Consider the following 144,179-nt stretch of genomic DNA (forward strand, 5'->3'; position numbering starts at 1 on the left):
GTTTCTGGGTAATGGTGCTACTAGAGCCCAGGACTGACCCTGAAGTCTTGGTACACAACAAAGGCTCAATAGTTTGTTGGACAAGGAGGAAAACATCTTCCAGGGCTGTGCCATGTCAGGCAACCATTGCTGGTTGCATTCCTAGACGGAAGACTGCCTTCGGGCTCATTCTTTGTTTGCTGGGAGGAAAGAAAGAGGGAAAAGCAGGCACTTTAAAGCATTATACTCAAAAAAGTACTTGTAATCGGGAACACAAAGCTTGCCCTGGTGGCTTAAGAGTTGGGACAGGTCAATTTATAGAGTACTTCTCTTGGCATTCTGCCACTCGATGTGAAGTTGAACTTGGCATGGGCTTCCCAAGCTTTATGCGTGCTCCTTGACCTGAGACCTCACACTACTCAACTTTGAGAAAGCCAAAATCTAATTTCGTCAGCTGGGGTGTTTTGAGTCACCTGCAGTTTGTCACCAAACCGTGCTACCCGGCCACCAGCGCGCCCAGCTCCTATCCCAACTTTCAGCATCCACGAGTTGGAAGGCCACCTACGGGCTTTTGGGGAGAGCCCTGAGACGCAGGACAGGCAGGCCGTACCCCGCCCCAACGGGAGCCACCTCCGCCACCCGCCCCGCGCTCACGGGGTCGGCCGCGCTCACGGGCCGGACCCTCGAGCCCCTCCCCGGGCCAGGCCCCCCGCCGGGCGGCCGGTGCCACCCGCAGCCCCGCGGCCGCCGACCTTCCCCGGCACGCGCACGCGGGCCAGCCCCGATCTCTCCGGGAGGGGGCGGGGGGGGGGGGCGGGGGGGGGGGGCGGGGGAGGGGGCGGCCGGAGCCGTGCCCGGGTGAGCGCCCCGCGCGCATGCGCCCTGAGCGTGGCGCCCCCGCTCGGCTCCGCTCGGGCCGCGCTCGGCTATTTCCGCCTCTTTGTTTTAAACTCCGGGCCGAGCCTTTTAAATTTTATCCCCCCCTCCCCCCCCCCTTTTTTTTTTATTTTTTAATTTTTTTGGCGGGGGAGAGGAAAAGGGGCCGGTGTTTCCCCCTGTCTCGCGTTACCTCCCTCGCGTCCTCCGCTCGCTGTCCGTGGCGGCGCCCGGGGAAGGACGGGCCGGCGAGCAGGCGATCAGCGGCGGTGGCGGGGAGCAAAACCCCTCACCGGCCCCGAGAGGCGACCGCGCCCCTCCCCTGCCAACGGACACGGCGCCGCCCCTCCCCCGCCAGGTCAGTGCGGGGCCGTGGGGTGGTGTGGGGGTCGGCTGTGGGGCCGCGGGCCGTGTGGGGCCGGGCGAGGGCTTTGGGGGCGGGGCTGCCCCCCCACCCCCCCAGCCCGAGGTGTGTGCCGTGGGAGCCGCGGGGGGCCTCCGGCGAGGGCGTGCGGGGGGCGCGGGGCGAGGGTCGCCTCTGCCTCAGGGGTAGCGGTCTGCGGCGGAGCGGGCCTCCTGCCTCACGGTGTCGGGGGCTGGGGCGGGCGCGGCTGCGCCTGAACTTTCCGTGCCGCAGCAAGCGCTGTGTGTTCTCGGGGGCGGGGGGTGCCCGTTAGTAGGGGAGGCCGGGGTCTGCGTGGGATTCCGTCCCCTGACGCCCCTCCCGGATCAGGGAGTCTGGCGTGGGCCGGGGAAAGGTCCGCCGGTGTCTCCCAGCCCGACTGGACAGCTCCTGCCCGCCTCGGGGACGGGGGCCCGTGGCCTGTGGGGGCAAGGCGCGCGGGCAGCCCCTTCCCGCCGGCCGCGGAGCCGCTCGTGGCGGGGGGCGGGGGGGGGGGGGGGGCAGCTCGGCCGCCCCCAGGGCGGTGCTGCAGCCTGCGGGGGCCGCGGGGATGGCGCTGTCCCGAGTTGTCCCTGAGTGCGCGCCTCCCTTCAGGGCTGGGTTTGCGGGGCTCAGGAACCCCGCGCCTTTGGGAGAAGGGGTCGGTCTGAGGGAGGGGATGGCGGCTGGTAGCGGTGGAGGTACCGTTTCCCGAAAGCAGGGGAATGGAGGAGACATGTCCCATGCCTGTGCGACCCTAGCTATGCAGGGACCTGGCTTCAGTGCTGTCTGTGTAGTGGCATATGGGATTTCAGGTCTTGTGAGAAAGAGGAAATTAAGTAGGACTTGTACGTGAAATACAGAATGATTGTGGTGTGAGTTGTTCTGAGGTCTAAGGACACACACATATTTAATACCACAAAATTCTGACTGTTTTCTCAACCTCAGAGCCTTAGTGAGTTGTGATGCTGTCAGATTTGGTCTCTTCAGTAGGTCTGTTTTAGACTGCAACTGGCGGGTATTACTTCGGAGTGTCCCGTGTTGAAAGTTGAGCATGTCCTAAAGTTAGTAAGACTCACAGGAGGTTTGATGATTAAGTACTTAGATGTTCCTTTGTTACTTCACATTTGAGGTTTTTTTGGTTGGTTGTTTTTTTTTTTTTACTAGTTGTAAAACTGTCGGCCTATGCATGCTTTGTGTCAAATCAGTTTAGCTGTTTCCTGATTTCTGTATGAAATGTGTGCCTCTGAGAAACCAGTTCAAGATACTCTGTTTTATTATCTGTGTATGTTCTGGAACGTTCTTCTGGAATACTTTGGTATTTTTCAAAAGAATCCTATATAATTGTCTTCCAGAGTTTCACAGAAGAGCTAAGTTTGTGGATGAAAAAAGTTTGAATTCGAAAGAAAAAAGTTGAGATTAACCTTATGTTCAAGAAGCATCCCATCTATTTATCTTCCATTGTAAACTGCTTTCCTTTATTTAGCACAAGCAACTAGGCATATGCTAAATACATTGTTATGAGTCTTTTTAGTACTAGGTGGTGTGCTTTTAAAAATCTGTTGTTGATTATTTTTTGGTAGGATACTTGTGAATTTTATGTTTGTTCTTATAATGGCAGGTCAGGTGAGAATCCGAACTGTGATATTTATCATGCGTCTCATAAAGATGCTCCGCAATTTGTAAAAATTCTTGGTTGGTGACACAGAAATGGAAACCTTGTACACTTGCAGTAGTTTCCCTATTTCAATTCAGTTTAAGTTGTACTTGTTGATATTTTATAATGACTTTAAAAGAATACAGAACTTGTGCAGAACTGAAGGTACTTGGTGAGATCATGTAGGATGCACTACAAAAGGGTTAGGTGGTTTTCTAAAGAGGTGCATAGGGGTTCTGCCACAGAAAGCTGGGAAATAAATTTTAAAGCATTCTGTAAATCACTTTTTGAGAAAAATCTATTTGGTTTCTTTATGTGGGCTGATCTAGCCAGCTTGATCTTCTTACTCTGCTGTCACCATATAAAATCAAGACTGAACACTTGTAAATGTTGTATTGAAGTCGACTTACAAGAGTTTGTAACTATGCTAGCCTAATACTAATGCCGAGAAAGGCAGAAATTAATTACAATGCTATGAAATACTTCTGCTACTAAGAGACTTTAAAGTGTAGTTTCTAGTTGCTGCAGCTGCCCAACCTACCCTTACTTGTCCTGACTACCTACCTGATTTAGAGGACGTCGTCTCTAAGCTTTGTGTTTGTGATACAGGTAAGCTTTCTTAGCAAGAACCATTTTATGTCTGCTTTAGTAGCTTCTGTTTCCTTTTTCCCATGTGACTGTTTAATCTAGGTGGCCTTTTTAGCTTTAGTAATGTTCTCCCAGGACTGAAATACTCTCTGGGAAACTCTGTAAGAAGAAGTAGAAGCATTTCCTTTGAAGTTCTAAGCTAGATGCAACCAACAAAGAGAATGTGGGCATGATGTTTTAAAAACATGTATGTTGATAGCGTTTCACTTTTCAGCTACTGTCTTAAGAGGTGATACCAGCTTACAAGAAAGTCTGATGAGATCTTGTATGTTACAACATTCTCTCTCTTGTTGTTGTTTTGGAATTATTGTCCAATTGGTACACATGTGGAAGTAAGCATTACTAAATGGAGGCTTGTATTGACAATGGTATTTGCAGGTGCAGTGGATTTAAGACTGTTGGCATTCCTGAGAGTTTAGTAATTTAAACTCTGTTCTCTTTTCATTATTGCTACTAAAGATGTTTAACAATGGTTGAAACTACTCTGATTTGCTAGGTTAGGTATGCTGTCATGTTTAAAGGAAACCTTCCTAGGGCAGTTTGATTAGAGTAGGTTAAAAGCCAGGCACAAGCTGTCCGTGTATTTTGATCTTATACAAGACTTATTTTGAAGCTCTGTCTTGAAGTAAACTCACAGTTTTGTATTCTTTGCACCTCCCTTTTTAAAATGCAAGCTTGCTGTATTAGACTGTAAGTTTAGCTAGTAAGTGGAAGTCATAAATGCACTAAAACTGAAAAGCAAAAGGGGTTATTCTGTATTAAAAGCAATCTTTGCTATTGTGATATGTAACACAGCTTTGTTGCTAACTGAAGACATACTATAAAGATATTTTTTATGTTTTTCTATAATTGCTCTAAGGAGCCAAAAAAACCCTTGCTGCTCTTATCTGAATTATTTTTTTTTCAAGTTAATTTTACTGAATAAGTGCATCTATATTTAAATCAGCAGACTATGAAAATGAAATACTCAGTGTGGTGGGAACTAGTGAGATTGAAAGCCTTATTTGCTATTGAAAGTTTGATTGAAGTTTGCTGCAAGGACCTGAAGTCTTGCAGCCATATTGCAGAGCTAGCATTTTAGGAAGGAATAAACCAGCAGTACGTTGATCATTAATACTATTTTCCCTTTTTTTTTCTCTCCCCCTCCCCCATCACACTATGTGTAAGGACGTAAGGGTCTTTTTATTTCTTTGTCAAACGCAGCATGTATTATTTAGAAGTAGGGGGTAGTACAGATCATTCGAAAGTAGGGGGAATGACTGAGTATGGTGAGCTCAAGTTACTTGTTCTTTGTGCCAAAAGATGACTGCTCTCACAGTTATGACTGCCTCTTTTTCAGATCACAATTTTAAGTTGACAGAGCCAGTGGGGGAAATTGTTGAAGGGGTTGAGGGGAAAACTGGAGATAATCGAGGTGTGTTGGCATTACTACAATGCAGGGTAAGACTGTAAGGAGGAAATACGCAACTATGAAGAAAACCAGGCTTTTTTGCAAGATTTGCTGCAAGTAGAACTTATTTAACCTAGCTCTACCATTATTTTCCATCTCTCTGCAAAATGGCAAGAAGGAGGCTTATTATCCCTACTGACATATATTTATGTTGACATTAACAGATAGCTATTTCATATTCTAACCTTGTGTCTGATAGCATAGAACTTTGTCTGCATTAAAAGGGCTCATGTTTTGGTGGCAATAAGGATCCTTCTTGTTTGAAACTGAGGCTATACTAGTTGTTGGGAACTGAGGATATCTATGCCTTGTGAACAGCGTAAATTCATTTTCATTTAAGGTCAGAAGCATTCTGTGTATGATAGGAATGGGTGAGAATGTGCTGTGCAGTGTTTGCTTAATTAAGAGAGGGAAGTTATTTTTTCAGATTGCCAAAATGATTATCATGTTACTTGTTGACTTACAAATGGCTGTCTTGCCAAGTTTTTCATTTTTAGTTAAGAATTTTCTTTTCACACTCTGCATAACCAGACAGTCAGTGTATAACACTATCTGTAGTTGATTATATAATAATCATTGTGATGTTACTGGATATAATGCAAATCTTGCGTGAATTATGCCTGATACTATGCCAGAACAGGTCATCCCTGCTGTCTTCTCTTGCAGTGTTCATGCAAACATTAACATGTTTGTAACCAAAGATCTCATTTATTAATGAAAATATGTAAGCATTGCCAGTGCAGTGTTGGCTGATTTTCCAGGTAATGTGTGGTGCTGTACAGCTTTTTCAAATTTTTCACCGGAAAGGACAAGCTGAAAGGTACAATACAGATAGCTAACTTTTATATTCTTTTTGTATAAATAATTATCTCTGACATTTCTTGTATCTGAATGTTTAGTTTTAGTACACAGATTGCCGTAACAAAAGCCATGGGTCACTTGGTTACTTAGGTAAAAGATTGCCAAATGTAGTTTAACTAGACAAAATATTTATTATAACAAATTTATTGTTGTACCGAGCAGTGGCAATCAGTAGAATTTATTTGAGGGATGGGAGTGTTTGGTTTTGTTTATTTTTTTTTAACATAGTGGCATGCCTTGTTCCTTTAGAGTAACTTTTCCCAAAAATTATTTGGACATACAGATATTTGAAAGTTAAAGTTGTGTCTTGGGACTGAGGTCAAAATGGACTGGGATCTTTTCGTAACAACTGTGTTTCAGATGATTGTATTTCATACTTTTCTGTTGTGATAATAACCGAGTTTTGTTTCATTGTTTGTTTTTTTCCTAAAATATAAAGTATGTTCTAAACACAAGGACTCCAGTCTGATTGGAGGATTCAAAATAGGCAAGAGGTAAGAGAATTTTTTATGTGCTTGTTTAAGGACTTAAGCATACACACTGCTGAAGATACATATGCCCCTGTTTCTAAATCAAATAATTTATATTTCGAACTCATAACTTCTGTTAAACCTGTATCAGTTAAAGATACTTCTGATACTGTTTCCGCACTGTAAGAGAGTGCTAAGACACTGTAATCAAATCAGTCCTGTTAATACTTGAAATGCTTTTCTTTCCACCTGTGAATTATTCATTTCTAGGTGTGGACCCCAAACCAGTGTACAGTGTTTGCCTGGTTGGTTCTGTTTATATTTGTGAAGCGCCTCAGTTGCAGTGCTACAGCAAGCGATTCCCGTAGACTTTCTTATACTAGTTGGTTGTTTCCTGTCTGTTTTCCAAGCTGTACTGAATCTTTTTCAGGGAAAAGTAAGCATAACACCACCACTTGTTAAATGCTCACTTAGAATTTCTTATCCACAAGTACAAGTTGTTCTTGCCCTGTGCAAAAGTCAGTGCTTGTGGAAAAGTTCTTTTCTGTTGGTGTGGAAACAACATAGTAAAAAATTATATTCTCTGAGTGAAATCCATCAGGTTTAGAAACAAACATTTACGTTTTTTATGAACAGTTACATGGTTTGATTTCATTTGTTGAATGAAGAAGTAACTAAGCTGCCTTTTGCTATAGCAGTTTCCTAAGACTGATTGCAAAGTAGCCTTGCATCTGAAATCAGTTTATGCTTTAAGATCATGGGTTTTGTATTGCGTTGTCATAAAATGATGATTATTTCACAGGTTAAAATCTTGGTAAAAAAAAAAATTCTCTGGTCTATGCTCGTGCTGTTACCAGACAAATTACAGCAAGGTGCCCAGTATTTTTGTTTGTTTGTTTGTTTTTTCCCCCCTGGAAAATCCATATATGCATTTTCCTTCTGCAAGTAAATTGGCACTAACTTACCTTGAATCTGTATTTTTAAATTCCAGTCTATGTCTATTTCTGCAGTGAAATCTAAAATCTAGTCTATTTCAAATACTGAGGTAATACCTCAATTTACCAAAAGTTTGAATCTAACTATTATTGAGCAGGAGTAGTTTAATTGAAAGGTGCTTTTTAATAACATTTATCCTTGTTAATAGTAGCATTATGCTTGGTGGCATCAGAATAAGCAGTTTATTTGCCTACCAATTTATTAATCTTGTTTTCTAATCCTGTACTTCCATTTCTTGCCTGGCTAGAATACATAGAAATCCCGCCCAAGCTCAGGTCATTATGTAATAATTTCAGAACTTGTGTGTATATTAAAAAAAAATGCTTCATTTGTACTTCTTATTACGGCCATTATCCACAAGAAAACTAGGCTTATATCTGAAGTAGCTTAATGGCACCTGGGCAGATAAAAAGGCTCTGGGTAGCTAGTGGAGCTAATTTTCTTCAGTTCACCTTCTTCAAGATTTGTCAGATGTTATCAGAAGCAGTCTGTATATTGATCCACGTGGTATTAAGTGAATGTTGGCACTTGAAGGTTTCATTTTATTAAGGTCATTGAAATATGTAGGTGTAGAAAGTACTGTATTAGTTGCAGTCGCTTTTAATGCAACTTTTTTAGGCATAATCTTAGATGCTGACACCAGAAGTTGTTTATCAGGAATATGTTTGCTCTAATCTATAGTAGTTATTTAGATAATGTAAGGTTATTGTGCCCAGATGATAATAGCTCATGGGTTGTGTGATTGTGATTTTATGACTAAAAATGGCTTGAATTTGGACCAAGTGTTACAAAGAGAGGATAATGCCTTGCTTTTTTTTTATTATTGTTCTTATTGTTATTGACAAAAAGTTAATTTATTCTTTTTTACTGTAACACTGCAAGGGGACACAGAGAAGTGTAGGTCTAACTATATAACTCATTTTGGGAGCAAGGATGTAAATGGTTTATGGTCTTGAAATTAAGTATTTTGCTACTTCTCTTTGGGAAGAGAAAGTACGTTCTGTCCCCATGTTTCAGTTGCTCCCTCAGTCGCTCCACCAAATGGGTCAAATGACTTGCCTCAGTGAAACTTGAGGTAGGTTTCCAAAGCCACTGCAGGGCATTTATTCCTCAATCACAAGCATGAGTCAAGACTGAACTGGATTTCTGGAGATGATTGGAACGTGTCGTGGAGTTTTGTTTTATCTTTAGAATGTGGAAAGACATAAGTGAAAGATTCCTCTTCTGTAGCCTCCATTATTAGCCCTGATATTACTGTATGATATATTCACTGGAAGAGTGAAGACAAGGGAAAAATGAGCTGCTTTAACTTCTCTGCTATATTCCTTAGACACTTACTGCTTCCTATGATAAGTAACCTTTTTTCAAGTTAGTCATCCATTATACCATCTGCAGACATTGACAATTTTAGCATGCAAATGGAAAAAAACCAAACAACCAGCTCTCTCTTCTCCCAGCTTTAATTCAAAACCAAAGGAATGAAATTTTTTTTCCTTAAAATTACTTTTTCTACTGTTCATAGCGTATGAAGAGATCTACACATGGTACATCCTGACACAAAAAGTCTTCCAGATGCTCAGGATTTGCTGTGTGGAGATCACTGTGAGGCAGCGTCCTTTCAGTCCTTGTCAGCCAAACTTTCAAAATACGTTATTTCTTGTGAGGTATTTTATTAAGTTGTGTTCTAAAGAATGGAGGGAGAGAATGTCAGTGAAGATGTCATCTATTTAAACAATTACTACTTTTTTATTCATGCTTGTAAGTTATTTTGATTGTCCCTTATGGCATAGTTCAATCTCCAAAAGCAATTCTTGGTGAATTGCAGAGGAACCAAATTTAAGCCTATAGATACTGCTAGCAGGCTGCAATATTTAACATCCTGCACTGAAGTACTGTTTTCTACCCTTTTTGCTGTATGTGTCACACATCCATCTAGTGTTTAAATTTGTTGTGGGAAGCAATAAAGGTCTATGAAATTGATTTTGCTTTTAAAAATTCTTGGGTGGAGACTTAAGGTATAGCTGGAATGCGATTATTATGATAAATCACAAAGGTAGTGTTTATTTATTTACTGGTTTATTCCTTGCATGGACTATCAGACCCTATTTAGGCTAAATGTTTTCAGAGAATATTTTCTTCCTACAGGTTTTTAATGGTTTGTATCAATGTGTGGTTGAAGAGTTTTGTTGGTAATGGCCATCTCTTTGAATGCTAATTATCAAATCTCTGATAATTCTATAAGTTCAGTGATATTTTCAATGATGGATACTTTTTCATATAGAATGAATAAAAGATTGATACAAGTTTTAGCTTATAGATTTCAAAAATTCCTTGCATATCAGGTGCTTATTTTAACAGTACAGAATATTAGCACAAACCACTAATGAAGGCGACTTTATTCCAGTACAGACTCAGCGTAGCAGAAGAGCAAGGGGAAACTTCAGGAAGAAAGGCAGGTGAAGTGAGAGCTAGATCCACCAACTTGCTGTCAGCCACAATTCTGGAGTGCGGTTCTTATGGCATACATTAGTAAGATCTCCCAAAATGATGATCTGTATTTCCCTTTTTATGTTCACTAAGATACACACTTTAATGATAAGCCATGCAAACTTTCTCAAAATTGCCAAACACTAACAGCTTAACCAAATCTCAGAGAAAGTAAACAATTACCAGTGTCCCTTACCACAGCTTATTCAGCACCTGCTGCAGCAGTGAAAAAATGTCTTAACAGTGAAGATTTTGAAATCTTTCCTTGCTGCAGCATGGCCAGTGAAACATCAAAAAGTCAAACAAACCAACTCGAACCCCAAACACAACAACATGGTTTGATTAACTGCAGATACCTTTTCTGTGAAGTGCTGTTTCTTAGTGGAAGATAATACATGGTTTCATATTGCTAGATGTTTAACTTTTTCACCCCCTTCCTAGATGCGTGCAGAAACTAGATCTAATGATGATGTAGAAATGAAAATAAATGGAATGTGAGGCCTTTATAATTCTTTTTAAAAGTGTAAGCTTTCAAAAACTTACTCTGTTGAGAATGTTTTGAACATTTTTGAACTGGAAAGTTGGAGCGTTCTTCAGTCATTTGTGATGTGGTTGGGTTGGAAAAGGATGGCTATTTCAGTTCTTAAAAGACAATCCCTGCCCCCCCCCCAAAAAAAACAACCCAAAAAACAAAACAAACAACCACCCCAAAACCCAAACAAAACCGTTAAAACTATGTACTTGTAGTCAAACAGGTACTTGAGAATGCTGGCTTCTGCATGCCGACTTGAAAATATAGTATTTGTTTTACATGAGCACACATAGAAGTTTAAGGAAATTTCAGAGATACTAGGCTCATGTTACTGTAATCAATTCATTAAGCCTGCCAAAAGCATGAGGTGGAATCTTTCCCTTACGCAATATGACTGATACCAAATACAAACACCTTAAGGCAAGTTCAGAACATACGACCTACAAGAAACGTGGCTGATGAAATGTAGTTATGTCTTCTGTGTTTTGGTAAAAGGTACTTCGAAAACTTTGCAGTGTCTGCTGCTTCTGATGGATAAAGTTACTGCATTTGCCGAAAAGGTAAAAACTTGTTAAGATGTTTGCATTAGTAGTTCAGTGCTGCTCTTTATGCTCTTGTTATGTTTTAGTATGGTGAAGATGGTGTGGTCAGCATGTCAAAATAAGCCAAGAGCTGAAAAAGCTAGAATTACTGTGTTGGAGGAATGTTTTCTGTGCTTACTGCATGAGTACAGGCTTTTCCCCTATATTTGTAGTCCATTTTGTTTATAAATGGGAAAGAATTAAAACCCTCCCACAGTAAGCTAGATTACATTTCAGTGTTTCTTTCTTCCAAGAGAGTAACTTCCTTTTCTTCCTCCTTTGCTCAAAATACTATTTCACAGGATGGTCAGGGTTGGAAGGGACCTCTGGAGATGATCTAGTCCAACCCCCTACTAAAGCAGATTCTTCTAGAGCAAGTTACATAGAATTGCATCCAGGCAGGTTTTGAATGTCTTCAAAAAAGGAGCTTCCACCACCTGTTTGAGCAGCCTGTTCCAGTGCTCTTGTCACCCTCAGAGTAAAGATGTTTTTCTTCATACTCAGATGGAACTTCCTGTGTTGCAGTTTGTGCCCTTTGCCCCTTGTCCTGTCGCTTGGCACTACTGAAAAGAATCATAGAATCAGTTAGGTTGGAAAAGACCTTTAAGATCATCAACTGTTAACCCAGGACTGCCAGCTCTATCACTACACCATGTCCCTAAGCATCACTTCTACACAATTTTGAAACACCTTGGGGGATAGCGATTCCACCACCTCCCTGCGCAGCCTGTTCCAAAGACTGACCACTCTTTTGATGGAGAAATTTTTCCTGATAGGCCATTTCCTCTTGTCTTGTCACTTGTTACCTGGGAGAAGAGACCAACCCCCACCTGCCTACAACCTGCCTACCCTTTCAGATAGTTATAGAGAGCAGTAAGTTCCCCCTGAGTCTCCTTTTCTCCAAACTAAAGAACGCCAGTTCCCTCAGCCACTCCGCAGAAGACTTGTGCTCCAGACCCTTCACCAACTTCGTTGCCCTTCTCTGGACACGCTCCAGCATGTCTACACCCCTCTTGAAGTGAGGGGCCCAAAACTGAGCATGCTATTCAAGATGCAGCCTCACTAGTGCCGAGTGCAGGGGGACAATCACTTCCCTTGTCCTGCTGGCCACGCTTTTTTGGATACAAGCCAGGATGCTATTGGCCTTCTTGGCCACCTGGGCACACTGCATGTGTGGCCCACTCTTGGCCCATGGGCAGCGTGCTGTCCACCAGGACTCCCACATCCTTCCCCACAGAGCTGCCTTCCAGTAGGTCAGCCCCCAGCCTGTGCTGGTGTGTGGGGTTGTTCCTCCCCAGGTGCAGGACCTTACACCCGCCTTTGCTAAACTTCATGAGGTTCCTCTCTGCCCAATTCTCTGGCCTGTCCAGGTCTTGCTGAATAGCAGCGCAGCTTTCTGGTGTGTCAGCCACTCCTCCCAGCTTTGTATCATCAGCAAACTTAATGAGGGTACGCTCTGTCCCTTCATCCAGGTCATTGATGAGTAAGTTGGACAGGGCTGGACCCAGTACTGGCCCCTGGTAACACCACCATCTACAGGCCTCCAGTGAGACTCTGCACCACTGATCACAACCCTCTGAGCTCTGCCATTCAGCCAGTTCTCAGTCCACTCGCCTAACCTACACTTCTTGAGCTCACCTGTGAAGATGTTATGAGAGACAGTCTCAAAAGAGTTGCTGAGATTAAGGTAGACAATGCACACTGCTCTACTCTCATCTACCCAGCCAGTCTTTCCATCACAGAAGGCTGCCAGGTTGGGCATGATTTGCAGTTTTTCATTTTCCTTTCTATTACCTGTTGAATGTTGCCATTTCTTTCCTGATTCCTTTCAAGTATTCATTCTTCTACTACAAGTATATATGCTTTTGCCACTCTTATGGCAGTCTTCATTTTAACTGCTGTTTATATAGAAGCCTATTTCTCAGTGGGTTTGAGTGCAGTTTATGCAGGTACAGCAGGAGAAAAGGAGAGTTCTGCTGAGCACACTTCCTTTGTCCAGGTTGCTGGATTTTCCATGCCTTTTTAGGGTTGACAAGTGCTTATTCATTGGCCTTGATTCTGCAGAGGGCAAATAGCCTTCAGCATTTTCTGCACAGCTGTGGAATAGAGGGCCTCACAGTGTCTTGATAGTTCAGCTGCTCTGTTGCAGATCAGCTGAAATGCCCTTTGTGCTTTCAGCATTGTGGCTGGCTGTCCACTGTCTTTCAAGGGAAGTTTGTCATGTGTAATGGATGATACTTGAATAGAAGACTTACAAGAAATATGTGTGCTGCTCAGGGCCTACAAGGCTGACACTAAAGGAGGGTCTGCTAGAGTAGGAGTTGATGCAGCTTTGTGGTAAGTGCATCCTCTAATAAGTGATGATTTTCTCCTGGTATTTTAGTATGTCTGTCACTGGTGGAAGGGGAGGGAGGAAGATAGCAAACAAGCACCAGGGTAGCTTGGCTTAAAGTTAGGTGATATGATTTGGGCTGACAGCTTCATGGCAGGATTTGAAAGGTTTCATGCTACTGTTGTGGTCAAAGTAGGTTTTCACAGTATGTTTGTCTTGTAAGGCATTGACACTGAAATTAATATATAAAGTACTGTAGATTTCTCCCTGAAGGCACCTGAGAAGATAGAATTGGCTACATCAGGTATTACTCTCTAGTCATCAGCATACTGAACTGGTGATTAATTTTGTTTTAAAAATACTTAGGCTCCCGATATTTCATTTATGCAAAAGATTCTACTCGGCAAAGAAGTGGAAATGACAACTCATGTTTCACTGAAAGCATGAAACTTATGGCTTTAGTCTGTTCAGCCTAGGGCTATTACATTTTAGTAGTTTACTTGACTAAGATCGAAGTATTTAGTGAAGAGAATTGCAAGTCCTCATAACAGAAAAGTCAGATGTTTACTGTGTCTAGGACTGTTGGGTTCCTGCTTATTACAAATACTCAAGCCTTTTGCAAGTAAAATGGTGTTGAATTTGATTTGGTTGGCTTGACTTGTACAGTGTAGTATTATCAATGAGGATTAACAGTGTACTGATGGAGGTTTTTGTCACCTGATGAAGTTTTCTGTACTTTGGAGCTTTTGAGCAAATGTAATTTGAGTAATTATATCTTAGCTTAGTGTTGGACTGAATCAACTCTTTGAACTGGCTGAGTGTGTGCTCAGACTGGTGTATTTGTTCAAGGGAAGAGGCAGATGTGCATAGTAGAGCAAGAATTGCAGAATACAAACACAGGAGGCCAGAACTAGATTGGCAAAGGCTGTTGTCCGTGTCCTTGGTTAAGCTAGTGGAGCTTAAGATGCGGGTATGCTAGACTTCACAACTTGTTTTGGCACCCTCAGATTCTTCACATTACACTGAACTGGGCAATGTTGGAAATCCAGAAACTAATGAGTACTTGTGTCCTAGTTTCAGCTGGTTCAGTGCTGTGGTTTGGATTTAGCAGGAGAGTAGTGTAGATAATACACTGATGTTTTAGGTGTTACGTAGTGCTTACCCTAAGTCAAGGACTTTTCTGTCTCTCATGCTTTGCCAGTGAGCAGGTGCACAAGAAGCTGGGAGGGGACACAGCCAGGACAGCTGACCCAAGCTAGCCAAAGGGATATTCCATACCATAGAACATCATGCTTAGCATATAAACGGGGGGCTGGCTGGATCGCTGCGCGGGGACTGGCTGGGCATTGATCAGCAGGTGGTAAGCAATTGTACTGTGCATCACTTGTTTTTCTTCGGGTTTATTCCTCTCTCTCTTTCTCCTTTTCTTTGTTATCATTATAGTTTATTTTCAATTAAACTGTTCTTATCTCAACCCGTGGGTTTTACCTACTTTCAGATTCTCCTCCACATCCCACTGGGGCGGGGTGAGAGTGAGCAAACAGCTACATGGTATTGGGATTGAACCACAACAACTTGTCAAGAAAACTAGCTCTGCTGTGCCGTTCTATTTGCTGTTGCTCAGTCTTTGTCATAAGTGGTGTCAGTGCAGGTGATCTGAATATCTCCCTCTCTCCCTTCCTATTGTACTTGGGTTCTTCAAGTGATGATGAGTAGTTGCAACAGGTCTGTCCTGTAAAACTTTGGAAATTGTCCCTGTGAAAACATTCTGTTTCACTTGCATTAACAGCTAGTTAAAAGAAAGTTGTTGTATGCCTTGCATTATGAAACCAGAGCTTTCTGCTATTTATACTAACTGTACTTTGCATCTTCTAAACATCAAGTACTTGAAGAATGCTGTCTGCTGTAAAATTATCAGTGGTATCTAAATTTGATGCAGGGCTTAAAGCCCATATAGGTTTCATTTTTATAATCATTTGGATTTATACTAGTGAAGACTCAAAGCTAACTTGTTTCTCTTAAAATTCACAATGTCTAGCTGTGCAAGCTCCTTTATATTGAACAAAGTAAAATGTTCTTGAAGACAGTAAGGGGAGGTTGCTTGGATACTTGAAAAATATGCCACACTAGTGAAATGAGGTAGCATTGTTGGGTTTTTTTCCAGCCCTTTGCAAGTATATTGACAAAGAATTACATGCTACTGGGAAAACTTCAGGGGTTATGAATATTTTCCCTTCTGGCAGTGATTGCCAGCTATAGCTTTATTCCAGCTGTTAATGGTTTGATGTACTATTGACATGATGTACATGTTTATTTGTTAAGAAAAAGGAAGCTTTTGAGAGTGCATTTACCAGTCTTTGGTAATTTTGCAGTCTTTGGAAGTAACATATACAAACCTCTGGTGCTTTTGCTCTATGCAAGTTCTAGCTCAGATGGTCCTGATTCTGTATTGCATTCCTGTGTCTCCTCCCCAGTGTTTTTACTTTAAAAATTGTATTTGTTTTGAGAAAGAAAAAAATAAAAAAAGAATGAAACTGTTTTCAAAACTGAAGTTGCACAACTTCCGAATACTTCCAAATACTGCAAAATGTGGAGGACTGGAAAAGCTTTTTTGCTCTATTGATTAAAATCCTGCTATATAGTTTGATATTAAATAAACAATGCTAACCATCAGGTTTCTTTTCATATTTGCAGCCAATTGAAAGGCTAGATTTTGTCTGGGGTAAGAAGGCTGCAGCAGCAATTGTTCAAAGGAGACTAAGTTACGTTGTTGCTTCAATTTATATCTGAAAGAGCTGAAGTTAAATACAATAGAAGTGTGAGCAGAGTGTATCTTAAAGCCCTCCTGGGGTTTCAAGAACAAAAGAAGAAATATTTTGCAAGGCTCCTTTTCATTTGAGTTGTATGTTTCATGGGTAGCTAACTCTATGTAAGTTAGTGTGTGTATATTTGAGTCCAGGAAGAATACAGAATACCTACTAAGCATTTGCAAGGTATGGGTCAATTTTAGCAACATTTGCTCATCTGCTGTCATAACAGCACAGAGGCAATTATTGGACATATGAGTGAAGCTGAAGGCTTTGACTGAATTTTTTTAACCAGAGTCATGGTTATGTAATTTTTCAGGTTCTTTCAAATCTTTGTTTTGTTTGTATTAATTAACCATCAAGTGTTGTAATCTGGGTTTATGCTATGTGGGGATGTTAAAAAGAAAAGTGATTGTTGGTGGAATATACGTTCAGTTAATTGTAGCACCTGCTGTGATGGAGAGACGGGACGCAGCTTGATGCAAGCAAATGTCAATTTATTGTTCAGAAGCACGAGTTTATATCGACCAGTTCCATCCTTATTCTTCCAAGGCTTCAAAACACCACCATAGGGGTCACCATTTGAGGAGACTGAGGCACGGAGTCCCGGATCTGACCAGAAGACCCTTCATGACTCCATATACATCTCCCATAGGGGAAGACACTTGATTCCCAAGTTTCACACAGCTCACCTCTCAATTCCAGAGGGACTTTTTTTCAATTCCTGCTTCCTTTCAGCAGCTCATTCAACGTTCTGTGGGACTCGCAGCCTGCCGCTCAGCCTGGCGGTTCATAAACCCCTCACGTTGGGGTCACCAATTTGCTGCGAATGAAGAGACGGGACGCAGCTTGATGCAAGCAAATGTCAATTTATTGTACAGAAGCACGAGTTTATATACACTTTCAGAAGCTGCGTGTTTTAAACAGATTGGTTCTTGAAGCTAAGCATTGCATACTAGGCAATCCCTGATTGGTGGTTACCTCTCCTTGGCGCCATCCGTCCCCCACTCCCCTGTGCTCTGTCAGCATGACTCATCATGTTAATTGTTGTGTTTATTCACACTCCTTGTCCTCCCAGGGTTGACCTACAAGCTCAAGCACATTCCCCTCAGCTAACTGATTGCCACGCATGGTCCTAATTTCCAGCCCACTACTGCAAGCACCTTCCTACTTCTTGCCTGCAGATAGCTTCTGGCCTCTCACTACAGATATCCATTTTGACAGCTACTGTTTTATTGGGCTGCCAGTGTGTCTGGACCAGTAAATGGAGTCAAGTGACTGAAAACCTTAATTTTTAAAGGCCTTTTACTAAATACCATAATGAATTGTCTTTTGTTCCTACATGAATATTCTTTATCCTCTCTTTTTCAAAAATAGGCAGTATTTGCATGAGAGTGGGAAAATTTGTTGTTTCTGATAGAGATCTGTAACAAGTTCAGATAAAAGGTACAAAAATCCTAGTATTCAGGCTACCATACAATGACTTACTAGGGATACGCCTTTTCTGTGTCTTTGTTAATAAGTGGTTGGTTTCTGGGGTTGTAGAATCACATGTAACATTTTATGCAATTAGATGTTTTCATTGTAGGATTAGGATTTTTCAACAATGGAAGTTAAAACATACCTATATAAGGGGAAGGAGGAAGGGAAAAATCACCAAAACTCAAGTTTTTTCGGAGCTGATGACATAGGTGCATAAGGCTTCTTGCTTCTCCATGGTGAACTTTTCAAGCTGTTGTTAATTTCCATGGAGTCATAGAGCAATAAGTGGAAATGTACACCCATCAGTTCAAATAACAGCTGAAAGTCACATGGTATTTTGAGTTGCTCAGCCATCTGCAGAGGACATAGTAATCAAGATTACAATCTGTTTCAGCAGTAGTTAAGTCCTAGATTACTTTCTCTGAAGTGCACGGATACTATTCAAAAAAGTGGTGTGGGTTCAGACAATAGAATCTCACAGAAGATTTGATTTTAAAGGACTTTGCTCTTCATGAGATTCAAGGCTATTCTTGACTGACTTGATCAGTGGAAGTCAAGGATCCCTTCATCTTTTTCTGATCGATGTGTACTGAATTAAAACATAGTGCCTTTTAATGGCTTGTAGTTTCTGTCTCTCATTTCTCAGTAAGGAGCATGGTGAAACATACTCTTCCAGTGTATGACAAGTATGTCTATAACATTTTGTCAAGACTTAAGCTGGGATAGTACTCAGGTTAAGAGTAGTCTTTCCTTCAAAAGGCTCCTGCCTCTAGCAGTGATTTTAATTTCTGATAAGGAACCCGATTCTATTCAGAGAAGGTTGTAGTAGTAGTCATTAATGAAATGAAAGTCACTTCTGATATAATGCTGTGTTTTTATAGTATTTTTAAAGACTTTTAAGAACTTTTGACACTTTAGATCATCTTCCCAGTTTTATCAGTGCTTGTAATGCATGTTAATTGGAAATTATCTTGTACCCTCAGCACTAAACAAAGGAAATAGCAAAATGGAAAGAGTAATCTGAATGTAATTAAACTAGTGATTTTTGTCAGAAATAGAAAATTGTGTAGTAGGATCAAATCTGGCCAGTCAGACATTGTTTTTTGCAGGCTATTTTGCAGAAAATTTTAACTTTTGTTGCATGGATATTTTCCTGCATCCCAGTATTTGTTAGTCTGTTCTTAGGACTGTCAAGACCCGACCATGAAGAACTCGTGATCTGTATAACTAGGCATGTTTTAATTGGAAGAGGTGTCTGGAGTGCACCTTGCTTAAGTGTTTTGAAGGATGTGGTTTCACAAGCTGTGGAGCTAAGCTAATGTCTTGCTGCTGCCAGTTTGCACTGTACAGTGCATCTTCTTCCCCTGAGCATTCTCAAGTTCTCTTTTAACCTTCCTGTGAATATGTAAAATTATCAGTCCAGCAGAAGACTGTCCACAGATTTATGAGTCATTCCCAAAGCATCCCTAAGCCTTGAGAGCACTACCTGTATGGAAGATGCTGGTTTAATGCTATTTAAAGTCCTGCTTTGAGCAATTTAGTGACAGTATTCTAAAGTTCTTCTAATCAAGGCAGCTAGATGGCAGATAAGGAAAAATGTATTCTGCTTCAAAATGCAGAAGAATTTTTTTCTTGCTAGAAAGTTTACTAATGATGTAATCTATAAACTAGTCTATGTGAGAGAACTTTGTGCACATACAGGTATACAATAAAATACAAATACAGTAGTACGTACATTTGATTAAAAAAGATCCCTCAAAATAAAAATTAAAAAGAATTGTGTTCATGTTTTAGAGCTTTGAGATCATTAAATCACCTTTTCTGATTGATTATATTACAAATGGGACAGATTTCTTTAGGTTATCTAATATTAAATGAAACATCTGCTTTGAGGCAATGTATTTCCTCATTTTCCATCTTAGTTCTTCTCTGCTTATGCCACAGCTGCCTAAGCTCTACGAGAATTAAATGGAAATGGCTTACATCACGATAACACAATGTCAGAGTATTGATAGATACATTGAATGCTTGCAGTTACTCACTGTTTGCATAGCTCAGCAGCTCTCAAAATCAGTGAAAGCGAACTGCATGAAAATGGTTTCAGTGGAGGGTAAGGTATGGGCTGAGCTTAAATACAATCCTATAGAGGTTTGTCGGTGACAGTCAAGTTTTAAAAACTGCGCCTCCTGATTAACAGATGAGTGCAAATGTTATGAGAGATATTTACTTGTCCTATGATTCTTTCTATCTAATAACTTTTTTTTTAAATTTTATTCTGAGGTGATAGTCTGTTGCGATGTGTCAAAGGACAGCATAACATTCTCAGTAATAAAATTTCATCCTAACTTTGTTTAAATAGGATTAATGTTATCGTAGTAACTGGCATAGTAGTTAAGTGCTACACCTTTAATTTCAGTGATGTTAAGTACAAGCAGAGCAACCAAAACCAGTGCAAGACACCAAGTTTAAAAGAGTTTTGATGTTCCCAGAACCTGTCTTGCCCTTTCCCTTCCCTCTGCGTTTCTGCTGCTGACTCCTACCCTGCCCACTACAACACTTGGTTAAAAGGAGTGAGTGATTGGGAAGGCTGGGGTTGAAGAGGAGAGGATCCTGTTTGCCTTAGCAGGTGGCGCTGCAGGCACAACAGAACTTAAAATTTGCGTGCTGTTGCAGTAGGGCCACCTCATATGCTCTCAGTCTGCCGGTCTCCACAGGCACTGGTACTCATTGCAGATCTTTTGCTGAAGACACCTCTCCTCCACAGATGAAGAACTTCACTACTGGTTCTAAAGTTGGAAGTTCTGATCCTGGTGGTTGGAGTCCGGTGCTAATGGAGATTCAGTGTCTGAAATTTGACTGGCTAGCTAAGGTGTGTTCTAGCAGCTGATGTAGAAGTTTATTAATCTGTGCTGTCTTAAATTATATAAATTCGCAATACTAAATGGCCCTGTATTTTTGTGGTAGTATGTTCACTGCCATTTTAAATGTCCATTCAAGAAACCCAGCAAAGTTTAATCAATTTTTTTTTCTTTGAGGTTTACAGGCTAGTTTCATGTTATTAGTACACACGACCAATACAATTTAGGAACCCTGGCTGTAGTATGCTGCTTTTGAGACAGCTACTTTATTTGAAGGAAAAAAGCCAAACCACCATATAAACAACCCCCCCCACCCTAATACTGTAATACACTTCAGTAAAAGAATAGGAGAATATTTTTAGCCACTCAAAGTACTCAGAGAATTTATTGATCTTGTGTTTTGTACATTTTTGACTAGTTAGATGAATGCATGATTTTTGTAATTAACGGTTCTTTCTCTAGGGTGAGTGCCCTTGCCAATGGTTAGCATATAGTTCCAATGACTTCTGAGTATTGATTTTGAGATAATACATTGTTATACAATGAAATCTGTGTTGAAATCTCTAAGCTCAAGTTAGATCATGGTTACTGCACTTAAGGTAGTTTTTTAAGTTAATACTCTTAACTGAAAGAAAACAAAAAGTACCTTTAAAAAATTCTCGTATCATGTATTCTTTTTTTTTCCTGATCATGTTTTATTTCTGATAAGAGATGCCTGCCATCTGTTGCCTTTTGATGCAACAACTTGAAAAGCCTCCTATTGCTGAATTATGAGAATGTGATCTCTTCCATAATTACACTTGCCAATGTGTCTTGGATGGATGTTACACATTATTTATCCCTTGCCTGACTCTGTAAGAGGAGCTGAGGCAGTGGAAAGAGTGGAGGAGGAAAGATATGGGGAATAATACGCTGGGGCTGACAGTTGTGATAGGTGGCAGGCTATCAAGTAAGTAGGCCAGGTTGCATTTAGTGTGTATATACATTTTCCTTACTTTAAAAATCTGCCATAGTCTTACTTTTTACTCTTACTTCTCCTCTTCCTAAACAGAACCTTTTAAAATGCCAGCTCTGATTTAGTATTGATCTTTTATGCATATTCATATAGGGCAATTTTCAATCATCATTGCCTGAAGTCAGGAAAACCTTAGACATGCATTTCTTTGCAGTGTGTTTGCTTTCACCTTCAGAGCTGAAGGCAGCTAATGCCAAAATCTGTCTCCAGCTTGACAGAAGCAGGGTGCTTAGTTTCTGTGCTTTTTTGAATTCCCATTTGTAGATTTTCAGTGCGCTTTCATTTTCTTTCCTTGTCTATACATCTGCCACAAAACTTTGTAGTGGGCTTCTGTAAGAAAGATTTGAAGAGGTTACAGGTAGTCTTTACAAGAGGGGATTAAGAATGGATGCACTGCAAACTGAAGAGTTGAAGGTGTGACATACTTTGTGTTTACTGATCTGCAGTTGGCATACTGAGAAGGAAAAACACATATTTATTGTCATCTTCCTGAGTTTGCTGTGAGTTACTGTTATCAGGGGCTTCATCTTAGAGAAACAATAAAAGCCTGAAATGTTTGGATCATTTAGTTAACTTATGTCTCCACTGTCTCCCTCAAGTAAGTAAGCAAGATTCTTGATTACCTACATTAACTGAAGTCTAAGACTGCTACAGGTATTTGGGAGTGTTTTTCTAAAGTCCTCCTGAACTTAACTCTTAGATAATTTATATATGTGTGTTCTTTCTGCTTTCTCCTTGTAAGTAGCAGTCATACTACCCTCTGAGACCAGGACATAATAGGTGAATACAGGAAAGACAGAGGTGTTTTTCATTGATGCTCTGTGTTCTCCTAATTCTGATAACTCTTCCTGGTACTTGATCCAGTTTGATGCCATTCTTCCTTAATGTGTTCTACTAGAATTGAAGATGATTCTAGAAGGTGTTTTATCAGTGGCTTACAAAATTGCACTGACAGTAGACTGTGGCTATTGAACTTGACCCGTGATGCAATCTGGATTAATATCTGATTATGACTGCAGTAAATACTGCTGCTGTTTGAAACTTGTGCTTTCATGTCTTTGGATTAAAGTCACTGTTTATGGAGGATTTTATATTACTAAGTCATGGTGACTGTGAATTCAGATCTACTGTGAATCTAATGAAACTCAACACACACTAGAAAATAGTACGAGTCTCAATATAGGCATAACATCCATCTTCTTTGTAGGATTCTATTACGTTAACAGATAGACAAAGATGTAGATGACTTTTTAAAGTACAGTAAAATACTGGGTATTGCAACTCTAGTGTTTTGCCTTTTTACTGACAAAGTGGCATTTACTGTATTTAGTTAACTTTATTGAAGGAGTAAAAGTTAATTATTTACTTGATTTTCAAAGTGTCTTTCTTAATTTAGAGCTTTATAAGCATCTGTTGTCAGGTGAAAAGTTAAAGAAAAGAACTAGCTTCCATAATTTGGGATTTCTCTTTGGCTGCAGATACTTTGAGAGATCACCTGTGTGACAATTTTTAGGTAAAACTTAGCAAGCGGGTAGTAGTTGGCTATTCAGGACACTAATACAGTTGTTTTTAATACAGACTCCAAATCTAAGCAATGTATTAGAGAAAATATTTAAATAAACCCTTATATTATAATGTCTTTGTATCCAGCCCTGGTATTAAACATGTGTCTAATAATTTTGAGTTTTTCAAGATTAGATGCCAAACTGAGATTGAATGGGTCTTTTATATATATATATATTTAACATTTTGATAGTACTTATATTTTGTGAATTTTCTAAGAAAGTTAATTCCTGCAACAGCTGACAGGAGGTGGTGTTTGTTGTTCCTCATTTCTCTCTGCAAACAGAAATGATGGAAAATAATTTACCAAAGCATGTGTGAAGGGATGTAGGACCCAGTTTTGAGTCACTCAGTTGTCTCCCAACTACATTGATATTCTCCTGCCTTACTGAAGTCCTTTTTTCACTCATAATGTCTTTCAGTAATAACATGCAAGACAGAAATTCTGAACTGTCATGTTTTGACAGTTACTGCCGGGCATAATTCATTTTGTGTAGACAGAAACAGGTGTTTTATGGAAGAGTATTAGGTAGATCAGACTCTCATCATACCATAAAAGGTAAGTATGTGGGGTGAATGAAGAGTAAATGAGTAGATTTAATTCTACTGTACCCTGATTATTACTTCTAAGTTATCTCAAACATTCGTGTCACTTTTTACATGTTGTTTATTAGCAAGGCGTCATTTATTTTACATTTAAATGAATGAGACCTGTGTAAAAGTGAATGTGTTTTCCTTTGGAGTGGAAATTCTGTAAGCCACCCTAGTGCAACTATTAGTTATGGCGTGACTATAGCCCAGGTAGTTCCTCTTTTGGCTGTTAGTCAAGTCTCCTCAAAAAAGACCATAGTACTCTTGAGCATGAAAGATCAACGAAATGAGTAGTACATGGTCATTTTCAGAGGATGTTTTCATGAAAGTGGTGTGGTATTAGTCTCCTCTTTGTTTTTTGCTACCTGATGACTGACATCACCATTAATCATGATCTAAATCGTCTAAAATAGCATGACAGATTTTATTTCAAGCAAGTTGGCTAAAGATTGCGTTACTTATACATTGCTTGTCTAGTCACCTACTAACCTTTGACTTTTGATCATGAATAAATTGTAAAAACCTTAAGAGTAATGTGTAGTGACTAGTGAACAGTAAGAATTCCTGTCTTAAAAATCTGACTAGTATAAAACCCATCACTGAAGCAGTCTCTTGGGGAGTAATACTGAACATGAAGTCATACTTATGTACAGGCACTTTTACTACAGAAGTATTGTACTTACTTTGGTTGCCAGGTAGTTGCAGGGAGGGAGAGAAAAAAATCTCACTGATTTGTCTAGTTATGGAACCAGCAGTAGGAATTAAAAAACCCCAAACCCAACAACAAACAAACAAAACACCAAAAATGCACAACCGAAAAAACCCTTCCCAGTTACCAGTTCACATAGTTTAAAACAGGGATTGTGAGCTTCGGGGGGTTTTTTTTGTTTGTTTTTATTTTTTCCTATATTCTGTGAGGACAGTAGTATTCCTGTATTAATTAAAAAAATTTAGGTGTCTGTCTTGGAAGAGGCTTTTACTTGCAGTCGACAGAAAAAGGTGGGTATTTCTTTTTTGCTAGTTCTTCAAAACAGTGCTTAAAACAGATAGACTTGGGGAATATTTGAGAGAGAAAAATGTTATAGCAGTCTAGAGCTTTAGGTACTGTTGCAGTTGTCCTGTTTTCACTTCTCCTTTTGCTTATTTGTGTGACTGGCTTTGTGAATATCTTTTGTAGGCAAGTGTTCTTGATGCTTGGAGGCAATACCTCTGGCACAAACCTCTGATAATTCAAGATACTTGGAAGAAATCAATAACTCACCTGCAGCTTATAAAGTTATAATTTCTAAAGAAAGCTCCTGATTCATTAGGGAACAGTGAAATAGCTCAGCACCCCCACCCTACTCCTCGTCACCCCAGAAAAACCAAAAATATTGGAATATGTAAAAATGAAATAGATACTGATGATTGCTTGCTTCAGGAAGACATGGTTACTTTCTAATCCCTTCATGACAGATAAGTACATTCTGATAATATAACTTTTATATAGGCCTTGTAATATCCTAGGTTTTATCTTCCTTGACTAACCTGATGTCCCTCTATGGCAAGGTGACCCACTTAGTGAACCAGGGATAGGCTGTGGATGTTGTCTACCTAGACTTTAGTAAAGCCTTTAACACCATTTCCCTGCTTATGGCTTGGATGGGTACACACTTTGTTGGGTAAAAACCTGTCTGGATGGCCAAGCCCAAAGAGTTGTCGGGAATGGAGTTAACATCCAGCTGGTGGCTGGTCGCAAGTGGTGTTCCCCAAGGCTCAGTATTGAGCCCAGTCCTGTTTAGTATCTTAACCCTCATACACATGACTGATAATCAAGTGCACTCTTAGTAAATTTGCAGATGACACAAGTTGGGCTGGAATGTTGAGGGTAAGAAGGCTCTGCAGAGGGATCATCAATCATGGACAGGCCAGATCAATGGCCCAAGGCCAGCTGTTATAGGGTTCAACAAGAAGTGCTGTGTCCTGCACTTGAGTCACAACCACCCCATGAAAAGTGGAAGAACCAGCAGTGTGCCCAGGTGGCCAAGAAGACCAATAACATCTTGGCTTGTGTCCAAAAGAGCGTGGCCAGCAGGACAAGGGAAGTGATTGTCCCCCTGCACTCGGCACTGGTGAGGCTGCATCTTGAATACCATGCTCAGTTTTGGGCCCCTCACTTCAAGAGGGATGTAGACGTACTGGAGTGTGTTCCAAGAAGGGCGATGAAGCTGGTGAAAGGTCTGGAACATAAGCCTTTTGAGGAGCGGCTGAGGGAACTGGGGTTGTTTATTCTGCAGAAAAGGAGACTCAGGGGAGACTTTAATGCTCTCTACAACTACCTGAGATGGATGTCCGTCTCTTCTCCCAGATAACAAGCAATAGGATGAGAGGAAGTGGCTTCAAGTTGTACCAGGGGATGTTTAGTTGTGATATTGGGAAAAATTTCTTCATCAAAAGGGTGTTGAAGCATTGGACCAGGCTGCCCAGGGAGGTATTTGAGTCACCATCCCTGGAAATATTTAAAGACATGTAGATGTGGTGCTTAGGGACATGGTTTCATGGTGGACTTGGCAGTATTGGGTTAACGGTTGGACTCAATAATCTTAAAGATCTTTTCCAAACTAAATGGATCTATGGTTCCATGATATGTAGTGAAATTAACTTATACCTGTATTTTGAAGTAGCAATTACAAATGAACTGAAACTGGGCTGTAATCAGCTAGAAACTCAAATAGTGGAGTGTTATTTTGGTTGCAAGAGTCGAGCTGTTAACCCACACTTAGTTGTAGCAGGCATTTGAGTCCCTAAAAAGAAACACTAGGGTAGTGGCTTATCTGAATAATTATGTGCACTCTGTGCTATATAATTGGAATGGTGAGGTACTTAAACCCATTTTTCTAGTTGTAAAGACAGCTAGTATTTTAGATGTGATGGTAAATTAAGGCTCTTTAAATGTCATATTTTAAGATAACATGAACTTTGAGAGGCTATATTCTTCCTACATGTTTCCAGTTTTCAATACATAGAGTAATAGATATCATATCTGAGTTAAAGTCCCTGGAGATTCACCTTATGCTTAAGTAGATTTGGTAGACTCTTCTGGATTTGGAAGTGGAGGGAAATAGCATTTGGTCTAGTTTTAACTAGGTTTGAAAGTAATACATTATGACTTCCAGGCTTGGTAACTATTGTGCTTTTTAATTGGGATAAACTGTAAATATTAAGGGGATTTCACAAAATGTTCATTTAACAGTTTTCCTAGTGATTTCCTTAAGGGATCATCTGCACTATCTTAAGACCTGAGAACATGGAAGTAAAGTTATGCTACTTGGTCATGCATATGTGTTTGTTATTTACTGAACTGCAGCAAGAATATGTATCTAATTGTCAGCGGTTTACTCTGGTTTGGCATTCATTCGTATGCTCTGCAAGCATTACTGTGGGAGACTAGAGAGGGATAACAGTTTCTAAGCATGCAGCAGACTGCCCTATTTTGATAGGTCTGGTATGGAGGACTTGCTTGCTGACCAGCTGAGAAAAAACTTCTTGGAAGAACTGTTCTTGTTGAGGATTCCTGTGTTCTGCACACTCTGTTTAAGTATTTCCCTTTTGCAGGGCTGAAGAACAGTTTACATTTACTTTGCTTAGAATCATAGAACCATAGAATGGTTGGGTTGGAAGGGCCCTTAATGATCATCTAGTCCAATCCCCCTGCCATGGGCAGGTACACCTTTCACTAGATCAGGTTGCTCAAAGCCCTGTCCAACCTGACCTTGAATCTTTCCAGAGATGGGGCACCTGCCACATCTCTGGGCAACCTGTTCCAGTGTTTCACCACCCTCATGGTAAAAAAAAAAAAGTTCTTCCTTGTATCTAGTCTGAATCTACCCTCTTTTAGTTTAAAACCATTACCCCTTGTGATATCTCTGCAGACCCTGCTAAAGAGTGTGTCCCCATCTTTCTCAAAAGCCCCCTTTAAGTATTGCAAGGCCACAATAAGGTCTCCCCAGAGCCTTGTCTTCTCCAGTCTGAACAACCTCAATTCTGTCAATCTTTCCTCATAGGGGAGGTGTTCCATCCCTCTGATGATTTTTGTGGCCCTCCTCTGGACCTGTTCTGACAGGTCCACACCTGTCTTGTAGCGGGGGACACAGAGGTGTACTCTGTGAACATACGCAGTATTCTGGGTAGGGTTTCATGAGAGCATACTAGGGAGGGAGAATCACTTCACTTGATCTGCTGGCCAAGCTTCTTTCTATGCAGCCCAGGGTATGGTTGGCTTTCTGAGATGTAAGTGCACGTTGCTGGCTCATGTCCAATTTTTTGCTCATCCTTGTCACCAAGGCCTTCTCTCCAAGGCTGCTCTCAATCCTTTCATCCACCAGACTACTGATACCAGGAATTGTACCAACCCAGGTGCAGGACTTTACACTTGGCCTTGTTGAACTTGTTGAAGTTAACACTTGCCTAGTCCTCAAATCTATCAAGGTCCCTCTGGATGAATTGCTCCCCTCAAGTATATCAACTACACCACTGCCCTTGGGTGTCCTGCAGAAGGTTGTAAGAGTGCAACTCAATGCCACTATGTCATTGATGAAGATACTAAGTAGTACTTCTCCTGATACAGACCCTTGAGGAACTCTACTCATTACTGGTTTCCACTTGGACATTGAGCCATTAACTGTAACTCTTTGGTTGTGCCCTCCAGCCAATTCCTTATACATCTAACAGCTGACCCATCAAACCCATCTCTCCTGCCTTAGTTGAAACATGCTTCTGTAGACATGTTTAGAGAGATCTGTTAGGTTACATGGTAAAGCTCATCTGCACACCCACACAGGAGCACAGAGCAACAATGCTGGATAATCATACCCTGCCTAATGAACGATTTTCAGGCCCATCGCAGGATTTATCAGCTTGTCAAAGGCCCACCTCCTCAAGCCTAGAGGAGCACACGGGCACAGTGACAGGCAGGGAACCCAAATTAAGGACCTGAAGGAGGGCACAGCCCATCAGGTGTGTAACCTGGGCTGTCCCTGGGGAGCCATCAGTCCCATTGTCTAGACATGACACCCATACCCATGAGTCAGTGTGGGACCATCTTTTGAACTGGGGGCTGGAGTTGTTACTGTCAAGAGTATGGAACATGTAGGGTGCAGGGTAAGAGCACTTTGGGATTACAAAGGACTTTGGTTGTTTTGGAGGGAAGCCAAATGCAGGGGAATGGAGGCATTTAGGTGGTTTGGGGAGGAGCAAACATAGGAAAAGAGAGGGGCAAGGGGATTTAGAAGGCCAAGCATGTGTAACTACGTGACTGGTCAGTACATGTGTCTAGCCATGCCCTGTATCTGATCAGTGCAGTCTGTCTTACCTTCTCTGTTAATTCCTAACTTCTTCCTGGAGGAGCTCCTCTCTGTGTGCATGTGTGTCTGTGAGGGCCCTGAGTGCCAGCAACTCCTTAAGTCAGCCAAGGGTGCAAGCAGCTGGAGAGACTGGCATGAGTGGATTTGAGTGCCAGCAACAGGAGTGGGAACTTGGGTCTGTGGGGCCCATACGTCGGTGGTGCCAGGAGCTGGATCAAGTGAGGTTCTGCGCTCTGCAGCTGGAGTGTGACTGCAGGTCAGAGGGGTAGTGTGCCTGACCACCAGCGGCTGCAGAGGCTGGAGTGAGTGAAACAAAGTGCCAGACAGTGGGGAAGGACCAGGGTCGAAGTCCCTGTGTCCATAGTGCCAGCAATTAGAGTAAATGACTGAGCATTAAATGTGAAGAGCAAGCCAGGCTAGCCTGCATGTAGGTGAAGTGGCCAGGTGTGTGTGCCTCTCTAAGGGAGAGACCAGAGGAGAGGCTGGCTGTTGCAGTGACTAAGTGAGTCTGTAGTGTGATGCCATAGGTTCTGGGGAATGTGTAGCTCTGAGGGCAAGACCATGGGGACCTGGCTACTGCGAGAGCAGTGGACTTGCGGCCATCTGGTGTCTGTGTGTCAGGGTGTGAGGCCATGGTGGGGCATGGAGGGGGGAACTACTGGGGGAGCAGGAGATTCCCAGTCAACTCTGTGTATGCCTATGTGTTTGCATGTGTACTAGCAACCAGACACCAGTCTGTACCTGCAGCTGGAGTGGAGCATTGGCATCAAAGGCATGTATGTCCAGGTGACAGCAATTGTCGAGACTGCAAGGGGACAGCTACTGGGCAGGCTGGGCGTCCAAGTCCAGCTGCTGGGGGACCCATCTTGCACGTATGTGTATGTATTCTCACTAATGGACCTCTGTTCTGCTCAGCCAGAGAAGGGAGCAGGGTGAGGCTGTTGGTGCCATTTGTGTTCATGTGCATGCTGTGTGTCTTGGTTGATCTGTTGTAACTGGCTGTGGTGTGTATCTGTTGTATACGTGTGCTTTGTGTGTGCGCGCGCACCTGGTAGGAATCATAGAATCATTTAGGTTGGAAAGGACCTTTATGTTCAAGTCCAACCATTAACCCAGGACTGCCAAGTCCACCACTAAACCGTGTCCCTAAGCACCACATCTACTTTTTTTTTTTTTTTAAACACCTCCAGGGATGGTGATTTCACCATGTCCCTGGGCAGCCTGTTCCAATGCCTGACCACCCTTTTGGTGAAGGAAGTTTTTCCTATTATCAAATCTAAACCTCCCTTAGCATAACTTGAGGCTGTTTCCTCTTGTCCTATTGCTTGTTCCTTGGGAGAAGAGACCTATCCCACCTGTCTACAACCTCCTCACTACTAGTTGTATGTGGGGGCTTGGAGCTGCTGAAGTATTGCCTCTTTTGGGCTGCCAGGTGCAGCCTGATTTTTCTTTTAAGTCTCCTTTGGTGCCGGCCTTTCACCTCCACAGTGTTCACTACAAGCGGAGAGCTTGTTCATGACTCGAGTCTTCTCACAAATGCTTTTAAGTATGCTGGAAGGCAAGTGGCTTTCCTTACAGGAGTATTTTAATAAGAGTATGGCACTCATTTCCATAAGTAATATTAGATGATTTACAGTCTCCTTTTTTGGGACCAACTACATATTGGATTTTAGTAGTGCTTTCGCCATGTAACTGTGAGACAAATGCTCAGAAGAGTGAAAAAAGAAGTAGTGTACTTATTCTTGCAGGCCGTCTTTATTTTTTCTGAGCTGATGAAAAATGAATACCTGAATTTCCACTGAAACTGGAGAAACCTGACCTGTCAGTTAGTTCTTATGTATGTGAATTACTGTGAATTACTCAGCACACCCATGAAGTGGGTACAGAACTAAAACGCAGTATTCCACTCAACAGAAGGTAAACTTAAAAGAGCAACAAAACCCCCTGAACAAATGCATCAGGAAGCATGCAGCACTCTGCATTCTGGGGGTAGTGCTGGTTTCACAGTAATGTCAAAATACTATGTACTGTTTCAAATTAACTGCATGCTGCGTTTGTGCTTAGTAGATCTTTGTTTTAAGAAGACAGTGACAACAAATGTGTAAAGGTTGTTTTAAACTTCTTTTTCTGTTTGGGGATGGGGAGGAGCTGCTTTTTCTGTGTTAAGATGGATACCTGCTTTATTAAAGTTAGGGCACTGGTGCCATCTGGTGGTGTTAATGCATTCCCAGCGGTGGAACAAACGGCTTGTGAGGAATTCCAGTGAGATGTGAGAAATTGCTGGCATGATACTAACAAGAATACACGGATGTAGTTGGTGCCTTAACATATAATTATGCAGTTGAAGGAAGTCATAAAAGATGCACATGGGCTGGTAATAGCAAATTTAAATCTTGAACCATATTTCTTTTTGCTCAACAAAAAGGTTTGTTTCTAGTATTTCTTTTATTAAATAGTGCTTTGCAAACATAACATGAAGAATTTTGACATTTACAATATTTTAAAATGGAATTTGGAAGCAAAATTTTCTTTTTTTAATAGATTTGTTGAACCTAGCACAACTTTCTCACTGTTAGTATGTTTGAAGTTGCTGTTCTTTTTTTACTTTTTTAAGTGGTTGAGACATTAAGTTTGAAAATAAAAATTCAACAAGGTAAACCTGACAACATTTGAAATAAACAGTTTTGATATCTGAAGCCAATGCTACCACAAGTATTGTTTTCTTTATCCTTCCATCTTTTAAAAAAGGTGTCCTGCATCTTAAGTTGTTTACCTGAGGCAATACCCTCATCATTCTCTAGAATACTGTGTAGGCTATATTGACTTTGTTAGCAATGAAAGTAAAACTATGACTACTTCTCCAGTTTTCTTGAAATTAATTTCTGACTCATAAATGTCGTGTTCTGTGATGGAAAGATCTGCAGAAGTGCAGGGTACTTTATATAAAGATGCTACAGTTTTTAAATTCATTTGACTTAGCTGTAAGTCTTTTGATCTGTTGCAGGTCAGCATGATGTTATTCTAAGTTACTGCTAAATACATTTCCTTGTGGAACAGAGGTCAGTCTGTTCAGCCATTAACAACTTCCAACTTTCTCTTGCAATTGAGTACCGTAACAGGCTATTTTTCTGTTTTAATCCAGCTAGATGAAGAGGCACGAAGAATTCTGTGCTTGTATTTGTAATCTCTGACTTCATGACCATGCAACACTGCCTTCAGTTGCATTATGCTAAAAGTGTGAATTAAGACTTAACCTAATCAGGCATTAGTTCTCTAGTTCCATGATTATGTTCACTATGTCAGGAACCTTTTGTGGATCCTGTCTTGGTGGAATGAGGTGTTTGCAGGCCTGTTCAGCTAATGTAGGTTGTGGAATTAGATGGAAACAGCTGCTAAAATAAAAAATATTTAATAGTATTTAAGCACTGAATATTGATATTTCAATTAATATTTAAACAGTTAATTTATCATTATTTATTGGACATCCTTGAGAATAATTGAGATTTTTTAAATGGGTTCCAGCAAAAGAGCATCACATGCAACTCTGCATTGCTTTCAGGTAATACTAATTTTTTTCTCTGAATGCAATCAAAGAAATTCACAGTGGAGTTGCTAAAGAGATTTTTATTTGCATTGTACCAAAATTCTTGCCTAGTGCTATCATCAATATCTTGTATCATTGTATTTATAATTCCTTTAGCAATATAGCAAGGACTGTCATCTTTTCTACAGTTTAATTCAGTTTGTTGTAGACCTAGGTTTGTCTACTGGGTTTCATCTGCATGCAGTCACTAACGAAAGTGTGTGAGGCTTATGCCTGGCAAAAGCCAGGCCATCGTAAGCATCAGATTTGTAAATTTTCTTTTCCACACTGTTCTGCATCTGAACAAAGTTCCACTGTTGTAATGTTTTGTTCTTAGAGCTGTGACTTTGATGATAACTGTCCTTGTGAATTGAGGTGTATCTGCTGCTTCTATTACTGTTGTTGTTCAGCTTTTAGTGCTGTATGACCATAGTACCTTGCAGTAAATACTCAGCAAAAATACTGGCATCTGCCATACGGAGCTTTTTTTCCCAGGCTCTCCACTGTGAGCACTATACTTCTGCTATTTGATGAAGTAATGTTATTATGCTCTATTTCAGCAAAAGAAAGATACATGTGCTTATCCTTTTAAAATAGAGCAAATTTGTAATTGTAAATCCTTGAGGCATTGACTTAAGTTCTGGATTTGTACCTGGTAAGAGTAACTTCCTGTTTTGCTTTACAAAGCTAGATGGTACCAGCGAGAGTTACAGTTTGATAATCGGTCAAGTTATTAAGAGCAGTCATAGCAGTTGAGCAGTCCTTTAAAGAAAATCCTTTTAGAATATTAGTTACTCGCGTCTGAATTGTCAGTGTGCAGGATAAGGAGAGTGATCCACTTGTCTGGTCTTCGACAACTGTCTGGATATAAAAATGAACTGAATTTCCCTGTTTTTTTAAAAAAATGAAAAAATTTTTTAGCTTTTATAGTGCATCACTGTATTCCTGTAACCAGAACATGAAGAATATGGTTGGTGATTTAGGACCAACTTGGTTGTCGGCTTTTTCCTTCCAAGTTGAGTGCTCCTTTATGCTTCCAGCTGATCCCCTTGCCCTCTTCCAATAGCATTGAAGGAAAATGCATGATGATTTCTTTTGAAAGACTTGTTGTGATGTGCTCTAAGAATGTTGATAAACCTCTGACTCATTCTCTTCAGAAGCAGTGTCATTGACTGCTCAGTTCAGATTTTGCTGCAGAAAGATCTTTTTTGGTGGCAAGTGCCTTCTGGACTTTCTTCTGTCCATATGAGGGACTTTCCATCTTCAGTGAGGACTTTTTTAATGGGTTCCAGCAAAAGAGCATCTCATGAATTGCTTTGGTTGGTAGTAATTTCTTCTTTGAATGCAGTCAAAGCAATTCACAGTGGAACTGCTAAGAGATTTTTATTTGCATTGTTCTGAAGTTCTCACCTAGTGCTATCATTAGTATCTTGTTGCATCATTGTATTTATAATTCCTTTAGCAATACAACAGTAAAATCAATAACTATAGGCTGCGCTTTTGGTATTTTTTTGTAATTTTTTTTGAGCAGGAAGATGGAAGCAGTAGTACTCTTCACCTGTCTCTAACATCTGAGTGTTTTGTGTGTGCCTCAGTAAGAATTGCTGCCTTCTGTCAAGCTAATCTATTCATGTAATATTGTCTTCTGGCTAAAGCCAATGTGAAGATCTTTTTTTTAAAAAAAAATAATGTAATTTTAATTGGAAAAATATCCAGAGTTTCTAGAAATATGAATTACTTCCTTGAAAGTATTTTTTGAAACTTAAGATACAAAGAGCAGATTAACAGTAAATATAGCTTGAAAACTCAGAATAATACTTATTTGGCTGTGGATCTTCAATCCAAAAATCTTTTCTTTTCCTGCAGACTGATCAGTATCTAGTCCATAGGTTTTATGGTTCAAGGTTTCTGCTTATTTATTTCGGTTTTTTTGTGTTATGTCACATATGTCATTTGTGAAGGCTATGAATTTCTTTTCATTTCACCATCACATGGTGACGGGACTACTGGGATTTTTGAGTAATTTTCCTTGCCTGTATGTGTCCTTTCATAGGAGACTGTATTATGTCTTTTTTTCTTTTTTCCTCCTCGAAGGATCTAATTCTTTTTCTTTCTTTTTCTTACTCAGAAGTGCCCCTGCCCCCACTGTTATCTCAAATTAATAGATATACTTAGATACTTCTAGGTGAATTTAGTTAGCTAAGTATTTCTTTGTGGCAGCTGGACTTTGAGGAATTTTGGATGTTAACTTTCAGAATATTTTTCTGTCTTTTCAGGTCTCTGGATGGCAGACTCTGAAAAGAAATGCTGTTTTAAGAGGTATGCCTCGTGTAGGCCTAATACTCTGGACTAGTGTGTATATAAATGATAAGGCCATACTTCTAAGGAGTCCCTCTGCTGATCCTCGCTGTCAGCTTGCATGAATGATAGTTTTCAGTGCTGAAATTGGTTTAAATCAGGCCTGTCTTATTGGTGACACAGTTTTATGAGAGAGATCTGTAATATACGGCTTACCTTTTTGCTTGATCATCTTAACAGAAGACTGCCTTCGTGGGTGAAGGGTAGTGTGAACAAAACCAGTTGACTATCTGACATGTGCATATCCCTGCTGACATTGTTCTGACTCTGTGTGTGGGGGTTTATTTGTTCTTTGTTTTTTAATTGGGAGTAGTAGTCCAGATGCCTTTGTAATTGTCTTCACGTGCTTCCTGCTGGTGGTGGTATAAGACTTACCAGACAGTGAGCGGCTGACATACCAACAGTGTGGTATAAAGTAATGTCAGTTGGAAACAAGATGAAGAAATACAAATCCTTGTGCAAGTCGCCTTTTTTGTGTATTATCTGGATGTCTGGAACATTTTGTGTGTGTTTGTGCTGGATTTTCATGTTTGCGCATTTAAGGGGACTTCCTCTTCTCTCTCCATTGATGATATGTTGTTTCTGAATAACTTGTTGCTTTATGGCTGTTAGGAAAGCAGTCTCTTCAAAATTAAATTTGATAACTCTTCTATTATGTCTGCCATCCATTTCAGGAATCATAAGTGGTAGATTTTGAAAAAGCAGGCTTTGTTTGTCTTCTGAAGAGACAGATTGGTCTAACAGTCTTTTCAGGGCTCTTGTTGTTTTCATTTTTTTTGAACAGGACCTCTTAATTCTTTTTTAGGCACTCATGCTGGTTTTGCCTGGGATAGAGTTAATTTTCTTCTTAGGAGCTGGTGCAGTGCTGTGTTTTGGATTTGGTGTGAGAACAATATTAGTAACACATTGATTTTTATTTGTTGCTAGGTGATGTTTATGTTAAGTCAAGGACTTTTCAGCTTCTCAGGCCCTGCCAGCAAGAAGGTTGGAGGGCCACAAGAAGTTGGGGGGAGACACAGCCAGGACACCTGAGCTGAACTAGCCAAAGGGGTGTTTCATACCATAGAACATCATGCTGAGTATATAAATGGGGTGGGGTGGTGGCCAGGGCCTGCAATCACTGCTCAGGGACTGGTTTGGCATTGATCAGCAGGTGATGAGCAATTGTATTGTGCATCACTTGGGTTTTTTTCCTTTCCCTTTTGGATTTTATTCCCCTCCCATTCTCTCTCCTTGCCATTGCTGTTGTTGGTATTTTATTTTATTTTATTTCCATTATTATTTTTTTCTTATCTCAACCCTTGAGTTTTACCTTTTTCCTGATCCTCCGCCCCGTCCCTCTGAGCAGGGGGCAGTGAGTGAGCGGCTGCATGGTACTTAGTTGCTGTCCAGGGTTAAACTACAACAGCGCTTCTGAAGGTTTCCTGTACAGTGCTGATTTGTTTTGTTCTGATTAAAAAATAATTCCCAATGTAGTAGTACTAACAACTTGAGTTAAAAGTGGCTCCTCGTGCTATTGGCTGAGATTTTGGTGTTGCAGGTTTTTATGCTGTGTTTACAAAGCTCCCGAATAAAATGATGCTAAGAGTAAAGGAAGATACTGATACTTCCAATGCATCTGTGGACAGAAATCAAGAAGATGGTGTTGCACTATTCTTGGAGGTGCACACTTGTAGGATAAGAGGCATTTCAGACAAATTGCAACACAGGACATTCCTATGAGAAAGTCAGAGTACTTTTTGCCAGTGAGGGTGGTCAGGGCCTGGAACAGGTTGCCTAGAGGGGCTGTGGAATCTCCATTCTTCAAGGTTTTCTAAAGGCAGCAGTGATAGGCCAACAGCAACTCAGTTTTAGTGGGCGTACTTTACGTGCATGGATGGATTAGAGCAGTCTGGAGGTTACTTTCAATCTACGTTATCCTATGTATCTATGTAGCCTGCTGCAGGTTCACTTTTTTTGCATTTTACATTTCCTGTAAAAACAGGTGAGGTGCAGGTCAGAGTGTTTTGCTTTGGCTTTCTTTAAAAAGAAGCATCTGTAGCTGAGAAGCGTTTTGTGATTATAGAACCAAGGAGTTAGAGTAACTTATCCCTATCCCAGCAGCATGGTTTTGAGAGGGAGGATCATGCTTTGCCTGTAGCTTTCACTTGTTGTCTAGATAAAGGGTGAGAAAGTTTTTAGATTTTTTTTATCCCTGTTCAGTCAGTGGATTGAGAGTCTCAGAAAGTTACCTATAGTTCTTTCAGTTTATTGGAGATTGCTTGCTGTAGCAGGTAACTGCATAGAACAACTAATCATAGAATCCTTTATATTGGAAAAGACCTTTAAGATCATCAGGTCCAACCATTAACCCAGGACTACTGAGTCCACCCCTAAACTACGTCCCTAAGCACCGCATCTATGCATTTTTTAAATACCTCCAGGGACGGGGATTCCAATGTGTCCTTTTGGCAGCCTGTTCCAGTGATTGACCACCCTTTCCATGAAGAAATTTTTCGTAATATCCAATCTAAACCTTGCCTGGTTCAACTTGAGGCCATTTCCTCTTGTCTTGTCACTTGTTATCTGGGAGAAGAGACTGACCCCCACCTGCCTACAGCCTCCTCTCAGGTAGTTGTAGAGAGCAATAAGGTGTGTGTCCCCACACCCAAGCCTCCTTTTCTCCAGAATGAACAAACCCAGTTCCCTCAGCCGCTCCTCAAAAGACTTGTGCTTCAGACCCTTCACCAGCTTCGTTGCCCTTCTCAGGGCATACTCCAGCACCTCTACATCCCTCTTGAAGTGAGGAGCCCAGAACTGACCACAGTATCTGAGGTGCAGCCTCACCAGTGCCAAGTACAGGACCATCATTTCACTTGTCCTGCTGGCTACAGTGGTTCAGATACAAGCCAGGATGCTCTTGGCCTTCTTGGCCACCTGGGCACACTGTTGGCTCATGCTCAGCCAGCTTATCTAGTGCACGCGTAGGTAAAGGTAGTGTAATAGTGTGGGAAGTTCACAGGATCATAGGATAATCCAGGTTGGAAAAGACATCAGGAGATAATGTAATCCAGCTGCTCAAAGCAGAGTGTAAACTGTGAGGTCAGACCAGGTTGCTCAGTGCTTTATCCAGTTTGAACATTTCCATGCTCTAAAGCTGTGAGCTTACTTGGCAATGTATATTTGGAGGTGGCTTTGGACTTTTCTTGTTTTTCTTCTTCAAGTTAGATTACATGTTTTGGAAGTTTCTGAATTCACTTTTAGCTTTCGTTTTAATGTGTCATGTTTGAGAGATGGGAAGATGATATTTGTGAAAGATACCACCTGGAGTTCAGATCTGGAAAAAGCTCATTCCCTTTTTCAAAGGAAGATATTAAAAGGAAACCTGGATTTACCTAGAAAATAGAAAAATAGTTTGGTTAAAGCAAGCTGGCTAATCTTAATGTTTCTTAGTCAAACTTCATGTTTTGGGCATTCTGTAGTTTTGCTGTTTAGTTCCAGTTTGTATGCGATTTTTAACATGGATTAATTGTATGTACGGGAAGTGCCAGCAGTCTAAGCAGAAGTATGTCACTTCATTCAGAATTGTTCAGAGAAATCCAGCAGCTGGTAAACATGCTTTTCCTCCTTTATTGATGATGCTGTATGTTAATACGCTAAAGGTACTCTGAGAGTAAAAACAGGTACTGAGGCTTCTGAAAGATGCTGAGATTTTATCGATAGATGTCATCTTGCTTTTATAGGAGCCCAGCAATTAAAAAACATTAGCTAGGTTTTCAGTTGCTTTGTTGATAAACTCAAATAGTATTCCAACTGAAATTTGCAAGCTGATTAGAGTGATGTAAAATCCTAAATTTTTAGTAAATTAAATTTTTAATTCATTACTGTTGTGCCTACTCATAATGTTGAAGTAATAGGTAGTCTTTATAATATTAAGGTGGAGCTAAGATGACATAGAAATAGGGCTCGGGGATTTATTTATGATATGCTTGTCAGCATTAATGTCTTGGAAATTTTTGTATCTTCTGTTTGCTTCTAATCTTCAGATCTAATCCATGGGGTTTTTTTCCCCTGCAGCAGTATACTTTACATATATACGGTTACTTGAAAAATATGTTTTTCTTGAAAACTTTTACTTGAAAAATTATCATGGGTTGATAAGAAATTGGCTGTCTTATATGATGAAAATCACTTTTAACTTTTGTTTGGCAGTGGACTGTAGGAACATGGGAATGTTGGGACTCCTTCCCAAGAACAGATGAGTGGTTTGAATAGGCTAATACCCCTGTTCCTTGTAGCCAGGAATGTGGAACTAAGTATTGTGAGAGGTAGCTTAGCTTCATATTTTGTAGTATGACTGTGCATCCTTTTCAAAGACATTAATAATAAAAAAGTAGTTGATGGTGAAATTTGCAGTTATGTTATTTACTTTCCTCTGAAGTGATACAGAACAGACAGGTGGTGAATGTGGAATTATTTTGTATTTTTGATTTGATGCTGTTAGTAATTTATTTAATTTCTTATGAGGCTGTAACATTAGTCCTATTGCTTCTTTATCTACGTCAGTAGTTTTGCTAAACTTTTTTGTTTTCCTCTTTCACTCTGGGAAGCAATTGAAGCTGTTCAGTCTGAGTCTTTAATTATGTTGTCATGTTGGTAACAGCCATTTTGTTGCTGGCTTCTCCCTTTCTAAACAGATATGAACTGGTCTGACTTTTTGTTCTTTTTTAATAAGGCTTCTTATTATTACTGTTAAACTGTTTTGAAAAATAAGAGGCATTACAGTTTTACTCTTTTTCTTGAGACTAGAGGACACAGGTCTCAACTGCACAAAATGCAGGCTAAAGTGGAGTCTTGACACTGGCAGTTTGCTTACAGACCTTAAAAGTTGCATTGTATATCGGAGGTTCCAAGCTGTATTGAAGCTACCCTGCCTGGACCTCTGCATATGCAGAGGAGATATCATTCTCTTGTTTTAGCAGCTTTAAGATAACAGTGTGGACCAGGTCTTCTGGAGATACATGTTACTGTGTCTTGTTTTGAAACTGAGATTTCTACTGCCCAGGAGAAACCTGTTGCCATTCTGCTGCTTCTTCCAGTAGTTCCCAGTTTCTGTTCTTTGAACATCTAATGAGAGGGGTTTTGTGTCATTCTTGAAAGGTGTATAACATTTTCGTAAGGTTGATTTGACAAGCTTGATCTGGATATTTTAGAAGACATATATTTGCCATTGCCAAAAAGCACGTGATTTTGTTTCCCATTCAGTCAGTGAAGTGTGTATTATCTTTGCTATCCTCCTCTTCTGGCACAATGGGCATTATTAACATTTTGAAGTATTTTCACCTTGTTCATTGTATGGTTCGTTCATTGTTGTCATAATATTATACCTCATCTGAACGGTTTTTTAATTGTTGCAGGGTGTTGGTTTTTTTCTAGTGGCAATCCTTGTCTCTGCTGTAGTGGGGGAAAACTGTCATACTTTTTCTAGAAAATAATTTCTTTGCTTCAGTTTTCACCATAATATCTTTGGCTCTGCTACCTTATTAGTGCTTGGATTCAGTCTGTAGTGATCCTGAACACCTTTTTCTGAATTACTGCCTAGGCAGGTAACTACAGTTGTATTGACAGTGCCTTTTAAAGTACCCTTGTAGCTTCATTTCTCTTTTGCCTATCATGAATGTTTTCCGGTGTGCTGACTTTCTATTTAACTTGTGGTTTGAAGCCATCTCCTGAACTCTTTTCAAAGAGTGATGTTGAATAGCTCTTCCCCAGTGCTATAGATATGTACTTCATGCAGTAGATTGTTTAACTGGAGACCTCATGCGCTAACATTTGAAGGTTTTAATATGTGGCTGGTTTTCAATTAGTTAGAAATAAAAGTATCAAACACAATTTAGAAAAGTAATTCAGTTTTCTAGTGGAGATTCTGACCTATCTTGTGTACTGCAAAACCAAGTTGTGCTTTCATTCTTCGATAATGGCTAGTCTCTAGCTTAATTATAAAATCTCAAATACCATAAAGTAAGTTTGATATTTTTTTTGAAGTGACTTATCTGTGAATTCTTAACTGGAAGTCTTCCTAGTCATTTTTGTATAGGACAGTGCAGACTTTAATGGGTGGGTGTCGGATGTGCATTTCCATAGGTTATAATGAAGTATAAAGTACTTTTTCAGTGCTGTTATGGTTCAGATCAGTCTGAAAGTTTGCCTTTTGATGGTTCTTTTTCTTAGCATCACTTCATTAAACATAGAAAAAGAATATGACAAATGAAATTAAAATCAGACAACCTTGTTAGAGTATTTCTGTGAAATTTGAGGAGCAAGTGCCACCATTCAAATTCTGAAATGTATTCCAATCTAAGTTAGATGAAAACCAGTATTTGTGAGCCAGGGACAGTAAAGTCACTTTAATGGAAAACAGTGTAATTCAGTGACTTCTGCAGTGCAGGAACAAAATGTAATAGGCTTTAAGGCAGTTTAGCCTGCTCTGTTAATTAACTCAAATGCTGTCAACTTACAGCAACAGCACAATTTTATTTTTGATATATTTTAAAAAATAAAATATACCTATATCTAGAAGGTAACAGTTTGATTGTTAAGGCATGGGCTCTGTGTGGTGATTTCTGTAAAAGCAATTGGGGTTGCTGCAAAAAAGTTAAATGAGCTGTTTCACTTTTCATTTCTGAATTTTCTTCCTTTTAATGATGTTATGCCATCCCTTGCTCTGAAGAGAGAAAACTTTCTAGTTCAAGTTTCTTAGTATAACAAACTTAAGCTCTGCCAATTAGACTATTTTAGTTTGTAATGTGTTCTTTAATTAACTTGAGTTTAAGTAAAGTGGGATTCCAGGATGTTTCTTTTTCAGCTCCATTGTTGAGACACAGCTTCAAAATTATGCTTCAACCATACTGGCACAAAGCAAACACAAATGTGGTCAAACCTACTGTGCCAAATCAGACTTGGTTATTTCGACTTTTCAGTTATCAAGTGCTTTCATTTATCAAATTGCTTTGAGAACTTTTCTTTCTCCAAATTTTTGTGAATTTTCCCCTGTTACTGCACTGAATGTGGTGGCTTAGATCAATAGAATAGTAGGGTTTCAACTTGAATCCAGGTCCCTTAGTTGGTAAAGGAATTTCCTAATAGCATGCTGGAAAGACTGTTTTCTATGCTATTAAAATTTTGACTTGCAAAATAGTGTGTGTTTTACATAGTTTCACTTCCGTTAAGTCATTTAAAAGTTAATGCTATCATTTTGCGTGTATGCATGCACATGCATATGCAGTATATAGAGCCTAAAGCTGTATAGAAATATCTTTAGGGTTAATTCTAATTAATCATTTATTCCCAGATGACTTTTACCTGATTACTACAGCTGTGTTATTTTATAATATGTCTTTTCTGCAGACACCAAAGATGCTAACGAGAAAGATTAAGCTTTGGGACATTAATGCCCATATAACCTGTCGTCTGTGCAATGGATACCTGATTGATGCTACTACTGTAACAGAATGCTTACATACTTGTAAGTAGAAGTTTAATTAAGTTAAAGAAACTGTTTTTTTAACTTGATGTGCAACATATTTTAATGGGTTTTAGTTGAAATAAAAACATCTATTGTGCATCAGCCAAAATAATGTGTGCTTTACTACACAATGTTTGGGTTTTTTTAACAGATTATTTGCTTTTTTAGCAAAGCAAAGGTAGAGAACATTAAAACTGTACTGCACAAACTTGAAGCCATATACAATTAATGATAATGTATGCATTCAAGCATGCACTCTGTCGGAGTGTGGAATGCGTAGTTCTCTCTTCTGTTTTAGTTGACATAGCATATGTTTCTCTACCTGGAGCTTTCCACATGTCTCTTGCTCTCTCCTGTTTCTCTGCAGAAAGCAGCCCTAGTTTATCGATAAAGAATAAGTATATTGTATTGTACCCCAGAAATAAGTATTTGTTCCAAAATACTGTGATGAGGTAGTTGTTTGTTGTTATGTTTCTTTATGAATTTCTAGTTTCACAACAGTGAAGTACGCCCTAGTATCTTGCAAAGCTTTGGTCATCAAGAAAACTGGACGTGTAAGTCCATTCCAGCATCTTTGTTGTTGACATCATGGGATATAGGAGTGCTGGGGTTTGCAGTATTCTGATGGAAACTTTATATATTAGCACAGTTCCAACTAAAGATCTGGAAAGATTCCTTCTGAGGAGAAGCACCCTTATAGTGCAGAGTAGTAACTCCAAAACTATTTTCTGTCTTGGATCTGTTCCAATCCTCAGTTTCCTTTGCCAAGGTAGGTATCAGCTGAGGAATTAACCTTCAGTTCAGAAGGCCTGCTGTAGTGACTTTAAATATCCTCTGTAGCAGCCACATTGATGGCTTTTACACCTTATCTTACAGGGTTTTGCCAAAAGTATTTTTTCTGTGTCTTCAGAATCCCTGCAGTCTACCAGTCCATCCTTGTCACCCAGCAGCTTCCATTTCTCCAGTTTTGTCTGTTCAGAGCTTGGAATATCACTTGTTTGGTTTATACAGACCTCTGTTAATCTATGAAATGGTATTTGCCGTGCAACTTCAAACATCCCATGTTTTAAAATGCTTCTGTCACAGTATTTTATTCTTATTCTGATAAAGCTAGTATGTTGTTTGAGTAGCTCAATGAGTCATAGTTCTAAACTTTCTTGGAGGGAAATTATTTGGTGGCAGTGTCTCCATCTCCACAAAATGAAAGTTTTAGCATACTTATTCTTCACCTAAAATATCTTACAAAGGGGAAATACAATGCTCATGATTTGTCAGATACTAAGTTTTCCATTGTATTTAAGTTAAAAGTTCTATTCATCAGCTTTAATGACTTTGTTTTTCTTGTCATACTTTCCATGTCATTTTGGTTATTCTCATGTCCCTTCTGTGTCTGTTTTGCATCTAAATTTCCATAGTGTTCTTTTTGAAGTGCAGGGATCCTTAAGCTTGACTTCTACTTAGCTTTGCCCCACAATTCTTTACTGCTGTGATTAACAACATAATATACAAAGGCAGTATTATAACAAGTTGACATGGCTGACATAGAACTGGCATGTCATTTTTCTTTTTTCTTAAAAAAACCCCAGAACAATCCCTTAACTGACATAATCTACACCATTTCTTATATTTGCTTATAGTGAAAATTTTTAGATTAATCCATAGTGCTACAGTTCTTGCTTCAAAAGCCATGGAATGCTCCTTGCTAGCTTCTGCTTCCTTTGGGTTTCTTTTCTTCTTCCATTGTGGCATGTCCCTCCTTTATTTTGGCTGTTTATCTTTCATAATACTACTTCCATGTGTGTCCTGTAGAATTGCAGTTTCTGAGAAGAGCCACACAGCCCTCTCTTTTTTTAAAAACTTTATACATGTTGACATTGTTTGTATTATGTACATTATTGGTAATAATAGTCATTTCTGGAAAAACATTCTTGCAAAATGTATCCTGAAATTGCCCTGTCTGTTGAGATTGTGAATTTTCTGCTGAATTACACTACCTTGAAATGTTCTGTTTCTACTCAGAACTGCACAGTTGTCTTACCTTTGTCATTACTTTTTTTCTAATTTCCTGCCCTTCAGTTGTTCAGAGACTCTTCACTTTAGTAGTAAATACAGATCATGAGTCCTTTGAGAATAATTTGGAGGACCAGGGTCAGCCCTTTGGAGGGACGTGGCCAACTTCTTTTGTAACAGAATTCAGGGGAAACCAAGCTTTTTTGCTCCCTTTCTTACTTGTTTCTCTGCTATAGCTTTAGTTTGTTGGTGACAGGCAGGCCTATAAGTCAGTAGATAAAAGCTGCATTAGTAGTATCTCAGTTTACATCTGTTTCCTGATGAGAATTCTAGGTTAGCAGATATATGCAAGTCTTGTTAAACTTACACATTTGTAGTAGGAGTTTCATTACTGTTCATGTGTAAAAGCTGTCCTTGTGTGTTATGAAAGGTATTGTTTTGTGAATTCATGAGGACAATGAAAGACCAACCATATTTTTTGAACTAGAAACAGAAATTTAAAAAGTCAACAGGAATGAAATTAAAAAAAAAAAAAAAAAGTGGGGATTAACTTTGTCTGTTCCTTTTCTAATGGAAGTTCTTTAATAAGTTTAAGTGTAATGTAAAAGTAATCAGAAAAGGTACAGCTCAGTTTAGGCCTACAATCAGTGCCCGATTGTTTGAATAAATGGAGGTTAGAGACTTTGGAAATAACAGGTAATGGAAAAACTGTAGCAATACTATTTTTTCAGAACCTAGAACAGTTCCTATGTTGGCTGGCCCATACTTCTAGGACTTGTGGTTTCAGGAGATTTTAATGCCTGAAAATTCACAGGCCTTGTGAATAAAGAACCAATCTAGAAGGCTTCAGCACCCTCCATAAGCTATCTAGTTGCATTTATTTGGATGCTGTGCTTAAACAAATAAACATTCCAGAACCTGAGCTGTCTTGTGACAAGTTCAGTTTAGACGGAGTTAACGTTTACCCAGTCCAAACTGGAAGATGTACCCAAATGGGCTGTTGTTTTAAAAGATATCATGGAATGGTTTGCGTTGGAAGGGACCTTTAAAGGTCATCTAGTCCAACACCCCTACAATGAACAGGGATATCTTCAACTAGATAGGTTGGTTGCTCAGAGCCCTGTCCAACCTGACCTTGAATCTTTCCAGAGATGGGGCACCTACCACATCTCTGGGCAACCTGTTCCAGTGTTTCACCACCCTCATGGTAAAAAAAATAATTCTCCCTTATATCTAGTCTGAATCTACCCTCTTTTAGTTTAAAACCATTACCCCTTGTGGTATTTCTGCAGACCCTGCTAAAGAGTGTGTCCCCATCTTTCTCATAAGCCCCCTTTAAGTATTGCAAGGCCACAATAAGGTCTCCCCAGAGCCTTGTCTTCTCCAAGCTAAACGACCCCAATTCTGTCAGCTTTTCCTCATAGGAGAGGTGTTCCATCCCTCTGATCATTTTAGTGGGCCGCCTCTGGACCTGCTCCAACTAGTCCATGTACTTCTTGTGCTGAAGACTCTAAAGCTTGATGCAGTATGCAGGGTGGGGTCTCGTGAGAGCAGAATGGGGAGGAAGAATCACCTGCCTCATCCTGCTGGCCATGTTTTGTTTGATGCAGCCTAAGATTTGGTTGGCTTTCTGGCCTGCGAGCACCTGCTGCTGGCTCATGTCCAGTTTTTCATCCACAAGTACCCCCAGGTCATTCCCTTCAGGGCTGCTCTTAATCCCTTCATCCACCAGCCTGTATTGATACTGGGAGTTGCCTCAACCCAGGTGCAGGACCTTGCACTTGGCCTTGTTGAAAGCCGTGAGGTTCACATGGGCCCACTTCTTGAGCTTGTCCAGGTCCCTGAGTGGCATCCTGTCCCTTAAGCGTGTCACCTGCACACTTGGTGTTGTCTGCAGACTTGCTGAGGGTGCACTTGTTCCTCTGTCTATGCCATTGATGAAGATAGTAAACAGTACTGTCCCTGATCTCCACCTGGACATTGAGCTGTTGTTCACTGCTCTCTGGATGCAACCATCCAGCCAATACCTTATCCACTGTATAGTCTATCCATCAAATCAGTATCTCTCCAACTGAGAGGAAATTATCTGGTTACGTAGTCATACACAGCCATCATAGAAGGCCAGTAGGTTGGTCAGACAGGACTTACCCTTGGCAAAGCGATGCTGACTGTCTCAGATCACCTCCCTGTCCTCTATGTGCCTTAGCATAGCTTCTAGGAGGCTCTGTTCCATGATCTTCCCAAGCACAGCAGTGAGGCTGACAGGTCAGTAAGTCCCCAGGATCCTGCCTTTCTACCCTTCATAAAAATGAGTGCAGTGTTTCCCTTTTTCCAGTCATCAGGGATTTCACATGGCTGTCATGGCCATCATGGAGAGTGACTTGGCAATGATACCCACCAATTCCCTCAGGACTCTGGGATGTGTCTCGTCAGATCGCACAGACTCAGTATGTGCAGGTTCCTCGTGTGGTCATGAAATTTGTCTTCTTTTACAGTGGGAGGGACTGTGCTCCCCCAGTCCCTGCTTGAGGTCCGTCCACTAGAGAGGTGTGGGCAGAAAGGTTGCCAGTGAAGAGTGAGGCAAAAAAGTTGTTGAGTCCCTCAGCCTTCTCCCAGTCCATTGTTACCAATTTGCCAGTTGTGTTCACTGGGGGGGGTACACTTCTCTGACCTTACTTTTCTGGCGGACATACCTATAGAAGCCCTTATTGTTCTTTGCGTCCCTTACCAAGTTGAGCTTCAGCTGTGCCATGGGCCTCCTGACCCCATCCCTACACAGCTGAACCACACCCCACTCTTCCCAAAATACCTGTCCCTGCTTCCACTGTCAGGTCCTGCTTTCACTGACTTGATAAGACTGGGGTTTGGCTTCACTTTTGTGAATGGATCTGCTGCTCAGACGCTCCACTGAAAGACTGCTGTGCAACATCTGTGCTTAGTGTGCAAAGCTTTGAGGTGGAGGTCTAACCTCTGCCAACATCAGTACTATCATCCTAACTCTGTAAATAGAATGCAGAATGCAAACTTACTATGCTTTGTTCACTGCTGTGTAAGGTTGTTTTTGTATTAGCAAGTGCTTATTTAACTGTGCTGTCATTTGTCTGAGAGGTAGATGGCACTATAGTTACAGAAATTCTTTCATTTTAGGTGATAAGAAAGAGTGCGTTAATACCAAGATTGCGTGAACTACTGATGTTAAAGGAAAAGCTATTTCCCTCCTGCCAGCTTTTTTCTTTTCCCTTACATTTTTGAGTTGTAACTTCAAGTGAGTCAGGATATCATATAGCAGTGTGTATTATGAGTACTGTTTCTGGAGAAACAGGGTAGGGAGGTATAAAGAGTTTACTTTAAATGAGATATGGATGATTGTGTCTATGCATATGGAAACAGTTCCAAAAGATGCAGCTTTATAATGAGCACTGCTTTAACAACTTCTGCCAGGACATTTTAGAAATACTGAAGGTCTGTGCCCATGTAATTTTTTTTCTCCAGTGGAAGTTTAACTGTAGTGTACTCGTATGACAGTTAAAATAGCACTTTTTGAAAATTTTCTGTTCTTTTTTGAAACTTATCCAACTTTGGAATAATTTTTATCTGTTGGGTTCGTTGCCACTGTACACTTTACTTCTGTTTGTGGCCACAGATAAAGCAAATAGGCTTAGTATCTTAATGGCGTACAGTTCCTGTAACATCATTTGTGCAAGCTGAATGGTGCAAGCACTATGATATTGACTGGCTAGAAACTGCCATTCTAGGGAAATTCTGGAGTGGGATTGTGTGTTACATACTTTCTTAGGAAGAATCTGGCTAGGTACATATGCCTTAATTCTAGTGCATCACATCCCTCTATCAAGAACATTAATGAAAGATATTGGAAACTGTTCTGCATGTTAGACATGACTTTTGTGTAAATTTAACTAAGGTGCGTATCTGTGACTGTATAAAACCAAGCTCTTTTTTTCATTATGCTGCTTTTATTTCTTTTCTTAATTATGAATGTCCTTTTTATCAGTCTGTAGAAGCTGCCTAGTGAAATATTTGGAGGAAAACAACACCTGTCCCACCTGCAGAATTGTTATACATCAGAGCCACCCATTACAGTATATTGGGTAAGTATGAAAGCAGAAGTGCAACTAGCTTCACTCTAGACTGTTCCAGCCTCTTTAATATAGCACAGCTTTTTCCTGCATTTTCTTACTTGCTTATCAGCACATTAAATGTTTAAAAGGAAGTTTGAAGCTGATTTAGGAGATGTGGGATCAAATTTTGCTATGAATTTGCAAGTCCTTGACATCTGTTAGATTCTTGCAGACTTAAAAGCAAGCAAAGTGTGTACTGTTTAATTTCTGTGTGTGTTGTAATGGGATTTAGTCATTCCTCATTCTGTATGCTTGGGTCATTAAAGTTACTGTCCTGATTTCAGCTGCGATAGAGTTAATTTTCATATTAGTAGCTGGTGCAGTGCTGTGTTTTGAATTTGGTGTGAGAACAATGTTGATAACACCGATGTTTTTAGTTGTTGCTAGGTAATGTTTATACTAAGGCAAGGACTTTTCAGTTTCTTGGGTCTTGCCAGCAAGAAAGCTGGAGGGGTACAAGAAATTGGGAGGGGACACAGCCAGGATGGCTGACCTGAACTAACCATTCAGGGAAACGAAAAAGGGATACTCCATACCATAGAACGTCATGCTGAGTATATAAACTGGAGGGTGTTGGCCAGGCCCTGCTCGCAGCTCAGGGACGGGTTTGGTATCGGACTGTGGGTGGTGAGCTATTGTACTGTGTCCCCCTTGTTTTCTTTTCTCTCTTCCCTTTGAATTTTATTCTTCTCCCCTTCTCCCTCCTTTTCATTATAATTGTTGTTTTTATTGCTTTTATTTTATTCCAATTATTAAATTGTTCTTACCTCAACCCTCAAGTTTTACCTTTTTCATGATCCTTTTTCCCCTCCCTGTGGGTTAGGGGGCAGTGATTGAGCAGCCGCATGGTACTTAGATACATGGTACTTTAACCAGCTGGGGTTAAACCATGACATTCTTTTTTGGCACCCAGCGTGGGGCTCGAAGTTTTGATATAATGACAGGTCTGACTCAGTGTGTTAGAACAAATTGTTGTAAATATTCATTGTATGATTATAATGGTCACTAGCCAAAATGCAGATTTCTTTGCTTCTAAAGTTGTTGCCCATGATCTCAGGGTTGTTTTATTTACTTTACTTGCAGTATTCATTCCCTTTTGTGCCACTTGTTGTCCTTGGGGTCTAAGCTAAAGTCATCTCTGTGTTGTACTGTATAGTGCTGGCTTATGAAATGCTGGATTTGGTGGCTGTGAAGCTCATCCGGTCGGTGTACTCGGAATTGCTGTCAGCCCTGTACTTCGGGTGCTATCTATCTGCTGATAATTATACCTTTGGCTTTTCTTTTTTGGAAATTCTGAATGTCTTTGGAATGTTGTAATCAGCATAGCCACTAGTCCTGATACTGTTGCTAGTACTACTGAATGTGGTTTTGACCTCCTGGATGGGGTTGAGAATTAGAATCATAGAATCCTTTAGGTTGGAAAAGACCTTTAAGATCATCAAGTCCAACCATAAACCCAGGGCTGCTGAATCCTCCCCTAAACCATGTGCCTAAGCACTGCATCTATGCATTTTTTAAACACCTCCAGGGATGGTGATTCCACTGCCTCCCTGGGCAGCCTGTTCCACTGCTTCAACACCCTTTCAGTGAAGAAAATTTTCCTAATATCCAATCTGAACCTCCCTTGGTACAACTTGAGGCTATTTTCTCTTGTCCTGTCATTTGTTATCTGGGAGAAGAGACCGACCCCCACCTGCCTACATCCTCCTTTCAGGCAGCTGTAGAGAGCAGTAAGGTCCCCCCTGAGCCTCCTTTTCTCCAGACTGAACAACTCAGTTGCTCCTCATAAGAGTTGTTCTCCAGACCCTTCACCAGCTTTGTTACCTTTCTCTGAACACGCACCAGCACCTCTACATCCCTCTTGAAGTGAGGGGCTTGAAACTGAGCATGGGATTCAAGGTGCAGCCTCACCAGTGCCTAATTTTGAAATTATTAATGACATACTTGTCTTCATGCAGGAGGCTGTGTTCCATGGGGCATAGTCTTCCACATGTCCAGGAGTATTCTTCTTCAAACTTCCCTTGGGCTTCTGTTTTAGCTTGTACTTTTTTCATAATTTGTTTCATGTTACTGGTCTCTCATTTGATACAAATACTGATTTGAAAATTTAAATTCTTCATATGTGAATTTAGAGATTTCACATCAATTTAATAATAGAACTTTTTTTAAGAGAAATGTTTTGAATCTAGATGGTTGACTTAATCTTTTAATTTTGTTTTTTTCTTGCGAGTCATGACCGAACAATGCAAGATATTGTTTACAAACTTGTGCCAGGTCTCCAAGAAGGTAAGTTGTGGTACGGCCTTTTTTTAGAGGTTGTTTTGCACATACTTCTTAAGACTTTTTTTTTTTTTAAAAAAGTGTTAAGGTGATGAAAAGGGGGGTGGGGGGGGGTGGAACTGAGAAAAAAATACAATGAAAAGCCATATTCCTTAATTTCTCTCATTTGTAGGGATTAGTTTAATTTCATACCTGTACTAGCAGCAGATGGAGGTGGTGGAAGAAATATACTAAGTAGCACTAAGTAAAGCAGAATAGTAGTTCAACTTTTAAATGTTGGCATACTGTAACTCTCACTTGTTAAACTGTGTACTTAACCTGTTGTGCCAGCTTTTTAGAATTCTCAGAGGTAGAATGTAATGCAGAACAGCTTTTAGTTTCAGTGCCGTTTCTGCTACTGTCAGTCTGTCCGTAGCAGGTAACTTTCAATTTGTTTTTTCATAATCCTTTTTAAGAGTGGATCTGTTCAGCTTAAGAAGTACTTCATAGTAACTGCTTAGTAATTTCTTGTCTTAATGTATGCTGCAACTTTCATTTAAATAGAGTATTTTAATCCATTGAAGCTGCATAACCAGAACATTCTCAAAACATCAATAAGATTAGATGGATTATTTAAAAATTATTTCTATCATATTTAAAATCTGAACTATAAATAAAAATTCAAAAACAATAGTTTGACTGAAATAACATGGGAAGGATTCAAAATAAGGTATAGTATTTTAAATACTGTCTTATTCTAATAAGAATGCTATAATAGTGGCTATAGAAATTAATTCATAGGATTCTAACTCTGAAAAATAAGATGAGGCATGACTTGATACAATAGCAGAGATGGAATATAGTAAATACTGACAATACCACTACTTGTTGGGAAGCCTGTTTCACTTAAGAGGGAAGGGATTTGGAATGACTTCATAAATATTGCATTAGAACTTTATTACAGGGATTAATATTTACAATTTTAAACAGCGGAAGTGAAAAAGCAAAGGGAGTTTTATCACAAACTGGGCATGGAAGTTCCTGGGGACATCAAAGGGGAGACATGTTCTGCAAAACAGCACCTAGATTCCCATCGAAATGGTAAATGGTACTTTATTTATTCTTTCTTGTGTGGGTAGCGACTAGTAAATTGCTGAACTGATAAACAGGCCTGTTGGAGGTATGTGCGTAGTTGGTTTATTACAATCAAAATTGGTTTATATCACTGCAGAAAACAGCGAGTGTAGGATTTTTGCGTTGTCCCATATTTGTGCATATCTTTCTTTTTAGCTGCTTGTAGCATGTTACTCTTGGCAAATGAGATCTCCATAGTAGCACCTACATGGGGACTCTGAAATTACCCAGCTTCTAGGCTGCTAGTGGTTGGTGTGTATCATGTGTGGGACTGTTGGCAGCTAGTGGTGCCTAGGCAGTTAAGTACAATTTGGGAAGAGCAAAGTTTATTCTATATTGCAGTCCTGAACTGTGCCATTGTAATCATGTTAGCATTACAAGCTGCTGCTAAGTGTTATCCCATGTATCTGGTTTCTTATCTAAGGTGAAGCTAAAACAGATGAAAATTCAAACAAAGAAACTTCAGAGGAAAAACAGGAAGAAGATAATGACTACCACCGAAGTGATGAACAGGTGAGCTCATAGGGCATATTTTAGTTTTATCTTGTGTTTTAGCTTTAGTGCTTTGGTAAGCTAGCAGAGAAGAAAAGTAAATGTTTCACGCTACTTTTTCTGTCCTCTGATACAAACAAGATACCCAGTGCTTTTTTGTGTGCCTGAGTTCCATCTTTGAGTTTTGACAGGAATGAAGAATATAGTTAAAACATTTTCATTAAGATTTGATAGTTCTGGCTGTTTGCTTATGAGTTCCCAAAGTATTTATTTGAATTTGTTTTGAAAGCAAATTTTACTTTTTTTTTTTTTTTAATTAAAAAAAAAAAAGTAAAAGGTTATTTGGCTCCCCTTCTAAAGGAGTGTAGCCCTGTGATACATTGAGCTGAATGTGTATCAATAATTATGAATAAAATCTTTTGCACTTATTACTAACTTACTATATATTTTGTTTTAAACTTCTAATACTAAGGCAGCAGTAGCCCTATAGCCTAAAACCAGCATGAAAGTTGGGCAATTCACCATTAAGTTTTAAGCACAAAGCATGTTTGGAAGTGAAATCTCATTTTGGGATAAAAAAAACATCCCTTTTATGTTTTCCTGTTATGTGTGTCCAGAGTAAACTAAGCTTGGATTAATTTTGTTTTCAATTATAATGTAATGGAACTTTCAAAGGGTTTGTACCTTGTGGTATATCCTTAAGCACTTAAAGTAAATTATCACAAAGAGCTTAGACTGAATAACTGGATGAAAAAAGAAGTAAGAACTTAGAGACACTTTTTGGAGGATAATCTTTAGCATTTAAAAGATTTGTTATGCGGTTTGTATCTGTTCTCTTCAAACTTTAAATTTTCTTTTAAATGAGTTAAATTTCTTGTTTTAAACTGGATATAGGAGTTGCATTAAGAGCAAGAAGCTACATTAGAAGCAATAATTAAAAATTGGCAATGGTGTTGTTACTATTTATCTTCCTCGGGCTTTTGACATAGGCTCCTCTTGAGCTGTTGACAGCCTATGAATTCAGATTGAAGCAGCCTTGTTCCACCATCAAAAATTCTTGAGCTTTTTTGTCTAGATCTCTTTTGATTGCAGCAGTGCTATCACTAAACTGAGGAGATGTTAGAAAATGGAATTTAGCAGACTACAGGCATTTTGCCTTAAGGAATATTGGTACTGTACTTTTTCACTTCATTGTGTTAATAAAAACTGCATATGGAATACATGATGACGATCGCAGAAAATTGTTCCAGCCAACCCTGACTTGTAGTTTTTCCTGAAGGTGAGCATCTGCTTGGAATGCAATAGCAGCAAATTGCGTGGATTGAAACGAAAATGGATTCGTTGCTCAGCACAAGCAACAGTCCTGCATCTAAAGAAGTTCATTGCCAAAAAACTTAACCTGTCTTCTTTTAACGAGGTAATAGTTTAATTTTTTAAAATTGATTTGTAGATATAAAAACCTTACAAAAAGTGCAGGGTTCTTCCTTGGCAAAGGAATGTCTTTTAGTCTGACCGTTTTCAGAAAACAGAAGCATACCTCATTTTTTGAATTATATGTTACATGGTTGTTTTCTTGTCCTTTTTTGGGTCTATACAGGACTTGCCACTGTTTCTAATATCAAGATTTTTCAGCATTGAGATAGAAAAGTAAAAATAGCTATTGAGTATCTGAAAAAAACCAATAAATATAGAATATAAAGGAGGTAGCAGACAAGTTTGTTTAAATAATATATCCTTGTAGCAGAAAGCCACCTGGCTGGTATTAGGTAAAAAAATTTCATGGCATGTTAAATAACAGAGCTGCCTTTGAGATTTGTGAATTGTGTCTCCTTGATCATTTTATTGTGCCTTTTTAAAAGCATGTAAAGCTTTCTGTAAAGGGCCATTAGTACTGCTTGGGGAGCTAAATCAAACAGTTAGGTCCAGTTCACACCGTATTTCCTGCACAAGCAGCAACATGATCTTTCAGCACTTTATGTTGAGAAAAGACATTCTCTTTTCCTTCCTGGTCCTATTTTTGTCTGCAAGGTGAACAGTTCCAGTGTCTTCAGAGAAAAAAAAAAATCATTTCAAACATTTGTTGTGCTATCTGAAATACATTTTTTTGTGTATGCCTCTCAATTAATTGTCATCTTTTGTGTTGTCAGCTGGACATATTATGCAACGAAGAGATTCTTGGCAAGGACCACACGCTGAAGTTTGTAGTTGTTACTAGATGGAGATTTAAGGTATGATGCAGTGGTTCCAAGTAAATCATGAAGCAGCCAAATAAAATGTTTATAAAATAAGCATAATTTGGAACTATATTGTAGTAGCTGCAAATCCAATAAAAAGACACTTTGATATCTTAAATTTTAAAGTATCTTAATATTAAAGATACTTTAATACAGCATCCCTAAATACCAAGAATTAATTTTCTTTCCAAGAAAATTAAGGAAAGGGGAATTAAATATTAATTGCAAGGGAAAAGGGAACATGCACCAACTGTCAAATTGTTATCAGTGGAAGCGGAAGCCCCAAAAAAGTGTTATTTTTTAACTATTCCAGGTAAAACTAGTTTTAATCCAAAGGTGGGGAAATGGATTGTGACAGAGAAAAGGCAGAAATTTTCAACACATTTCTCTTCTGTAGCTCAGGAAGGCTGTTCTACTTCTAAAGGAGAGGCAGTAATTGCAGTCTTGTCTGCCTTAGTTAAGGAAATTTCTAGCAGCGTTTAGTAGGCATAAACAAAGCTGGTTAAATTGTTTGAGTACAGCTTTGCCTTTCTTATTGTGGTTTCTTCAAGCAACTTCCTCGAAACTGAATACTAAACAGTGGGGCGTTCATTCTGAGTTTCAGTTATCACATTAATAATGGCAGCTCAAGTGAAATGGGTGTAAGAATGAATTGCAGAATTTAACACTTTGGAGGTAAGTCACGCCAACAGTCAGTGTATGTGTGTTTGGGGATAATTTGAACTAAGAGTTAGTATTCAGTGTGCAAGCAACACAGTCTGAGCTTACAGTGCACACTGTTGTAGAACCATTTCATGTCTTTGGATGCGTGTCTAAAGGAGGTGCAGGTGGGAGTAGGGAACTGTATTTTCTGTCTTTGTGTAGAAAAATAATTTACCTAAGAGTCACAGGATGGTGGTCAGTCTTTGAAATGCGGAGAGGTCATGAGTGGAATTCTGTTGGAATTTGTTCGGTATGGTGTTCCTGAATGACCTGGAAAGGGATCTGAGTAGTGCAGTAACAGTGCACTGAGAACACTTTGGTTATTTAGGATAGTGAAGACAGATTGTTGACAAAGGATTGGAGCAAGCCTTTACTGTTCTGATTACTGAGCACCTTAAGTTCACTGTAGGTAAAAATAAAAGGATACAAAGGGATTTGGGGGGGATGACCGACCAAAGAAGAGCATCAAATTGATGTGCCTCTGTACAAATCTGCTATTCACCTTTGTCATGTAAATCTGTGCAAATGTGAGTCACATGGAAAAGGGAGTTGTAAACTCCATCTCAAGTGAAACAGATGGGGGATGTCAAATGAAACTGGTAGGTGGGAGGTCCAGAACAAACAAGAGGAAGCAATTGTTCACATGACACAGAGCTCCCTGGTGCAGGGTTTTACTGATGTTAGAAGTTTACCTATTCATGAAAAAGTAATGGATATGTTCACAGAAGAGGAATCAAGTGATAGCTGTTACATACGAAGTACTACATGCTCTTATGCTGCTTTCTAGACATCTGCATTTCTCCCTTACTGGGAATGGATTTTCCAAGTTAAACAGATCAGCTCCTGAGACAAAAGAGAAAGGATTCTTTTCTTCTTGTTTGAGCTCCACAGATGAAATTGCATCTTGTCTTTGTCTAAGTGAAATTTTGACAGGTCAGATGACTACTCTGATCATTCATTTAAGCTTTAGTTTAAGAAACAAAAGTTTTGCCTACTAAACAGATCAGTTCAGGTTTTGTTTCCTAACTTCTCTGATATTTCTGTCTTGCAGAAAGCACCTCTACTGCTGCATTACAGACCCAAAATGGACTTGCTGTGAGAGAACTTTATTGTCCTTCTGGACAGAGTTTTTTGCAGAGACTATCATCTGGCACCTTCTTAGTGCATCACTAATCACATGACACAAACCAGCCGAATAATTTTAGAAGACTGTAGCGCTTTCATAGTGGACTGTCCTGAATATTTCTTCTAGCGATGTGTTACCTAGATTTCTGGATAGAATCTATTTATACTTTTTTTGTATGGAAGAAAGAAGTCTCAACTCAACAGGACACTACCAGCACTAAATTTACAGATACTGAAAACACTTCACAGTTCCATGTAGCTCAGCCTGATTTATCTCTTAGAGTTACATAAAAATAAGTTAGAATGTTGTGGGATGTTTTAAAAATGTTGCTTTTGACACCAGGTTACATTTAGTTACTTTTCACATCCTGAATCTTTAAAAACTATATTTTTGCAAAGTGTTATTGTCTTATCCAGTATGCCTGATTGCATTGGTTTTATTAAAGTTATTCTGTAGAGCATTAAACATACCTAATGATACAGTGACTGGTGGTAACTTATTATGCTGCATCAAAAACCTCTGAAAATCTGGGAAACCAATAAGTTTGCATTTTTTCCCAGTTACTGCTTTTCCTGACTTTGTGTTTTAGTAAAGTTTTGATACTTCCCTATGCATGTTGATTTGGTAAGATTAATATGAATAATTTCAGTTGATTTTACTGTGCCCTGACATTTTGCGGTGGCATAAATTGCACCACGTAATGACAGATACTCAAAAGTGCTAGATTTGTGAACTTTTAAAAAGATAAACATTTCTTATGTAGTTGTGGCTTGCAGAAATCAGTTTTTCATTTAGGGAGAATTTGCTCTCACTAACTATTGAAACACTGGCTCTTGGACAACTTCGGGCGATACTGCTTATTTTTCATTTCACTGATCAAAGAATTCCTCAGACCATTATGAACAGCTTTATTTTCTTTACCTGTTTTCTTATGAAACCATAGAATTTTCTTTAGCACAATTCCTAGCTGTCTTGTGGAGGAGGTGGGGATCAAACAAGATTATCTTAGCACCTTCTGGCCTTAACTGATAATTTTGCTTGCATCAGCCCTAATGGATGCAAGGTAATACACATGCATGTATGTATGTGTGCATACATCTATACGCAGATATATGTTATGGAATGCACCCTGAATAGCACTTAGCAGGGTTCACTGCACTTTTTTTAAGGCTTTTTGGAATAGTTAGCTTTTAGAAAATGGTAATTGGAAGTGATTTCTGCAAGCTGTATACAGTATAGCTTATGTAGTATGATTGTGAGAGTTTTTGTCTGACACAGGGGTCAAGTCACTGAAAACAGGCTATACCGTATTATTGGCAGCTGGAAATAGTTAACCTTCTAATTTTTGGGAGAGTTTTCCAGTCTGCTAAAATGCTAGTTGCTATGCCTAATACTAAACCCTGCTATTTTTTTTGATAAATTGTCTTGGAATAAGAAAACGAGCTTGCCTGTAACTGCCCTATTTCCTCTAGCTGTGCTCCTTCCCCTCGTATGCTAGAAGGTATTACTTGTTACTCGATAATAGGAAGCTGGTACCGCAAGAGATTTATCCAAGCATTTTAAATCTTCTTCCTCTTCTTGAGTTTTCAAAGTACCAAATTCCTCAGCGTGTGTCCCGTAATTTCCTTCTTTGGAGTCTTCAGTTCTCCTTTCTCAGCTCTGCTGCTGCAGAAGGGATGCTCCAAATTGTGTTTCCCTTTGAAAAAAGGGGTCCTAATTTTTAATTACAGTCACAGATATGAGTAGGAAGGAAATCAAAAAGTATGCAAGCAGAGAATGAAAGGAAGCCTACTGAACTGTGGAGATGGAGAGCCACACAAAGGCCAAAAAAGTACTGTTGTCCCTGAAGATAAGGGTATAGGATAGCTGCATTTGAATGTTTGGGTTATGCAGAACTCCACATCTGGGTTGGGTGGCTGGGTTTGTGTAGGGGGTGTGTGTGCATGCATATGAGCAATGGAATCAAACTTGGCTCTGATTGTGTCTTAGTGTTTGTGAACTCAGATATATGTATGTTAGCTTTTTTTTCTGTCTTTAACATTACTTGAACTGGCAGAAAAGAACAAATGAGATCATGGGTCTACCATTTTTATAAACTTCTCAAAACAGTGAATGCAGGTAGTATGGATGTGTACACAAACTGACATACTGGGCCTTTCTGGAGCTGTTCATGTAGTTGTTACTGTCCTAGTGTAAAGGGACTGGCTGTAGCCACTGAGGCACTGAGAATATGAACAGGACTGTAACTGTCCACCCTCTGTGCACCCTGAGTACACAAGCACTGGCTGTACCTGATGTAGACACAAAATTAAAGCTGCCTGACAGCATTCTGATTAACCACCTTCATCAAGATGTATACACACATAAGAACAAATATATATATATATATATGTATATGAGATCTGTCTACCTCAGAGTATGTATACTGCAGAAATGTTTTGTACGACTAGATACCGATGCAGTGCTGTTAAAGTATATTGGGATTTTAGTACTTCCCTGTGAACTTGTGCAACTGAGAAATTAGTTACAAGCATGCGAATTGAGAAGCCTGTTAAATTTATCTCTTGCTGTAACAATCGACAGTACAGAACATGTATTTATAAGTTTATAACCATCTTTAGCATCACTCAAATTTGTTATGGTGCTATCAATATATTGAAAACTCTGTTTATACCTACAGAAATACATACATTCAAGCCAGTATTAATACCTACAGCCGTTTGGCTTTTTTTCTCATAATTATCTGTAACCGATTTTGCAATGTTTTAATCTGATAAAACCTCACCAGGGAAAAGAAAAAAAGAAACAAAAAAACCCAAACCCACTCAGTTATTTTTCTAAACCGCCTGTCACATCTTCTCTATAGAAATTCTTTCCCTCAGGAGGGATGTGACTGTATCTGGACCGTGTGTTAATTTCCTTTAGCCTCACTAAAAGACTACATTGCAATTGGATTGAGGTCAGAGGGAGGCCTTCTTTGGGTCAGAGCCTTGTTTCACTTCGGTGAAGCTTAAGAGACAGTTAATTTATATCAAGATTATATTGGGTAAAGTAACACCGATACTGTTCAAAGTTGGACTAAAAGTTGGACTCAGCATAGATATCTCTTAGTCCTAGTGAGATCATTAGTTTGTTTTGGCCTCATGAAGATGCCATTACTGTGAAGTAATTTTCACAATTGCTTATGCTGGTAAATAATTGCAGTAAAGAAGTATCTTGTTGCATTATCCTTAGCAGCAGTGAGGCTGATGAATCACCCAGGCTCAGAGTCTCATTAAATATAGTTTCATTAAAAATAGAGAATTCAGATAGAATATATAATATTGAATTTAAATAAGATTTGGGGTTTTAAATTTTAACTTTATAAAATTATTTATTCTATTTTAAGCCTTCTGTCTTATTTTACCATCCAAGTATTTTTGGTTTCAGTGGTCCAGCTTTATTTACGGGCATATAAAATGAAATTGTAAGATGTTTTTACAAGCTTCTTCCTTTTACCTTGAGTTTGAGTAGCTTTTATTTGTATTTTGTTTTCTGTGGATAAAGAGCATTACTTATGCTTTTGTGCAATAGGTTTGAAACATGTATTTCTTAGGCATATGTTTAAATTGTAAATGTAACATCTACTTACCCTTAAATTTGAAAGGAATGTAGATGGCTTTTCTCACTTGTTCAAATGGGGGTTTATTTGGGGCTATTATTTGGGGGTGTGTTTTTTGATTTGTTTCTTTTTTTATTTTAAGAGTGAAGTGTGGGATTTAAATTTGTGTAAGTACAAGAACTTATCTGTCAGCAATATTTTAAAATAAATGATCTTGCAAGAAACCTTAATGTGAATTGTGGAAGCAATCGGCAAGACTTGCAGCCTATCTGAAAATGTTTTGTGCCATTGTTATGTCTGGTATATTTGTGTACCATCAAACCTGGGAATATTTATTTTTATTGGTTGTGCAATAGTATACACAACACTATCACCTCTGGGGATATGGGACCATAAAAAATATCAGACTACAGCTATGATGGTGCTATTTTTTTCCAATAGGCTATAAGCCTTTGAAAGCTTATCTGGCTCTTATTGTCTTTATAACAACATTGTTAGTCCTAGGAGATTCATTTGAGTTTTTTCTACTAGATGATAAATATAACCATACAACTAGACTATTTTACAGCATCTTACCATTGAGCTAAATATAATAGGAAAAAGCCAACCACTCTGTACATCAGCAAGATGAATCTTTAAGTACTTAAAATGCATTTTGTACAGAAGGCTTGACTGTACAGAAAAATCAAGTTTCTGTATTTCCTCAGGTAATCACTTCAGTTTGGATGTTTCACTGGAAATGTTAATGCAACCTATACTTCAGTTAGTCTGCCTACAGTTGGTAACAAGGCAAAAAATTGTTCCACACGCTAAAATCTCTACGTAAGATATAGTTAACTGTAACTAAGGTCTTGACATCTGTTGCTGAAGTAAAAAGTTCCAGAAAGAAAAACATTAGGCAACATGGAACAATACTTCAATCTCTGCTTTAATCAAAACTTGCAATCAGTACAAACATTTTCTGGGAATTTGTGTCTTGTGGCAAGTCAACAGTAATGTTTTACTGGGGAGTTATGGTTTATTTATATACAAATTAAAGCTGTTGTCCTGCTGTTTGATCCATGTTTGGTCATCCTTCAGGATTCTTGGAAATTTTTCAAAGCCACAATGACCTGTACAGATCCTAGTGGTAAGGTAGGAACTAAATGTCCAATTCTATGAACACTGATGTTGGTAACTTTGTGGAACCATCCAGATTATTAGAAGAAGCCAGTGTGATCATTCTTGCAAACGGTTAGGTGTGGCTGAAGGAAGGAGCCCTGGTTTTTGAATACTGATGTTCCAGTATGTTTTTTTAGTATTTTTATTTGAAACTCAAAGCATTGGTTTAACAGAATCTTGAATTCAAGTGACTTGTCTGGACAAAAGGAGAGTTTGTTCTTTCCTTCTGCAACAAGATTATTTGATTGTTAAGGGACAATAAGCCAGTGCAACCACTAAGCCTTTATCCTCATATGTGGCATAATAAAGATTCTGGAACTGTCACAGTGTAAAACCATATTTTTGGCTTAGCTTCATTTGAAAGTTTACAATTTTTTATGCTTTGTGTTGCTGTGTAATTTTTGTACTATTGGTGGCTAGTTTTGTCTGAATAAGCCTTTTGGGATTATTGCTTAATGTTTTGATTTTATGATAGTGAAGCTTGTATCCAGTGTTTTGCCAATTAATATTATATGCTTGTTAATAAAAGCAGAGAAACTAACTGAAATACTGTCAGGCTGAAAGTTATTGCCCCATTTTCCCCCAAGAACATAAGGAACTAGCCATCATCATAGCTCCGAACAAACACGGTGTGACAAAAACAATGGTGGTGTGGCATTCCACTGTCATGATTGACTCTACTCAAAACGCAACCATGGCCACAGTATTACTGCACTGCACAGAACGGCAGTATGGCTGTGGCAAGTGTGTGGCGAGTAAGCACATGCCAGTTAGGAAACAAAACTGCTTCAGCTACGAAGAGGAAGAGCACAGGTTCCCTGATGTCCTTATGTATCTGTGGATGTGGATAGAAGGTACTTACCTGACCTGTACGTGTTACATTCGATCTTGCCCTTACCTGGTGGAGATGCTCAGGGGCAGACTGCAGTATTCTGGAACACAGACATTCACTTAGACAAACGCCAAATGAAAAAGCATATCCACACACATTTTGGTTGTATTTTATTTTGCTTCAGTGTGCTGGTAGGGAAAAAAAAAAAAGAGTTCTTTTACAGGGAGCTTTGATTAATGAAGTGAAAATGTTTTGCCTTTGGAAAAAAATGGCCTATTGTGGTATTTGGCAGATGTTGGTGCTTGCCCTGTTTATAACTTAAGATCTTTTTAGCTTCAAGACCTGTGAGTTTCAATACCTGAACAGATCAAAGGCATGGGGGAATTTTTTGGTAAAATTAATTGAAAATGCCTAGTCAAGACAATAGAGTAAAGCTGCAAATCAGATGCTACAGTAGTTGAATTTCTTGCAGTATCTACATGCAGTAATGCATACTTAGCGCTTGTGAACTGCTCTATACATACAAAGGGCAGGAAGGGCTTTTGTTCCTGCTATTGGCTTGTTAGGAACTTTCCAACAGCTGTGGAATGGCTTGAATTCAGGGCTATATTCATACACATATTTCTTGCAGTAATAGTACTGATGTATAATTGTCCTGAGGAAATTGGACATTTGCCACTTACTGGCTTAATTTAAATACCAGCCTGAGAGACTTAATGCAGAAAGGTCTCTTTGCCTATGTATACTCACTTAAAAGTGAGTGCATGTTAGCACTAATTGAACAAGCATTACATTTTGTAACCCTTCGGTGCTCTCTATTAGTAGTTCTAACACTTCCCTGAACTTTGGTACTACTGGTTGCCTCCGCCTGTGATCTAAGCAGTGTGGGCCTGGCTCAGTCTGCTTCTCTCCTTCCTGCATTTTCAGGAGCTATTACAAGAATCTAGAGAAGATGTTTGCAAACGGAGGTGTTCTGTTTCGTGGGAGTGTGATTACGGATTTTCTGACCTCTGTAAATGCTGAAGTAGTTAAGAGATGGCATAAGCTTTCCTCTATGCAAGTAGAAGTACATAGTCACTTCTTGCTGTACACAAGTTGTGATTTCTCTGGCACATTTATTGTGGAGAAATGGCTTAGATGTGCAGGAGGAACAACATGTATACCTCACTTGGGGAATGATTAAAGCACCACTATCAGCATCTGTTATGAGTGTGACCTTTGAAATAGTTGTGGCAAAAAATTGTTTTGTAAGTCAGTGCTTTGTATTGTCCCATGTAAAATATACTTCCAGAAATCCAGACTGTTCTGTTCTCTGGCTTTGATTTGGACAGGAAAAAATAACTTCTTCAAAGTTTTATCTCTTGTTGTCATTACTTTGTGTTCGAGTCATTTAAAACTAGACTGCAAAACATTGTGGAAAACCTAAGCCACAGAAATACGTGATGGATCCAAACTCCTCATTAGCACTGAACATGGTGCTAATGTAATAAATAAGAGTAAAAACAATTCCAGTTTGACTGAATTTCCCAAGCCCCACAACTAGAAATTGTACTAATACTCATTAGCTAGCCCTGAAAGCATAAACCTGCCCTGCAGCTAATGGCAGCCAACTGCATTTTTTTCCCCAGAGGGTAATTCAACATGACAAAACTGGTATTTCTTATTTTATATGTAACTGATATTCCATTGATTGAGTATTCTGCGATAAAAATCAATACTTATAAGTGGAATATCTCTTTTTATGAAATTGCTTCCTTGGGATTTCCTCGAGATTGGTGCAGTCAGAAAAAATCCATATCAATTGAATATGTGAACTTAAGATCGATAAATTCAGCCGTTTAAACCCAGGTATAGACTTAGTCAGAATTAAATTGATCTCGGCTCAGTTAAGCTTTCTCCAGTACAACATTTGAGTAAGTGTCTGAATGGAGTTACAATGCAATGCAACTCTCTGTGCACCTTTATGTAGAAAGTCCCTGCATGTCTTCAACCTCTAACATGGGATTCATTTAGCTTTTTCTTTTCTTGATTGCCTCCCCACCCCCTTCAACCCCCCAAGCTTCCTTCTGCTTAGCTTTTCTGTGAGAAATTCAGGCAGTGGCCTGGCCTTTGTGGAGAAAAAAGTTTACAAGACAACTCAGACAGATTCCCCCTAAGAGTAAGATGTGGGCCACATCTATCCAAACGTGTCTAGTCTTTCACATGACGATATTCTTGGACCTTGTACTGTCACTGTCTAGAGATATTGTCTTGATAGGTGTGATTTAGACAAGTCTGTGCTTCCTGTATTGTGTGTAATGATTTTATGTTGATGTATCCAAACATACACCATATCTGTGAAAATAAACAGAGCAAAAATCCAAGCAACTGGCTTCAATAGAAAGACTGATGGGGTGGTTTGCATGAGGGGATGCTGCCGTTACAGCTTTGCCTCTTGTTTTCTGCCCCTGCCTGTAGCATGTCATTGTTCCTTCGCACACCTGAGGGAAGATTGATTTTCATTAAAGTCTTTAAGGCTATTTATTTATTTAATTTCTCCTTTGATGCGAAGATCACTGTTCCTTGCCTGATTTCTGACTCCTTCATTCAAAACAAAGCAAAGCCTTTGATCCTGGATGCTCTAAGGGCACATCACATGATAGTCTCTATTGCTGTTGTGAAAAATGCTGATGCAGCAAATAATGGCTGCTTCTGGGCTGTACTGCTAGTTCTCAACAGGCTGCAGAGCAAAATTTCTGCTTTGGTATATTTCATAATGCAATATATTCACTAAATGCTTTTGTTTTCCCACTTAAGCAGTGCCTTGGTAACCAGCTGCAATTCTTACCCCCAGTCTGGGTTCTTCACCCCCTGGGCAAGAGCTGATACACGCACAGAGCTGGGACAGGTGTTTATTGCAGGGCTGCTCAGAGATGGGTGCTGGGTGGTAATCCACACGTAGTGAAACATTTTATACACTTTGAACAATTGTTTACAAATTAATTCCCACTGGTTCTTGAGAGCCTTGGCTCCATTTAAAGGTACAGCGTTCTTTTTCCTTCACCACACGCATTCTGTGGGGACGGGGCTTTGTTAGCAGGGACCTTTCATTACTGGAGGAGTCTTTTAGTATGCTGGTTGGGATGGTTCACACATAGTTCCAGTAATTTTCTGTTTGGTCTCATTAACCACTTGGTTTCTCTTTGAGCTTATCCTGTTATGCCCCAGCTTTACATGTTTATGGTTTCTATTCCTCCTCCCAAGGCCATGTCTTGTTAACTATTTGCAATGATTAACTGACATTATCTGTTTTTCACTTTCCTTCTTGTTTTTCACTTTCCTTCTTGTTTTTCATTACAGCTATTCACATATTTAGTTTTTCTTCTTTAAAATAAATAATTCTTGTATCACAATGGCTTGTGACAGCATTTCTTGGATTATTGTTTTAAATGTGTTCTGCTGATTTGTGAGGGTGACTGGAAAGAGGCTGATAGTATACTGGTGAACCTGCATGTCAAGTAGAATGTATCTTCTGGAGTGGCTTTCACATCCCCCTGAAAAGTTTTCTTTCTCTGCTTCATTTCAGCCTTATGGTCTACAGCTGCAACACCTGAGACCTGGTGATTTCAACTGTTTCCTCTGCTCAGCTTTGGGGCTAACTCTGAATTTTACTGCAGCAGTGGAAATTACTTGAAAATGGTGATAGTGCTGGTTTGAAACAAAGAGAATGAGTAATTCTTTCTGGACCCTCTACCATTGGTGCTGCAGCTACTCCAGCCCCTACAGCAGGCACTGCACCAGCTACTAAGAAGAAAATTAACTCTATCCCAGCTGAAAGTAGGACAGTACCTCAACAGATCTTGAGTGTCTTGACTTGAGACTCAACTGGCTTCTTATTCAGGCAAAAGAGCCTCCTCTTTCCTCTCCCTCAAAAACAGTCTCAATTCTGCATGTATTTTGATATGACAAGGACTGCTTCACTACTGCTCTCTTCAAGAACTTTTGAGATTACAGGATTCTTGTATTCAGACAAGGCTTATGTTGCTCTACTCTGGTTCACAAAGTCTTGCAGAAAGTTTAGTCAGAATAGCTGGAGGCTAAACACACGCGAAGGGTTGCTGGCAGGGGAGTTTGTGTTCTGTGATGGGCAGTTGTAATACCTCACATTGCCTTGCAGAAACCTCACAGTTCTGAGATACTAGATGGCTCCCTTCTTCAGCACTTTCCATAGCTGACTGGCATCTCAGTATCATTCATCTGATCTCTGGGTGTCCTCCTTAGCCAAGCATGCTTTCAACTGCTTTGGGCCTCATCTTCTTGCTTCCTTGGCTTTGATGTGTTGACTGGCTTTGTCTCTGTGGTTAGGGAGCTCTTCTTGCTGGATGAGAAGGCTTCATCAACTTCTGTCATCTCTCCTTGTTCACTTACCCTGGTACATGGTCTATTTGATACTGTAGTCTCAGCTCAAGCACATTTGTTAGAAGGGGCACTTGTGGTAGAGCTGTTCTTGCTCTGGTGACAGAGTGACTAGCGTTTCTCCTGCACACTGCCAAGTGAATCACTCTGTCTTTTTCAGGCTTCTTGAATGTTGCAGCACATGAGAAACTCTCATAAGCAGCCAGTTTGGGTTGGCGATCTTGGAACTAGAGTCTTTCTCCCTTATTGTGAAATGTGACAGCAATGTGCCCCTCTGCTCTTTTCCTCAGGCAGCTGCTTGTTCAGACTCTGAGGTGTGAAACTGTAGGGAAACCTCTTTCTGTGCTGGTTCCACCGGCCCCTCCACCTCCTGCTGCCAGCTGAGGCAGCTGCTGAGCTTCAGCTCATCACCTTGGCAGTGTCCTGGTTGCAAGCTGCAGCCAGGGAGATGGAAAAGTATGACCCACTTCCTGCTTCTGCAGGGTCTTCCCTGTGACTGGGCACTTGCCTTCGAGGCTTTCTTGTGCAGGAAGCTCTAGTGAACTGTTAAGTGGTCCTGTGCCAAACTTCCCTGATGCTTTTCTGACTTTACCTGGAGGAAGAGGAATGGAAATTTTTCTTATGCTATCTTCTGCTCCTGGGACAAGACAAAGCATCTCACAAGCTGTTTGTGTGAGCACCTGACATGTGCATCCTGGTGAGGCTTGGAAGGAGGGAAGATGCTAACCATACCTGAATTTGCCCTCCTCTTTGTCAAAAGAATGGTAGGGTTAGAGGTTGAAAGCAGCAAGCTCTTCTTGCCAGACCAAACCAAATGTGTACCTGAGCTTTTGATGCTGCTTTGGGATGAAGAAAGCTGTACAAATTGCTAGTCCAGTGCTCCCTGGACTGGGTGTGGTGATGCAGTTTTGCAAATACAGATCTGCCCCCTTGATGGTTACGATTCACAGGATGGCACTGGGGAGAGAGCATGTGAGAGGTGGCTGCAAAGCAGCCCTGGCCAGACATCTATCATGATTATACTACCATGAAATAAGAAAAGGGGAAGGGAGGAGACAGGGTGAGAGGAAAAAGAGCTAGTTATCCAGTTGAATGAATTAAGCTGAAATTACTAATGAGGGTAACAGAGCAGGTGAACACAGGTCCTACAGCATGTTTTGCACATGGGCTTGATCTTTCTTACAGTTGGTGACTCCGTACCTGGACATCTCTGGCTGGTATGCTTTCTGTTTTATCTTTGGAGCGATAAGAGCTGTGCTCTGCCCTAGAACTGCCATGGGCTGAAGACAGGCACAGCTGTAAACAAAGTGTTTCTGTGCCCAGGAAAACACATTGCAAATATTAGCAAAGCTGCTGTGTGTTCCTGGCTTACCATTGAACTTGAGGACATACCGGAGCATTAACTAGGAGCAGGGCAGGCTCTTTTAAATGTTGTCATACTAGGCAAAATGGCAAAGCCAAGGAATCAATGGCAGCTGCTGGAGAGTTTGACTGCTCAGTGCTTAACAGTGCCTTGGCTGAGTTAAGCCAGAGCTGTGTAAGCATGCTTTGAAAGAAAAAGAGGCAAATAGAGAACTTCTCCATGAAGCATGGCCAAGTGGTGCAGATGACAATTCAGCTTTGTGCTTTGCAATAGGAGCCAGAGGTGCTTGGCGCAGTGCCTGGTGGCACAGTAAGGGCTAGTGCCCTGCTGTGACAGGGAAACACAGCCCTGCAGAGTGGGTGTGAGACGCAGAGGCACCTTAAGCACAGCCCTATGTTTCTGGTACAGTGCAGAGATCACCCGGTGCATGGCTGGTCTCTGAGATGCATCGATCCTCACTGGCCAGAGCAGCACTGGCATGTTCCTGTAGATTTTAAGTGCCAGGGGTACAGTTTAATCTGCTGCTATGGCTGTCCCAGAGAAACCAGAGACCTTCCTAGCATAGGTGCCACTGTCATGCAATGCCTGGTTAGAGCAGAGTCAGGCATCGAAATGTGTGTCTGCTTCAGCCACTGCCTAGCTTCAAATCAAACAACTCCCTCAACACACTGGAGTGCAACCTTCAGGCTTTTGCAGCCAAACAGCAGCCCCACTCAATTTCCCCAAGGGCAGTGCAGAATAAGCATCTTACTGCAAAACAAATGCTGCATTAAAATGTCCTGAGGGGTTCCAAGTAGCTGTGGGACAGAGCATGGCCCGTGCAATGGCCCGTTATAAGTGATGGGGTGTTAGGGTAGAAGAGGCAGTGAAGCACAGGAAAGGTAGTCGTGATCCGTTTTTTTTGTACAAAACGCATACATAGGTATTGATGATAGTACAAATTGCATACAGTTGTCTGGTTTTGTGATTGGAACTGGGAGAAGAGGCTGGTTTTATCACTAATGAGCTACTAGATACAATTCATGGAAAAAGGTAGGAACTGTGTGTAGACTAACACGCTAAATGCCTGGAAAATAAAAGATGTAATTATTGTGCCTGTGGATTTGAAAGTACAGCCACAGTTACGTAACTAATGATAGGCTGAATTTGAAGGCTGTTTATTAATGGTCAAAGAAAAAATGAAATTCTGCAGAAGATCTTGAAGGCTGTCAGGAGGAGTGAGCTGACTTGGAAACATTGAAGGCCATGCTTGGACAACATAAAGAGCACAGACCTCACAGGGAGTACTTGGGATGACTCACAAATCTATGTATGAGTGTGAAGTTATTAGCTGATTGGAAAAGGGCACAATGGAAGAGAGACTAGTAGGGAAATGCCTACTGCAGTACATAACAACGCTTTGAATTTTGAGTTGAATACCTCTTAATTTTCCCCTGCATGTTGCTGGTTGCTGAGCATGCATCACTGCAAATGTCCTGGTGACCCAACAGCCCCAATGCAGAAGGTAATGCAAGAAGTCCAGTACTGAGTGGCTGTAAGGGAGTCTGATCCTCGTTAAGAAACTCTGAGGTTGGCAGTCACAACTGGTGGGGAAGAAGCTATGTCCTGGGGTATCCCAGGGTTGTTGGAACACCTCTGCAGTGATGAAACAACCAATGGGGGAGGCAAGCCCTGGAAGTAACAAGAAGGACATCCAAAGATGGGGACAACACATAGCCACTGGCCAGGCAGCATCAGGGCAGAGAAGCTGTATCTTTCAGAGAATGGGTGTGCCACACCAGAAAAGTGACAGCGAGGGTGCAGTCGTTAACTGAGAAGTTAATGGTCCATCTATCCAGACAGATCCGTTTTGTCAGAGATGCATGCAACTATTTTAAACTTGGCACTGACCCAGAGCCACTGTCAGCTAGATCCCACCCATCTTCTGGCAGGGACTCACGGAGTCTTGGGAGCACAGGGCTGCCAGATTTCAACATGAAAGCAGGCTCAGCTCCTGCATTCAAAGTGCTCATAGTTTCATAGCATGTTCAGGCTCCTTGCTTGTCCCACCTTTTTTTATGTTGTCCTAGTCCTGGACTGCAGAAATGGTTCTGCTTATTTTAGAACTAGATGTTCTTGTCTTAGCTGCCATTTTTCTTTCTTAGCTGCAATTTTTCTTTCTAAGTATCAAAGAACACGGGTTGGCTTTCCCTTTTATCTTGTTTCCCTTTAAGGAATCTTGTTTAACACAATAGCAGCTCCTTCCCAAGGTTATTTTTTTTTTTGTCTTGTTTATTCAAGTGTTATTAATGCTAACAGGACAGTGTTGGACTGCTCAGCTGACAAAAAAATTCACCATGAGAGCAAGCAGCTGGGTGAAGGCAAAGTGGATCTGTGCTCTGAACTGCAACACAGCAGCAGTTAGGAATTTCATTACAACTACAGGGTCTATACATCTGCAGAGAAGTGGATGGGGTAGGTGGTGGCTGCAGGTAATCTGATGCACACTAGTGACAGTTAATTTTGTTACAGGTACACGGGGATGTATGCTAATACATCTTTTTCACCCTAAGAATTGTAATGCAGGAAGCCTCTTGGTTTTGTCCTCCACCATGCTTAAGCCTGGCTTCTTGCTTAGCAGGCATGAGAGCTGAGCTGTATGAGCTACTGGATTTCCTTAAGGCGCGTGCATCTGTTTTTGTCTTACTGTGCAAAGGGTTTCTATTCCAAAATTGTGTTCATCACCAGCTGGTGATCCATTCGCAGCCTGCTTTAGAACAGCAAAAGATGGCTATGTAGCAGAAGAACCAGATGCTGAACAGCACTCTGCTGTTTTGTTTCCAATGTTGCTTCCATGTAGCACAGCCACATTTCAGGCTCAGTGAAGCTTGTTGGATACATTAGGTTCCTCTGTCAATACTGGAGAAAAGCTCTCTTTAGCTGCTGTTCTTTAACTTCCTTACATGGTCCTGATGCTGGGGTTAGTCACAGTTTATCCTCATCTTTCTTAATCTGCCCATAAATTGATCAGTGCAGTCCAGCATACAAAGCTGTGCTTAGTTCCTGGAGCTCAGTTCCATGTGGAAAAGGTTGTGCTCTGACAGCACCAGGTAAGGTATGTGCTTGACAGAGCAGAAAATGGAGGGAACTACAGATTTTAGTTGATATTGTTAATCAAAGAACAGATTGATGGTATTGGTCCTTAGGGATCTACGGAAAAGCAAAGTACTGAGAAACACAGGCTCTTCTATTTGGAAGTCAAAGATGAAACAGAAGCTCAGAACTGGCACCAGTAACAAAACATGCAGACTGTGTGTGCTTCGGTATGCCTGTGTGTGCTGGGGCTCCTGAGCTTCACACGTAGTCATTCACAGGGAAAACTTAACTGGTACAAGGTGAACCCTCCAAGCAGCTGGACTCAGACCCTCAGCCTGCCCAGCAGCTGGCCCCTGGATTGTAGTCTCCCCAGTTCTGACACTTGGGCATGCATGCCTTCAAGGCCACTGGTCCCCTCTAGCTGCTGGTACAGACACACGCACAGCTGGCCAGGACTCCCCTGCTCCCCGACACATACCCCCCTTGTGCTCTCACCCCTGGATGCACAGGCACTCTCACATCTGGAGCCCTTGCATGCCCACCTGACGCCTTGTTCACAGGCCACTTCACCTATTCACTGTCTCACCTGCCTTGACTCTGCACCCGCAGAGCGGCTGGCACCCAGCACCCCCAGACACACAGAACAGAGCCGCTCCCCCAGGAAGGACATAGAATTCACGGTGGAGATAAGACAGGTGCTGATCCGGCCCAGGGCATGGTTACGGGTGGTACTGACCAGCAGCTGTTTATGTGGTCTCACAGATGCCGTTGTTACCCAGTGCAGGCAGAGCCAATCTCACACAGAGCCCAGAGGTTATCTACTGCAGGGCTGCTCAGAGATGGGTAGTAGGTGGTAATCCACAAAGCTAGGCCCCTCTTAACACCAAGTGAAACATTTTATACACTTTGAACAATTGTTTACAAATTAATTCCCACTGGTTCTTGAGAGCCTTGGCTCCATTTAAAGATACAGCATTCTTTTTCCTTCACCACACACATTCTGTGGGGACGGGGCTTTGTTAGCAGGGACCTTTCATTACTGGAGGAGTCTTTTAGTATGCTGGTTGGGATGGTTCACACATAGTTCCAGTAATTTTCTGTTTGGTCTTGTTAACCATTTGGTCCTCCCAGAGCTTATCCTGTTATGCCCCAGCTTGACATATTTATGGAGTCTATTCCTCCTCCCAAGGCCATGCTTTGTTAACTGTTTGGAACATCCTCCGTTTTTCAAATTCCTTCTTGTTTTTCATTATAGATATTTACATATTTTGTCTAAACTTCAAGGTAAATAACAGATTCATCCTTTATTAACCACATATATGCATGTATCTCATCTAATACTGGGCCATCTGACTACATTTATGCAAAACTGGCCATTTCAATCCCCTTCCCTTTATTTTTTCCCATGTTTTTTCCTCCCCAAACCACCTAAACTCCTACTTTTTCCTGCCTTTGGTTCTTCTCCTAAACATCACATATAAGTCCTGTGCAATCCAGAACTGCTTTCCCCCTGAATCCCATAGTATGTCTTACAGCCCTAGGCAGTGGTACTTAATTACCAGCTGGGGTTAAACCAGGACAACAGCAAGCCCCCTCAGATACCTCATCTGGATAGCTGCTTTGATGACTCATCATGGTTGTTACACATCTGGCCATTGGGCTGATGGTTCTGCTGGGACAGCCCCGGGAGGGGCCAGACCAGGCTTCTCTGGAGTCCTTAACTTGCCTGCCATTGTGCCCCTGTGCTCCTCTGGGCTTGTGACATGGCCTTTTGTGGGCTGGCGGCTCCTATGGTGGGGCTGGGAGCAGCCCAGCAGGGTACTGTTTGCCTTCTGCCTCTGCCTTTCTGTGCTTTGTTGTAGGTGTGCAGATAAGCTGAAGTGATGAGCACATAACCTAACAACTATGCATTAGGCGAAGTGACATGGAAAGACTGAGACATGAGGTCCAACCCATGTGGCAGTGTCAGGGTCATGCCCATCTTGGGGTACGTGCATCTGACAGGAGAGGCATCTTCCTGACAGAGCAGAACACTTTTGGAGTATGATGGGGGCTGTAACAACAGGTCTCACAGGTGATGTACAAACATGGCAAAGTTGCATGAGATCCTCTGGCCCCTCAGATTGCTTGTTTGTCCCACTAGACCTAGCTCAGAGGATGCTATCTTGCTCAAGGCTTCCTGGGACAGCTGCGATATGGTCAAGTGATGGTGTCAAATGCTAAATTATAACGTTTAATTACAGTACAAAATAAATTCTGCACTCCTACCCCTTTGCCCCTGCTGCCATCCACCAGCCTATTTATTTTAAGACTCAGTAATGCAAATAACATGGCTACTAGTAAGTTCCTTTGCCCTCAAGCATCCTTAGAAATGGACATGAAGCGCAAATAAATATCCTCCAGTGGTATACTTGCCTCAGTTCAGAATTAGAGATGAAAAAAAATCCTCCTGGTGCAAAAATGAGTTTTTCTGCTGTGGATGTGCAGAATAGTGGGAGAGGTAGCAGAGGATAGTTGGTTGCAGGCCTTTCCCACATCTCGTTTGGAAAGACTGGACAGGATTCTCACTGCTGCAAGTCATCCTTGCATGGATGACGAAACACATTCTCAGCTCAGCTGCATGCATGGCAGTCAGACTGTCATTCTGCTGCAGAGGTGATGGTTGCCAACAGGGGATTAACCATCTGTCACACACTTTTTGTGTTTTGTGAACAAAGCACTTGCCTGGCTTTTATCTGGGGAGAATCAACCAGGTAACGGCAGAAAGGAAGTGCCAGACCAGGGATGGAGCCCATTTCCTTCATTAGATGGCCCAAGTACCTTACTGTGACCGTTCATAGGGCTAGTAACACACCACCACCTGGTTTTCTTGCTGCCTGATGCCATTTTGAGTAAGTTACTGTCTCTTTTTTGCACCTGTAACCCTGAAGCTTACGAAATATGCAGAGAAGCGAGGGATGGGCAGGCTGATGCTGCATCACAAACATGCTGCTAGCCCTATGGGGATGCATATTTTGTCTTATGGCTCAAGCACCACCAAATTCCCTCAGCCTTAGTATTGTTTTTTATCACTAATCCGTAAAACAGGTAGGTTGTGGTCTTTTGTTTTGGTGGTGTTTGGTTTGTTTGGTTTTTTTGTGTGGGGGGGTTATTTTGTGTGGGTTTGTTGTTTTTTTTTTAAATTACATTACAAATTTTCCAAGGCATTTTGAACAAACTTTTTAAAGCCCCCACCTACTTTGTAGGGAGGGGAAAGCAATTTACTTTTAAAACTTTCCTGGACATGCCTGCCATACAGTGGCCCATTGCCTGGCCCACTGCCGAGTTCTGGGCTCTCCCTCAGCTCAGCTGGGGCAATTTTCGGATGCTGTGTCATTTTACTGTGCAAAGAAACTGTCCTTGGAGTAGTATTTCATATGTGTCGTAACCAGAGTCATCCTCAGCACACACTGGAAAACATAAATACAGGACCTGTTGTGCTCTTTTACATGGGTGTCACGCACTGGGGCAACGCTCTGCGGTGCAGCGCAACAGTACGGTGCTGATGCTGCCGGCTGAGGAGGACGGGGTCCAGGCTGCCACTGCAGATTGGTGGGGGTAACGCTGCTCCACCATTAGGTAAGAAGGTGTTTTGTGAGGGACATGAGTTCTTGCTCTTTAGCACAGATGCCCAGACCAACTATCTGGAGCAATACTTTGACATGTTGCTGGCTGAAGGGCTCCCAGAGTATGTTTTTAAGCAGACGTATTGGTGTCACACCAGAGCTTAGCTTGCCTGTCATGCAGAGGGCATAGCCACTGTTAATCACTTGAGTTTGAGGGTCAAATGGCTATTGGCATCATATTGTAAATCTCTGTTTCAGTTCCTTTGCTATTTCAACTTTCGTGTTTCATGTGTAATGAGTCAGAGATTTACAAAGACAGGAAGGTTCTGAGGGTTTTTGTATGCTATTGCATACAACGTAGTATTTAAAGTGCTCGAGGCAACAGCTCTAGGAGAGCAGGGGAATATGGGCGGTTGACACCTAGGATTCTTGGATTTACAGTTCACAGGTCTCTCTAGAGCAATATTTTACTGGTCAAGTTCCAATATTCTATTACATTAACGCTGAAAAGGCAACACAGGAGAGAAAGGTATGAGGAAAAGATCCTTTTACTGGGCTGTACCACATGAAAAAATAGCAGTGGTTTGGCCAAGACCTCTGGATGTGAGCTGTCTTTTAGCAGGTTTAATCCAGATTACATATATGTGAACTTTCTTGATGCTTTTTACAACCTTTACTGTTGCTTCTGCTGTAATAATCTCTCCAGTTCACTGGAGCTGTGTTAAACCCTCATGAATAAAGGCATACATGTCATTCCTGCTGGCTGTTTTTTCACTTATTCCTCTGCTGAAGAGGTAATCTCCATGATAAGTGAAGTGAAGATCACCTTAGACACCCAGACTGACTGCAGGAGAGTGTTTTCCAGACTGGCTTCCCCACCAGGTTTTCATTCAGATCATAAAAACTTTACATTCAGAACCCACCCTGCCCCCATCCCCTGCCAGTAAAGTCATCTACATTCTTCTAGCTCTGGCCATCAGTGTTTCATCTTTTCAGACTGTGATACCCAGGATCCTGTAGGGATGTAGATGGCACTAGGTGGAGTTCACAGCACGGGCAGTGAAAGTGGTATTTACTGCATGTGTTTGTTTTCAGCTGCAACAACTGTCCCATCGGTGAGATGGAGTGAAACACATTGTAAGAGCTTTCTGACTCATCCCATGACTATCTTTCAAAAAAACACAACACAACACCAACAACAAAAAAGTTTTTCAATGTCTTTGGGCAAACTAGCATTGTTTGCCTCATTACACAGCTATTTGGAAACCTTTTAATTACAACAATCACTTGTTTGAGGGAAAGAATCTTTAACATTGACTAGTCTGTCATAGGTGGAAATAAACTTAATTACAAATTCCCGAGGAGCTAAATCTAAATGTTGCATACCAATCAAGATGATTGGAAGCTTGTTGGCTTGCTGCCAGAGGTGTCTTTCATATGTCTAAGGTCTTACACTCCAATGGAGAGCTCAGAAATTGGGCACAATCTGGCATAATCTAAGATGAATGTCTCAAGCAGAGCTATAGGCTTGGGTGGGCCAACTGGCCTTTTGGCTGTGTTTGTCCCACACAGCTTTTCTATCAAATTACTTTAGATATCTGCTCATATCACCGAACCCCAAGCGATGCTGTCTGAAAGTTCCTTAGCTTTCTGACACCTTCCTCCTCACTTGTAAGTATCTGAGCTCAGGGTTTCTGTGCTCCTCAGCTCCACACCTTGCAGGTCTCCAGCAACAGGAGTGTTCCTCAAAACAGAAACAAAAGACTGTGCCTTGATTCCTGGGAAAAAGAAGAGAGCTTGAATGCTGCTGGGGTGGTGGCAAGTACCTTGCAGGAGGATATATGATGAAGTAGGGTGACACAGGTGTGCTGACATCATATACCATGCTGGTTGAATTCTCTAAAACGTGGTGGTGGTGCTGCTCACTTCTGCATGAGGAGCAGTACTTTCTGGAAAGCCTCTATAGGTGATCATCCTGAGGTCTGATAACTGCTTTGCACAGATTCTTCTCCTCATGTGTTCAGCTTTGCTGGGGATGGAATCTATTTCTCCAGGGCAAGAATAATGGAAAGCTTTCCTTATAGCTGGGAAAGGAAGCACACGCTGTGCTGCCCACAGGCTTTGAGTGTGCTAACAGCAGCGTGGCAGCTACCTGATGGCTTTTCAAAGCACCAGGCTTTTTAGAGGTCTGGAAGTGAGGTCACAGTCAGGGGTGGATTGTTTGTGTTGTGTGGCAGGAGGGAGGATTGTCATTTATAGAGCACTCAAACTAATGGCTGTTTTTATGCTATACCTCCTCTGGATTTTCACTCTGGGGCTGTCTCTACTCATACCCTCAAAAGCCAATTTTCTTAAGCTAACTGTGGGTTCAGTGGAATGCATCCTAGTCCAGGTAGTGCAACAAAAGCTGAGCTCAGTTTAATGTGAATTTTGATGTCTTCCCTTCAGCCTGGTCAGCCTTGCATTATTCCTGACATTTTGTAAAACTTCCCTCATCCAGCCATGGGTTTTTTTGTGCAGTCTGTGGGCATGAAGGTATTTCAATGGGCTTGGCTCACTGATTACAGTATTGGACAGAATTAATGGGGCTGAGGACAGAACAAGCAGAGCTCTCATGATCTGCTGCTTGGCAGTAAGCTTGGACATAGTTAAGTGAAGCTGAGCTTTTCCAACTGCCACAGAAACTGATTGTGGGTGTAACTCAGGTTAGTCCTGGAGCTTTGGATCATTTTGGAGCTCTTCCAGGCTTTCCTGGGCTTTCTGGAACATAACCTAAAGCCAAAAGTACTACTCTTTGCAGGAAGATGTCTTTTAACTGCTTCGTGCCTGAGGACACCAGCAGTGAATGCAGAATGCTACGTGCTGACATAATGAGATATTTCAAGGGCACCTCAGGTGGCTGGGCTGGTTATAAAGAGTACTAGAGAAAGCTGTGTGAAAGTCACATAAACCATTCTAAAAATCTCTGCAGGGAGGTTATTTTTAATACCCACCCACTGCAGTTTCATTACCACCATCTATCTTACACTTGGAGAAAGACAGAGATTATTGTTCTCCAAATATCTGTAGTACCCTAACAAGAACGCATGCAAGTGATTAAACGTTCATGGTGTCCCTTCACATTCAAATATTTATTTTTTAAACCTGCAGCTGATCATTGCCTGCTTTAGAAAGACATCGAAGGACTACAGGATTCTGTGAGATTTCACAGCTAATACCTGAAGTAAATTAACTCTTGGCCCTAGGAAACATTCAGTTTAGATGTATGCAATGCACTCAGCTATGGAAAGCCAGCAGCAATTTCTGGGAATTTTATTGTTGGGAATTTTATTTAACTTTCTGGAGGAACATCTGAAATGATGAGGACATAGTAGAAGGATGTAAAATTTAGGAGGCTCATCTAGTAATACATTAGCTTTGTAATGAGTAGAGGCTCTCCCATCTGTCCTGGTGCGCTAGCTGGGGACATTTGAAGCATGCTGTAGCTTAGTGGCTGTTAAGCTGCTTTAGTCAGGAAGGGCAAATGGAGGATTTAGAACTGGCTGGGGTGCTCCCAAAACAGTTAGTGAAACTTCCCTCAGGATATGAACAGATTGTGAGAGTTCTCCTGGTTCAAGCACCCTCACTTGCAGACCTAGGGCTTTAGCTCATTAGAGTAGTGCAAGCCAGGTTCCTGAACTGATTCCTGCCTGGAACAAAATGTCTCGTCCACATTCTAGCTTTTCTTACAAATCAGTGGTTGAAGAAGTGCAGTGGTTCAATTGAACCGGGAAGTGGCACTGTCTGAAAGCAATGAGACGTCAGGTCTGCTCTGCAGTAAGATAAATACACAAACAGACAGATAATCTGACAGAACAGTGGGATGGAGCATATGCCCTAATCACCAAGGCTGTTACCTTTAGTGTAGTGAACTCTGAACCAGAATGGTCGGGTGGTGTCACTTCTGTTCAAGCTTTAGCAAAGGACATGTAATGGCAGAAAGAATCACTGGTTTCTTCTACTCCCTACCCCCCAGAACCTCTCCCAGAGCACATATCTTTCAGAACCCTTCCTGCAGTACCTTCGAACAGCTTTTCCTGTTTCAGAAGCTACAACACAGAGATGGCATGTGAACATCCTAGGTTTTTGTTCTAAGGCCTCAGCTTCTGGACAGCCTTCTCATCTTCTCTGCAAAAACCATCTTCAGAACCGTCAGGAATGCTCATGAGGTACTGACACCTGCGAAATCAAAGATATATTTTAGGGTTTTCATGGCGATCTGGTGGTACTGTCCAGTACTATTACATGGGAGATGCAACAAAGCACTGCAAAATCTGCAAGACATCAGACACTGACTTAGATTCTGTCTGAGAGAGGGAAGAAATTTTGCTTCAGACCCAGGGCTCATTTATTTCACAGCTTCTTCTTTTGTGGGCCACTGAGATAAGCTTTAGTATTCCCCAAACCAATCAAACACCAAACAGGCATCTCTGTGGTCATCTCTGCCTGTTTGATCTCTCCCTGTAGCTTGATGGTAAACAGCTAACACGTGTCTGCTAGAGGGAAGGCACCAGCAGGTTGCTCATAATACAGCTTTTGAACTCTGGAGTCATCTGCTATGTTTCTTAGTAACTCTGAGGCCACTTGCAGCAGCACTTTTTTTAAGTAACCAAAGTTTACTAAATTGCAGAAGGACTTGTCCTTTTTTCCTTTCCTCACTTTACCTTGTCTTTTAGACAGCTATTCTTTAGGTGGTGCTGTGCTTTGGTAAGCCAACTGACATGTGTCTACTTTAGATTTTCAGAAGAAAACGGGTCTTTGACTTGAGCATCTGTGCAATTGCCCAGCAGCTTGGTGCCATCGGCAGCCAATGTCACTGTGCAGAGAGTGCCAGGGCCTGGCCAGCCGGCAGGTGCAGGTTGAGTAAAACTCCTCTGTCATTGCAGATTTGCATCTTCTCCATTCCATACAGACTGCCTGTGTTTTCCAGACTATGGCTGCAAAGCCTTAAGATGCCTCAGTCAGAGTCTCCAACATAAGTACCCCGGGAGGTTTGTATGTGAACTGACCTTGCAGACAGATTTCCCCCATGTCCCTGTGCCTGTGGGTTAGTGTTGCTTTCTGTGTGTAGAGGCAGGTGGGTAAATCAGCCCTAATGACACTGATGCATCACTGGCGTGAGCATTTTTTCTGATCTTGGTTTCCAGGCCATTTCATTCATTCGAATCTGCCGTAGTATTGTCATCAGTTACTTGAACAAAAAAAATGTGTTAGATTTCTTTTGGAAAGGCAGTTGAAACCGGTAGTTCTGCACCTAGTTTCTGTGTTACTATTTCTTCTGCGTTCCCTGACCTGCCAATATTGACTGCTGCTGAGGATTTCCTAGCTGAGCCGTAGCAGTAGGAACATATTTCTTTTGGCAGCCTGTTTTTTAGACTAAGACAAACCACATGATACAAGCATCTCTAAGTAATGATATGGGGTCTTCAAAAAATGACCCTTCCCTTTTGGATCACCTTTCAAAAAGGTGATACAAAAACTTTTAAAGTTCAAAACTTTTAAAGATCAAAGACTTTTTAAAAATTGATCCAGAAGGGAAGGGTCATTTTTTGAAGACCCCACGTCATTACTCGGAGATGTTTGTATCATGTGGTTTGTCTTAGTCTAAAAAACAGGCTGCCAAATAATTAACTCTTTTGGATCACCTTTTTATTAAACACCTTTTGTTAGGCAAAAAGGTGATCCAAGAGAGTTAATTATTTACCTTTTAGTTTTTAGCTTAGCCTTTAGTTACTTAAGACTCTTCAGTCGTTCTTGCTCCATATCCATCCCTTGCAGTTCTCGCGCATCCCCACACCGCCCCTCGGAAGAGCGGGGCTGTTTCAGCAGCCGCAGCGCGGTGAGCCGCCCGCCTTCCCCACCTGCCGCGCCGCAGGAATCGCCCTGGGCGGACCTGGGGAATCCTCCGCCTCGGGCTCTCCCCGCGGAGCTGGAGCAAGGCTCCTGCCTCGCAGGGCGGCTGCTCCTCCGCCTGCACCGGCCGCCCGTGCCGCACAGCAGCCGCAACGGCACCGGCGCCACTCGCCCCGCACCAGCTCGGTGCTCGCTGCGCGCTGGAGCAGTGTCCGCACCCCCGCACGCCCGCAGCCCGCACTCCTGCACCCCCGCACCTCCGCACGCCCGCACAACGCACCGCCGCACCCCGCACCCCCCCCGCACCCCGTACCCCCGCACCCCCCCGCACCCCGCACCCCGTACCCCCGCACCCCCGCACTTCCTCACCCCGCACCCTAGCACCCCGCACCCCGTACCCCCGCACCCCGCACCCCGCACCGCCGCACCCAGTACCCCCCCCATCCCGCACCCTAGCACCCCGCACCCCCGCACCCCTGCACCCCACACCCCGCAGCCCCGCACACCGCACCTCTGCACACCGCACCCCGCACTCCCGCACCCTCCCGCACCCCGCACCCCTCCACCCCGTACCCCCGCACACCCCTGCACCCCCGCAGCCCCCCCGCACGCCGTACCTCCGCACGCCGCCCCGCCGCCCCCCCCGCCTCCCGCCCGGCGCAGCCGCAGCCGCAGCGGCCGCCGCTCGCAAGGGGAATCAAACGCCCGGAGGGAGGCGGGAGGGGGAGGGGGGGGCGGGGCTCGCCGCCGCCGGTCTCTGGCGCCGCCCGGTGGCGATCGCGCGCTGCCCGCCGCTGCGGCACCGGCTGAGAAGGGTAACGGGCGCCCGCGGGTCCCCGGCTGCGCTGCGGGCACTGGCCGCTGCGGGTGGGGGCAGCTGCCCCCCGTTGCCTTTGGCTTGTACTCGGGACCGGTCCCAGCTGGCAAAATTGCCCAAAGTGCATCGGCGACACGGCTTCGGCGGCGACACGGCTTGGTGCTCACTGAAATGCCGCTACCCCCGTTCTGCGGACCGCAGCCCCACAGCCGAACGGCAGCAGTGTAGTTTGGGTGGGTAATAAAAAAAAAACAACCAAAACAACCCAAAACTGAAACCCACCCTTATAAATATTCAGAAAACTTCTACTCTGTGTAATGCTACAGAGCGTACTAAACCACCTGTTAATTCAATGCATAAGAACGTTCAGTAATCTAGATTTGTTTTCTGGCAGACTTGTCATGTATTTACCTTTTCTGAGAGTGCAAGCCCTTGTCTCATTACTTAATTAATGCAGAGAATGTCACTGCACACTTCCTACATACACCTTCTTTGGTGTAACTCCTGTGTACCTGTGCTTTGCTTAGCCCGCTTCCAGAAGTCGGGTCAGAAAAAGTCAATTCCAGTTGCCCCAGGAGACCAAGATTGTACCTTGGAACGCATGCTAAAATGGGTTTTCGGCAACTGGTCTGATAAGTGTGTTCTTTTTTAATTAAACTTTTTAGCCTATCGGGACCAAGGAAGTCATGCAGATGATTTTATACAGAGGAAAGTACCACTACATCTTTTGATTTATTTTTTTGTCCTTATTTCTCTATGATTTATTACTTTATGCCTTGTAAGAATAGAGTATCAGAGTAGATAATTTTTAATGCACTGCCAAGCTCTAGAAAATGAATGGGAAGAACCTGTTTGTTACGTAAAGTTACACTAGACTTTGAACTAAAACATACTGTTCATAGATCTACAGATAAGATTTTTTTTTTTCTGGCTAGGAATAGTGTTTGTCTTCTACTCCATGTTCTTGTATGGAATTTGCAATAGAGTGGATGGGATCCTTACATTTTCTATGGAGCCTGACTGCGTCTCAGCCTGGACAAGAGACGAAGACAAAAGCTCAGAGAAGGGAAGGACAAATCTTTTCTGCTTTTGACCAGCAGACTGCTTTGGGGCAGAAACAACCACTGTTTACTAAATCTGCAAAGTCAGTAACTACTGGTGAAGGGTTTTGAGTACTTTTGTTCGAAGCCCTGTTTCCTCACCAGAGAAATGGGTAAAGAGATTGGTTACAGTGAGGGTTAATGGCAGACGAGTGTTTGAGCTGTTGACAGCTGCCTGCTAGGGGGAGGGAGAGAGAGAGAGAGAGAGAGAGAGAATCATTATGACAGAATAAATCCAGAAATTTTGGGGAAGTGGTATCTCTGGCACACATCTGCATGCATGTTCCCTTGAACAGGGCATGGATTTTACAGATAGGTCTAATCATGTGGTGTGGCTCTGAACAAAATACTGTTATTTCACAGTTCTCTGGCAATTCCTTGATGGACCCTTGACTTGGAGCATCTGAAATCCCAACATGGTTTTTGGCTAATAGAGCAATTCAGTGATGTCAGGTTTGGCTGAGCAGTGTGGCCAAACCAGCAGCAATCTGCAGTGGGGCATGCCAGCACCTTCTTATTCCACCTCCAGAAAGACAGCAAGGTTGTTTTCACGTCACAGAGAAGCTCTGGCTAGTGAAATTGACCCCGGTGGGGATGGAAAAGACTTGGGAAGAGCTGGGGAGGAACATCCTTTGGGTCCAGCTGTTCTAAAACATGAATTTATTTTTTGCTCTGAATCCACTGAAACTTTGTCACACACGGTAAGCAAATCGTGCCTCTTTGGGCTGGTACAGAATGAAATCTTTCCAGAGTCTGCAGGGAGGGGGACAAAGGGTTGGATATCAACACTGCACTAAGCTCTAACTGGCTTTAAATCTCATAAATTTTCACCCCCACCCCCCTCTCTCCTGCCATGCTGATGATGTCATAAACTGTTAATTGACATCTTCTACAGAAGCAGCCCATTCCACCTTACGGAGACATGGCTGCCGTTGGTATTCTTCAGGTCTGGAGGACCAGCCTTGGAGCCCAGAGGCTGGGAAGAGGTTTCGGAGGAGGCTGTTGCAGGTCACTGCCTGCCTGCTTCTCTGTCTCCATGGGGAACAAATTACATTATGATCCAAAAGAAGAGTTCACAGCAATGTAATGTGGCATGATGCTTGGTATGCAGCCTAACGTATGGAGCCACAAGCTGTATGATTCCTCTTGCAAACACTTTGGTTAGTCACCAGCAGCTCTGCCCTGCATATGTAAGGCTCCTGAGACCAAGAAGTTGGAGAGGGCTGCCTGGGATGGCTCTTCTGGAACTGGGCAAAGGGAGGTAGACTGAAGGCTCCTTGGAAATCTTGGTAGACATATAAGCAGGGAAGAATTTTAATTTTCCCCTCCCTGCAAGGACGCTAACACAGCAGTCTGATCCCTCAGATTCATTGCACTATGTGTGTGTGCAGGGCAGCATTATGGATAAGGGTAAATTACATATTTCACTGATAACTCTGCAGGGGGGCTTTGGAAGATACCCTGTGGCCTGTGCAGGTTGTGATTCTTCTGTCTGGTAAGTGAATTTAATTTGTTAGCATGCGGATGAGAGTTGCTTGGATGTGCTTCCCCGCTCCCTCTGGAAGGTAGAAACTCTGAGAGGGAGAAAAGGAGATTTTCCTGGTTCAGCTAGAAGAAGTAAAGATTTCTGCCTCCCTCATGATATGATAATATATGCTATGATTTGTCCGTTACTACTAACAAAAGGCAGCATAAAAGGCACCTGAAAATGGAAAGAAAAAAGATGAAGAAACTGCTAAAGACCTCAGCTGCTCACAGCATCTACTTCTGCTTTAAGCCTATCTCTGGCACAAGTTAAAACAATCCAAGTAAGATTTTGAAACTTCTAGTGGAAATGGGGTGCATAGCAAGGGGGGAGGTATTTGTGGTCAGACTATAGCCAAAAATTACTTAAAAGACATTGAACTTGGGCACTTTGAGGTTAAATGGAATCAAGCACTTGTTTCTTTAGAGGAAAGAGTGAATAAGAGGAAAACAGCATTACATGATTGCAGTAATTACAAACCTTAGGAAATGGCCATGGCTTAGTTAGGATGCTGATGAACCCATTGGAACAGCTCTGTTCTAAGTTGTTTAGTACAGCGTGCCAGACCTGATTCTTGGCAGGGTTACAATTACATTGTTTTTAATTATGTCCACCTTTTGACATCATTGATTTTGGCAGGTGCTAGTATTCCAGCATGCCTAGGCTTTACAGTCATACTCCGTAATTAGGTTTGCACACGGCCTAGATAACATGCTGCAAAGAATGACATCAGTGTTACTGAAGTTATTTAACCCTGTAAACTCCTCCTTCCTTCAGCTATTAGCTCTGCTTCATGTTCTGTACCCCCTTCTCTAAGATACTGTGCTATGCTGATGCATAAGGAATAAATGCATTGACAACATTTAACAGGTCAGGGAAGCAAGATATAGTCTGCAGTTAGACTATAGTTATATAGTTATATACTTTTCTAACTATGGGTTTGTCATTGTAGTTTGTTATCCTTGCAGCTTCTGCTTATCCACCAGTTAAAACAATTTCAACTTCAGCTTTAGATAGGGCATAAGGACAGAGGTAATAATTTGGAACTTGCTAATGGGCTGTGACAGATCCAAACCCCTCATCCTGTTGTAAGAATGGTATTGCTTTGCTCCTCGTATAAGCTTTACAGTTTTGTCAGCATGAAAACCTAAGAAGCTAAGTTCAACTGACCTAAATTAGACCAAAGGTCTGGCTCTGGCCCAGTATCCTGGTCAGCAGCTGATACCAAGAGACATGTGTGAGAATGGGTCAAGCATGATTCTTTCCTAGCACTCTCTTCTGGGCTCTTGCAGATGACAGATCTAAGTTAGCTGCCCTGGACTGATTGGTATTGGTGAATTTCTCCAGGGTTTTTTTTGAACTTGTGTAAACCTCTGGCATTCTGCAGCAGGGAGTCGTACAGATGACCCACACGTTTCAGAAGTCACTTTGAACTTACAATGGATACATATATCTGATGTCCCAAACTTTTTACCAGAGGAGACAGCTGAATGAATATTTTGTGGTCATTCTCTCTGAGCTTCTTGGCACTTCATGTAGCTTATCATTCCTTGGTTCTGTATTGTAGTACTTCCAGCCAATGTCGCAATCCCCTCCATCTGTTCCAACCATTTTTGGGAGATATTCCTTAGGCAGAAATTGTCTCAGACATCTGTTTATCCCTCTTGCTGTCTTAGCACCTTTTGTGAATCCATTATATTTTCTTGAGTGCCAGAAAAAAAAAAAAAAAAGATTGTACAGAGCATTCAAGTTTTATTCACTTATACAGGAAGATAATGATGATGTTCTCTCAGTGTCTTCTACCCCTTTTCTAATAATTCTGAATATATGATATTTTTGACTACTGCTGAGCACAGAGCTGGTGTTTTTGATATATCATCACTCAAGATCTCATTGCTCTGTGGTCATAATTAACTCAGATATCATCATTTTATAAATGAAATCAGTGACATTTGCTCCCCTGTGTGCATCACTTTATGCTTATCTACATGGAAATTAATCTTCAGTTTTGTAGCGTAGTCACTCAGTATTACCATTTACTTATGCACAGTCAGATCTTTTCTGGATAACTGATGAAGCTACGGAAGTCTCTAACCTGCCTACTTCTCTACTGACCTTTTATAGCTTATTTGAGGTTATGTTGAACAGCAAAGATCACTACTGCACCTCTCTCTGGAGATTTTCCTCTCTTGGAAAAAAATACTGCTTTCTTCTGCTCTTCAGCTTTTCTCTTTCAACCATGTGTTTAAGTCTGTATGAGGACTTTAACCTGTTATCCCATGGTAGATTCATGTCTCTTGAAACCTGCGTTGAAAGCCATTCAAACTGTTTCAAGCTGGCATGTTTTCCAAGCCATGCCAAGAACACCAATGGGTTTGTAAGGCACAGGTTTCCTTCACAAACACCACTATGACCCATCCTCAGTACTTCTGGGTTGTCCATGTGCCTACCAGCTCTGCTCACGAGAAGATTTTCTGCTAGTTTGCCTGATAGAGACAGCGTACTGCAGGTCTGTGGCTCCCCAGATATCATGGCTTTGGCTGTTGGTCATCTGATAGTCCCTAGAGATGTTCCCAGTCAGCAGCAGAATCTGGACATGTTAACCATGTCAGGTAAATATAGATTTATCTGGGCCCATGCTGGAAAGGAAAAACAGAAGAAGAAGAAGCCACATAGGCTCTTCATTGCCCTTTAGAGCTTTGGGCAAAAAGAAACAGAGGAGCTTTCAGCTCTCTGCTATGAATGGCAGAAGACTGAAAGAAAAGGTTGCATGAGGGAACTTAGGCGAGGAACAGAAAGATGTTTAGAGATAATGGGAGAACTAGTGACAGAATGCTGCTTTTCAGGAAGGACACACTGGTATCCATAGTGTGACATTTGGCTAAACTAATGCAGAAAGTGGAGAAATAAGAATTTCCACCTCCTTGTTGATGATTCATAAATAAGAGAAGCAGCAGCATAAAAGCAAACAGCCAGGTTATGTTTATTGAGCCTCAAATCAAAGTCAAATCTGCTCAAATCTGCTTTGGCAGAGGAGAATTGATGATAGACTCATAGAGGTAAGGATGTTTATGCCCAGCTGTGATGGTGTTTGATAGGTGCAGAAATACTCTGGCAGGTAGAAAAAATGATCCATGGCAGTGCAAGCTTCTTTTTATAGCGCAAGCTTATTCTCTCCCCGTGCACAAATAAACACATGCTCGGGAGGTATGACTTGGGTATTAATTGCGGAGTTGCATCAAGAGTAGTTTTTACATTCGGCATTGCCCATCATGACAGCTTATTCCATCTGCCCTAAAACTGCCTCAATTGTTCTTGCCCTCCTGGGCTGCTTGCAGCAGCTGCTGTTCAGGAAACAGTATATCTTGCATGAAACCTTCCTGTACCATTCTTGCCCCAAGAATATGACATTAAACTTTTCTCATAATACAGAATTTGGCCAAAAGTCTAGTGCAATCATCAGTGGCAGCAGAAAGTTTTAGGTGTGACTAATAGAGTGAAGGCTTCATTATAGTAGAGGCTATACAGGCAGGAAAAAGTAATGATTGCTACCTTGAAAAGCTGATGGCCTAGAGTTGCATTTAGTGTTCAACACTTTGTGATCATTTCTTTGTTGATATAACAGAAAAATGGTAACCTTGCCTCCAGATCATAAAGGCTTCCAGAATTCTAAAATCTAATGCTGTGAATTCCCCACTCTCCAAAGCTATTATGGCTGATTCTATAATTTTCTGCTCAGTTTTCAGCCGCATTTGTCTCACAGTAACAAAGGCATTTTCCTTTAAGTGACTGAAAAAGAGCTGTAACAGCACCATAAATCCTCTCTTACATTCATTAAGTGACCAGTGTACATGTATAGGTATATTAAGATTTCCTTCCCTCCTCCAAAAGTCATACTTAGGGCTCAACAGACAAATTTTTAGGTACCAGATTGTTCTTTCTCTGTCCAGTTGGCTTTCTTTAAAGATGTTGGATGGGTAGTGGTACTGCTTTGATGAATTCACAGTCACAGCCTTTTCATTACAGCATCTGCTCTTTTGCAATTCCCAAGCCTCTGAGAATTAATAAGCTGAATCGTAATTCTTCATAGGCATTTTTTTGATGGTAGTCAGGTTCACGGTTTCTATTACTCCCCCCATGACAAGGCTCTATGACATCCCAGAAACAGATGTAGAAATGCATGTGATTAGGCACACCTCCTCATTTCCCTTATGAACTGCGTTGTGCTGTGCTATAGAGTTGGATTTACAGGCATGTGATTCAGAATGGCCTTATTGCTCTTCTCCTTGCAGTGTTCACACAAGCAGTATAAGGCAGCCTCTGTGCATGGTTGTGACACAAAGAAAAGGGCAAATACTGCAGAGATGAGAAGAGGTTACAAAGAAAATCTGCTGTGGTGCATGCACCAGCAAGTGGAGTCTGTAAGTTGGGAGAAGAGGATTATGAAGTCCTTTCAAACATGTACCATCTAATACTCAGACACACACACACAAAAAATGCTTCTATCCTCTTCCATGCTTTAATCATATGAAAACTGGGAACTTTTGAAACCACAGGAGGAAAGCCAACCAAAGTACAAAACCTGTATCTATCTGCACAAGAGTTTTACAGTGCAGGAGTCTACCAACAGAGAAAGATTCTGTTCTTTTGGGTGATCTCATGTTTTATCTCACTTGGAAAAAAGTAGCTAGAGAGTTGTTTGGTGAAAAAATAGTCATCTTTTCATCCATCTATATATCAATGGGAAATATGTATGTACTTCCCAAAACTTTCTGAAGTTCATATAAACCACCTGAAAGAACTGATAAAAGGGTCTTTGAGCCTGCTTCTGTAGTAGATTAAAAAACAGATGCTGATGGATGATATGCAAGTTTCAGCAAAACACTGGGAAATCCTTCTTCAGAAACTGTTGTGTCTAGATGCCAGGTGCTGGAGTCTTTCCTAATGCGTCTGAAAACTGTGAACCAGTAGTCAGGTTGTGCCATGGGAGAAACAACCTACAGGTGTGGTGCTTTCCAGCAACAAAATCTGGCTGTTCTGTTGACAGAACTTTGCACAGAACAGAAACAAAGGCCATTTCCTGGCCCTGACTGTAACACTCTTGAAATGTCTTGTCCATATGCTCAGGTTGCTTGACTATACGTGAGGAGAAAAAAGTATTTGCAAAACTCAGCAAGGTTGGTTTTTGCCTTAAAACAGTGCTTTTCTAGCAGATGGACAGTAAGGGTTACACTTGACTCTGCTGAGAAATTCAGTGTGCAGCTGAGAGAGGAAACTGGACAACTTTAAGATGGCCAGCGACAGAAAGAGGCGCTTTTCTGGGGGACTCCTTCAGCTCAGAAAGCTGAAAGTGGTTGGGAACATGGCTGGAGAAATAGATGCCCCTCTGCCAGAAAAACAGTGTTTGGAAACACTTTTCCTCAGTCTGATTCCACTGGCAGAATTTTCCTCAGTTAAAAGGTAACTTTGTTGATTATTTTTCAGTTCTGGTGACACAGCAGTGCAACTTGTCATCTTACGGTGCTCACTAGCAAGAAAACACTGGGTTTCACCAGGTTCTTGCTCTTTTGGGATGACATTATGGCCTGCAGTACTGCACTCCCTCGGAGCTACCTTTGGGAGGGTTGGTTGCCTGTGTGGGATCTTGTGGAGAGGAGGGGAGCAGTGGGTTGCTCCACTTGTGCAGTTGTCACCCAGTTAGCATGTTAGAGGAGACACATGCAGCTTAGCAACCAGCATTGCTGCACTGCCAAACCCCTGGGTTTCAAAAGGCTTTAAGTCAGCATGTGCAAAGCAGCAAATGAGCTGACTGAACTTATTGTCTGGGCAGTACCTTTGTGAAAGAGTTGAGACTGTGAAAGTTGCTGTTCTTCTAAGTGAAAGAACTTGAGTAATCACAGTCCATGTGTGGTGCATGCATGTGGTCTATCCCTAGCCAATGTTACTTCTTTCAAACCATGCTGGGTAAGTGCTTTAGAGCCAATGTAGTTTCTTAGCCATGTGCAATAAGTGGCTCTTGATGCAGTTTCTGGGTTTGAATCGAATCTGGAAGGCCAAAGCAAGCTGTGATTTACAGCAGTTATGCATATCCAAATTTTGATGTGACCTAAAGTCTAGCTTTCTAATGCCAGCACCTGTTGCCCTGCAAAATTTATATATGCGTGTTGCACCGTAAACTAAGAGTGACCAGTCTTCTTGTCAGAAATGTTTTTTGAAATGAGTGACTAAGGAAGCAAAAGTGAGAAACTTCTTTGGTCCATGATATTATCCTGGAATCAAGCTAAACTCCAGTTGCAAGTGAAAACCTGCTTTCCTTTATTTCCCTTGTAATATAAACAGCTTAACTTGTCAACAGTGACATCAATTGTACACAGAAGTGCTTGAGTGCATTTGTGTAAAGCAGATTTCTTTATTTGGTATTCTTCCTGTGAAATATTTCCCCCTTTCCCTGTGACACTCAGGGATGTTTCAAGATGACAGTGTTTTCTAAACAATAAAATTTTCCAACGTACTGTGCCAGTCTCCACTGATCTATGCAATGATCGTGAATGTAGATAGCCAAAGTTTGAGCTGGCCTGCCTGCTATGGGGCTTTTGCACATTGCAGAAACCTGCAAATATCTTGGGAACAGGTAGAAATAGAGTGTGATGTGGTCAGGGAAGAAGGCTGCTGAGGGGCAGAGCTATAGGAGTCGGTGAGGAAGGAGATGAGGGCTAAAACAATGACACAGGCGAAGTCATAGGCATCATCTCGTGGAGGCTTGAGGAAGGGCTGGGGATACTCTGGGTTTTCCTCAAGAACTGGTGTTTTGGCAACATCTTTTTTTTTTCCTTTCTTTTTTTTTTTTTCTTTTTTTTTTTTCTGCCTTATGGGCATTTTCACTGCTTTATTTTTTTCCTTCCCAGCTCAGAACAAAAGGTTAGGTTCTAAAAATGAACTGTGGACTGAAAATAGAAAAATTGAAAGCATCAGCCTCTGCACATACATATTTCAAAAGCAGAAACAAATTTGGTACTCAATTTGAATTGCAAACATTTTTAAACCCAAGAAAATTATAAACCTCCTGTTTTGTTAAAATGTCTTTATGGGAGCCATTGGCAGAAATAGAACTTTTACTACAGGCTGCAGGATGATGACATTTTTGGGGGGTGTATTTGTCTGTCTCTGGGATCCAGTCTTCTTCCAGCTCTTGTGTTTGGCTGACTGATCCCATGGGAATAGTTCTTTAGTACCTACCCTTTGGCTAGTTGATGCAATTGTCTGTTAATCTGCCATTGGTCTTCCCTGAGACTTGCACTAGTTGCCTCATCAGGATTTGAGGAGATTCACACTCACACTCACCATTGGCAATGATGTGGTTCTTATTTTTCCCCTGAATTTTATGTTTTGGATGGGTCTGCTTTGTGCCATGTGCATGTGCAGAGGGTCGGAAGTACTACTTCTTTTCCCAGCCACCTCTTCTATGCTGTCTTCCTGGGGTGACACAACCTATTTTATTTTCATTTGTCCGCTTTTCTTAGCTAAGTTCCTTTTCCTAGAGAGTTTCCAGCCTCACCAGGACTCTCACACATCTCATCACACCAGCCCAGTGGTGATTCCCAAAGGAGAATTTCAAAGGTGTTAAGACTGCTACGAGAGAGTCAGGATAAATCGCACAGGTGAGGTGCATGTCTCTTTGTGTTGACTTTTCCCAGCTGACTGCCTCTTTCTGAGTGGAGTCAAGCCTCCACATCTGCTGTTACAACACAGTGAGGCATCATCCTCAGGAAGCTCTGTGAAAGCTTTCCACTGCCGTTAGCAGAGGATCAGGATAATGGGTTTTCTCTGCAGTGTCCTGTCAAGTGGGCAGACGGCTTTGAGGTACGAAGCTGTGAGAGAGGCACTACCTTCAGTTCTGTGGTCCCTGTTTCCACATCTAGATTCTTGAGTCAGCTCACATTGGTGAAGCAATTCCTGCCTTTACCAGTAAACTCTGTCTCTCCTGGCTTAACTCCGTTACAATTTACCAAAGGACAAAGATCTTTGGTAGGAAGTGGTCCTTCCTAAACCTAAGTGTACATTCTTCTCTCACCTTATTTTTTAAAACCTTTTATTTTACCTGTAAGATGTATGCTGAGAGAAGACAGCACCTGTGAATATCTGGTCTGTCTTTCATTACGTATTACATACAAAAAAGGCATAAAAGGCCTGTCAGGTGTTTTCCTGACAGGAAACAGGCATTTCCCCAGGGGATTTGTCTATTACTCTGGAAATGTTTTCTTCAGAGCCTCCAGGATTTTAAAGGGTTAAAGGGATACTAAAGCATGTCTAGATTTGTCCCATTCTCATTCAGTTTGAAGTTTTGAAGTTTGGTATTTGGCAGAAAATACGTACAGACACACACTTATGCCTGAGGATTTTTCCAATGCCCCGGCAGGTCAAATTTTGTACAGGAGCAGTGTGAACATGGGATTTTCTAAATCCATTTCTTATGTGCTTAGTAAGGGATGTTTCTTTTATCTTGCAATTTCTCTGTTGAGCAACATTTGAAAAAAAATCTGCACTTCCCCAGATAGTCATCTTTAATTCCTAGAAATAAGGGAATGAAAGAATGGTGTTCTGCCTGCTTTCCCACAGGTGGTTCATGAAACTGAATAGTCTCAGCCGGTTCCTTCTAGATGAGATTTGCTATAACCTAAAGCAAAGGCTGCAACATTTTATGGACAGCCAGGGAAAATTTCAGCAATTTGAAGTACCTTGGTAAACATAATTATACTGTCTATTGCTTATTATAGCTTTACCGATGCACTAGTGTGCTCTAATGCTGATGTGAGTCTCTCAGTACTAGCTGGTATTTAAACTTGTGTTTGCTTCTTATTCAATCTGTTTTATATTGCAGCAAAATTTATGTCAGTGCTTGTGCTCATAAACTTTACAGGCTGTGAGATGCAGCCCATAAATTTCCAAATAAAATGTAACAAAACTTGAATCAACACTGCTGTTGCAGCTACTATGGTCATGGAGAGAGCCTCTCCAGGATGTGCACCATTTGTTCAGGGAGAGAACTCTGGAAACTGAAGGGAGAAAAAAGTGAGGGATGTTAAAGGCTCTGTGTACTTTGTTCAAAGCCCAGCCCAGGTGTTTGTGTTTCACAGTCTCTGTCATGAGTGATTCCATTGTAAAAATGGAAGTATTTCCTTTTCTGAAAGAAAATTCAGGCAGTCTGGAAGATGGGAAGCTCTCTTGGTCTTCCTCCAGTTTGGTCTCCTGGTTTTGTGTGCCAAGTATCTTAGACAGCATTTGGTATTTGTGGATCAAAGCTGGAGATGAGCTTGGATTCATGGTAAATTTGGATTTGAAAATAGATTTTTGAAGTGAATTGGCTTTTTTCTAATCCAGAAATATGACAAGGAAGAGCTGCTTGTAATTGTCAATGCTAGCACCAGTAAAGTGAGTGAAGAGGAGGAGTGTCTGGCTCTATAATGTAGTATTTTCTTTTTAGCAGTCATGTCCCAGTTCTTTACCGCTGCAATTTAGTGCAGTCTTGTGAAGGACAGGGTACCTTCTGAAAGTCTGACACCTCATGTCCTCTCCTGGTTCCCAGACTCAAGGCTGCTGGTGAGTTTCTTTGAGGGCTTACCCATGGTGTGGTGGCAGGCCAACAGTGAGACCCACATGTCAGCAGGTGCCATGTAGCACAGTGCTGAAGCTGCCTGTGTTTGCTGCAAAGATCTGGCCTCTGCTTTGGGACTTCAGTGGGGCACAGAAATCCAAATATGTGTCATTCAGAAAATTAGAGTACCTAGGTAAACATATTTATACTGTATATTGCTTGGTGTATATAGATACACACATACATCGCTCCTAAGGAAGATATCCCCATTCTGCTGTGAGGAGGAAAACCTCTCCAGCAGAAAAATGAATTTTGCAGAACAAAGGAATTAAAAAAAAAAAAAAAAAGGAAATTTCTCTGAGTTTTGCTGCACAGGAAGGAATTTAAAAATAGATTCCTCAGCTATATTGAATATCAAAACTTTCTGCATCCTTTCCCCTGCTTCCTCCACATCTTCAATTTATCAGAGATCAAAGGCTCATGCCACTTCTGGGTTTCTGAGTACTCTGTGGTGGGCTTTTCTTGCCCTCAGGCCAGGCTGACCTGCTCCTAGGGATGGCACAGACATCCTCAAGGTGCCAGGAAGCTGTGCTTATACCTAAATAAGCTGATTTTTCTGATGTGAATCTCCCAGCTACTGTTGATTTCCTTTTATCCAAAGATACACTGGAATGGCAAAAAGAAGCTTTGGCTCGTGGCTTTGTTCTTCATTGGTTTTTTATTATGTGTGAAGGCACAATTTCTGTTTCAAAGACATTAGAAGATAATTTTTGTTTAACTGACTGTGAAACCTTCTCTGTGTCTTTTTTTTTTTTTTGAAGACTTTCGTCAAATTTTGAGGCAGTGAATAAAGTTGTAGACGTGTTGTAGACGTGCTATTTATTTTAATGTAAATCTTTCTCATCTAATGATGCATTTCCTGATTTTTAACTCTAGATTTAACAAAGTAATTCAGAGAAGAATTTTGGATAGAAATTCCCAAAAAGGAGTAGAAACAGAAGCCTGTAAAGTCTGTCCATCCTCAGATGGTGAAGTGTAAGTGTTCGTATCCGAGACCTCTCATACCCTAGAGCCCCACATACCCACCTTTTCCCATGTGATCTGTATGAACTTTCCAGTGTAACCTAGGGACCACAGCATCTGCAGTTAGATAGAGCTGGAGGTTAAAAAGCAGCACAGACCTCAGCCTTTTCATATGAAGGTGTTGTAACTGGAGCCAGACAGTGCATCGATAGGCGATACTGGGGCAGTTCAGCAAACCCTGTTCAGTGAATCGCAAATAGTGAAAAACATCTTCATTAGGTGAATTCCCTTTATATAATCAAAAAAAAAATTAATGAAGTGATCTCAGCTTGTTCCATGGCATATAGAACTAAAAAGTAAACAGTATGTATTGTCTTAGCTATTGAATTACCAGTTTGCAGTTGAAACATGAAGAAATGGTATAGCTTATGTGGAAGTAGCATTCAGAAACATCCATGATCCAATTTCTTTTCTCAGGCCACCACCTTGGGAATGAAATGAATCACAGAAAATGTCAGCCCAAAATGAGAAAAATAAATCTGAGAAGTTTAAAAAATCCAATCACACCAGCACGTAGTACTAGCAGTTGAAATACAGCATTGCATGATCCCAAGTCTTGTGGTTAAATGCAAATCAGAATTCTCAAATAACTCAAGTTAACCACTACAGCAGGAGGGCTAGACTGTAGGAACTCCTACATTTATCTGTAACCATGCTTTTAAAGATTGTGAAAAACTCAGTAGGTTCTTAGGTGATTTGTGCTCAGGAAAAGTTTCTAAATAGGAAATTTACTAGCAAGTAGGTAACTACCTGGAAGTAGTGCAGTGCCAAGGAGGTAAAATTTGAAAATGTAGATATTTAGTCCTCTTGAGGGCTATGAATCTTCTCAAGCCTAATAAGTCTAGGTTAAAAAAGTTCAAAGCCACACTGACAAAGGGAAGTACATAGGCATTAAGTATGAATGCAGCTGATTTGTTGATGGAAGATGCTGTGGAGTATCCTTTGAGCTGCCACAGCAAATGTGTGAAATCTTGCAGAAGGGAGATACAGGCTCAAATAGAACTGCATCAACAGAACTGCGTAAACATTGTAGGGAATATGAAAATTTACTCAAACCATGCCAATGGAAGATCAAATCCTACAGCAATGTCCATCCATTGCTTAAGGTGCCAGGAATTCTACCTCTTGCCAGGAGCCAGATTACCATCAGGGAAGAGGTCGGTTCTTTTGCCACTAGATTTGCACTGACTATGCAGTGGCCTGCCCAGGAGATCTACTTTTCTGAGTGTTTTAATGCTTGTGAAGTGTTCTGAAGATAAAAATCCCAAATATTTGTTTTAGTCTTCACTTGTTGCGATGGCCAGTACAACTGTGACTTCCATATCTGTGCTTCTTGCCAGAGGTGTCAGCCCACAAGCAGAAGGGCTTGTAGTCTGTTCTGTCTGTGATTTAATTTTAAATTATTTTGACCTTTTATAGCATTTCAGAGCATTACATTTTTACAGTAACTTCCATCCAGTGTACAAAGGGAAGATAAAAGAATTAAAAGGATTTATTAGATCTGTGCTAGCACTCTGGTTTTGGTTGAGGTTGACGTGTGTTGGCATGTGCTGGCATTGCATTCTGCTCAGCAGACGGCAGTGCCAGGGACAGGATGGAAGTCTGTGCCTGTTAATGTTAGCCAGCACCCAACTGCTTCTCTGAGAGGATGTATGCAGGTGTTGATGTGTGAAGAACTGTGAGGGAGCCACCTGCAGCCAGATCCCAAATGGCTTCTAACTTTTTAATCGCCAGCTGTCTTCCAGAGAAGTGAGTTACCAGGGAAACTCTCCTTTGGGACCAGGTCTTGGGTGCTCCCAATAGGATCTGACAGTGCCCCCCCACCCCCCCCACCCCGCCCACTGGTCCTCAGACTTAAGAGGAGTAAGTTGTGAATGCACTGTGGTGGACACCTCCCAGGGAATGCAATGGGAGACACCACCTATGCTGTCTTTCTTGACAGTCACCATGGCTAATAAATACAGAGCAACTGGGAACACGTTGAACGTGCTCTGGTGATCCCACGTAGGGCAGATTTTGTTTGTGTAGAGTCTGACTGGCTCAGGTCTCCTTGGGCCGTGCTTTGGCATGTAACAGACTATTACCTGAGGTGGGAAGAAGGTACAGGATTGATTTGTTATTGGTTTGGTTGACGAAGCAATGATGGCTCTGTACAGGCATATTTGTCCTGACCCACACCAGATTGGTAATGGCACCGGCAAGGCAGGGATGGAGGAGCTTGATTCCTGCTGCTTTTATGATTTGGGGGCAACAGATATGCCTGCCGCAAAGGCTCAGGCAGGGGAGCCCCAGACAACAGAGTTCAAATGACCTGACAGACTCAGACTGAGCAAAGCAGGTCTATGTTTTGTTTATTCATAGTTTCCTGCAGAAGAAGCTGAGAGTGATTCATACAGGTGACTCCCACCATTCCCTTCTAGAAGACCGAATGACTGTGTGTGTGTGCATTTGGGGACCTTTAGATATTCTCTAACAAGTATTTTGCACGGTCCAGTCCCCTCCAATCATCCTATGGGCCCAGCATTCAACCCGTGGACAGACTCTCCCTGTGGGAGAGGCGCTGCCAGCAGTGGTGGTGGGAAGCCTAAAGCACTGGTCTTCAAGTGACAAAACCTGTGAAAGTGTGAGGAAGGTTTTTCTCTTTCTTGAATCCCTGTGAAGGCTGAATAGGGCGCCCATACTTCTTTGCATCCATGAGAGTTAGAAGGGAAGCTTTTCCCCAACAGAAAGGCTTTTGGTAGGATTTAATGATCACAGGAGCTGGGTATTAGCATGCATGAGTTATAAATATTACTGGCTCTGGATGCAAGCAGAAATGCTGGACTCACTGCATGTACACATCCAACCTTCCTGAAGAGAGTGGCAGCAGAATTAAGCACAGAGGAGACACAGATCTTGGTAAAATTGCTTGGTATTTTCTTGATGTTACCTTAAAGACTATCTGTAATTTAAAGCAGAGTCCCTCTTCTATCCTAGACTGAAGCAGCAGGACTGATTTCTGGGCGTGAGAAGGTGTCAGTGCTTCTCAGTTCACCATGCTTTTTCCTCTGCTCAAAAGGGCTGCTTTGCAGTGGTGGAAGATTCTGGTATGAAATGTGTGGCACCAGCAGAATAGAGAAGCTAGTCAGACACGTATTGTGTCATTCACCGTTCACAATGCATGGTTTTGAAAACTGTTGAGAGATTATACTCTTAGAGAGAGACTTAGAAATAGTTAAACCGTTGCCCTGGAATATTTTGACCCTTCTGTGGAAGCATGACATCTGCAAGTTTCAGGCCTTTGACTGCATATTATTACTTAAAATATAGGCTATTTACAGTTCTGTGAGGAAAACAGCTGGAAAACATGCTAAAATTGCTAATGTGACATTGTAGGAGAACTAAATTTGTTCAAATCTTCAAGCTATGAAATTGTTGGGGAATTGCTGGGCCCTTTTTAAGAGACATTTACTGTTCTTAAATGCCAATTACACTTTCTCACCAGTAAAAGCCTTCCTTGTGGTTGATGGTTACTGTACTCTTTCTATGATCTGCTAAAGCTTTAATGAGAGGAGGCTGAAGAGACAGGAGATGGAATCACTTTGTAATTCCTCTCTTTAGCCTTGGCTGTTGTGGCTGGCATGCACAGATGGGAAAGATGAGCTGCGCTTGTTTTGTCTGGAGTGGCAGCAAGCACAACAGAATGCTGATGAATTTCCAAGGTGAGCTGTCTAAAGCTGGGGTTTCTCTCCTGGGGGCATATTATTTCCACATACCTTTTACTCTTATGCAAAGGGCAAAAAAAAAAAAGACACATTTCTCTTCCAGCCTATGAATACACTTTTGAGACAAATTTCTCCTAGTTTTCAGCAGCCTGCTTGAAGTAAGCTGGAAGCTCCAGACCCCACTACCTGTCAGACAGTTAGCTGAAAAACAATTTGGAGGACTGGCGTGTTCTCCATAGCTCCTGAAAAAACATAGGAAAACTTTGGCCACTGGGGCCAGGACTGACGCCTAGACACTCAAATTAGACATCATGGCCCAAAGGTTGTGGGGGAGCTTTGAGATTAACTCGTGCTGTTGTTGAGCAGCCCCAACGCTAAGTGTGCAGTTGATGACATATTTAATGGGGGTGCAGAGTAGCTTTTCCCAATGAAGTTAAGGGCTGTTATTCCTCAAAGAGGTCCTCAGAGAGTGATCTGTGCTTTTCTTATGAGGCCCAGACACCTCTTACCATGGCAGTGGGTAAGGGTGAGGGCTGGCATTTGTAGGACTCCTGTGAACACCCTTTCATTGGAATAATATGCTGTCCAGTGAAGTGTGTAAATGGTGAGATTTTTAACATTCCTGCAGAAGTTCCAGGGCTGTAGTCACAGGCTGTCACTTAAAATGTGGGGGTGATATTCCCATTTTGCATCTTATTTCTTTGATGCTCTTTCTGGGGCCATACGCTGATGTGGAAGAGATTTTTCTTAGCTGTCCCAGAGCTCTTGGCATATATTAGCTGTTGTGCCTGGAGTGGTAACCTCTGATAGAAACAGTCCATCCTTTTCTAGCCACTCTTTCTCAAATGCTGTCCAATCTGGAAAAAAGCAGAGTCTGTGCAGGCAGCAGCCAGAATCACTGAGCAATGTTATCCATGCTGTAGCTTTTTGTACAGTCTTGTATTGGAGCTGTTTGTGACATGTGTTTTGTTTCTGAAGCAAACATTTCTACACCCACCCCTGTTTTTATTTGTTTATGTAAATTACAGTACTTTGCAACTTAATTGCTATGGGCTTTATGAAACTGCATTAAGGACTGTGTGAATTGTGGGCTTGCACCCTTCCTATTTCTGGATTAATTTTTAAATTCTGTAATTTGATGTATTTGATTTTTTGTAACTTCGTATAATGAAATTATGTATTCAGATGAAAGAAGCAGAGAAAATCTGGCTCTGCATCAATACAGAGCTGTTTCTGGCAACAGGCTTTGTCTTCAGAAACCTTCTGGCAGTTTAAGCAATTTTCAAGCAGTGATCCTTGGGAAACGCTTGGGAAATACTTACAAGTAGAAACTAGTTGCCATGCTATTGTATCTGTTATCCTCAAGTGAATTGCCAGCCTTCAGTTGATGCAGTTTTGCTTCTGGGTACAAGATGTCCTTTGGGGACGGAGAGCCGATGAGTGAAGAGAAGGGTCTTACAGGAACATCCGACCCAACCTGCCTATAGTTATGAGCTGTGGGCAACCTACACAACCTACCCAACTTAGTGTCAGAACCACCTCTACGGTGGTTCTTTGCCATAACATACAGGAATTTGCGGGAAATAATCAATGATGAGAGCCATTTGGAAACATGAACATTTGAATGGTAGGTCTAGCTCACTGCAGGATAGCATCCTAGGTGTTGTTGGTATGGGCAGCAGAAAGCTGAATCCTTAATTAGGAAATACACTGTCAGAAAAAATATGCCTCTGCATTGACTTGGGATGGAGCACATCCATCAATCATTATTGTCTGTGGCTCTCTCTAATTCCAGACACTCATGTAAAGAAGTTCAGCAAATTTGGTAAATGCAGTCTTTCCACAGCCAGCTGACCAAAGCTCCAGGCAGTGGATCAGACATTTATACCTGCATTACCTTACCAGCTTGCTGTACCTGCTTTGTTATTGGCCATACACAACTGTGAAAACTGTATCTTATTCAGCAGTTCTTGTGAATCAGTTCTGCTTTTTCCTGAGTTTTTATGCAGGATCCAGCCTTGCATTCGTAATTAAGTCCATGAACATGAAGAGCAGCAGATGGGCCTGCCAATTTGCAAAACATTCTTTTCATTTGGTAAAATGTCTTCATTATTTTTAAACTCCTCATATATACCTTTCTTAGTTTATCTTATTCTTCCTATTTTATCTAATTCATTGTAGAAATGAAATGCTTTTCTAAATCACATGGTGACAAACAAGAAATCAAACCTACACAAGAAATCCATGGCATCCTAGCAAGAGGAAATTTGTTATTGTTCTCACATAAGGAAGGTTCTTTTTGAATGTAAGGTGATCAAGTAAGGGACTGCAGTCAAAAATGTTACAGGTCTCTGTGTTTGATCTGTTAGATGACCTTACGTTATGACTCACAGAGTGAATCAGGGTCCCAGACCCAATAAGTTTCACGCTGCTACTCCTTGGCTTTCTGATTGTGCACCATGTTGGGTTATCTGGCACTGAGGCACCTGGTTATTGGGGCGGTTGTCTTCTGCAGACAGCAGAGATGAAGTCATAGCCACTGACCTCCAGAAACTGTCTTGAACACTGATCCCCAGGAAGGGATTGGACAGGAGAGGCATGGCAGGACACGTCATGGCTGTTGCCCTGTGTGTTAAGTCCTCTAGAATTTTAATAGTTCTAGGTCTCTTTTAACTAGACAATATAATTTAGAGCCTTTAAAGGTGCCAAAGTTTCTGGAGTGTCATTTGCAGCAGTCCCCTCTTACCAATGTTGCTGGGTGTCTGGAGAGTGGAGAGAGCTGTTGTGGGGCCAGCAGAGATAGAAGGACTCTGCCCTGAGTCACGAAGTGGAGAGCAGCTCTGCACTGCCAACTGTTTTCTTTTCAGAAAGCACTGCAAGACACACTGGCCTTGGACCTTACTGGGGCCTGAGGTACCTCTGTTTACCACGGCTTCTTTACACACATCTGGGCCTTGAGGGCCAGACATCAAGGCCAAGATTTTAGTACGTGGGTTTTACCCCTGCACGTACATTTATGGCTTCTAGTTCAACTCTAGCCTCATGAGGATATGTAAAAGATGTTAAAAAATGCCTTAGACAGAGGGTAGAGATGGCAGGCTAAAAGGAAGTTGTTCTGGATCTGAGCCACTGGAAATAGGAGGAAAATTCAAGCTTGGGCTTTGTAGTAGATGAGATAGGGCAGTGAGACAGGAGGAAACGTGAAGCTTAAAAGCTGGTTCTAGCAGGCCAGGACAAATAGCCTTCAGCCCAGATTTGGTCCTACAGGAATGTACAGTCAGGGAAGGTTATAGCTGATACCCCAGGTACTACCTGATACCTCACTGTTGGATATGGAAAAGCAGTGAGATAGACTTAGCTGAGATAGACTGTAAGGAAGGATGGATTCCCAAGGCCATGTCACCCATCTCTCTCTACACCGAGTCATATATTCTCCGTGCATGTCATAACCCCAGCTGATAACTAAGCACCACACAGCCTCTTGCTTACCCCTCTTGAGAAGCTAGGAAGTCCTTATCTTAGTATAAACACTATTTAGCAACAACTGAAAACATGTCCAGTAATGTCTGTTATTTAGGATTGCTAGTGAATTTTTATTTATTGATTGAAATTCCCATAGGTACAAGAGACATAAGTAGTGAAAAGGTCATATGCTTTGCCTAGTTCCCCCTTCAGAAGAAAAAAGAAGCTGAATGTTTGGTTTTGGTAATAGGACGTAGATCTTCATGTCAACTACTCTAATATTATGCTGTAATTAGCTAGATTTCTGGCAGAGTGAGACCACAGTTTCCAGTAATGGCTGTTTTGGGGCTTATTCTAATGCAATTCTCCAACAGTCTTAAATTATCTGAGTTCTCTTTGAATTCACTCAAAAGAGACTCTTGTGCTTGTCAAAATTTAGGGAGGGTACTGGGAAAAACAAAGCCGAGCTTTGATGAAACAGGAAGTCAAAGGTTCAGCAGGAGCAGCTCCTTCAAAAAGCTGCGTGACTTTGCCAGGCCTATGAAACAGACTAAGAACTAGTGAAGAATGGGACCTCGATGGCTGCTGTGCACAAGTACTACTTCATTTTTAACATGGAACATGCAGCAACAAACCGTGTGGTCCCACCTTTCCAGCTAACATTGCTATTTTTTTCCTGCTAACTAATGTTGATTTATTCCTGGCAACTTCTGTTAGGTATTAAATGCTGTAGCAATGTTATAGGAAAGCATATTCCTGCTCCTTTAAGGTCTAGAGATGTGCATAGACAGAGGCAAGATGTATGCACACAGAGGGTAGAAAGAGTGGGACAGCAGGAGTAAAAATGTTGCTATATGCGTCGACTAGAAATGACTGGACACAGAGGAACTGACAGAAAATGTCAGGGCAGTCTGAGAGATGCATTCAGTATCTTAATGGTGTGGTATGCAAGTGGTAGAATGAGATCCTGAAATGCAGCGATAAAGTGCTGTGGGAGCCTTGCTCCAGAAATATAGCCCTAACTCCTTTTCTGGGGATTCTCACATATAGATGTATATTTCATGCTTTGAAAGCTCAGTGTATCCCCAGGTGGTAAAGCACTTCTGAGAAACTAGCTGGTCAAACCATGGCCTTGTCTTCCGCCCACTGCAGTCATAACACAAAGCTGAAAAGTACTGCACTGGCTGCATGGGTAGAGAAACTGACCATGTCAGCTGGGTCACTTACCAACGCTGTCTAATTTGCTAGTGAGACTAGGAACATCAGGAAACAGCAGCCTGAAATAAAAGCAGAGTAGTATTTTCTGTTCGTGCTAAGTTTACCAGAGCACTACGCATCAGACAGCATGTGCAGAGCAGTGGTGGAGTGCAGCTCTCAAGGATGCTGTGGTGCTTCAGGTGAGATCATTGACTACCACACATGTCCTTGTTGAAAGTCAGACACAGGACTACAAATGACACAAAATGGCTTGCTTATCAGAGGTCTTTGTACACAATAAGGTATGTGAAAATGAATGAACGTGCAGTTGGAGGTAAAAACATTCCAGCTATCACATTATGCACAGGATTTTCTCTGCCATCCTTCAGTGTCTGAATTTCAGGGCCAAATTGAAAGCCCATGAGGAAACTTTGCAGCGTGGCCTGGGATATTTCTGCCTGTCTACAGTGGTCTGTATTTTCAGCTTTCTGCTTAGGTTTACCTTCAGCAGATTCTCTTCTTTGCTACCCACGTTGCTGCCCTCTCAGTATTCTCCAGAGAGATATAGAGGCAGATGAGCTTGGATTTGCAACCTAACCAGCTATGTTAGTTCTACGAGGGAAGAATACAAATGAGTTTAGCTGATGAAAGAGAGTGGTGACAGAGTTGCATGGAAATGCTGTTTGTAATGAGGTTTGAATGCACAAACCACCGCCTCCAAGGCATGAGGAAGAATAGTCATTGCAGGACTCCTTAACAAACACAAGGTCGCGTTGCTCTCTTTCCTAACTTTCAGTGGAGTTGTTCCCCTAAGGCACCATGTATCTCCTGTTAGGGGAGAACCAGGTTGTATCACAGACCGTCCAAGATGATACAATTGTTGAGTAATGGGTCAAGCAGCATTAAGGGCATTATTTTACACCAAGTTCAGTCTCTGGTGAATTCAATCCACAGTGCAAGTGCTCCTTCTTTTGAGAATGACTAAGGTGAAAAGCAAGTGATTCCCATAGCAGCATTTTTCCCAGGGCAGTTGTCCCTTTTTGGGTAAAATCCTCTGTGGATCCTGACATGGTGTATCCTAACTGACATGGAGTAAACGCCATCATGGGACAAGGGGCTTTTGCAAAGCACATGCAAAGCCCCCAGTTGAAAGCAGAATGGGTTAATGAAGAGAGAAGCCTGCTTCACAAATCAAGGGAGAAACACTTGTCTACCTCCACCTTGGCAAAGCTGGAGGGCTGCTGGGAACAGTAGAACAGGTCTCTGCAAAGCCAAATATATTGTGTCTGTTGTGTATCTAGCTTTGTTCCTCTTTCCCATGTTCCTGAAACAGAGTGAACTGTAATGCTCTGAACACACATTTATGCTGAATCAGAGCTACCTTCTGAGAATGGATGGGGTGAAGGTTTCAGATGAGCTCCAATTAATTCAGTCTGCTGTGCCCACCTGATTGCTCCAGCTGCATGGCTCTGCAGATGTAATGATTTTTAGTTTGTAAAAAATTGGTCACTGCATGCTCTTCCTGAACACTGCAGTTGTTTCTTAGGAAAGATATTTTGCATTTGCCTCTGGATAGTTTTGTAGTAAGAACTGAGCAGTCACTCTGGGTCTCTCCAGAATGTAATTATCCCATTGTCCTAATTAGTTTCAGACTATGCATCATGTCTGCCTTGATCATTGGGGTGTTATTACAGTACTGCATCAGAATTTTTCTTCATATGTAATTCCTGACTTTCACAGTTATTTATACTGGAGTGACACCCTGGCAGAGCTGTGCAAAACAAAGTGGTCTGAAAATGGGGAAGTAGATGTTGACAGTGACCAATGTTATTTTTTAATGTTAATCAAGTGTTGATATGATTGTACACTTGCTCTCTTGGGACAATAAAATAAAACTTTTGTATTTATGAATCAACAGTAAATTCAGAGAACAATTGGTGCGTAAGACTGTCTGGAAAAGCTGCATATTTGGGAATAAGAAGAAAGTAGGTATTTGTTTTTACTTGATCACCTGGTTAACCGATGTATCCAAATCATGTTGTTATTAGCAGGGGCTGCCTGATTTGGTCAATTGCCAATCTGAACACCTGGGGAGAAGTAGTATATAAATAAATCAGTGGAAAACCACACCAGAGAAAATCAGGCAGGACCTCAAATGTCTGGGGTTAAATCATATGATGAATTGGTAAGATTTGAAGGAATCTGCATATGTATCCCTTGCTGAAAAAGAGATTAGATCCAGATTACTGTATGACCTGTGGAAACCTCTCCACCAAATGACAGAACCAGAGCTGCAGCTCTTGCTGCAGTTTTGCATTCAGAGCTTGGAATCTGTTCTCAGATAATGTGTTATTCTTGGCATTTCTCCAGTTCTGTGACTTTGTATTGCATCAGTTAGGTAACCTGAAATGACTACACAGTGTAATCTAGCACTAAAATTTAACACTTGACTTATAGTTTTAATATGGAGAACCCACTTGTTTTGATTTTAACTCCTTTGAATAATAATGAGATGAAACACAGGTCTCTAGGCTAGTTTGTTGATTTGAGGGGCCAGTGTGAAAAGTGGCAGTGCAGATCTAAGTCTCCCAATGATTTATTTTCAAATGCCTTTAAATAATTCTTTGTGTTTTATGGTGAATGATTGAAAAAAACTAAGTTTTCTTCACTGAAACTGACTGTTGGTAACAAGCCTATGATTTTCAATGGAAAAAGATTCAAAGAATTTGAAATTTCACTGACATACTGCAGAAATAAATTAAATTAAGCAGTGACTTAACCTCCTTTTCCATTCCCATTTTGAGCTATGTGCCTGCCATAAAGTGCTTGCTGTGCTTATTTTTGTGCCAAAGCTCACGTACAGGGGAAAACTTATGCTTATCATCCATCACCAGTTTATCTCCTTAAGGTTTGGAGCTGCCAATAGCTATTGTTGAACTCAGTAAGACCTCTGGAGGACTTAAAGGTGTGACCAACAGGCCATGACTGTGGTCTGTCCTGGGAGATGGCGTCCCTGATGTGGCAGGGTGGGTGTGTTTCCTGAGCACACAGTTACCTGTTGTGCACCTGGCTCAGTGAAGGATAAAGTCTCTGCTGCTGCCTTTGGTCCTTTCATTTTAATTATTTTCTCAATTTTCCTTTTGTCTTCCTCCTTTTCTTCCAGAAAAGTTCGTCTAGGTTTCCATCTTTCTTTGTCAGCACCCTGACTTTGCCTATCAAGCCTCCAGCCTTTGAGGAGTGGAGAGGAAGTTTCTGTCTCTGGTGTAGGTGGTGTCTTACTGACTCCTGTGTGGAGAAGGGACGACAGGGAGGACCACAGCCTCCAAGGGCCAAACTGGAATAGACATCATGGGTGTAGCTTCCAGTCAGGGCATGCCTGGGGGTCACCGGTGTTTGTCTACAGTGTGTAAGTGTATCCCAGTAAAAAAAAAAACTACAGCCAGCCTTCAGAGGGGGAAGGCATCATTAGTTTTAAAGTATGAGTGCTCACAACCTAGGCAACATGCTATGCTGTCAAAGGACTTCCCAAGTTTTGCAAGCGTTTTACTTGTGAGAGGCCAGAGAACATTACAAAGCTAAGAGAAGATGCTTTAGCTGATGCTGGAGAAGAGATGTACATTGTTTGATAACGTGTTGTGTTCAAACCCAGCTGGCAACTAAGCACCACAGCTGCTTGCTCCCCTCTGGTAGGATGGCAAAGACAATCAGTAGAGTAGAAATGAGAAAACCCATGGGTTGAGATAAAAACAGTTTAATAAGTAAAGCAAAAGCCATGCTCAAAAGCAAAGCAAAACAAGGAATTCACTCACCACTCCCCATGGGCAGGCAGGTGTTCCGCCATCTCGAGCAAAGCAGGGCTCCAGCAGGCGTAACAGTTACTTGGGAAGACAAACTGCATCACTCTGAACATCTGGCCTGCCTTCTTCATCCTGCAGCTTTATATACTGACCATGACGTCATATGTCACGGAATACACCTTTGGGGTCAGCTGTCCCAGCTCCTTGTGCCCCCCTCAGCCCACTGGCTGGTGAGGTGGGGTGAGGGGCAGAAAAGGCCTGGGCTCTGTGTGAGCGCTGCTCACCACTGATGAAAACATCCCTGTGTTATCAACCCTGTTTCTAGCACAAGTCTTAAACATACCCCCCACTAGCTACTATGAAGAAAATTAACTGTATCTCAGCCAAAACCAGCACAGGGTGCTATTGCCTACAGAGTCATCTTTATTTCCCCTGTGGGTACTCATCTTTTATATTTTCAGCTACAGTCCTGTAATATGGGCACATTGCGAGAAATTTCAAGCCTGACGGTACACTCAGGGTGGCTTGGTGACCTTAGTAAAAATTTTTACATCCAAAACAGAATTATCCCTGATTGGGTATATCAGCCCATGAGAGAAATGTCTCCTAGAACACATGATATTTCTTGTCCATGGATGGAAAGTGTTCTGATTATCGCATTTTAATGACTCTAGTGCAGACAAGTTTGATTAGCCAGGGATCAGTCCTGACAAGGATTTTACTAACTTGGCTTGCTTCTATTCATTTTGATATCTGCATCCAACACCCTTTCAGATCCATGAATCTCCATTATAAATGTTACTGCTTAGGAAACAAATGACAAAGGAAAAAAGGTAAGCCAATAGGTTACTGGAGGGAGAGGATATGGGATAACAATAATTTCATACTTTCTTTCTTTAAGTCAGTGTTCTGCAATAACAGTTTATTTTGACTGAAATGTAGATTCCATTGAACTATTCTGCTTTTATAAATCTTCAGTCATATTTCCCTTTGCTGGCTTCAGGCTGACCATGCTGTGGAAGAAACAACACACCAAATTCTAAACAGGCCATTGTAAATCATAAATCTGTTATCCCTAGAAATACAGTGGGACTAATAATACTCTTGTGCTGGTTGTTTCCTTTCCTAGAATAAATGGTACAGTTTCTCAGGAAGCTGTAAGTGTTTTTAATAATGATGTGGATATTACACCTAAGTGGAAACATGACAGTAAAGCGGTCCTGATTGCAAACAGGTATACAAAAGAAAGGCTCTGGATGAACTGAGAAATAAGGAACAGAATAAAATATGTGAAGGCAGGTGAAAACTTGTCAGTGCTTTTAAGATGCTGATGGGAAAACAAATCTTTGAAGAACACAGGACAACTCTGTATATTATAAATCAAAAGACAGCTGATATGCATTAAACTGCTTAATGTGCACTAATTGAATTCTGTATTCAATTTGTACCCGTAACATGAGCATTTTGGATACAAGCAGCTGAGGGGTTGCACTGACAGCTGAGGGGCTGCTAGTCAGTGCTTTCTTCTGACTTGGTGCTGACCTAGGGAAGCCCCTTCTTTTAGTGTACCCATTCCTTACCCTACATTTAGAGAAAGTGGGAAACCAAGACTTTAGACAACTTGAGATAGGTGTGCAGAGTTCAATCTCCTTAGGAAGGCAACAGGCTCAAACAACTACTGAGCAAGTCATTTAACAGATGATGCTGAGGTCAAGCGACAATTTTGTACCTAGACCATAAGGTGTACCAAAGCCTTGAACACAACAGCGCCCTGTTTTGGGTAACAAAGAGGAAAGATGGTTTTGAACAGAGAAGAGGAGAAAAATGATCTGGGAAAGAGATAAACTGCCCTTTTTTCTGAAATCTGTTCTGAGCCTGAGAATAGCTCAGGGCTGAACTGAGTAATAAACCCCTGCATTTAGCTTTTTTGCTCTCAGAAAAGAGAGCTGGCTTACCCCCTCAAGCAGTGAATTTCTTTCTCCAAAGGGACCAAGCAAGATCTCTATCTGCAAAGAGTTGTGCAAGTGGATCCTCTGCTGATAGCAGGGAGAGAAGCTAGCAGGTTTTTTCAGAGAACATTGCCTCAGACGTCTGATGTCTGCATAATCTCTTCTTGTCTCTGTCCTTGTTCAAAACTATGAAAAATACTGAAAAAGTCTGACCCATTGCCTAGGGTAGTTCTAAAAGGTTTTAGAAAAAGGATTATCTGCTTCCTGGACTGGCTTGTGAAAATCGTGTCTACCAGCTTCTATATAATCTGATGCTATCTTTTTCATCTTGGTACAGAGTGCCTGTTTTCTACATTCTCAGCCTTAGACTTGTAAATTTCTGCTTTACAACCCTACAGCAGCAGATAATGCTGTCTCTTTTCCACCTGGCTCCCTTTCCCTTAGACAGCACATCCTTAGCTTTGTGGCCAATTTATACTCTGCAGCACAGCAGCTGTCTTGCTGAAGGGGTTTGGCCTCTGATTAACTGCAGTTCTCCATTGTACTTGAAACAGAGGGGGAAGAAGTGAGTGGAAAAACTTCAGTTGTTCGGAATTTCACCTTTGATTGTAGAGGTTGCGCAGAGATCTTAGCAATAGCTAAGCCTTTTGCTGCTGCTGCCAGAGATCAGTATGAAGAAAAGTATGGATGCGTGGATTATGGGCTTCTGTGATGAGACAGGAGTCCTGCTCTGACTGTGATACATCAGCTTACAACTGTAAGGTTTTGTTAACTGGCCTGTAAGCATGACTAGTGGAAATGAAATATTGTTGCTTGTTCTAAAAGAAAGAAATATCTGCTAAACTTAGTTTGGTGCAAACAGAAGGCATTCATTTAAAATAAGGGGATAAGTTGCAATATGGAAAATCTGGCTAGCAAACTCTGGCAGTTATACTGCAAAAGTTTGTGAAGACAAACATTTCAGTACCAGAAAGCTGATGTTTGAACTTGCTGTGACTTTTAGATGATCATTTTGTAAATCACATACAACAACCTCTGACGAAGGGACTAGCATGGTCCTAGTGGTCAGTCAAAGAGTACTTGCAGCAGTCTTGGAAGGCAAAAGAAAGGGCTTCACCAAACACTTTGTCTTCTGCCAAAGGTTGCCATTAGCCATGTATGCTCGGCTGAGCTCCTGAGAGTTCATAGAAGTTGGGAGAAAGCTACCCTGGTCTATTGTGTCCATAATGGCTCTGCTGTGTTTTAGAGTGATGCCAGACCTTTGAGGGATGTCTCTTCAGCAATTCCTCAAATACTTCCAGGACAGCATGCTAGGAGAGGATGGGACTCCAAGAGACAACAGGGGGTCACTGTCACCTGACAGATTTTAGTTTCCTTACACTATGAAGAATGGCCTAGGTAAATAATGATAGCTTGTTCCCAGCTAGGCCACTCAGCTTACATGAATGTGTGACTCACAGTAGCGCAGGGCTTATGGCTCCAAGTGCCAGGGGACAGTGTCAGGTGGGGAGTCACACTGGGGCAGTGTATCTGTCAAACCAAGATGCAGTCTCTGAGGGTGAGCCCAGGGAAGAGGGAAGTCTCCTGTGGAGCAGAAAGGCAAAAGCTCACCTGATTCTGATTTTCAAATTTTTTGTTAAGGAGGGGGCCTTATGATACTTCTGATTTTTTGTTTAGTAAGCAGAGGGTGTCATAAAAATTACCACAGCTATGACAGGAAGGTCAGGTATTTGTAATGACACAAACCTGAAAATTTAAAGTTTAAAATTTTTTGTTGATCTTTGTGTCTGCTGTTTTTTACAGTGTAAGCTGAACATTTTGAAAAATCTTATTCATTGAGCTCTGGATTGTTCTGATGCTAACAAGGAATGTGGCCTGGCTTTTGGCTGTTGTAAGAGTGGTTAGTTACAGCTTTAATAGCAAAACAAAACCCCTAAAACCTAAGACATAAACCCAGTAAATATTTCTCAAGGTGCAAATTAAGCACAATAAATATGTTCAAAACCTGCCAAAGCTCACTTTGTAAAGAATACGAACTATTCCTTACTAGTTATGTGCCTTCAAGAAAATATCCTCTCCCCACAGAGGAGCTAGATCTTTTTCTCAGATGTAGGTATGTGATATTTTCCAAGTGAACCATGTATTTCTTTTTCGTGTCTGTGTTTTGTACCACTTCTGAGACCCCAGGGATGATAATAGGTAATAAGACTTCCAAATTTTGTATTTCTGTGAATTTAACTAGCATGCTGTTGACCCTCATCTTCCAGGTCATTAATAAAATGCTAGAAGATACCTAACCTACAACCTGGTTCTTTTGACAAATATTGCCACCTGACTTAATTTACTGCTGTTTAACATTGCCCTGTGTATGCTAAATCCCTTCAAGCTGCTGAAATTTATGCAACAGTGTTCACCACTAAGAAAATCTGAGTTAACATTCTTGGGTGAGGAAATTACAGGGTTTTTCTCCAAACCCACAAAGAAATTTCATCACTTAAGTGCACCTATACAGAGAATATATCAGAGCTTAAAACTAACAGCGGATACAGTTTCAAGTACCACCTAAGGAACCTGGAGGGGCACAAGTCCATGGAACCTGGTGAGATGCATCTACAGGTCCTGAGGGAACTGGCAGATGAAGTGGTTAAGCCACTATCCATCATATCTGAGAAGTCATGGCAGTCCAATGAAGTTTCCACTGATTGGAAAAGGGGAAACATAGCTGTTACATAGTTAGCTATAGCTAACTGTTCAAAAAATACTGATCGGAATGGTTTATTCTTTCAGATTTCAGAGTGTGTGGACATCATTAGAAAAAAATCTGGCTGACTTCTATGGGCTTGGGGTTGGAGTCTTTGTGGTTCAGTCCTCTAATACTCTGTTTCTACCATTAACACTAGAATTAACTACCATTGTGGTGGTCTATGATTGTTCCCCAGTGAGGCTCTGTATCCCATGCAAATAATCAATACAAGCCTGTGTGTTCATGTATCTTCTGCCAGTTTATCACAACACCTCCTGTACCCATCTGGCTTATGAGAACAGTGTTGGACCTGCAGTTTTGTTTACTTATTTGCATCCCAGCCAAGCTTCAGAGTGGGGAGCAGGTGGGAGATGATGCACAACTTGGTCCATATTCATTCCCTGAGTGCTACTCTCCTCAAGTGTGGTTGTTGGCTAGCTTTTCCTGCCAGGGCACCAACAGAAGTTGTTATCAAAAGTCCTGGAAGGAGTTTTGTCACACATTTTTTTACAGATGTCAGTCAGCTTTTAACTTGGAAGCCTCATTTTCTAACTTGGCAGCCCCAGAGCAGTCTGGAGCCATAGCAAATACTGTTGGTGATTTTTGGCTTGAGACAGGTGTGGATGCACTATGCAACTTGCCATCAATCAGCCAGCAGTCACATTGGCATCTTCACTAACACAAAGAGGAGGAGGGATCTGCCCATGAATCTGAATTTAGGGAGAGAAAGGCGGGAAAGTGTGAATATCTGCTTCTAATTTGAAGAATAATTTAGGCAAGCGCAGGTGTAGGAAACTAATCAGTAACCCAGGAACGAAAGCTATTTAATATTCACTCTATTGTCTTCAGGAACTACCCATGTGCTCTCTGTAACTGGAGTCTGGAGTGAGAGCTTTTGTGGGAACAATTGCTGAAGGAGGCTAGTATGCCAGAACAGGGATTGAAACTAAAATGACACTTGATGGAACAAACTCCCCACTAGTTTCTCAGAGCTTGTCTAGCTGTGGCTTGCTAAACGAAGCCATTAAGTCAAAGATTTGATCTCTAGCTCTCTGGAAGGGGAAAAGGCTATCTGGTGCCAGCTGACCAGTAATATGGCTAGCTGTGTGATCCCATAGCCCTAGCTCTGCCCTCTCTTGCCCATAACTTCTCTGTTGGCCTGCTGCTGCAGCTGCTGTGTGGCACATAGTGGTCCCTGCTTATTTCCTTTCAGACTCTTCAGAAGAGGGATTTATGTCACTGCCTTGCCTAACAGTCAAGCAGCGAGGATGTTTGCTGCCTTTGTCTTATTTTTTCTAAGGTTGCTCGGGTGTGACACGCCAACTTCTCCCGCCACTGGACCAGCATGGGGTGAGGAGGTGTGCAGATACCTAGGCTCTTCCCTGCTTGTCTTTTGTCTGTGGCTGTGTGGAAGGACTGCATGGCAGTGTAGCAGATTGCACAATTTCCCCTGTTGAGCAGGATAAGAGGAGGGAGACCTTGTTGACATGTCTCTAGCATAGGCACCTCTCATGTTGTTTCCTGGGATGAAGGGGAGATGTTGTGTGTATTGGAAGGAAGGGAGTGACATGCTGCTTGATAACTTGTGCTAGAGACTGTTGCTGATGATTTTTTGCTGCTTTTATTTGTGACAGCTGAAATAGTGCACATCCTAGAGTCTCTTGTGTTTCACAGTGCACAGGGACCTGGAAACTTGTTTTCCCGTTTAACTGCTAGGAGGCTTTCTTTATCTGGATCACTGGGTGTCCCAAATATACAGGACATTAGCCAGAATCTGCATAACTGTTCCCTGTTCCACTCTGGCTTGTTTTGCACTTTAGTGTTGAGCCAAGAATTTGGTGCCAAAGGGGTTGTATGTACTTCTGTTGGAGCTAGGGTTTGAAACACTTTTTTGTTCTTATTGGTGGAAGGCATCTGTGATCCTCAAAAAGGCCATCTTTCTTGTCTGCTGCTGCACCTGTGTTATTACTATTAATAATAGATACATGACATTTAAACAGAGGTTTTTCATGCTTCACAAACAATTTCAAACTCCCCTAGAAAACCTGTGTTGAAAGGGTATAAATATTGCATGGCTGGGCACTTAAAGATGGGAAATGCTAATGTGAACCTTGCCACCATGGTCCTATGCTCTGTGCATAATTCTTACTTATTGATTATTGGCTTTATACAAGTCTCTAAATGCTTCTATTAAGAAGAGGATTCTATTGAGCTGAATTAAAAACTAGTTCCTCTTCTGAAAAGGAACAGGACAGGTGAGGGATTGTGAGATAAGAGAGAATACTTTACCAAGAGAGTAGGAATGCTGACCAGGAAGAGAAATTGTCTAGGTGAAGCTGAAAGCCCTATAAGTTGCCTGCTTCCTCTGTATCTGAGCATGTTGTCAGTTGTTTCAAAACCAAGACAGGCAATTCCTGCACCATTTGATTCCCAGGATACAGTGCTGTTTCATCCTTGCCAAAGTATCTTAGTTGAGTGGAGCCCCCTTCACCTCACCTGGATAATGAGGTTCTCTGGTTAACTCACTGAGCCATGGAAACTGCTGAATCTCTAGGGTTACACAATTTTTGTTAGGTGTCTGATCTTTCAGAAGAGGGAAAATGAGGGTTTTCTCTTTTTTTTCATCTCCATTTTCCTTCCCCTAAATTAATCATTCCTGACTACAGAGGATGCAATAGATAGATACCCTGGACTAGTGACTTGGGAAAGTGAGAAACTACTTTGGGCTGCCTGGCTTCACTACCTTTCTCTTCACCTCCGTTTCCCCTCTTTGATTAGGCCATGTGATTAGACACCTCTTGGATAAAAGCTGTTCTGCATCTCCCACAGACTACAGGTACCGAGGGCTTGCTTCTGCTAGCAGAACACTGTTCAGTATCTGTCCTTTGCTTGACAGAGGCTGTGCAATCAACACAGCTTGTGCCTAGCTAGTCTTGTAGTTAGTTACCTTTAGGACTGAATGTCAGGATGGCAATCTTTTGCAGAGCCTGAGGCTTCGCACAGGTACTGGTGCTGCCCTTCACCAGGCAGAGGGAAACTGCAAAGTTGGACACTTGGTGCTAAGCCATGGAAGCTGTGTTTGCTCTTGTACTTTGGCTTTCTGTTCTCCTTGTGTTTGTCTTGTTCTATCTTCGAAGAAGACAGATTCAACATTGTAAGCAGCAACAGCAGCAGCAACACCTCCATACCGGATCACCTGGTCTTCCTTGCCACTGTCCTCCAGAGAAGAGAGTTCGCAAATTTAGTGTCAAACAAAAGGCTGAGGGGGTTAATATATGAAAGCTCTGAACATCTAGTAGCAATGCAGAACATCACTTTGTGGCAATATTATTTAATGCTTTATGTGTTCAGTACTTCATATGCTCTTTTTGTTCTGCTTCTTTTTATTATTATAATTAATATTTAATTATAATTAGATGTGCTACATTGGAAAGAGTTTAATACATTATTTATATATAGATGAAAATTTTAAACCAGGCTTTCTAGAGGGAGAAGGCTATGGAATAATGTGCATTGGTGTGCAGAAAAAACTATACTAGTTTTTCTGTTCCCTTCCAAAATTTTGAGCCTGTCAGCTGATTTCAGACAAATTTATAAAAGGACAGAGGTCTCAAGGAAGGATTGTGTTAAAGTTTTAATAAAATATTCATCTCAGATGAAGGCAAGAGGCTCAGCTTTGGGTCACTACGAACAGAAAAAAAAATATTTTGCACTCAGACATTGATTAGAGACAAAAAACCCACTCAAGAAACTTATCTTCCCCTCACCATCTTTTCTTAGCCACGGAACTAAGTTTATAGTGGAAACCTTGTGTCCCACAGCAGCATCAGTGGTGAATGTAATTTCCCTGAAACTGCTTCAGGTCTTTAGTGTCCCTCAAGCACCCTTTTGGTGCTATTTGTCCTTGTCTTTATTTTTGCCAATTGTCTCCTGAACCCCAGCTTCTTTTGGCAATTCTTGTTCTCTCCAACCTAAGTAAAAGGTTCATGTCTGGCAGCTGATCAATGCTTCATCGAAATCCAGACAAAGGAACCCTAGTGCATGTTCTTTGTCTAGAAAATAAGTGATTAATGGCAAGATACCAATTCAGGAAAACATGAAGTATTTATGACAAAAGCACAAATTGTGCATTGTTCCATCTTCCACTTCAGAAACGCTCCTGTCTTCACTGTGCTCTAAGGCATGTTTACTCTTGGCTTGACTGCATGCAAGATCATAGCCTGGGTGTTTTCCATTTCCTATATACAGCGTTAGGCTTGCTGTACTTCAATCTTTTGGTAGAGCTCCTGATTTGATAGGTTTATGAGAAAGGTTCTTTCAGAAGTTTGGAAAGGAGGCAGCAGGGTTTCCATCTGTCACCGTCCTGAAAAAAAACTGAAAAAACACCGCACCTGTGAGGCAAGGATTCTGATAGAGTGCCCATTCCAAGTTAGCCAGGAGGTGTGTTAGCTGGTTATCTTCTTTCAAACAGGGGCTGCAGACACACAAAGAAACAGAAGTATGGAAGGATCCTTCCTCCAAGACGCCTTCCCAGTTTGTGCCAGAAGTCTCCACTCTGGAGATGTTTCTTAGAGAAGTTTTGGCAGTTACATGAATCAACAGCCAAACTCCATTTTGCAGTGATCTATTTTTGTAGCATGTTTTTTCCTGACATCATGGCAGAGTTGTTGACACATTCAGCTGCACATGAAGCTCTCCGCTACACTTTGCAATTTGCTGGTTTTTACTTTTAAAAAAATAATTATTCCCCATTAATAAAGCTCATTAACATGTCTATTAGTGATATATTTCTGCATCATCTTACTTCGGTTGTTTCCATACACATCACTATTGAAAAATAAAAACAGGCTTAAAACAGCCCAGATCCTTTTCTCCACTTCCCTTCTCAACCCTGAAAACAGCCATGCCATTGCTCCCAAATGCAGGAGAACAGGTAAGTCATTACTGCCATATACAAATAGTGTCTTGTCAGAAATAGATGACTTAATTGTCGAGAGAGTTCTTTAGTGTCCCCAGTTAAAGCAGGTGCCTGCCTGTGCCATAGTGGGTGATGCAAACTACCAATTCTCACAGACACGGCAGTGCGATATATCCTGGTTGGAACTTGTTTGACTGGATGTTATGTGTCTCCACCCAGACTTCTAATGGGCAGTGAGAAACAGGCACTCTAAGGATGGAATTGTTATCATCCTAAGGTGGGTGTCTAAAAACTGACCACATGATCTGGCCTCTAAAAATAACCAGTTCTCTCCATGAGAACAACTATGAATGACTGTGTCTGAATTGGAATATAGGTTAGGTTAGATGAATTTAACTATAGCTAACCTGTGTGAGTTGACTCAGTTTGTGCATCTGTTCTGGTGCTTCATCCATGTATGAAACACTAGGATGTTGGTCCTATATTTGCAGTCTTGCATCACTGCCTTTGTGTTTTGTGCTTGCGGTTTCTAAGGATATGACCTGATATGAACCAGAGGACCTCTGGAAATAAATAAAATGCTGAGCAGTTTCAAACAACACCACAACTGACCAGAACACTGTAATGAGGCTTCAGAGATTTTGGTTCCACCAAAGACCTTCTGTGTAACTCCAGCTTCAGCTGAGTTTATGTCACCTGCCCCTGTTTTGTCTTCCTACTTCAGAGTGCAGGCTGTCTGGCATGAAGACTGTGCAACACCATCCATAGTGACACCCTTGTGTGTTTGACAGTAAACAGACTCCTTTTCAAGGTGGTTTATTGTAGCCAGCCAGTGTTCCTGCCTTTATTTATGTTATTTCTCTCAGTCACTGTCCTTTCTCTTCTGTGGTGCATTCACTTACCAGACAAACTGCTCTTCTCAGATTTCCCATGGAAGCCTGGGTATCTGGGTTTTAATAATGCATATAAAAAATGACAGTACTGTAGGAAAACTGAATGAGGATCCCATGATCTTAGGCTAACTGTTTGACTTGATAATCTTAAGGCTCTTTTTCAACCTAAGAGTTTCCGTGATTCTATAATTCTATGTTGTTGGTTTGTTTTTTGAGACAGTTTCCCAAACTCTATTCTCCATGATAAATAAGCTCAATGAATGCCAGAGTTCAGCTTCCAGGCATGTCCATACAAAAATTAAGATGTACTCAGCTGTGGAGAATAAGAAATGCATGTATATTTGATACATACTTAAACAGATGAGCATTTCTTGGGTCTTCTGGAAGGACAATTTATTTAGATATTGTTCATAAATTTTCTCAGACATTTAAAAAATATTAACACGTTATAATGAATAGTTAACATGTAACCTTTATAAAATGTAATTATAGATGAACTATCTGTGAACCTGTACTTGTAGCGAATACGTATGTAAATCAAAATTTATTCTCTTCAGTCCAGCAACAGCCAGGTGGAGACTGAACTCATAGAGTCATAGAATGGTTTGGGTTGGAAAGGACCTCAAAGATCATCTAGTTCCAACCCCCATGCCATGGGCAGGGACACCTTCCACTGGACCAGGTTGCTCAAAATGCCACATCCAGCCTGGCCTCGAACACTTGCAGGGATGGGGCACCCACATCTTCTTGGGGCAACCTGTTCCAGTGTCTCACCAGCCTCACAATAAAGAATTTCTTCCTAATAGCTGATGTAAATCTGTCCTCTTTCAGCTTAAAGCCGTTATCCCTTGTCCTGTCACTACACGCCCCACTACATGTCCCTCTCCAGCTTTCTTGTAGGCTTCCTTTAGGCACTGGAGGGCTGCTATAAGATCCCCCCAGAGCCTTCTCTTCTGCAAGCTGAACAATCCCAATTCTCCCAGCCTCTCTTCACAGGAGAGGTGCTGCACACCTCTGATCATCTTTGTGGCCCTCCTCTGGACTTGCTCCAACAGGTCCATGTCTTTCCTGTGCTCGGGGCCCCAGAGCTGCACACATACATCAAGTGGGGGTCTTAGTAGAGCTGAGTAGAGGAGCTGAATCACCTCCTTCCGCCTGCTGGCCACTCTTTTTTTGATGCAGCCCAGGATATGGTTGGCTTTCTAGGCTGCAAGTGCATATTGTTGGGCCATGTTGACCTTTTCATCAAGCAGCACCCCCAAGTCTTTCTCCTCAGGGCTGCTCTCAATCCTTTCTCTGCCTAGCCTGTACTTATGCTTGGGATTGCCCCAACCTAGGTGCAGGACCTTGCACTTTGCCTTGTTGAACCATGAGATTCGCATGGGCCCACCTCCCAAGCCTGTCAAGGTTTTTCTGGATGACATCTTTTCCCTGCAGTGTGTTGACTGCACCACACAGCTTGGTGTTGTTGGAAAACTTACTGAAGTTGCCTTCAATCCCACTGTCCATGTCACCGAGAAAGTGTTAAAGGTGCCTGTCCCAATACTGACCCCTGAGGAACACCACTCATCACTGGTCTTCACTTGGACATCAAGCCATTGACCACAACTCTTTGAGTGCAACCATTCAACGAATTCCAACCAATTCCTTATCTACTGAGTAGTCCACCTGTGAAATCCATGTCTTGTTAGTTTAGAGACAAGGACGTCTTATAGGACAGTGTCAGATGCTATGCACAAGTCCAGGTAGATAACACTTGTTGCCCTTTCCTCATCTACCAACACTATAACCTCCTCATAGAAGGCCACCAGATTCGTAAGGCACTATTTGCCCTTAGTGAAGCCATGGTGGCTGTCCCCAGCCACCTCCTTATTTTCCATGTGCTTTAGCATAGTTTCCAGGAGGATCTGCTCCATGATCTTGCTGGGTACAGAGAGTCATGACTGAACAACCTATACTTTCCTGGCTCTTCTTTATTTCCTTTTTTAAAAAATAGGAGCTATGTTTTCCTTTTCCAATCAGTGGAAACTTCATTGGACTGCCATGACTTCTCAGATATGATGGATAGTGGCTTAACCACTTCATCTGCCAGTTCCCTCAGGACCTGCAGATGCATCTCATCAGGTTCCATGGACTTGTGCCCCTCCAGGTTCCTTAGGTGCTCTCAAGCCTGATCTGCTCCTACAGCGGGTGGTCATTCTTCCAGTCTCTGCCTTTGCCTTCTGTGACTTGGGTGGTATGGCAGGAACACTTACTGGTGAAGACCAAGCCAAAGAAGTCATTGGGTACCTCAGCCTTTTCCACATCCTGCATAACCAGGTCTCCTCTTTCCTTCTGGAGAGGGCCCACATTTTCTCTAGTCTACCTTTTATTACCAATGTACCTACAGAAGCTTTTCTTGTTGCCCTTGGCATCCCTGGTCAGATTTAGTTCTTTCAGAGCTTTAGCTTTCCTAATGTGAACACTGAGTGTTCAGACAATTTCTCTGTATTGCTCCCTGGCTGCCTGTTCTTGCTTCCACCCTCTGCAGGCTTCCTTTGACTAGGATGTAATTGAATTTTGGAAGCAGCTCTGAAGAAGGCTTGAAATCTGAGCAAGGCTGATCTGGCATAGGAAATAAAGCAGTCCTTGCTGATAAAAATGGATTTGTAATAGTGTTTCCAGTTTACTCCCTTCGTTCTTAATGTTTTTCTACATAATAACAGTTCAAGATGGAGTGCATTCACACACAGTTTAATCAATTCCCATTTCTTCTGGGAAGTGATATGCAACTGGTACAAGAATGAAAGAATTGCTGTGTTGTGTTTGTGTTCTTGTGTTCTCTGGAGACCTTCTCTTCTATCCCTCCACCTCTATGTTTTTAATGTGGGACTGCAGAAGCAGAGTAGCTTTGTCCCTGTTTTGACATGCAGCCAGCTGTGTTCAGGTGTGACCTGATGATAACAAAAAAAGGTTTTGTTCATGCTGCAGCCAAGACATAAAAACTGGTAAAAACTGTGTAAGTTTTCTTCACTGAATGCTTATTGTGAAGTTTCCCTCTCATGCTTCTGAGGAAGCATTGCAAAGTGTTAAAAGAGCTCCTCAGTATTGGCCTTTGTTGGTGAATTGGATTAAAGTTTTTCTCCTGTGTGTTTCTTAGGCAGAGACATCTCAGGATAGAGCTGAGAGAAGATGACGCTCAATTTGTTCAGTGGCAGCTGAATTGATTTGTGCTGAAGTGCAAAGGAGTGCCAGGTTCCTCTCCCTGCTCTCACAAAGGTCAAGGGCAATCAGTGTCTGCAGGAAATTATGTTTTGTAAAGTGAGTAGGTTTGTGGGAACTTGTAGGTACCAGAAGCCTGAGCCTCCCACTCCCTGGAGGCTGTTTTTTCTTAGATGTGAAATTTAAAGTTGAGAGTGTTACAGAAGGGTTAAGGTTTAATCTTAAGAAGTTAGACGTAGTCATGCATCCTAGGTTTGAACAATTAGTGTTAAGATACGTTGTTTGTTTGAAACTAATCTTTGTATACTTGCAAGCAATAAATTCAGGTTCTAACAAAGAGCTAGCCGTGGAGGATGAAGGAAAACTGGCCCAAGGCCAGCGATTTCAGGCCAAGAAAGAGTAAGGGACCAAGATGACCTAGTTTAAGGCCATATATGGGGACTACAAAGGAGAACTCTAGCCAGCTGAGTGGAGGAGTGGGTAGATTTGCAGACCCTTGTGACCACCGAAGACCCCTGCTCTGGACAGTTGAACATGTGCAAGAGGGAAGGCAAATGTAATTAGTTTTGGGTAATGTCATGAATATATATGTCTTTTCCAGGAAGTTTATGGAATATGTGTACATGTACTGCATAAAAAGAGCTACCTGAGAGAAGGAAGCCATGCATGTTAGGTGGAACAATCCTCTGCGCATCCCGAACTGCAAGAAAGAATGCATGCTTCTTAATGCTACATTGGCCTTAAGGAGTTTTTGTATTCCTGATTTCAGTGACTGGAGGACCTCTGGAAGCTGCAGTTAGTAGGAACGATGAGTGCACTCAATTCAGTTTTCAGCACATGGTCATTGCATCTGCACCGTTATCCTGCGGTACGCTCAGGACCTTATTTTGTATTTTAGTGTTGTGTGGAGACACGTTGTAAGAACTGGTATAGTCCCACTATAGACTGGGTCAGCTAGTGTTAGGACAAGCAAGACAGAGAGAAGTCACCTTGCCAAAGCCATTGCTTTGGCTGCATAGAGAGATGGTGTGTGCTCTGACTTCTGCACCTCCAGGCAATGGCAGTTCTCCTTTTTGTGAGCATCCCTGTGAATTGATTGTTTCTATTCTCTGCTCTGTTGCACCTTTGCCTTGTCATTTTCCCAGTGAATGCAGTTTTGGCAAGTACTGTTGGCTCAGGATTACAGCCCAGCTTGAAGACTGTGCAGCAAAGTCATGAGGAAAGTTTGAAATGTCCCATATTTGGACATGACTGTCAAGATACCAGGGAGTGTTCTGGAACCTTGGAGCAACCAACATTGCACAGTGGTATTCTTTAATAAAAGGGGAGGGGAGCTGTAATATATGAACATGCAAGAACATCAGTGCTTAAATAGTTTGTGCTACTGCTTCTGTAGCTACCCAGGTCAGGAATAAAGATGTAGGTGCCCTTTGACTGTAGGCACACAGCTGGAGCTAGCCCACAGAAGCGGAGATGTTGGTGTAGAGGAGATACAGAGGTTGGGGAGAGAGGATATCAGGCTGAGTGCTACATTAGGTTTGAAAAAGGGATCTTCTGCATTCTTTTTACCAGAGGACAGCAAGGACAGTCAGTCTCAAGCAAGATGGTATGCCATGGCAACCTTATCATGTCATCACAATCCTATCTCTTCCTCTTTGTTTCACAAGTGCAGGTCTTTGTCTGGAGTGTCAGGATCTGTCCTGACCTTTTAACTTGCATTCCTGTCCCTTGACTGCCCCAGTGCTCTCAAAAGTGCTCTCTTACTCTCAGCTCTTTCCTCTTTTTGCCTTGCACCTATAGGACGGTGGTTGGTCCTACACACTACACATTGCCTGCTGCTATTACAAGGACTGCTGCTTCCTCTCTCTTATCTATAGCTGCTGTTTTCCACCAGAGTATTGGGGTAGGAAGGGGACACATGGAAGCATCTGCGTAGAGAAACAGAAGCAACAATGAAGGCTGACACTGCAGCTGTGACCAGGTCACATGTGTTGGAAGTGTTTTTTCAATGAACAGATGGCCAAAACACAAAGAATAAATTTTGGCTCTTAGATAACCCCTGTCAAGTTTTCCAAACAGACTGTTTCCAAACCCTCTTGGTATCTGTTTGTGGAACATATCAAGAAAAGTTGTGGAAAAGTGTGAATATAGTTGGAGTTTCATCTGCTAAAATCACAGATCTTGAAGAACACAATGGGACACCTGTGGGACAAGGCACTACCACAGTGAAAATTTCTCCCTTTTCTTTTTTGTGCTGAAAATATCTTTATGATGACAGCAAATCAGACTTATAAACTTTTGAAGATGGTAACAATTCCTCCTGATAGTCTTTTTCTCCCTACAATTTTTTAATTCCTCTGACCTTATCCCCTCCTACAGACATAACTGGTGCTCTGACACAGGTGTTGCCTGAGACATACAGGCATTTTTATACTGACACAAGACGGTATTTCAGCTTGAGTAATGGAGAAGTGACAGGAACATTTTGTCCTGAGGTTTTCATGTTTCTTTCTCACACTACATTCTACAAAATGTTGTGTTTACAATCAAGATAAGCAAACCTCTTGCTCATGCCCTAGAATAACATGAGAGCCCTGCTGCACATGTTGTTTCTATTTGCCCTACAGGATGTTTGTTGTGTCCTTTTCACCACTTGCATTTGCAATATAATGATAGAGCAAGAACAATCCAACGAAGTCTGGAAAGATTGAAAATTAATCTTGACATTTAATTAGGAGAAGAATGTGCAAGGGTACATCACTATTGTTTGTTGCAGTTTTAATCCATTCTTCTTGCATACAAATATGAATTTATATATTTATACAAACACATGCTCCATGCATATATATATGTATTAATATGGCTTGCTTGAAGTATCTCTGCTAATCAAATCTCAATGCCAGCCTGGTAATGCTCTTCATCACTGCATGAAGAGAGTAGGATACATAGGTAGGAAAGTGGGTACATTATTGCTCTTTTAGAGCCTGCTTCTGGCATGGTGCACTGTACTCAGAGAGCTGGACCCTACCACTGCTTTTCCAGAGATGAGTCACTCTATGCTTCTCTGCAGGCTGGAGTAAAGGAGCCTACCCATGGCTCCAATAAATCGGCGTTACTGCAGGGAGTCAGGGACCCTGTAATAAGCAGCCAATCTGACAGTAAAGGAAACTGCTTGCCTTAACACTCCACAAACTCAGTGGCACAGGGGCATAGCACACTCACATCCATAGTCTGTAAGAGAATACTGATAGTCACCTCGGAATGGCTTTTTGCTTTTATTTGTAAACAATAGGTTTTGGGGAGGGATGACATATTAGTGTTTCACATGGTACTTCAAGAAAAAATTCTCCTGAGTGATGTGAATTTTATGGTGATTCAGGGAGTACTGTCTGCTGCTGGCAGTTCTTAGGCTTCTATTTCTTTTCCAACAATTTGCCGTTCATCATTTCCACAGTGTCTACCTCAGTGTGTTGCAGCAATCCTTTTGAAGGATATTGAGCAAGTTTCTGCAGGGCAAAACCATGCTGCCTGCCCCAGCACTCACTTCACCCCCCCCTACCCTGCTGGATGAATATGACAGTAGTTGATATAACAGCATTTCTGGAACTTGTCTGATGATTAAGGTACCTAGAGATAGCAAATACATATCCCCAGGGGTATTTATTTTCAAACATGAACCATTGCATGTGTTTGTTTGCCTGCTTGTATAACTGCTAGGATGCTGTCAGTTCTGATCAAAGATGGCAGTACCCAGTCATGTGATGTGAGGACCAGGCTGGACTGTTGGAATGTCTCCTTCTTTTTAAAAAATTTTCTCAAAAATTTCTAAATTTTCACCAAAAGCTTCCTTTGTTTTGGTTTTGCCTTGGTTTTATCTGTGATTTCATTTGTGTTAGGGGAAACTCCTCTTCTAGCTCCTTGTGCGTGTCACAGAGCTGTGCAGGCACTGGCTTTCCTTACAGAATGCATAGCATGATCAACTAAACTTGCAGCCTGTGTTTGGCTTTTGTTTATTCCAGCCGTGTCATCTCAAGCAGTTTCCATGTGTTTGGTCATCACTGCTACAGGCAGAGCCTAAATATGTAAATATACAGCGTATATACATGTAAGAGTAGCCCTAGCAGAGGGAAGGTAGCATCACACAAACACAGAAACATAGAATGAGGGTCAGAGTGGTCAGAGTAATTCTATATGCATCAAAATATTTTCTGTAGATCATTTCTGCTACATGGGAAGTAGCACATTATCCAGACAGAATGATTTATCTGCCAGGTTTTTCCACTGAAGTGGACTGCCTGCTTAGTTTGTCTGCCCAGAGAGCAGCTTGATTTATTAACAACAGCATCACCAATGGTGCAACATTGCTTCATGCTGCACCTTGATCGGCTGTGATGCTATAAGATGTGACATGAAAGTTATGTAACAGCAACACACACCACAAATGGCCTAGTGGGACACAAAATGATGTAAATGTAACCCACTGAGACTTATGCAGGACTTCACGAACTAAGGCATGGCAGCGTTTCCTTGTAGTTTTCTTGGAGGAAATAAATGGACAAATTGGCACCAAAGTACGTCTTTATCCCATGAACTGAAATTGAAAACCCTGGGGGAAAAATTTGATGATATCCTAATAAAATGTCACTACCACTGTGGATAAAAATCTCTATTGCCCTCTGTTTGTTCCTACAGTACTGTAACTGTGCTTAGTAGTGCTTTGTGTGTGTGTGACTATGTAACAAGACATATGAAGGGTAATAATTCCTATCAGTTTATAAACAGTGTAGTTCTTATGTAAATTTATTCTCATAATGATTTTGAGCAAGCTCAAAAGCTTCTTCTATTTTCTGCTGACAGTCAGAAAGCTAGCAGTGCAGTGCAAAGAGCAGGGCAAAACAAGAGTCTAAGCTGTGTTTTGGGGGGATTTTTTTTTCCTTTTTTTTTTTTTGGGGGGGGGGGGGGAAGGGGGGCAGGCAATTGGGTTATTACCAACCTGCACTGTGCTATCCCCTATGAAGACCCTGACACTTAGTGACTTTTGGGAGAAGACCGAGTTTCTGAAATTTATAACAGTGTAGAAAGGTCTCACTTCTCTCCCTCTCTCACCTCATCTCTGCACCCAGGGCTGGTAACCTACACTGACAATGTGAGTACTATGGTACTATGGCTTGACTTGGAGTATTAGCTTACTGATTCTTCTCCAGTGTCAAACCATTTCCTTATTGGAAAGGCCTGTCAGAGTTGCAGGACTAGGAGAAGCAAACCCCTTCCCTCTTCTGCAGAGTGACTCTGTATTGACTATTAAACTTACTCCAATCTTATGCTTTGCTTGGAAGATTCCTGAGGCGTGGTGCAAAGAAGCAAATCTACTAGGCCCTAATGAGTAGTGAGGGAACACTGAGATTTGTAAATAGCTGCACCACATTGAGGGAGGCTTACGCAGTTGGTAGGAAGCCCTTTGGAATTCTGGTTTAAGTGTTTTTGGCTTCCTCCTGGCAGCAACACAAATGGCAATTTAAAAAATGTTTCACAGTGTGCTTTGGATTCATGTAGGCAGGACTTTTCTGAAATAAATGTGGGAGGGAGGGAAGGAAGATGGAGAAACTCAGCCATCTGTCAACATTTTTAAAGTCAGATTGAGAAGGGACATTTTTATTCTCAGGGCTTTTGGGAACCCTTCCCTGACAGCATATTTCACTGAGGACTCTTTCTGACAGGGCAACAGGGAGTGCTAGATATTTGGTGACATATTTGGGCAAGCAGATTGTTCTGTGTAGCGTTTAAGGTCACTGCAGGACTATGAGCAGTGCAAGGGAAGTGGAGAACAGAGGGAAAAGAAGCCTGAAGCAATTATTCTGGCTTGTGACTCTAACCTTAAAGTGCATCTTTAGCTGGTGCTTCCTCTCTGAGAACATCCATTGCCACTCAACAGGGATTTGAAAACCTATGGACTGATTTTCTGATGCATTGAAAATAATTGACAAACTGAAAAAAAAAGTTGATTTCTCTGTGCAGATCACAGAATCATAGAATGGTTTGGGTTGGAAAGGACCTCAAAGATCATCTAGTTCCAACCCCCATGCCATGGGCAGGGACACCTTCCACTGGACCAGGTTGCTCAAAATGCCACATCCAGCCTGGCCTCGAACACTTGCAGGGATGGGGCACCCACATCTTCTTGGGGCAACCTGTTCCAGTGTCTCACCAGCCTCACAATAAAGAATTTCTTCCTAATAGCTGATGTAAATCTGTCCTCTTTCAGCTTAAAGCCGTTATCCCTTGTCCTGTCACTACACGCCCCACTACATGTCCCTCTCCAGCTTTCTTGTAGGCTTCCTTTAGGCACTGGAGGGCTGCTATAAGATCCCCCCAGAGCCTTCTCTTCTGCAAGCTGAACAATCCCAATTCTCCCAGCCTCTCTTCACAGGAGAGGTGCTGCACGCCTCTGATCATCTTTGTGGCCCTCCTCTGGACTTGCTCCAACAGGTCCATGTCTTTCCTGTGCTCGGGGCCCCAGAGCTGCACACATACATCAAGTGGGGGTCTTAGTAGAGCTGAGTAGAGGAGCTGAATCACCTCCTTCCGCCTGCTGGCCACTCTTTTTTTGATGCAGCCCAGGATATGGTTGGCTTTCTAGGCTGCAAGTGCATATTGTTGGGCCATGTTGACCTTTTCATCAAGCAGCACCCTCAAGTCTTTCTCCTCAGGGCTGCTGTCACTCTGTTTGCTGCCCAGCCTGTGTTGTTAATGGAGGTTGTCCTAGCCCAGATCACGAAGATAACTAAGCAGTTACTTCCTTGGTATTGCAAAGCTTTCACCTTTTTTTTTTTTTTTTCTTTGCCAACTTTTTGCTGTTATTCAAAAAACACCTCTAAGAAAAACATAGAATGGGTAACAGAATTATCTCCATATATGTGGCACTTTTGGTGTGAAGATCAACATAGACAGCTAGAATTGCTGCTGCATTGATAGCAGCGGTAATGGTAGGACACAAAAAGCAGACCTGTATTTCCCCACTCCTTGAAAAAGGTTAATGGTGAACAGTCCCTTGTAATGCATTGTCGGTGGGCAGGAAACACAGGTGTTCTGAATATCCTGTTGTCAGTTGTTGCACTGAAAATATTGTTTATGGTCAAGAAGGAAGTATATCAAAGAAGTAAAGCCAGGACTATAATGTTAATATAACCTAAATATTAAGAGCCTAATCAATATTAATCCAGATCTAGTTGCTACAAAAATGAAGAAAGAGCAATGCAGCTAGAGTACTGCTATGAAATTGTAACACACAATGTTATATATCCATATGAGGCAAAAGCTTTATCTTCTTTTACCAGGGATCTGACGTTTTAATTCATGCCTTGATTAAATTCTTCCTGGGGCCTGGTTCAGCCAGGCTTGATTTCCTTAATTCTAAATGCTTAAGTAGTGTTGCTGAAGTCAATTTGATTTAATTCTGTCATTAAAGATAAACTCTGTTTGATGATCTGCTAAGTTTAAGCTGGGATAGGAAGTATAGAATCAGACTGTCAGAAAAGGGCTGTGAAAGGGACACGTAGCCTACCTTCATGTCTTGCTGAAGGACTAACTCTACCTTAAACATGCCTGATATATCATTATGCAGCCTGTCTTTAAAAGCTTCCAAGTATGAAGATCACAACACTCTCTGCAGCACACTTTTCCTGCCTTTCTTTAATGTCTAACGCACAACATCCTTCCATTTATTTAATTCCACTGCTTCCTGTCCTATCTACTTTGCAATTAAGAAAGGTTATTCTCTGCCTCTTAATGGCAGCCTTTTATGTGTCTGAAACTGTTACTAGAGCTCCCTTCAGGTCTTGGGAATTCCAGCTATGTAGACTTCTGCTCATTCTTTCTGCTTCACTGAAGTGGCACATGTATTTCTCAAAAGGTCCCGTTCCCATACCAGACATAGTACTCCAGCAGAAACCTTAATAGGGGTTATGTCTTATATTGTGTAGGCCATTCATCCAGTCATGGATCTCAGGAAAACTTTTGCTTTTTTTGTTTACTTTTCAGCCTGTGACTGATCTATGAATGAGATGAACCCTTCATCATGATGTGAAGTCATCCAGCAATTTGGACATGACCATGGACACAACAGCAAACCGCTGCTTTTCCTATGAACTTTTTTTTTGTTAAATGGAGATGAATGGCCATTAAAAACAAAAGTTGTGGTAATGCTACTTAGTACATAATACATGAGAAAAGTCCTGCCTGAAGCACTCCCATCCACTTCCCAAGGCAAAAATAATGTTTTTGATTTTGGTTTTGGTTGTGGGGCTTTTGGTGAGACACACTTTATAGACATTATTTATTGAGGCAAGTTTTGCTAGAAAAGCTTGCAGAACATAAATTCTTTGAAGTTTCAATGGATTCAGAAAGGAGAATTTCCACTGTGATCAATTCTTCACGAGCATGTTGGGATCTAGACAGCATCTCAACATTTACCCTTCAAACATCTCCTTACTCCTTAACATGTGTCCAAGATGTAGAAAGAAGGTGAAACAGCAAGTGCAAGGAGATCTCTTGCTCCAAACCTTCAGCCATAACAGCAATAGAAAAGGAGAGTCCCTGGAAATTTTATCTGAATGTATGAAAAAAAATTCTTTACTGTGAGGGTGGTCAAACACTTGCCCAGATAGGCTGTGGAGTGTCCATCTGTGGAGATACTCAAAACCCAGCTGGACACAGTGCTGGGCAACCTGCTTTAACTGACCCTGCTTCAGCAGGCATGTTGGGCCATATGATCTCAAGATGTCCCTTTCAGCCTCAACAATTCTGTGGTTCTGTGAAGTGAATGGTGTCTTTATTCCGGGGATTAACCACCTGTCACCTTTTGGTGCCATCAGTTTTAGCCAGTTTTGGCGTTCCTGAGAGATAGGCCAGAGTTTTATTTCAGTTTTGCTTTGTAAGCTGAAGCAAAAAGGCAATCTTCTGTTTAAAGCCACACACCTTTACAGTCCACTGGTCCCTGTAATGGACAACCTGTTACACTGAAAATCTTGTTTATCATCCAGGGGGAAGCACACCTTATTTACTAGTAAATACAGGAATCTATTGTTAGTTTAACTGGATTGTTAAGAGACTATATGCTATTAATCCAGCTCTAACTGTTACAAAAATGAAGGAACAGTAACACAGCTAGAATAGTGCTACGAAATTGTAACACGCACACACTTCATCTCACCTCTTTTGTTGGTGCTGTGCTCACCCTTCCACTGCTCCGGTGTGTTCTAGTGGTTTCACACTGGTGGTGGTAGTGGGGGATGTTAAGTGAGCTGTCGGCACCTGGAGTCCTTTCCCAGGAAGAATATGATGTTCATGTTGATGATTTCTTCTTTGTTCCTCTGAGATTCACTTGGGATCATTCTTACATGTTTGCTGAGATGCTTTTCTCTTCTATCCACTGGTCTGCAGCTCTGTGTTACATGCAGATTTACTATACCTGGTGCTGTCTCAGGGTGTTGTCTCTCTGCTCTCTTTGTTACCCCTAAACCCAGTTTGGTCCAGCTCCGGCTCTGCACTGTAAGTGACCATGGGCAAGCTGTTTGCGGTTGTGCTCCTCTACGTTGCATCCCGCGTCTCCACTTCTCAAGGCCTCTGCTTTGTCAACACCTTGTCATCATGTTACTATTGAGTACGTCTCATCCCACATAATGTAACTGCTTGTCATTGCTGCCTATGTAAAGCTATGGTTGTACCACACAAAGAGAAGCCAAAGCAAAACAAATCAGGCGTGGACACCTGGTCAGCTGGAGATATTCCTCTCACACCTCAGAGAAGCAAAACAAAGCTACAGGCAGGTCAAAGAAAGTTCAGCAAGAGCAAACCTGACAAGCCTCAGTCCACAAGTCTTGCAAAATGTTTACAAGGTTTGTGGCTTATATACTAGCAATGGCAGTGCTGTGATGGAGGGTTACACAGTTACACAGGGGGCAGAACGAGCAACAACACTGGGTGAGCTTTGTGCTGGAAATGCCTCTGCTCTGAGGGTGCTGTGTGTGAGGCACTGGAGGGCTTGGAGACAGATCTTGGTCTCATATCTCAAGTCCATGTTAACCATCATGTCCTGCGGTCCAGGCTGGAAGTGAAAGCAAACAGCTAGAAGAGGAAGATCCTTCTCTTACGCTCTTCTTGGAAATGGCTGGCTTTTCCTAAAGGCAGGCTAAAAAAATTTCTGTATAGAGTGGTCTGTATGGAGACAGGGAAACACAGGTGACCAGTGTTCAGCTTTTTGCATCACCACAGGCTTCCTGTGCACCCTTTACACTGTCACCAAGTCAATCTGTGATACAGTCCCTCCACTGTCCACTCCTTGCAGCAGGCATAGAAATTTGGGGATGGCTCTGTCACCAGGGTCTGACTGCAGCTAGTGGTACCAGGTAAGTGCAAAGGTGGATGGATAGGCATCATAAGAAAATAACTTGCATACAGATATACCCAGAGGTTTTGTTTACACAGGAACATATCCACCAGTCAGTAAGTACATAGACCTTCAAATGGTGTTTCCAGCTTTTAGAAATTCTCTTTATTTTAATTTTACCCCTGTTCTTTACCACAGTGGAAATAACAACAACAACAATCATCATAAATTTCAAGTGTTTCTGGACTGACAGTTCTCTGAAATGTTTCCACCTTTCTTCTTAGGTGGGTTTGGCACTGAGCCACTACATCCCCTTGTCTTCTGTCTACAGCCTGAACACTACAGGGTTTTGTGTCTTTTAACTCCTTCTTCTTCTCCTTCCCCTGGTGTAACACCCAGTGAATAGGGTGTGTAGAGCCCTGAAGAAACAGAGCCACATCTGTAGACCTCTGCACAGGATGACTTAGCCATGGCGCAACATGAGGGATGTTGTTCTGCTGAAGAGCAAGGTTCACAGAGAAGAGTGGAAGTGTAAGGTGCTGAAAGGTCTGTGTACGTGACATACCAATGTATCTGTGCATGCAGATAGCCGGCCCTGACCCACTCAAATAAGACAGAAATATGAAAAATGGCAGAGATGAGAAACACCAAGAATAATAATACTAGTTTAAAGAAGCTGCTGACCAATTATGGGTCTTATGAAGACAACCATATCACAAGTATCAAGTAAAGGTACAACAAATTCAGGACCACTGGGGAATGAGTCAGTATGGTGGACTGCTTATTTTGAAGGGTATGAAGATGTCAGAAGCAATAACATAGCAAGGAAGAGGAAAAGGGTATATAAGGAGAAGCAAATCATGCCGGTGAGGCTGAACGGGGAAGCTACTGAGCAAGACTGGCACAGCAAAACAGGAAAATAGGTCTGTTTTGCTCTGACTACATGTGTGTCTGACTTGCTTCTGTGCTCAGAGAAGACCCTGAGGTGCTTTCCTAAAATGGGGGGCACACAAGGGAGACTTCCTAAAGCTGTGAAGTACAGCTCAGTAGAGACAAATGGTGACCTGAAAGTAAACTTTCCATTTCTGTTTCCCCAGCTGACAGTGCCACATGCAGAAACTTTATTTGCATCACACCCAAGGCTTCCACTGAAAGGAGGATCCCAGCCTACTGTAAATCAAACTAGATGCAAATCCAGAAGCCTTGCTGGGGATGCAATGCTGTTAGGTTGCATACTCACTCACCTAATCCGCTTGTCTTCTGTCAAGGCTGAACCCTGATAGAGTTACTTTCAGAGCGTTCACGAGTGGAAGACAAATCAGGGTGTATTTATGCATAACCACAGAGAATCTCAGCATGTGTTAGTGATGTTGCCATGCTGATTTGAACAACCTGGGAGGACAGTCAAGGGCCTTCGTAATTATTTTATCTTCCAATTCTCATCTCCTGAATATGTCATTACTCACACTGAGTGTGAGTGGCCTTGGTTCTAAGGCCCTGGACAAACACAATTATAAGACAGAAAAATCCATGTGTATTTGATTTATATAAGCCTAAATTCTTTCTACATGATTTCTTTCGTCTCTCTGTGACTGAGCAGGCTGCTAAGCACATTATTGGTTTTCAGTTTCAGGTGAAGATGAGGCAGTTTTCAGTCAGAGGTTTAGGAAAGTATCTGCCATGGTCATTGATTCTGGTTGGATTTTGCCTTTTTACTGATGCTACAGCATTGCTTACAGATCTTCTTGTGGTGAGAGTGCTGCTGTGTGTTTATGTGGCAATGCAGACTGCATATTTTTCTTCCCCTGTGTCTGTTCCCTCCAAACTCCTGAGCTGGGGATGTTGCAGAGTGGGAGAAGGGTTTTCCTACAGGAGATGACAGTGCTGAAACCCAGAGCCCTGATACTCTGTTCTGAGCCCACAAACCTGCTTGGATGTGGATCTGGCCACCAGTTGTGTCTGACTGGCTTTTAAGTAGAAAGCATAGTAGAGCGCGATGCTTGGCCTCTGAAGTCCTGAGCAAGTTCTGCAGAGGGACACTGTTTGCCGGTTTTGAAAGACAAATCACTACTCAGTGGCATTTGGGTGAAAAACTACAAGGGCATGCTGCCAGCTGAACTCAGTGGTGAGGGTACAGGACTTGGTTCCTATGACAGGAGGCAGCAGAGGAAGCCCTGGACTCAGTGTCAGCCATCTCACTGCCAGCTGGTCCCTGAGCAGTTTGCTGCCCCCTGCCACTCCCCCACAGAATCATAGAAAGGCTGGGTTAGAAGGGACCTTCATAGATTATCCAGTCCTAGCCTGTTCCTGTAGGCAGGGGTAGTTTTTGCTAGATCTGATTGCTCAAAGCCCCATCCAGCCTGATCCTGAAAACTTCCAATGATGGGACATCCACCCTTTCATCATAAAAACAATAAATTATTCCGTGCATCTAAATCTATCCTCTTTTAGTTTGAAACCGTTGCCCCTTGTCCTGTTACTAGAGGTCCAAGCAACAAGCCTCTCTCTATCTTTCTCATGTCCCCCGTATACATAGGAAGGCCAAATAAGGTCTCCCCAGAGCCTTTTCTTCTCCAGGCTGGATAACCCCAACTGCCTCAGCTTTTCCTCGCAGGAGAAGTGCTCCATCCCCCTGATCACTTTTGTGGCCCTTTTCTGGACCTTCTCCAACAGGTCCATGTCTTTCCTGTACTGAGGTCTCCAGACCTGGACACAGTACTCTGCGTAGGGTCTTACCAGGGTGGAGGCGCAGAAACACCTCCCTCAACCTGCCAGCCATGCTTCTTTTAATGGAGTCCAGGATAAGGTTGGCTTTCTGGGCTGCAAGTGCACATTGCTGGCTCATGTCCAGCTTTTCATCCACTAATACTCCCAAATCCCACCAATATCCCCAAGTCCTTCCCCACAGGTCTGCTTTAAATCCATTCATCCCCCAGTCTTTGTTGACAGTGGGGACTGTCCCCAGGTGTAGGTCCTTTCACTTGACCTTGTTAAAACTCATGAGGTTCATGTTGGCTCAGTCCTCCAGCTTGTTCTGGTCTCTCTGAATGGCATCCTTCTCCCCATTCATACCAGCTGTATCACTCAGTTTGGTGTCATCTGCAAGCTTGCTAACAGTGCACTGAAACCCACTGTCTGTGCCATTAGTAAAGGTATTGAACAGTACTGCTCTCAGTGCAGACCCCTGAAGGACCCCACTTGTTACAGATCTCCTTTTGGTTATTGAGCCATTGACTGCAATTCTTTGGATGCAGCCAATGAACCAATTCCTTATCCATCAAATAGTCCATCAATCAAACCCATATCTCTCCAATTTAGAGGCAAGAATGTTGTGTGGGACCATGTCAAGTGTTCTACAGGTATCCAGGCTGACTGGCTGGTAGTTCACAGGGTCCTTCTTATTACCCTTTTTAAAAACAGCTGTGATGTTCCCTTTTGTCCTGTCACTGGGAATGTCACCTGACTGCCATGACTTTTCAAATATAATGGAGAGTTGCTTAGCAACTACATCTGCCAGTTCCCTCAGGATCCTGGCTCATTGGGTCCCTCAGACTTCTGTATGTTCAGGTTCCTCATATGGTCTCAAACTTGACCTTCTCCTACAATGGAAGGGACTTTGTTCTCCCAGCCGCCCTTGGGATTCAGGGAATTGGGAGTTGTGTTGCATCCACACCATACAACACATCCCTTTTATTTGAACTCAGGGCCACCAAGAACTTGTTAATTGTCATAGCCAGGTCCTTTGTTAGTCCTATGTTTTGGGTATCAAATGAAGGCAGTGCAGGGTCCACCCCATCGCTTTTACAAGTTGATTGGATCCTTTAGGCATATATGCTTGTGTTCCTATTTGTGCTGGCATGCAGAAGGGCAAAAAGCACATACAAAATAGATAGCACCTGCAGCTGACTTGTGTTCATGGAATTTTATCAGGTGACATTGCACTGGTCAATGACAACATGCCAGATGATTCAGCAGTATGTGTGATTTAGCACTAAGCAGAATCAGGGCTCAGAATAGACAAGACACGTACCGGTGTTCTGGCCCACTCAGGTTGTCCAGCTTTTTGTTAACTATAGAACAGCAAAAAATAATCTGTCCATCTAATAGCTTTTTTTTTTTTTTTTTTGTTACATTCAGCGATCTTTAAATTGTACTGTTGGATAAGACTTTAGAAGAATATATTTGGATTATCATTCTGGTGCTGTGTAATTCATCTGAATACACTTGTTTATTTTTTGTTATTGCTCAAAAGAACAGAAAAGGGTTTCCAGGTGAAAATCATCACTCTGAAGAGACAAAATACACTTCTGTGGCATTTGTGTTAGCCATATTCCAGTCTCAGTCTATGGTGCTGAATTATTTTCAATTTTGGATGTGAAAAACATCTTTTTAAGGCTAAGAAATTTTTTTTTCTATCTCAGCTTGGTTCTTAATTTTTTTACAATTTATTTTAAATGTAGTGCAAAAGAAAGAGAATTAAACCTTTCTAACAATCAGTTCCCTTCTGTGCCGTTCCAGCAGTATTAAAACAATCAATTCTTTCCTAGTTCTCTTCAGGGTTTCCCTATAACTGCTAGGGGAAAATCGTTTAAGGTATTATGGTGTTAAATTTTCTTCTTTTTGAATCTGTACACAAAGACTATATAAACCACTTAACTCTTTCAAATCTATACTGATTTTTTATAACAACATTTTTCAAAATGTGTGTCTTAGGCGTAGCTCCCGTTCAATTACACTCACAATGGTGGTCAGCTAGATGAGCACACAACTTGGCTTAGGTTCTTCATTGAAGAATAGTTACAGTTAAATTTCAGTGTAGTTCTCCCATCCTGGGCAGCATGGGTGAGATGATTCCTCAAGGTGTACCAGTCCAACTTCTAATAACTGTTGGAAATCCTTGTCTAAATATAGCACCTGGGAATTGCCTGCAGGTTGTAGGCACATTTAATGAATTAGCTGCACTAGAATTAAAGCTGATGCATCAATTGCTGCCAGTAGCTTACTCTTAAGAGATAAGAGTAGGAGGATTCCATGAAGCATCTTAAAACACAGATGCTGCATTTCAAACAAGATTTTATTCATCTTCTTGCTTCTTTCTTTGCAACATTAAACAGAGGAAGGGTGATTTATGGCTGTGGGGACTGGAACTAGCCTGAAAGGTACTCTAAGTTGGTGTCTGGGAATACTCTCTAGGATTCAGCCTGACTGCATGGGGATGTTGAGTCATGTGAGAGGTACATTGATGAGGGTACAGACTCAAATCTGAATCTGGTAGGCTTTATTGGGAATTCTGTTATGCTGAATAAACAATCTTCCTGGTCTCCTCCAAATGTCAGTGACTGAGTATGTTGAAGGGGAAATTGTGGTTTAACCCCTGCTGGCAACTAAACACCATGCAGCCACTTGCTCACTCCCTGCTCCCGGTGGGATGGGGGAAAGAATCAGAGTAGTAAAAGTGAGAAAACTCATGGGTTGAGGCAGACAGTTTAATTGGTATAGCAAAAGCTGCACACACAAACAAAGCAAAACAAGGAATTAATTCCCCACTTCCCATGGGCAGGCAGGTGTTTAGCCATCCCCAGGAAAGCAGGGCTCCATCAGGCGTAACGGTTACTTGGGAAGACAAGCACCATCACTCCAAATATCCGTCCTTTCCTCCTTCTTCCCCCAGCTTTATATACTCAGTATGACACCCATGTCATGGAATACCCCTTTGGGGTCAGCTGTCCCAGCTGTGCCCCCTCCCAGCTCCTTGTGCCCCCTCAGCCCGCTGTGAGGGGCATAAAAGGCCTGGGCGCTGTGTGAGCACTGCTCAGCAATAGCTAAAACATCCCTGTGTTATTAACCCTGTTTCCAGCACAAGTCTGAAACATACCCCCCTGCTAGCTACTATGAAGAAAATAACTCTATCCCAGCCAAAATGAGCACAGAAATCCAAACTGTAACTGCTCAGCAATGGTAATTCATGATTAAGGAATGATGTAACATGGAGGACAAGAAGACCTATCTGCTGAAGGGATTAAACTGACAGGTAAGGTAAGAGGTGCTGCAGTGTTGTAGCAACGGTGGAACGTGTGTGCTCAGAGGCCACTTTTGGTAAACAGCTGGGCTGAGGCATGTGCCAAGCACCAGTCTGGGGAGCCTGGTGCCAGTGATCACCCATCAGGTGCTGGTGTGTCTATTAGAAATCCACTTGCTTTGCATCTTTGCAGACTCTTTGCAGAACCACTGATGGTGGTAGGACTTTGTCCAATGCGTTGTTCATTAAATCTATATATAAGTACAAATATGTGTTTAATTTGCCTCAAGGAGTAGAATATAAATTCCCCAGAAGTCTGATGGCAAAAGCAGGATTACTGCTTACTGGCAGAAGCTGCCAACCTGGAACTGGAAGAGCAACTGAAATTCATGCCACCACAAGAGGTAAGAGATCCCAATTTCAAAATCTCACTTGTGTGTGATCTTATGCCCTACCATGTCTCCTGGATGGCCATCACATCAGCAGTAAGTAAATCCTATGTTATTGTAGTTTGTGCTTGTAATACAAAGACTGGGGGAAAATTAAGGAGGTAAATGTTTGAAAAGGCCTTCATTTACCCAAACCAGCGTAGGCTGTATTTGATCTGGTGAAAGCTCAGATTGAGCTCTGGAGCCATCTTCATGGGTGACGATTTATCTCTTGTGTGGGCCTAGGTTTTGAAAGGATAAAGTCAAACTTCTCTCTTCTCACTGCACCTGAACCTCTTCTTCTATCCCTTTGCTATGTACTGTCTTTAGCTTCATGCTCCCACAGTATTTAAGGGTCCAAAAGCCAAATGAGAGTAAGCTTGGAACGCTTTTTGCTTCAAAGTGATCAGGTGGAATGTCTTCTCAGTGATACGTAAAATTCTTTCTGTTTCTTTGCCATGAATAGGCCTTAGTTTTGCTCTTCCTCACTGAAAAAAGTTGAAAATTAATTGGGAAAATGGGTCAAGATTCCTCCTGTTTGGATCCTAAAAGTCTGTTAGGTTCCATGTGCCACAATTGTGGCTCACGACTGGAAAAAAGTGGGGGCAGGCAATGGGTACAACTTGCCCAGACTGTAATGGCTGTAATTGTGCCAAGCCAGAGCTGCAATTTCCAGGCAAGGGACCTTGACCTGGATAAATTAATTTACTTTGATGATAATAACCTGGGAAAAAAATACATGCTGGATTGTCATAGGAAAAGGAGGCAAACCAACACTGCCAGAAATCTATTATAGCTAGCCTAGAGGATAATAATGCAAAAATGAAAGAACAAGTTGAAAAAATTAGGCAAAAATGAAAGTAAACATCCTTCTAAAACTTCGCTTGCAACATTTAGATCTCTGTACCTGAGCTTAGTACCTGGTATTACTGCACCAGTCCTACCCTAGTATCCCAATCCTCTGGTGATCACGGACACCCCACCTAATACCCCAGGTAGTATAGGGTTACTAGCAGATCCAGATTTGGAGAATTGTAATCTGAAGCCTTTAGTGGAAGCTATTAATTGTGAGCACCTGGAGAAAAGAAAACACTTAAGGGAGATAATGGAGGGAACTGGGAGACTAAGGATTATCCCCATATATTCTGACTCAGTTTTTGTTTACGTTCACTCACCAAGGGCAGCAGTACACTTAGACCAGACTTCCCCATGGATGCCATTAATGCCCTGCTATTTTCTTCATCTATTAGGATATTTTATTGAGTTACCCAATACTGTCAAATTAGTGCCCTCTCAGGTTGAAGACTTGCTTCCCATACCAACTGAAATGCCATGCCATGACCTGACGAGATTGAGTCCTTATAAAGAACTTAAAATCAAAACACACTCTGTCACCATGCTGGGCTGCTCCCTGATGAATGCTTCTAAAGGCACAAGTAGCAAGAGAACAGGTAGCGTGTGCGTGTTTGTGTGTTTTCACTAACTGAACTTATATCCCCACCAGCTAAAGAGGAGGAAGGGGACTTGGAAGTCTATGTCTTATCCTATAGACAAGTGCTGTTGACAACAATGCCATGTCAGTGGCAGCTTCTGTGACCAGCCATGGCAATGTCCTGTCTTTGTGTGCTTATCTTGGATACATGCTCAGCTTCAGTGCTGGTTAAGCCTGCAAACAGGGAAGTGGCAGTTGTGTCCTTCAGCCTGGGCGGGGACCCTGGTCACTGGTCTCTGGTCCCCAGCTGGGCTCCGGCAGCTGGGCAGCAGGGGTCCTGGCTGAGGCTTCTGGGGGAGTCTGCCCCATTCTTAATGTCCTTTAACAGTTTTATAGTCAGCAGGAACTCATCATGTTGTGCGTATTCCTGAGAGTACGTGCATATAATCCCAATGTGGTAGGGGACTGATCCTTTACTAATGACCCTAAGTGTTCAATTTGTAACCAGCCGTCTAGAGCTTAAAGTGGGCACCTGAATGGGACCTGTATTAGTAAATCACTGGCTTAATTGGAACAATTGGATTAAAGTAATGGACTGGGAAGTAGTGAATTAATTCCTTATTTTGTTTTGCTTGTGTGTGCTGCTTTTGTTTTAGGTATTGAACTGTCTTTATATCAGCCCATGAGTTTTCTCACTTTTACCCTTCTGGCTCTCTCTTCCATCCCGCTGGGGGGGGGGGGGGGCGGGGAGGAGCGAGCAAGTGGCTATGTGGGGCTCAACTGCCCACTAGGTTTAAACCACGACAGGCAGCACTAGGTTTAAACCACGACAGGCAGCCTCTTTTCTCTTGTCCCCACTACCTCTGTTGTGTGGCAAACAGCTAAACATGCCTGGCACCTGGGCGGTAGGTACATCTTCCATCCTCCACCTTCTCCAAACCTAGAGATGTTCAGGGGAGAGACAGTGAGACAATCCTTCACAGTGGTCTGTACAAAGAGCAGGAGATATGGGTGCTTGAGCTTTAGGTGCAGCCAGCCTGCACCCTGCCATCTATGCCTGCCCATGATGGTGGGATAATGTCCCAGGCTGGTCCCATATGTCACACCCCATCTGGCAGCCCCACAAGGTGCAGGGTGGGCTGTGTATGGCACTGATGGGGAGGCTGCTTTGCCCGATATCCTCTACTTGGCCAAGGATGCACAGCCATGACGTGCCTAATGTCCCACTGGGCCACGCTGTTGCTCAGGAGAGAGCAGGATGCGGGCCTCTGAGGGGGACACACGTGAGTCCCTCTTGGGGCACTGCCATGTCCAGGCAGAAAGACATGATTGTGGCAGGCTGTTGTGGCAGGCTGTTTGAAGCTGTCTGCTTCCATCTCTCTCCAAGGAAGAGACCTCCATCTGTGACTGGCATTGGGCAGAGCAAGGCAGAAAAGCTTGCAAAAAAAAGGAAAGAGAGCCAAGGGCCTGCTGGTATTTTCTTTTGCTGCATAACCATAACCTCCGTATCAGGACAGGACAAGTGTTGATGCAGAAGACAAAGCCCTGGGTAGCTAGGTGCCCTGACTAAATTGCCACATAGCTTGGTGCTATGGGTATGCTGAACCCCTTTCTCTGGTTCCAGTTATGGGGCCTGGCCTTTTCTAGAATGACACTCACTGCTGCAATGCTGGAAAGAGGGAGAAGCTCAGCATCCCCGGCTCTCCCCAGCCCACTGCAGCACGTGGAGAGCACAGCCATGACACTTGACAACCTCCGTTCCCTATGCTTTGATGACTGGGAGGAGGCCAACTACATAATGCCATTCCTCCACCAGTTCTGCTACAGCAGCATCATGTGGTGGGCTGAAAGGAAGACCAAGTGCCATCCCTGCAAGAGGAAGGTGACCTCTGTTCTGCATTCAGTACAAGTGGATGATGGCTTCGAGAAGCATGTCTTCAGACTATCTGTGGGATTATCAGTCATCTTCCACCACGCAGGGGGAGATTCTTGCTGCCTAGCCACTCATAGATGCCACTGTCCTGCAGCATCCCAGACATCAGCTGTGGCGCTTGTGCCAAGGGACCCAGTGGGCATCTTCCATCCCTTCTACATGAATATTCAGGTCTCTTCCGGACCCTGCTGCCCTGGCTGTGTAGGAACCTGAGACAGCTCTCTGGGGCTGAGCATTCAGAGGCAGTCATGGTGGAGCACACCATCACATCCACACTGTGCTCCTTTGGGCTGGACAAAAATCTTCTGGCCCAGCTGCTGTGGGTCTCCCCCTGAAGCAGCATAGCAAAGTTCATGCACCAACTCACTGATGTTTCCAAATGATGGTGCAAGGGGACCCCCAACATGTGCTGGGCCAGCAGAACACCTGTGCTGCTGGGGGGTGGAAGGGCAGCCCCGTGGCTGCCTCTCAAGAGAGGTCTTCTGCCCCCAACCTAGCCCTCTCCAGCAGCCCTGCTAGAGCCAGAAGAGACAAGCTCCTCATATGCACAGCTGCCACCCTTCGCTGGGGTCCCAGCAGCCCCCTCTCCACCTTTGTTTCCACCTGTGGGCAACAAGAAGTGCCCTAGCAGGATTCAGAAGAGGATCTTCCAAGGCCCTCCACTCTCAGCCAGGTCAGCAAATAGTCCTGTATCCTGAAAACCAGCTACTGGGGGGAGTGGTGTGAGTGAGGTGCCAGCTGCTGGAGTGGGCGAGTGTCTGTATCTTCCTCAAAACTGCTGTATATGAGGGTGTGTGTGGAGTGTGTGTGTGTGTGTAATTCATTGACGATCTTCAAACCGGAGAAGCTGGCAAGTAGGGGAGCCTTAGGTTCAGGCTGTGGTATCAGGTGAGTGGAAGGTCTGTGCTGGCATTTGGGGGGACCTGTGAGTGTGGGATGCCTGTGGGATAAGTCCTCCCATGAGGAGGAGGGGACTTGGCTGTCTGTCCTTGTGTTTGTGTGAGTCCTTATGTGGGTGCGGTTGAAGGCAGTGCCTTGTCTGTGGCAGTGTGTGTGACCAGCCGTGTCACTGCCTTCTGTGTGCCTGTGACATGCTCAGCTTTGCTACTGGTTGAGCCTGCAGATGGGAAAGAGGCAGCCACATTCCGCAGCCTAGATCAGAGCCCACGCTGGGCTCTAGAAGATGCTCCTAATATCCCTTACCAGTCCGCCTTTTCCTAGAGATATGCAACCTGTTCTCTTTTGGCTGCACGCTATCTCCAAAGGAGGCCAAGAAGTGTCTGAAGTGGAATAAGGAAGTCTTTCTGTAGTTAGATGTAAGGTACTCGGGGGAGTTATCTTCAAGTTTCTGCCTGAGAAGTAACAGCCTGGGAGCTCCAGTACCTGCGCTCCACTGCTGCTGTCTTTAGCAATCAGCTTTCCATCAGCTGTACCCTGAGGGTCAAAAGATCCCCAGGCTGTAAAGAGAGAGGATCAGGTAAGGCTGTATCCTAAAAATGAAGATGTTTTTAAATGAAATTGTTCTATTAGTCAAAGGAGGTGGTTCCAGTACATCTTCCTGATGTGGCTGGAATGAATTTTAGTGAGGTTAGCCAATACTTTTATCATCAGGACCTCAGCTCTGTCCATGGTAGGATTAGATGTAGTCAATCCAGAGCTGTGGTGGACCAAAACCCGTGTACTTGGAGATGTAGAGGGCCTGAATGTACGTATTTTCCAGTGGCTTGTGCAGGAGAAGAGCATGACTGCCTGCCTGCTCCCAGAGCAATGTAAGAGAATGGGCATTGCTCCTGGGAGGGCAGAAGACTCACGACCACTCCTGCTTGCTGCTTCCTCTTACCTTTCTCTGTACAGCCAAGTGATACCATATGGCCACCCTGGTGAGAGTTATTCATTTATTTGTTGGTTTATGATGTATGCAGAGAGGTGTTGCTACAAAAACTGACACCAGAAATCTAAGATAGGCTGGAAAGAAGTTTTCAGGCCATGGAGGGCCAGGTAGAGTTCAGCAGAGTCTGACAGCATGCAGAAATTTTCTGGATCTGATAATGGTGTCATCTTTCTGAAACATCTGCTGTGAAGTACTTCTCCAGAGTTTTCTCCTTGATTAGCCCTTTCTCTGTATCAGCTTTATTCTATTTTTATTGGATAGTGTACAACTTATAGCTTAAGTAACTTGTCAGATTAATAGAAGTGGAATGTATCCATCTCTTCAAACAGGAGTGAAATTAGGGAAAAGAAATGTCAGCACTTTTAATTTGGACTATATTAGACTGTGGATTTCATGGGGGCTTCTGTTTAATTAAAGTATTTTTAAAACTGTGCCCTCCTTCTAGTACTCTGCTTGGCCCTCATGCTGTAGAAGGAGAAGAAAACTCCCATTTTTTTCTCATGCCTGTCTGTTCCTAAATGTCAGTGTGAATAGGCTTAAATGTGTTCTCATTGCTTGGTGGACACTTTATTTCCATGCCATTTAGGAGGGCAGTTAGTCAGCTTTGTCTGCAGTCATGCAGAGTGGAGGGGAGGAGCCAAGTGTTAATTCTGCAGTGTTATGAAGAAATGCAGCACTCACCCACACTCATAATTAACAGCGCAGACACATGTGCTCTACCTGCCTCAGCTGCAGTCATGCCAAAAAGGGTGCAGAGCATCTGTGGCGACTGCAAACAGGCACACCTGCTTAGGGCAGGGGCTACAAGCCACGCACACACACTTCAAGTATATTTCCTTTAGTCCTCATGTCGGCAGTGACACTATCTGTATTCCTGTGTCCTCTGCAGAACCTCCTAGTCTGCCCATCCACCAACACATTGCTGTTTAGTAATTCCCCCCTGCACCCACGCAACACCCACCCCCTCCACCCCGCCACCCCCCCCTCCATTTCTGGTGTATATGTGGTGTCTGCAAGGAGGAAGAAGGAATAAGGAATAATCACTCTGTCAGTGATTCATTAGCAAAATGGATACGGATGTATCAAAGCACTGCTCTTCTTACTGCTACAGGTCAGAGAGGGTGAGAGCACCATGGACTTGCTCCTATAATTTCAGCTGCTGGTTTCTGTTACAGTTAAGGCTCTTTTTGGAGCCTTTCACCTGAAAAAGCCCTCATGACCTCCATCTGAGATAATTCCAGTAAAAAAGACGGGGCAGGGAGGAACTGTGAAAGTCACATTGGCCACTTCCTACCTTGAGCATCTTTGATCTTCATTCTACTTCTTCTAGTTGTGAGGCTATGGTTGAAAAGTCTGACCTAAATGACCCCTATCTAGCAGCAAGAAAATGGTCAATATTTGTATTCCTGCGGCTTTGCTCTTCTCTTAGGTCTCATTCAACCTTCCACATCTCTTTCAATTGCATTTCTGTATTACCTATGTAGATACTATTCCCTTCTTCCAATTTCCAGCTGCAAAGCCCTCAGCAATATTTAGTTGTTTACTTTTTTTTTTTTTTGTATTTCATTCCCAGATCACAAGGTTATGCTATTTCACTGTTAAAGTGATACATGCTTTATATTTGCTGGCAGAACAGCTATGGATGCTGCTGTTGTTTTACCAATTTGTGCAGATGCAATGCCTCTGCCTTTCATGATACTGTGATGGTTTTTCAGTGTATTTTGTTCCCATGATTAA

The 144,179-nt window shown here is 42.0% G+C and overlaps 1 protein-coding gene across 11 annotated transcripts; it reads left to right on the forward strand.

The window, feature by feature from the left end:
• Positions 1–874: 874 nt before the first annotated feature.
• On the forward strand, positions 875–61,759 carry PCGF3 (polycomb group ring finger 3). 11 transcript variants are annotated; one of them, XM_055698898.1, is made up of 12 exons: positions 876–1,213; positions 6,293–6,347; positions 14,453–14,611; positions 34,769–34,811; positions 42,237–42,354; positions 48,377–48,473; positions 50,734–50,789; positions 51,753–51,863; positions 52,321–52,409; positions 53,668–53,805; positions 54,536–54,616; positions 56,376–61,759. In XM_055698898.1, exons 5-12 carry the CDS (start codon positions 42,246–42,248, stop codon positions 56,421–56,423), a joined length of 729 nt encoding a protein of 242 aa, XP_055554873.1. In that variant the 5' UTR covers positions 876–1,213; positions 6,293–6,347; positions 14,453–14,611; positions 34,769–34,811; positions 42,237–42,245; the 3' UTR covers positions 56,424–61,759. The 11 variants fall into 11 exon arrangements, with proteins under 11 accessions (XP_055554878.1, XP_055554873.1, XP_055554871.1 ...); XM_055698903.1 differs by lacking the exon at positions 34,769–34,811 and having other exon boundaries at positions 875–1,213; XM_055698896.1 differs by lacking the exon at positions 14,453–14,611.
• Positions 61,760–144,179: the final 82,420 nt, after the last annotated feature.

Source organism: Falco cherrug, chromosome Z, assembly GCF_023634085.1.
Source record: "Falco cherrug isolate bFalChe1 chromosome Z, bFalChe1.pri, whole genome shotgun sequence".
NCBI lineage: Eukaryota > Metazoa > Chordata > Aves > Falconiformes > Falconidae > Falco > Falco cherrug.

What these genes read in the sequence shown, in the direction of transcription:
- PCGF3 (XM_005446861.4), top strand. Translation starts at nt 42,222, where the DNA reads ATGTCTTTTCTGCAGACACCAAAGATGCTAACGAGAAAGATTAAGCTT. An exon ending in TGTGCCAGGTCTCCAAGAAG is followed by an intron (nt 50,790 to 51,752) that starts GTAAGTTGTGGT and finishes AATTTTAAACAG; the next exon opens with CGGAAGTGAAAAAGCAAAGG. An exon ending in ACCACCGAAGTGATGAACAG is followed by an intron (nt 52,410 to 53,667) that starts GTGAGCTCATAG and finishes TTTTTCCTGAAG; the next exon opens with GTGAGCATCTGCTTGGAATG.